Source organism: Phyllobates terribilis, unplaced genomic scaffold (assembly GCF_046119375.1).
Source record: "Phyllobates terribilis strain yellow unplaced genomic scaffold, ASM4611937v1 Scaffold_5__5_contigs__length_657084704, whole genome shotgun sequence".
Taxonomy (NCBI): Eukaryota; Metazoa; Chordata; class Amphibia; order Anura; family Dendrobatidae; genus Phyllobates; species Phyllobates terribilis.
In genome coordinates, this window is record NW_027362765.1 from 291,030,653 (window position 1) to 291,164,409 (window position 133,757).

The following is a 133,757-nucleotide window of genomic DNA, read 5'->3' on the forward strand; positions in this document are numbered from 1 at the left end:
TTCCCATGGTTCCCAGGACAGCTTCACCTCTGCTACATTCACATGACAGGCTGGATCGCAGCCGAAAGCTGCCATCCAGCTTGCCATGCCACAGACACTGAGAAGCGCAGGCATGCTTGCGCTCCTCAGTGTCTGGCTGTGACCGCATCCAGATGAGCCGAATTCATTTCCAATGAACTCAGCTCACCTCATGCACGTCACTGACAGCGTGGGAGAATTCTACTGTGCATGCCGTGAGCGTGAGAGAATTCTCCCACGCTGTCAGTGACGTGCATGAGGTGAGCTCATGTCCAATGAACTCAGCTCACCTCATGCACATCATTGACAGCGTGGGAGAATTCTCCTGCTCTCAGCGCTTGAGCAGGAGAATTCTCCCATGCTGGGATGGCATTGAGATGACAGGCTGGATCGCAGCTGAGCGCTGCCATCCAGCTTTTCATCCTTCAGAGACACTGCAGAGCGCAAGCATGCCTGCACTCTGCAGTGTCTATGAAGGATGGCATGCTGGATGGCAGCTTTCGGCTGCGATCCAGCCTGTCATGTGAATGTAGCAGAAGTGAAGCTGTCCTGGGAACCATGGGAAGGTAAGGATGAGGTTGCTTTATTATTTTACTTTTATTGCAGGAGATCGTTGGCTTCAGCTGGAATGGGCGTGATGGTAAGCATGGTTTAATTTAGAATAATAAAGAATTGTGTGTTTATTTCAATTAAAGGACTTTATTCTGGGTGTTTGTGTTTTTTTTTTTAACTTTGACTATGGGGTTAGTAATGGGGGTGTCTTATAGACGCCTCTCCTGTTAGAACCTTGCTCTTAGGTTTTTTTTCCTTTGCTGGTCACATGACCTTGTTGGCCTATTTATGCCTGCTCCGCCCTTCAGGCTTTGCTGGACTTCATTGTATAACTACTTTCTAGCTAGCCTGTGCTCTGTATCTAACTCTGTTAGTTTGCTTGGTCTACGGACCTCTATGTTCTTTATATTTTGTTTGTTCGTCTGTCTGCTACTATTTCTGTTAGGAGGTGTCCCATATTCCTCCCAGTCCTTAGTACTTGTAGGGATTCCTTCCCCACATCTATAGGTCTCCGTACAGACTAGCTTAGGACTTTAGCAGGTCTGATCGCAGGATCAGGTTCCCTGTTACATCGTAGGGATTCAGCTGAGTTCTATCGTAGGGACAGATCTCCTCTCTTTCCTTAGCTCTGGTAGCAGAACATAACAGTAAGTCCAGCCTGCAAATTCTCTAAGGAAAGATTTTTCTGTTCCATCATGGTGTCGGTTCAGGATTTGGCTCATCGCCTGCAGGGACTCTCTCTGGAGGTGGCCGAGCTCCGTCAGCACGTGAGTGACTGTCCTGGAGCACATTTCTTGGAGCCTAAGGTATGTTTGCCGGATTTTATTTTTTGGTGAACATCGAGAATTTTTTTCATTTAAAAATGCTTGCTTATTGTATTTTCGTTTGAGACCCAAGTCCTCTGGGGATGAATCCCAGCGCATAGGGTTCATAATGTCACTTTTGCGCAAAGAGCCTCAGGAGTGGGCCTTTTCTTTGCAACCTAGTGATACATGCTTCAGATCAGTGGATAGTTTTTTCTGCTTTGGGACTATTATATGATGATCCTGACCGTGTTGCATCAGCTGAGACTGAGTTGAGACGTTTGAAACAGGGATCAGGTAATGTGGAAAAATATTGTACTCATTTCCGTCGTTGGTCTACTCAAATAGGGTGGAACGATTCTGCTCTGAAAAGTCTATTTCTTGCTGGGCTCAGTGAAAGGGTTAAAGACCTGCTAATTGCTTATCCTACACCTGAAGGTTTGCAACAGGCTATGCAATTAGCTATACGGGTGGATAGGAGACTGCGTGCAAGGGTTAATGAGAGCAAATCCTCTGCTATGTCAGTTTCTGGTTATGAGAATGTGTGTACTAACAGTGGTGAACCGATGGAGATTGGATCGGTGGCACCTCGCTCTCAAGAAAAAGACCGTCGATTTTCTGAAGGCTTGTGTTTCTATTGCGGAAAATCTGGTCATTTGATTAAAGGCTGTGAGCTTCGTATGAAGAAAGAAAAAAAAATGGTCAGTCATGCCCGTATTGCCTGTTTAAATTCCAAGGGTGTATTTTTAGCTGCTTCCACGATTGCTCAGGAAAAATTAATGGAATTTCGGGTGTTTGTTGATTGTGGGTCTACTCTGAATGTAATTGATGGGAGATTCTTGGAAAGACTCAATTTAAAACCCGAACCTTTATCATCCCCCATTGCTGTGGTTTCTGTGGATGGTTCCCCTTTGAAGAATATTACTCTCAAGGTCTGTGAATTTCCTCTCACTATTAATGGTGTTCACCATGAGAAATTGGATTTGGTAGTTTTGAATAACTTGCCTTCTCCAGTAATATTGGGATTGCCCTGGTTAAAATTTCACAATCCTGTACTGGATTGGTCTACCAATGAAATTAAATCCTGGAGCCATAAATGTTATGACAAGTGTTGTAACGGGCATATTGCAGCTTTGGATAGGGGAGAATTGCCTGTTCCTATTCAGGATTTTTGGAGAGTTTTTTCTGAGAAGGAATCGCAGGTTTTGCCTCCCCATAGAGACTATGATTGTTCTATTGAATTTGTCCCTGGAGCGACTCTTCCTAAAAGTCGTTTATTTAACCTTACTATTCCTGAGAGGAAGGCTTTGGAGGAATACATACAGACAAGTTTGGCCGCCGGTCACATTAGGCCCTCTAAGTCTCCTGTGGCGGTTGGATTTTTTTTTTGTAAAAAAAAAGGACGGCGGTTTACGTCCTTGTCTGGATTTTCGTGAGATTAACAAAATTACTGTATGCAATCCTTACCCACTGCCATTGATTCCTGATCTGTTTAACCAGTTAATGGGGGCCAAGTGGTTCTCTAAAATTGACCTTAAGGGGGCATACAATCTGTTGCGCATGAAGGAGGGTGATGAATGGAAGACTGCTTTTAACACTCCTGTGGGTCATTTTGAGAATCTAGTTATGCCTTTTGGTCTTACTAATGCTCCTGCATTTTTTCAGAATCTTATTAATGACATCCTGAGACCTTTGATCAGCAAAAATGTGGTTGTGTATTTGGATGACATTTTGATTTATTCGCCGGATCTGGAGTCTCATTGGCGGAGCGTACGTGAGGTATTACAGTTGTTAATGGACAATTCGCTTTTTGCTAAGCTGGAGAAATGTGAGTTCGCTGTACAGAGAATTAGTTTTTTGGGTTACATTATCTCCAGCGAAGGTTTTGAGATGGACCCGGTTAAAGTTCAAGCTGTACAGGAATGGCCTAGGCCTATTGGTTTGAAATCGATACAGAGGTTTTTAGGTTTCGCCAATTATTACAGAAAATTCATAAAAAATTTTTCTAGTATTGTCAAACCTCTGACCGATCTCACCAGGAAAGGTGCTGATGCGGTTCAGTGGTCTTCTGAGGCCATTGAAGCTTTTGTGTATCTCAAGGAGAGGTTTACCTCTGCTCCCATCCTTATGCAGCCTGATGTGACTAAGCCGTTTTTGGTTGAGGTTGATGCTTCCTCTGTGGGGGTTGGCGCAGTATTGTCTCAGGATAACGGGGATGGATTACATCCCTGTGCCTTTTTTTCAAAAAAATTTTCGGAGACTGAACTGAATTACGATATTGGTAATCGGGAATTATTGGCTATTAAACTCGCATTTGAACACTGGCGTCACTTCTTGGAAGGTGCGGAATTTCCCGTTCAGGTTCTTACGGATCATAAAAATCTGATATATCTTGATGCTGCCAAGCGCCTGAATGCCCGTCAGGCTAGGCGGGCACTGTTTTTCTCGCGGTTTAATTTCTCCGTTACTTACATCCCTGGTACTAAGAATGTTAAGGCGGATGCCTTGTCTCGCAGTTTTTCTCCCATAGTCGGTGCTGAGAAAGAGGAGAACATTTTACAAGAAGGTGTTGTGATAGCTGCTTTGGACTCCGTTTTGGAAGATGAGATTCTTAAAGCACAGGAGAATGCCCCATCTAACACTCCCCATGGGAGGTTGTTTGTGCCTGGGACCTTTAGGAGAGATTTATTTGTTGAGTGTCACGAATCTCGGTTGGCAGGTCATCCCGGAATCTCTGAGACCAAGAGACTGGTGGGTCGCAGTTTTTGGTGGCCTGGATGGCAGAAGGAAGTCATTAAGTGGGTGCGTCAATGTACTATATGTGCTAGATCTAAGTCCTCACATACTCCTGCTGCGGGGTTGCTTTGTCCTTTGGAGGTTCCCAGTGCTCCTTGGACACATTTGGCTATGGACTTTATAACTGACCTTCCCCCCTCTGAGGGTTTTACTGTCATCTGGGTGGTCGTGGACCGTTTTAGCAAGATGTGTCACTTGGTTCCCTTTGTCAAACTACCCTGCGCTAAAACTCTCGCTAAGGCCTTTGTCAAGGAAATTGTCAGACTTCATGGCGTTCCTACTGACATTGTTTCTGATAGGGGTCCTCAGTTCGTGGCTCGTTTTTGGCGTGCCTTTTGTGACAGGTTGGGAGTTCATTTATCGTTCTCGTCCGGATATCATCCTGAATCTAATGGCCAGACAGAAAGGAAAAACCAGGATGTTGAGCAGTTCTTGCGTTGTTTTGTGGCAGACAATCAAGAGGGGTGGTCTGAGTTTCTGCCACTTGCTGAATTTGCTCTGAACAATCATACATCTTCTTCTGCTGGTTGTTCGCCTTTTTTATGTTGTTCTGGGAGACATCCGTCGTTTGGGTCGTTCTCCAAGTTGGGATCTGCCGTGCCTGAGGAGGAAAATTTTTCCGGTGATTTGGAGAGAGTTTGGACGGATGTGCGTGGTAATCTTCAGGAGGCCAACAGAAAATCTAAGGACTACTTTGATAGGAAACGACAGGAGGTTTTGTTCGCTGTTGGTGACATGGTTTGGTTGTCCTCTAGGAATCTGCGGTTGAGGATTCCTTCTAAGAAATTGGGTCCCAAGTTTGTAGGGCCCTTTAAGGTGCTTCAGGTTGTCAACCAATCTGCTGTTAGGTTGGAGGTTCCTACCTCCTGGAGAATTAATCCGGTATTTCATGTCTCTCTGTTGAAAAAAGCTGTTGTATCGGATTGTGACGCCTCTGCCTCTGTTCCTCCGGTGGTGGAGGACGGGGAATATGAAATTTCTCGCATCCTTAACTCTAGACTGTATAGAGGTAGTTTGCAGTATCTTGTGGCCTGGAAAGGTTTCGGACCCGAGGATAACTCTTGGGTGAGGTCGGATGATGTTTCCGCGTCCAGACTTATCAGAGCGTTTCACAGGAGATTTCCTGATAAGCCTGGTCCTAGGGGATCCGGAGGATCCTCTTAGAAGGGGGGGGTACTGTTAGAACCTTGCTCTTAGGTTTTTTTTCCTTTGCTGGTCACATGACCTTGTTGGCCTATTTATGCCTGCTCCGCCCTTCAGGCTTTGCTGGACTTCATTGTATAACTACTTTCTAGCTAGCCTGTGCTCTGTATCTAACTCTGTTAGTTTGCTTGGTCTACGGACCTCTATGTTCTTTATATTTTGTTTGTTCGTCTGTCTGCTACTATTTCTGTTAGGAGGTGTCCCATATTCCTCCCAGTCCTTAGTACTTGTAGGGATTCCTTCCCCACATCTATAGGTCTACGTACAGACTAGCTTAGGACTTTAGCAGGTCTGATCGCAGGATCAGGTTCCCTGTTACATCGTAGGGATTCAGCTGAGTTCTATCGTAGGGACAGAGCTCCTCTCTTTCCTTAGCTCTGGTAGCAGAACATAACATCTCCATTACTAACCTGGGCTTGATGTCAGCTGGCATTATAAGCTGACATCAACCCCAGACCTATTACCCCACTGCCACCGCTACAGGGCAGTGGGAAGAGCGAGGCTAAGTGCCAGAATTGGCGCATCCTATGGAAGCGCCATTTCTGGGGCGGCTGACGGCTGGTGTTTCTAGCCTGGGAGGGGGCCAATATTCATGGCACCCTTCCTGGGCTATTAATATCAGCCCCCAGCTGTCCGCCTAGTCTTTGCTAGCTATTAAAATAGGGGGGACCCCACATCATTTTTTTGGGGGTCCCCCATTTTAATAGCTAATAAAGGCTAGGTATTCAGCTGGGGGCTGATATTAGTAGCCTGGGAATCTCCATGGATATTACCCCCTTCCCAGGCTTCAAACATCTGCCCCAGCCGTCTGCTTAACCTCCGCTAGAGACTAAAATTACAGGGAACCCCACGCCAATTTTTTTTTTTTTAATAAATCCTTTATTTTAACACTAAATGACAAGTACAGTAATCAACACTATCACTGTACTACTTATATATGTGACTGACATGTTTCTATCTATCTAATCTATGTGTGATGCTCTATTCTTTCTATTCTAAATTGTCGGGTACCGATGCTGAATTGCCGGCCGGCTTTTTTAAAGAGACGGTGCATGAAAACACTATTATTTTTTTAAATAAATCCTTTAACACTAAATGACACGTACAGTAAGCAACACTGTCACTGTACTTCTTATATATGTGACTGACATGTTTCTATCTATCTAATCTATGTGTGATGCTCTATTCTTTCTGTTCTAAATTGTCGGGTACCGGTGTATGCCGCTGCTGAATTGCCGGCTTTTCATATAATACATTCTACATTATTCTTAGTTGTTTTCCTTCATGTAGAATTAACCTACAAGGAAAGAAAGGGTTTATTTTCATTCCGATATTTGTGTCCCATTGATTTGCATTGGTTTCCGGTATCGGAATCGGCGATATCCGATATTTTTTGGGTATCGGTCCGATCCAGTCCGATCCGATATTTCCCGATATCGGAAGGTATCGCTCAACACTAAACATGACTTATTTAATAGAGGATTTTTTATATTTGGTGCCGGATTAAGCTTTTTTTCCCCCTTACCATTCCCCGCCTCTTAGGGTCTGTGCCCACGATGCATTTTTCAAGCGTTTGTGCTGCGGAATTTTTGCAGCGTAAGGCTGCATGTCCACTAAGCATTTTCCAGCGTTTAATGCTGCGGAATTTACGCTTGGTAATCCTTCCCACATGGTCCCCAATGACAAGCCGCAATGCAATGCCCACGCTGCGCTCAAAAATCTGCAGCATGTCCATTAATTTTGCGGACACGCAGCGTAATTGCCGCCATTGACTTGCATTGGAACACGTGACATCCGCGTCACTACATGTGCATAAGCGGATATCACACGGTTCAATGTGTGGATAGTACCCAGGTCTGGAGGAGAGGAGACTCTCATCCAGACCTGAGTACCATAGAAACTGTAAAAAAAAGAATTTAAACTAAAAAATAAAGATTATACTTACCTTCCGATGTCCTCCCGGTGTTTTCTCCCCTTCGTCTGGTCTGCTGTATGGGTCGCGGTGTTGTGAAGGACCTGCCATGACGTCATTGAGTCGTGTGACCTGTCACATGACTCATTGACGTCACCGCAGGTCCTTCACACCACCGCGAGCCGCCCAAGACACCGGACGCAGCGGAGAAAACACCGGGAGGACATTGGAAGGTGAGTATAATCTTTTTTTTTTTTTTTTTTTTCCATTCTTCTTTTTTTTTTTAACTAACTTGGTCACACTATATAAATCCATGCCGGTTGCATGGATTTATATAGTGTGACCAAATTGTCAAGCACTTTTCCAAGTGATGCTAAAATCGCTTGGAAAAGCGCTTGATAACCCGCATGCAGAAATGCATGCAAAAACGATTGACAAATGCTTCTACCTGGCGGGAAAAACGCATGTAAAATCCGCATGCGTTTTTACTGCCAGGGAGAAGCGGAAAAAATATGCAGCATTTCTGCATAGTGGGCACATAGCCTAAACGCTTGGGAAACGCTTGGTAATCCTTCCCCCATTGCCCCCAATGAAATTCCGCACTTTCAATGCCCATGCTGTGGATTTTTCCGCAGCGTTTTTGATGCTCTCAAAAATCCGCAGCATGTCCATTATTTGTGCGTTTACACATGCGGAATTGCCATCTACAATGCATTAGAAAACGCATGGCAATTCCGCATGTGCAAAACGCCCAAAAAACGCATGTCTAATTCCGCACGCGCTTTTCCGGGCAATGAGATGCAGAAATGAAGCAGAAATTTTCTGCTTCATTTCTGCATCGTGGGCACTTAGCCTTATAGTTTTCACAAGACCACAGTTCTTAGTAATTGGTTGCAGCCTGTCCGCAGAAACGAGATGAAGCAGCATAAAGCCGATGCTGGAATAGGGTCGGGGAGTAAAGCTGTGATTAATTTTAAACTGTGTAAGGTTATAGGTCTAAAAATGGAATTCTTTGCAAACCCCTTTTAAACAACCTGTGAGATACATCTTCGTTACAAGTTGCTCAGAGCTGTATGGCATGGGCTCAGGAGCTGAGCTCATCTCATGCCTAGCAATTGTTGGCTGTGTTACCTAGCTGGAATCTGCCTGTAACAACAGCAGCTAGAGATAGCTCTGATCACTATTATCAGTCACTGAGAGCGGCATTTAAATAACCACGATCATTGGGAGCTGATGGGTTTTCATGGCTGCCGGGGGTTTTTTGAAGGCCCCTTTGGTTGCCATCTCCCTCCTCTGCAGCTCAGTCAGAAGCTGAGCGGAGGACAGGTTCTCTCTAAGGCTGACCATACACATTATATAGCTGTCTGCTCATTCTTTTGGCTGGCAGTCATCTGCCAACACTCCCATACACATACCTGCTGGCTGATACATCAGCCTGTGGCTTATATCTGGGAGAACAATGCGAGCGACAGTCCAAAATCAGACACGTGCGATTGACATCTCCCTCAACCATGTCGGCCGGCGCCCACATACACACACTGTTGTCCGACCACGTTGATATCTGGGGCTTTTAATCTCAATTATGTGCATTGCTGGACTCTTTAAATTTGATAACTAATAAGGAAGGTTGGTGCTAGAGAACTGTACTAATAGCCTTTGTGCTAAATCTGTGTAGATCTATGCAGATATGTCCCTATATATCGAGACATAGTCAAGGGGCAGCATTTATGCGGGGGCATTTATGCATATAGCATTTATGCATACTTTATCGAAGTGCCATAATTTATCAAAGTGCCTCGGCAGTTAGATATGGCAGTTGGACAGGGCAGGAGACAGGTAAGACATGCAAGACAATTAAACAAACTTGCTTCCAGGTCATCTGTTTTGCAAACAGTATTCACCATTTGTATTTGTGCCATTTATATTCTGGCTGCTACATTCATCCATATTCACCGTTCAACCACAAATTCTGCATGCTTCATCCATATTAACCCCTCACTCCTCTCTTCTCCTATGTACAGCTGTCAAGCTCTCTTCACAATGTTATACCACACAGATCCATTCATTCGCACCATACAACACAGGAAACACTCTCACAAATCTCTCAACCATCTGCTCACTCTCTGTATCTTCCTTCTCTTAGTCGCAGGTGATATTTCTCCTAATCCAGGACCCTCCAGTAATAACACTAACTCTTTCCCTGTTACATTCAGTAACCCTGCTAATCTCATTAATATTCCCTACATATCTTCTGTCTCATTCAACTGTGCCCTTTGGAATGCGCGCTCAGCATGTAATAAACTCTCTTACATCCATGACTTTTTCCTCTCTAATTCCCTCAACCTTCTGGCTCTCACTGAAACCTGGATCTAGCAGTCATACACCACCGCCGCTGCAGCTCTCTCCTATGGTGGCCTACACTTCTCTCATACTCCGAGACCTGACAACAGATCAGGTGGAGGAGTTGGTCTGCTTCTTTCAACAAAATGTACTTTTCAGGTTATCCCCCAGTACCCTCCCTTATCTTCCCTTCTTTTGAGGCCCACACAGTCAGACTCTACCGGCCCTTCTCCCTGCGAATGGCCGTTGTCTATCGCCCTCCAGGTCCCTCCCGTCAGCTCCTGGATCACTTTGCTGCCTGGCTTCCAAATTTTCTATCCTGCGACATCCCCACAATAATCATGGGAGATTTTAACATCCCAATTGGGGATCCTTTTTCTCCATCTGCCGCTCACCTTTTATCACTAACCTCCTCCTTCGGCCTTTCACAGCTTGCTAATTCTTCTACACATGAGGACGGGAACACATTGGACCTGATCTTCTCCTGGCTTTGCTCAGTACATGACTTTACTAACTCTCCCCTTCCACTGTCTGACCACAATCTTCTTTCATTCTCTGTCAAGAACTGTGACTCTACTCAAGACCCCAATGTCACGCTGTCTCTGTATACTGGAGGTAGGGGGCCTAAGCTGACCCTAAGCTGGGGCCCTGACTAATCCCTCAACCTGGAGGTACTGTTAAAGGTACAGAGGTCCAGGCCGCCAGCGTAACCCCTACCTCCTGAAGATCCCTGCACCTCAGTAATCTAGTCCTGAGAAGGACCCCGATCACAACCAAAGGGAACAAGAAATAATATGCCCAAACACAGTATTTAGACGAACGAGACAGTACAAGGGAAAAACCAAAACCACCTTGCATACAAACAACTTCTCAACTACAACAGAGGGAAAACCAACGGGAAAGGAGATAAATGATAAAGCGAGGAAAGGGAAAAAACACTTCCAAGTACACTTATCTCAGCAACTCCAAACACCACGATCCGCTCTGTCAGTCTGAAAGAAATGCTTTCACCGACACCTCCCAGACAGACCAGCAGGTATATGAAGGAGTCTCACTACAGAAGTATTGATTGCAGCTGGGCGAGGCTGGACCTCATCTAGCCCAGAGAGAGAGAGAGAATTAACTCCCTCACTGCCGAGAAACACAAAGCACCAACAAGTCAGCTGCGAGAAGTCAGGCTGTGTACTCGTGACGATCTTCGTGGCAACACACCCGTGACAGTACCCCCCCTTCTACGAGGGGCCTCCGGACCCTCAGGGCCAGGTTTATCCGGGTGAGTCGTGTGGAAGGCCCGAACTAATCGGTCTGCGTTAATATCCGACGCAGGAACCCACATCCTCTCCTCAGGACCATACCCCTTCCAATGAACCAAGTACTGAAGGGACCGGCGATTAAAGCGTGAATCAATGACCCTCGATACCTGGAACTCCAAGTTACCATTGACAACCACTGGAAGGGGAGGTAAAAGTGACGGTACCACCGGCGCCACATACCTCTTAAGCAATGATCTGTGAAACACGTTGTGAATTTTAAACGTAGGGGGGAGGTCAAGACGGAATGCCACCGGATTAATAACAGAACTGATTCTGTACGGCCCGATGAACCTGGGACCCAGTTTCCAGGAGGGAACCTTAAGTTTTATATTCCTGGTAGACAACCATACCCGATCGTTCACACTTAGGTCCGGACCAGACACTCTCCTCCTATCAGCCATACGTTTGTATCGGTTCCCCATAGTATTCAGATTCTTCAGCACCCCTCTCCATACTGAAGCGAGTGATGAGGAAAATCGTTCCTCCTCAGGAACCCCCGAAGAGCCCCCCCCACTGAAAGTACAAAACTGGGGGTGAAAACCATATGCCCCAAAAAACGGGGACTTACCAGTGGACTCGCTCCGCCTATTATTAAGAGCAAACTCTGCCAGAGGTAAGAAAGAAGCCCAGTCCTCCTGGTTCTCTGACACAAAACACCGGAGATATGTCTCCAAGCTCTGGTTCATACGTTCCGTCTGACCATTGGTCTGAGGATGAAAAGCCGATGAGAATGACAACTGCATCCCCCGCCGTGCACAAAACGCCTTCCAGAACTCAGACACAAACTGAGACCCCCGATCAGACACCACCTCGGAGGGTACCCCGTGAAGCCTCACAATCTCCCCAATGAACACCTGCGCAAGAGTTTTAGCATTAGGGAGAGCCGGAAGAGCGATAAAATGTGCCATCTTGCTGAACCTGTCCACTACAACGAGTATGACCGTTTTACCCGAAGACGGAGGGAGGTCCGTAATAAAGTCCATAGACAGATGAGTCCAAGGACGCTCCGGGATCTTCAAAGGTAAGAGGGCCCCAGACGGACGGGTATGTGAGGTCTTAGAGCGCGCACAAACCCCACAGGACGCGACAAAAGTTACCACCTCCTTATGTAAATTAGGCCACCAAAACCGACGCGAGAGGAGATCCACAGTTGCTTTACTCCCCGGGTGTCCTGCAAAAACTGAGTTATGGTGTGCTTCGATCACCTTTTGTCGCAACTGATCTGGAACAAACAATCTCCCTGGAGGTCCAACAGGGGCGTCCCCCTGAGCCTCCAATACCTCCTCCTCCAGCTCAGAGCATACTGCCGAAACCACCACCCCCTCCTGAAGGATAGGAATCGGGTCGTCCGTATTCCCGGCCCCCGGGAAACTACGAGATAAGGCATCCGCCTTTACATTTTTTGACCCAGGACGATATGTAACGACAAAATTAAACCTGGTAAAAAACAATGACCACCTAGCTTGTCTGGGATTCAGACGTTTCGCGGACTCCAGATATAGCAGGTTCTTGTGATCGGTGATGACGGTGACCGGATGAACTGCCCCCTCCAGAAAATGGCGCCACTCCTCAAAAGCTAACTTAATGGCCAAGAGTTCCCTATTGCCGACATCGTAATTCCTCTCAGCGGACGACAATTTTTTAGAGAAAAAGGCGCACGGATGCCACTTACCAGGGGACGAACCTTGTGACAATACTGCTCCCACCCCTACCTCGGAAGCGTCTACCTCTACAATGAATGGCTGAGACGCATCAGGTTGAATGAGTATGGGCGCCGAGGCAAAGCATTTTTTCAAAGAGGAGAATGCTTGACAAGCCTTGTCAGACCACCTAAAAAAATCCGTCCCCTTTTTAGTCATGTCAGTGAGAGGCTTAACCATGGACGAGAAATTACGAATGAACTTCCGGTAATAATTAGCAAACCCCAGGAAACGTTGTAGTGCCTTAAGATTCTCTGGCCGATCCCACTCAAGAACTGCCCGCACTTTCCCAGGGTCCATACGAAAACCGGACGCTGAAACCAGGAAGCCTAAAAACTGGAGTTCCTGTACGGCGAACACACACTTTTCCCACTTGGCATATAGTTTATTATCCCGCAAGATCTGTAACACCTGCCTAACGTGCTCCTGATGAGACACCAGATCCGGCGAGTAAATTAGGATATCATCCAGATATATGACAACAAACTGTCCCACCAAGCGGCGAAAAATGTCATTAACAAAGTGTTGGAACACCGCCGGGGCATTAGTCAGACCGAATGGCATGACAAGGTTCTCATAATGCCCCTCCGGAGTGTTAAACGCCGTCTTCCACTCATCCCCCTCCTTCATCCTAATCAGATTGTACGCCCCCCTGAGATCCAACTTAGAAAACCATTTGGCGCCCACGATCTGATTAAAGAGATCGGGAATAAGTGGGAGCGGATACGGATCTCGGACCGTAATCCGATTAAGTTCACGGAAATCCAGGCAAGGGCGTAGGCCTCCATCTTTCTTCTTAACAAAGAAGAACCCCGCAGCCACCGGTGAAGATGAAGGTCTAATATGCCCCTTAGCCAGACTTTCTGAGATATAATCCTTCATGGCCTGCCTCTCAGGACCAGAAAGGTTATACAACCTAGCTTTAGGTAACTTGGCCTCTGGGAGCAGTTTTACAGAACAGTCATACACGCGATGAGGAGGTAGTTCCTGACACCCTTTCTCCGAGAATACATCCTCAAAGTCCGCCAGAAATGGAGGTAAGACCCAAGGAGTAACCGCACCAATGACCGTGTTCATGCAGTTTTTATTACAGAATTTACTCCATTGGCTTATCTCCCTGGTTTGCCAATTAATAACCGGGTTATGCTTAGCTAACCAAGGAAGGCCCAACACAATAGGAGTGGGAAGACCCTCCAACACGTAGCAAGACAACAGTTCTTTATGTATTGCCCCCACTTGAAGTTTTACGTCATGCACAACTTGCAAAAAACTTCCCTGCCCGAGAGGCCTGGCATCGATCGAGAATATGGGGATGGGTTTAGCCAACTCACTCAACCGCATACCTTGAACCCGGGCAAACCGAGCATCAACCAGATTAGCCCCGGCCCCACTATCCAGAAGAACAGATATCCTCTCAGTTCTCGTACCCACCACCACCTCCGCCGGTACGAGAAACTGAGACGAACCTAGGGACGAAATACCTACTCCCAGATTGCCGTCCACCACACAACCTGGGATCAACAGTTTTCCGACGACTCTTCACTCTGCAAGGGACGGGATGGACACCCCCCAATAAAATGTCCCTTTCTCCCGCAGAAGAAACACCTTCCTGCCTTATGGCGCACCACCGGTCCCCTCCCCCGAAATGATGTCCCTCCTAATTGCATAGGCTCCTCTGGACTGACCAGAGGAACCACCATATGAGGGGACCTTGTAGGAGGTGGAGTCATCACAGGGGGTAGAGTTATCCCGCACCTCTCCCGAAGCCGTCTGTCCACGCGAATAGCGAGGGCCATAGCGGCTTCCAGGGACACGGGAGAGTCATACTGTGCCAACACATCCTGTAATTTGTCGGATAAACCATGACAAAACTGGCTCCTAAGAGCCGGGTCATTCCACTGGGTGTCCGTGGCCCACCTACGGAACTCCGAACAGAATTCCTCCGCCGGACGATCTCCCTGCTGGATCCTACGTAACTTAGACTCAGCAAGGGAGATCCGATCTGGGTCATCATATACGAGTCCCAGGGCAGCGAAAAACCTATCCACTGTCTGGAGAGCCGGGGAACCCGGGGGAAGAGAGAACGCCCAAGATTGTGGGTCCCCTTGTAGGAGCGAGATGACAATTCCCACCCTTTGTTCTTCACTCCCCGATGACCGAGGCCGCAGCCGAAAGTACAATTTACATGCCTCCCGGAAAACAAAAAACTTGTCCCGCCCCCCAGTGAACCTATCAGGGAGAGCTACTTTAGGTTCTGGTCCGGCTTGCTCCTGAGGATGCCAAACCTTGGACCTAACGTCCGCCAGCTCCATGGACAAACTCTGCAATTGCCGAGCTAGACCGGCTACTGGATCCATAGTAGCTGGAGAAAAACTAAGTGGGTCGGTGAAAATGTCACGCTGTCTCTGTATACTGGAGGTAGGGGGCCTAAGCTGACCCTAAGCTGGGGCCCTGACTAATCCCTCAACCTGGAGGTACTGTTAAAGGTACAGAGGTCCAGGCCGCCAGCGTAACCCCTACCTCCTGAAGATCCCTGCACCTCAGTAATCTAGTCCTGAGAAGGACCCCGATCACAACCAAAGGGAACAAGAAATAATATGCCCAAACACAGTATTTAGACGAACGAGACAGTACAAGGGAAAAACCAAAACCACCTTGCATACAAACAACTTCTCAACTACAACAGAGGGAAAACCAACGGGAAAGGAGATAAATGATAAAGCGAGGAAAGGGAAAAAACACTTCCAAGTACACTTATCTCAGCAACTCCAAACACCACGATCCGCTCTGTCAGTCTGAAAGAAATGCTTTCACCGACACCTCCCAGACAGACCAGCAGGTATATGAAGGAGTCTCACTACAGAAGTATTGATTGCAGCTGGGCGAGGCTGGACCTCATCTAGCCCAGAGAGAGAGAGAGAATTAACTCCCTCACTGCCGAGAAACACAAAGCACCAACAAGTCAGCTGCGAGAAGTCAGGCTGTGTACTCGTGACGATCTTCGTGGCAACACACCCGTGACACCCCCCCCCCACTTTCCACACTTATAGAAATATAATCTCCATTAACACCCAGAAATTTATGAAAAAGTTGCAATCATCATTGGCCCCAATCTCCTCCCTCTCATGTCCCGACTCTGCATTGAAGCATTATAACAAAATAATGCTATGCACCCTGGATGAAGCCGCACCTCCTACACAAAGAACAATTGGGCATAGACGGAAACAACCCTGGCACACACCTCAAACACGTCTTCTCCAGCGGTGCTCCAGGTGCGCTGAAAGGCTGTGGAGAAAATCTAATCTGCCCGAAGATTACCTCCATTATAAATTTATGCTGAAAACATATAACTCTGCGCGTCACCTCTCCAAACAAACCTACTTTAACAACCTCATAATCTCACTTTCCAATAATCCTAAACGACTCTTTGACACGTTTCATTCTCTCCTCAATCAAACAGCACAGGCCCCGACCACCGACCTCAGCGCTGACGATCTGGCCAATTATTTCAAAGAAAAAATTGACCATATCCGACAGGAAATTGTCTCCCAATCCCCAAACGTTATGCATGCTCTCCACCGCCACATTGTATCTTGCTCACTTTCTGACTTCGAACCAGTCACGGAAGATGAAGTGATCAGGCTCCTTGGATCTTCTCGCCCTACCACCTGCACCAGTGACCCTATTCCCTCACATTTCCTTCAGTTCCTTTCTCCAGCTGTCACCACTCACCTAACTAAAATTTTCAACCTCTCCCTCTCATCTGGTATATTTCCCTCCTCTTGTAAACATGCCAGCATATATCCATTACTTAAAAAACCATCCCTTGACCAGAACTGCACGGCCAACTACAGACCTGTTTCCAATCTTCCCTTTATCTCTAAACTCCTGGAACGCCTGGTCCATTCCCGTCTAATTCGCTATCTCTCAGACAACTCTCTTCTTGACCATTTACAATCTGGTTTCCGCTCTTTACATTCTACTGAAACTGCCCTCACTAAAGTCTCTAATGATCTACTAACAGCTAAATCTAATGGTCACTATTCCCTGCTGATTCTCCTGGATCTCTCTGCAGCATTCGACACTGGATCACCAGCTCCTCCTCACTATGCTCCGCACTATTGGCCTCAAGGACACTGTTCTCTCCTGGTTCTACTATCTCTCTGACCGCTACTTCTCTGTGTCTTTTGCCGGCTCCTCCTCCTCTCTCCTTCCCCTTACTGTCGGGGTTCCTCAAGGATCAGTCCTAGGCCCCCTTCTTTTCTCCTTTTACACCACTCCCATTGGACAAACAATCAGCAGATTCGGTTTTCAGTACCATCTCTATGCTGATGACACCCAATTATACACCTCTGCTCCGGACATCACCCTTGCATTACTACAAAAGACCAGTGATTGTCTTTCTGCTGTGTCTAACATTATGTCCTCCCTCTGTCTAAAACTGAATCTGTCAAAAACTGAACTACTCGTATTTCCTCCCTCCACTAACCTAGCTGTGCCCGATATTGCCATTTCCGTTTGTGGCTCAACCATTACTCCCCAGCATCAAGCTCGCTGTCTTGGGGTCATTTTTGACTCAGATCTTTCCTTCACTCCTCACATCAAATCACTCGCTCGTTCATGTCATCTACACCTCAAAAACATCTCAAGAATCAGGACTTTTCTCACCTTTGACTCGGCAAAAACTCTTACTGTAGCTCTTATTCATTCTCGTCTGGACTACTGCCACTCTCTACTTATCGGGCTCCCTCTTACTAAACTCTCCCCTCTCCAATCCGTCCTTAACGCAGCAGCCAGGATCATATTCCTCGCCAACCGCTACACCGATGCCTCTTCCCTGTGCCAGTCATTGCATTGGTTAACCATCCAATATAGAGTTCAATTTAAACTTATCACGCTTACCCACAAAGCTATCCATGCTTCAGTACCCCCCTACATCTCCTCCCTTGTCTCAGTCTACCACCCTACACGTGCCCGCCGTTCTGCCAGTGACTTAAAACTAAAATCCTCCATAATCCGAACTTCCTACTCCCGTCTCCAAGATTTCTCGCGTGCTGCGCCAATTCTTTGGAAGGCACTACCCAGGACAGTTCGATTTATTCCCAATACCCACAGTTTCAAGCGGACCCTAAAAACCCATTTCTTTAGACTGGCGTATCTCCTCCACACACTATCTGTCCATCCCAGTTGTCCGTCCCAGTTTTCCCCCATATTAAAATCTTCTTCAATTTCAGGTTCATACCAACCATGCACATAATAGCCTCGATCAGGACTGCACACATACTGGCAGGCGACCAGTCCATGTATTATTTATCCTATATAGTATATCAAGGCTGCATTATACAATATATGTACATTCTACCTTTTGTGTCTCCCCCATTTCCTCATAGACCTTAAGCTTGCAAGCAGGGCCCTCACTCTTTTCAGTATGAGATATGCTTATTCTGTATTGTCTGTATAAGTCCCCCCTAACATTGTAAAGTGCTGCGGAATATGTTGACGCTATAAAAATAAAAATTATTATTATTATTATTGTGCTTGAAAAAGTGGCTGTCTCATTCCTGGGAGTCATTAGATATTGTTATGAAATACTCTCTGAACGATGGAAGTCTCCATAACCCACAAGACGGCAAGTCACCTTCTAATAGCTTCTTTTAAAAACTGGTGATGTAACAGTGTGGCAAAGGCTGGCATTGCAACTCATGCTCTCGTTTACTCCTGCAGAGTAACACAGAGTGTGAATGCAGTCTAAAAGTTATCACAAGAACCATCTTTTTTTTTATTTAAAGGGATGTTGTGCCACATGCTAAGGCTATGTGCCCACGTAGCAGATTTGATGCAGAGCGTTTTTGCCTCTCTCTGGCAGAAAAAAACGCATGCAGATTTACATGCTTTTTTTCTACCAGAGAGAAGCTTTTTTACATGCTTTTTCGCATGCGTTTTTTCAAGCAGTTTTCCAAGCGATTTTGAGCATCACTTGGAAAAGTGCTTGACAAGTTGGTCACACAATATAAATCCATGCAACCTGCATGGATTTATAATGTGTGAACAACTGATGCTTTAAATGCAGAATCTTTAGTAAAAAAAAAAAAGAGAATTAAAACGTAAAAAAAAAAAAAACCTGTATACTTACCTCTCCGGTCTCCTCCAGTCTGCTCCCGGCGGCGATCCTGCGATCCTCTCTCTTCGGCTTCCCGCAGTGTACTGTCAGGACCTGCGGTGACGTCATTTAGTCAGCTGATGGTCACGCGACCATCACCTGACCGCCGACGTCAGCGGTCGCGTGACCATCAGGTGACTAAATGATGTCACCGCAGGTCCTGACAGTACACCGCGGGACGCTGAGGAGAGAGGACGTGGCCGGGAGCAGACCGGGGGCCGCCGAGAGGTGAATATACAGGTTTTGTTTATTTTTAACTTTTTTTGTTCTTTTTTTCACCGCGTGGTAGCCGGGATGAAGAGGAGTTGTAGTCTCCTCTTCATCCCGGGTACCACACGCACCACGATTACGCTGCAAATTCGCGGCCATTGAATTTAATTGAAACACAGCAAATCCACATATACCTGCGGGTTTGCTGCGTTTCAATGTTCCTCAATGGCCGCGAATTTGTAGCGTAATCGCTGTAGAAATGGTCATGCTGCGTTTTGCAACGCAATGCGAATTCGGCGCCCAAATTAGCGCATCATGTGCACAGCACATCCAAATGCACATTGCTTTGCATGGCAGACTGTTTTGCAAGCGTTTTTGCAGTCGCAAAAACGCTACAAAAACGCTACGTGGGCACTTAACCTAACTGAATTGTCCACTTCCAGGACAACCCCTTCTTGATCTTAAATGTTTGGCCCCAATAAAATAAAAAATCTTATATTCCCTTCCGTGCTAGTGCCATTCCAGCGGTGTCTGCACTTGCGGTCCCGGAGCTCTCGCGCTGTGGTTGTGACATGTGACCTCGGCGCCCAATCAGAGCTGACGTCACTGTCCCCGCTTCCTGTCGATATGAAGAGGAAGTCAGAGATTAGCTACAACGCGGACTCCTCTTCATGTTCAGTTCGTTCAAAGGTGGGGACAGTGACGTCAGCTCTGATTGGGCGCTGAGGTCACATGTCACAACAACAGCACGAGAGATCCGGGACTGCGAGTGCCGACACCGCTGGAATGGCACTGGAGGTGAGTATAAGCTTTTTTATTTTATTGAGGCCAAACATTTAGATCAAGAAGGGGTTGTCCTAGTAATGGACCATTCCTTTAGAGGGACTCTGTCAGCAGAGAATGACTGTTCAAACCAAGTACAGGCGCTTGGTGCTTCACACCGCGGCCAATCATTAAAATACACCTTCCTACCTGCTTGTTTTCCCTCAATCTTTAACCTCCCTCCCTTCTTTGATTGACAGCTCTGACTTCATAGAGCTAGAGAAGGGTGAAGATAGAGGGAAAACAAGCAGATGGGAAAGTAAATGATTGGCCCCGCCATGGTGCCTCAAGCGCCTGTGCTTGGTTTGAACAGTCATTCTGTGCTGACAGAGTCCCTTTAAGGTTATGGACCCATTAAGAATTTTGCAATGATGTGGCATTGGGCTTAATACAGTCCAATCTGAATGTTAACTAAGAACCTTGTGTTCAGTTTTGTAAATTTTTGCGTAGGCGCAATAGATCAATGTATGAGTTTTGGATCTGTAGTACATGTCCTTTTTTTCTACTGTTGTTATTTTCTTTGGTATGACTGTACACTGTTATTCTATGTCTGTTACATTTATAGAAATAAGAAAATATGTTTTAAGTATTTTAGCACATTGTTGTAATATTAGGATAGATCCCTTTGTTAACTCTTTAAAGGGATTCTGTCAGGACAGAATGACTGTTCAAACTCAGTACAAGACCTATAACTTTTTTAATTTTCCGTCAACATAATCATATGAAGGCGTGTTTGTTGCAGGACAAGTTACAGCTTTGACTGACACCAATCACTTTATCATATAATATACTCAAAAATGGGAAAAAAAATTTGTAAGATGAAATGGTGGGAAAAAAAAAACCCAAACAATTCTGCCGTTGTTTTTTGGGTTTTGTTTTTATGACGTTTATTGTCCGGAAATAATGACTTGTTAAATTGATTCTCCAGGTCAGTTCAATTATGGCTATATTCAATTTTAATTTTTTTTTTTATTTAAGTGGTGGAAAAAATACAAAAGTTTGTAAAAATAAAAATATTGATTTGTCTCCATATTCTGATACCTGTAACTTTTTTATTTTTCTGTCTATAGAGCCGTGTGAAAGCTTGTTTTTCAGTTCTGAACTCACATCTGAGATATCCCGCAGACATGCTCGCCGAATATTTACGGCTTGCTCGAGTGTTATGTTTTAGTCACTGCATGTCCATGATTTGCGACTGACAGCTTTAATACATGTGAAGGTTAACAGAACACGCTTGCTCATCATTAGTCTTGATGACCGCCTCCTGGAATGACATTGCGGCATGAGACCTCGTGCGGGGGAACAGGGCTAGAAGAGTGACTGTCAGTCACTAACAGGAGGCTGCCAGTGGGAGGAGAAAGTAACAGAGAAGCCAGAGAGCTGTAAGTGCCGGCCAAGCTACCTGCGAGCTTATTTGTATGAATCGAAATCGAAATTTCAGGTGCTTTACATAGATGACGTTAGTTTAGGGTCTAAAAACCTTGTGTCAGATTCTCTTTAGTTTTTATTCTGTCATGGTTAAAACAAGGTATCAAAGAATACAGGAGCCCATGTAGTGCCAGGTTACTTCTTATTTATGGCCAACAGCAAGTGTCTGTCCCTCTCTGCAGCCTTAGGCCAAGTGATGAGCCCCACTACCAAATCCTACTCATCACTCCAATAAAAATGGCCCAGAACTACCGTGAATAAAACGGTGCACCAACCAGTACTACCCTGGTTTTTAATATCTCACCCAGCTTAACTTTCTAAGAGATATATACACTCCATCCAGTATCTTCCCCGTTGGCCGCCTACGATCTATAGACTTGAAAGGGTGAGTCTCATCCGAGACTCGGAAGAAAGTAGTGCATGCTGCGACAGTCAGACTGACGGAATAATAACAGCCCTATTGAATAACATGGGTCAGTGTGCTATCTGATCAAAAACCGGACAGCGCACGTCCGATTTATACGCTCCTGCACGAGCCCTTATGGTGAGCTGAGAACAGACGACCCTCCATGAGATCACACCTGATTATATACAACAGTTATTGTTAGTGAGGGAGAGAAACAGTTAAAAACACATATACAAAATAAATATAAAACTTGTATGTACACATAATTTTACATTAATGAGACAAATGAAGATAGTGAACAAAGAGCATAAACATTAGAGCTCAGGATAGGAACCCATTCACAGTAAACATTTAAGGATCTTATTCAATAGTATGGCCTGACATTTCAATAGTAGGCACATATCTGAAAAAAAACAAAAACTGCATGAACTAGATATGATTGAAAACATAACTCAAAGCATCTCCGCTCCTATGGATAAATAGATAATTACATCACATGTGAGTAATGCCATAAACTCCAACATTGTGCTGTCAGATGTCACCAATTCATTCTATATCATTGCATGAAATCCCTGATTTTGATTTTAATGTTAAAGGGGTATTCCCATCTCCAAGATCCTATCCCAATATGTAGTAGGTGAAAAAATGATCTAGCTTATAATAAATGGATTTAATCTAATCCTTGGACACTGTATCCTTATTGGTATGGAGAAGCGCGGATAATTGGACACGTTTTTTCTTCACACGTTGATGAATATGTAGTAGGTGTAATAATAATATTAGCAAATAACTACAAGTATAAATGTAGTATAGTATTTTTGATTCGCTATGTCTCTTACCTAATATGCAGGCAATACAGGACCTTAGGTATCCATGGTTACGTCCACTGATAAAGTGACAGCTAGCTGCTAGTGGTCGTAACTATGGATACCTAAGGTCCTGTATTGCCTGCATATTAGGTAAGAGACATAGCGAATCAAAAATACTATACTACTTTTATACTTGTAGTTATTTGCTAATATTATTATTATTACACCTACTACATATTGGAATAGGATCTTGGCGATGGAAATACCCCTTTAAGTGTTATCCTATTTAATAGACACTATAGTGTATTAAAAAAAAAAACACCACTCTAATCATGAAAAATTTATGTACTGACAGAATTGTACATTTGAGAAAAACAATAATAATATATAATGGGATAGATAAATAACACTTCAGTTAAGTTACCAGATCATACGACACTTGGAGTAGTGCTAATTCATGGAAAATTCATCTAGACGTAGTGTGAACACGGGTGACAACACATTATACTTCTTTCCAATTCTTATTAAAGGAACACCACAGCTCATCATGAATTTGACAAGCAGGTATTGCGATGTCACAGCTTCTTCCTTTTTGGCGAAACTGCCTTGAAAAAGTCACAAAATGTTTGCGTAACTTCGAGTTGCAAAAAAATTCATGACTTTCAAAATGTATTATGCCAGATTTCTGGCATAAACACTTTGAGGAATTGGGGTCATAGTGGGAATACACACTAAAGCACCTTTCTGTTTATGGCACCTTGGGAATCTCTAGTAATATCCAAATGATGTCAGGCCTGTCCACTCGAGGCACCGCCATAGTTAGAAAATGGAGACAATCCTCCACCCTTATTTATGTGATCGCCAGGTGTAAGCTGGGGAAGGGTCACCTGATCTCTCATAACCAGTGACGTAACAAGAGTCCGATGGGCCCCGGTGCAAGATTTGGACCTGGCCCCCCTTCCTCCCCCGCATGTTGTTCATATGTATGGGCCCTTGTAGTGTTCTAATTCCTATAAGGACATAAGAGTTGCCTCCCCCATTATGTAACAATGTCCCCCATCCTGGTATATGTCACCCATCCTGGTACATGTTCCTCATCCTGGTAAACAGTGGTATGTAAAAGTTTGGACCTCCCGTGATCAAAATTACTGTTATTGTGCACAGTTAAGCAAGCTAAAGATGAAATGATCTCTAAAAGGGCTAAAGTTAAAGATGACACATTTCCTTTGTATTTTAAGCAAAAAATATTTATTTTCATCTTTTACATTTTAAAAATTACAAAAAGGAAAATGGATGCAAAACTTTGGGCACCCTACATGGTTAGTACCTAGTAGCCCCCCTTTTGACAGTAACACAGCTTGTAAACACTTTTTATAGCCAGCCAAGAGTCTTTCAATTATTTTTTGAGGGATTTTCATTCATTCTTCTTTGGAAAATTCTTCCAGTTCGGTTAGATTCCTGGGTTGTCTTGCATGCACTGCTATTTTGAGGTCTAACCACAGATTTTCAATGATGTTCAGATCAGGGGACTGTGAGGGCCATTGTAAAACCTTCAGCTTGGGCCTTTTGATGGAGTCTATTGTGGATTTTGATGTGTGTTTAGGATAATTATCCATTAGTAGAAGCAATCCTATTTTCAACTTCACCTTTTTTACAGATGATTTTATGTTTGCTTCATGAATTTGTTGAAATTTCATTGAATCCATTCTTCCCTCTACCTGTGAAATGTTTCCAGTCCCATTGGCTGCAACACAACCCCAAAGCATGATTGACCCACCCCATGCTTAATGGTTGGCGAGTTGTTCTTTTTCTGAAATTTTGTGCCTTTTTTTCTCCACACATACCTTTGATTATTGTAGCCAAAGAGTTCTATTTTAACCTTTAACAGGACTTGTTTCCAAAATGCTTCAGGCTTGATTAGATGTTATTTTGCATACTTCTGACGCTGAATTTTATGGTGAGGACGCAGGAGAGGTTTTCTTGTGATGACTCTTACATGAAGGCCATTTTGTGCAGGTGTCTCTGAACAGTAGAACAATGTACCAGAACTCCAGAGTCTGATAAATCTTTCTGAAGGTCTTTTGCAGTCAAGCGGAGGTTCTGATTTGCCTCTCTTGCAATCATATAAGCAACTCTCACTGAAATTTTGCTTGGTCTTCCAGACTTTATCTTGACCTCTGTAACATACCTGGCGGCGTCCTTGCATGGTGGTCCATCTCCCACTGTGCAAGAGCGCGCACTTGATCTCCAGTCCAGAATGTCTCTCTGGCTTCCCTCCATGCTGTCTGTTTGTGTCTGTTTCTGCTGCTTAAGGGCGGCGCCCGATCACTTCCTGCTTTTTGTACCTGCTGTGGGTCACACCCCTTGTGCGTCCTCAGCCTATTGCTGTCTGTCACCTGGTATATAGCTCAGCTGCTCCCATCTATCCCTGCCTGAGCATAGTGTTTCATTCAGTGTGTGCTTTCACTCTGAAGGTGCCAGGTCCCGTTCTTTGTCTCCTGTCTTGCGGTATCAGTTCCCGTGTCTGAACTGAGTCCTGTCTATGTCTCCTGCCTTGCGGTATCAGTTCCCGTGTCTGAACTGAGTCCTGTCTATGTCTCCTGCCTTGCGGTATCAGTTCCCGTGTCTGAACTGAGTCCTGTCTATGTCTCCTGCCTTGCGGTATCAGTTCCCGTGTCTGAAATGAGTCCTGTCTATGTCTCCTGCCTTGCGGTATCAGTTCCCGTGTCTGAGCTGAGTCCTGTCTTTGTCTCCTGCCGTGCGGTATCAGTTCCCGTGTCTGAACTGAGTCCTGTCTGTGTACTCTTGCCTGCTGCCTTTCCTGGAGGCTGTATTTCCAGGCCTGTCTGAACACGCTCCTAGCCTGTTCCTCCCGCCTTCTAGGGGCCGATTACCTAGATCCGTTCCTGTATCTTGTCTGTCCTGTCTGAACACGCTCCTTGCCTGTTCGTCCCGCCTCTCTGGGGGCCGTATTCCCAGACCTGCTCCTGTGTCCCGCTGCAGTGTCGGTCTCGTCCGTACATTCAGTTCCAGTCTGTACTCTCTCCTATCTTTCATCTGTCTTTTCTCTATGTCCGTTCCTTTCCTTTTTCTGCAGAGTCTGAACTCGTACCTAACTCCTGCCTGTTGTCTCTGTACTCCCGTTTGTGAGTTTGTGGTCCACTCGCTACTTCACTGCAAGTACCCTGTGGGTGTCTGGCTCTGCCTTTCCCTTCCTGTCTGTTCCGTGTGAACAGAGCCCTGTCCCCCCTACTCAGCCTTGCCTGCTCTGACTCCTTTGCTCACTGCTCCGGCGGTTCTAGCCTGCTCTGACTCCTTTGCTCACCGCTCCGGCGGTTCTAGCCTGCTCTGACTCCTTTGCTCACCGCTCCGGCGGTTCTAGTCTGCTCTGACTCCTTTGCTTACCGCTCCGGCGGTTCTAGCCTGCTCTGACTCCTTTGCTCGCTGCTCCGGCAGCCTTGCTCCGCTCTGACCCTTTTGCTCGCTGCTCCGGCAGTCTCGCTCCACTCTTGCTCACCGCTCCAGGCGGCCTCGTCCTGCTTTACTCTTGCTCACTGCTCCGGCAGTCTCGCTCAGCTCTTATCCTTTGTTCACCGCTCCTGGCGGCCTTGTCCTGCTCTACTCTTGCTCACCGCTCCAGGCGACCTTGTCCTGCCCTGTTCTCGCTCACCTCTCTGGGCGGCCTCACTCTGCTGTGTTTGTCCGCCACATCTGTGGTTCTGTTCCTGAGTCCCAGTGTGTACTGGGTCCTATCCCGCCAGTGTCCCTACCTGCTAGTGCCTCCCTGTCTGCACTCTAGCTGTGCTTGCCTGTACCCCTCTGCCTGTATTGTTCCTGAGTCCCAGTGTGTACTGGGTCCTATCCCGCCTGTGTTCCTACCTGCTAGTGCCTCCCTGTCTGCACTCTAGCTGTGCTTGCCTGTACCCCCCTGCCTGCATACCCACCTGCCTGCATACCAGTCGTGCCTGCCTATACCCACCAGTCTGTGTGCCAGCCTACCAGTCTGTTCCTGTATTCCCCTGTGTGGGTCAACAGCCGTGTCCGGGGTCTGTCCTGGAGTAGCACCTGGTCCCTCTGCTCGGTTCCTCCTTGGTGCACTGGCGTCGTATGCCGTCGTGCAACCCTGGTCGGATCGGGTGAATACCTAGTTAAGCCCCTCCAGGCATTCACTCTCCGGCACGGTCCAGTGGAATCACTACAATCACACGCACACGCCGCTCAGCCCGGGCGTGTGCATTACAGCATGCTCAGGCCATGGTTCCCGTTGAGCCCCACGGCCTTCGCTCTCTGAGATGTTTTCCAGCGAATACGTGCATTAAAAATAAATTTTTATTTTTTTTTTTCCCTTAGCTAGTTCCAGGCGAAGTAAGCACCCGTCCAGATGGATCTTTCTGCACTCGTTCCTGCGGATCCACCACGGTACTTTGGGGATCCAAAACAAAGTCGTGTATTTGTAGAGCAATGCATGCTACACTTCAAGGCCTACCCTCTCTATTTTCCTTCCGATTGGGCTAAAGTGGCCTTTATGATTGACTACCTAGCGGGTGATGCCTTGAAATGGGTCACCCCCCTATGGGAAGCATGGGATCCTGTCGTCCTTGACCTGCAGGCCTTCCTGGTGGCCTTTCGTATGGTCTTCGATGATCCTAACCCGGAGGCTCCTGCTGAAGCTTCACTTCCCAATATCCCGGAGCAGCCCCGATGGGTAATGTGTGTGGGTAGGGCAATAGTCCTCCAGCCCAATGAGACTACTGCCCACCCAGAATCCTCACAGGGTGACTACGCTTTCCGGAATACTTCTCCCAACCTCAAGAGGCAGTCCAGACGTGCTAGACGTAGAGGCAAGCCGTCACGCCAGGGTCTGTCCTCCCTGAGACCTCCTGACCCCAACCTTGAAGTCCCTACTGAAGCTTCATCTCCCTGTATCCCGGAGAAGCCCCAACGGGTAATGTGCGTGGGTAGTGCACCAGTTCTCCTGCCCGAAGAGACTTCTGCCCATCCAGACTCCACACAGGAGAACTTCCTGCACCCGGCATCAGATGCTTCACCCACTTTAACCGGTGTGCATGTCCAAGGATGCTCCAAAGCTGTGGTTGCCTCAGAGTCTGTGCACCTCTACTACCTGGTGGAGGACCCCCTGTTGCCTCCTGAATCCTCCGGGATACCACTCGATGACAAATGGAGAGAGACTTCTCTACACCCGGTACTCGATACTTTGTCCGCTTCGTCCTGTGAGCCTGACAATGGGTACCCCAAAGTGGTAGTTACCCCCGAGTCTCTACACCCCTCCGACCAGGCGGAGGACCTCCAGTTGTCTCCTGAACCCTTCGGGGTGCTACCTGGTAGCGAAAGGACAGAGACTCTCCTATACTCTGTACCTGATACCTCGCTCGCTTCGTCCAGTGAGTCCAACCTAGTGTACTCCGAAGCAGAGGTTACTCCCGAGTCTCTACACCCCTCCGACCAGGCGGAGGACCTCCAGTTGTCTCCAGAACCCTTCGGGGTGCTACCTGGTAGCGGAAGGACAGAGACTCTCCTATACTCTGTACCTGATACCTCGCTCGCTTCGTCCACTGAGTCCAACCTAGTGTACTCCGAAGCAGTGGTTACTCCCGAGTCTCTACACCCCTCCGACCAGGTGGAGGACCTCCAGTTGTCTCCAGAACCCTTCTGGGTGCCACCTGGTGGTGAATGGACAGAGACTTTCCTATATCCTAGATCTGATACCTCGCTTGCTTCGTTCAGTGAGTCCGACCTAGTGTACTCTGAAGCAGAGGTTACCCGTGAGTCTCTACACCCCTCTGACCAGGCGGAGGACCGCCAGTTGTCTCCAGAACCCTTCGGGGTGCCACCTGGTGGTGAATGGACAGAGACTTTCCTATACTCGGTACCCGATACCTCGCCTGCTTCGTCCAGTGAGTCCGACCTAGTGTACTCTGAAGCAGATGTTTTCTCTGAGCCTCTGCACTCTTCTGACCCGGCGGAGGACCTCCAGTTGTTTCCTGAATCCTCAGGGGTACCACCAGATAACAAAGAGACAGTGACTTTTCCTCATTATGTACTTGATAACCCATCTATTTCTTCCTGTGAGCTTGACAAGATGTACCTCGAAGCAGAGATTACCCCCAAGTCTCTGTCCCCCTCCAACCCGGTGAAGGACTTCCAGTTGTCTCCTGTACCCTCTGGGGTGCCACCTGAAAATATGTGGAGAGAGACTTCCTTGTGTGCTGTTCCTGGTACTCCACCCATTTCGGCTGTTGCTGAGGATGGCTGGATAGGAGGTAGCATCCTAGCTAACCAGATGAGATCAGTTTTTCCTGTGGACAGTGGAAGTGATCTCCTTGAAGTGAACGACTGGTCCTCGAATTCCCTGCGGAAGATTCTGGCAGGCCTGAAGAAGAGGGGGCGTAAGGGGGGGGTACTGTAACATACCTGGCGGCGTCCTTGCATGGTGGTCCATCTCCCACTGTGCATGAGCGCGCACTTGATCTCCAGTCCAGAATGTCTCTCTGGCTTCCCTCCATGCTGTCTGTTTGTGTCTGTTTCTGCTGCTTAAGGGCGGCGCCCGATCACTTCCTGCTTTTTGTACCTGCTGTGGGTCACACCCCTTGTGCGTCCTCAGCCTATTGCTGTCTGTCACCTGGTATATAGCTCAGCTGCTCCCATCTATCCCTGACTGAGCATAGTGTTTCATTCAGTGTGTGCTTTCACTCTGAAGGTGCCAGGTCCCATTCTTTGTCTCCTGTCTTGCGGTATCAGTTCCCGTGTCTGAACTGAGTCCTGTCTATGTCTCCTGCCTTGCGGTATCAGTTCCCGTGTCTGAACTGAGTCCTGTCTATGTCTCCTGCCTTGCGGTATCAGTTCCCGTGTCTGAACTGAGTCCTGTCTATGTCTCCTGCCTTGCGGTATCAGTTCCCGTGTCTGAGCTGAGTCCTGTCTTTGTCTCCTGCCGTGCGGTATCAGTTCCCGTGTCTGAACTGAGTCCTGTCTGTGTACTCTTGCCTGCTGCCTTTCCTGGAGGCTGTATTTCCAGGCCTGTCTGAACACGCTCCTAGCCTGTTCCTCCTGCCTTCTAGGGGCCGATTACCTAGATCCGTTCCTGTATCTTGTCTGTCCTGTCTGAACACGCTCCTTGCCTGTTCGTCCCGCCTCTCTGGGGGCCGTATTCCCAGACCTGCTCCTGTGTCCCGCTGCAGTGTCGGTCTCGTCCGTACATTCAGTTCCAGTCTGTACTCTCTCCTATCTTTCATCTGTCTTTTCTCTATGTCCGTTCCTTTCCTTTTTCTGCAGAGTCTGAACTCGTACCTAACTCCTGCCTGTTGTCTCTGTACTCCCGTTTGTGAGTTTGTGGTCCACTCGCTACTTCACTGCAAGTACCCTGTGGGTGTCTGGCTCTGCCTTTCCCTTCCTGTCTGTTCCGTGTGAACAGAGCCCTGTCCCCCCTACTCAGCCTTGCCTGCTCTGACTCCTTTGCTCACCGCTCCGGCGGTTCTAGCCTGCTCTGACTCCTTTGCTCACCGCTCCGGCGGTTCTAGTCTGCTCTGACTCCTTTGCTTACCGCTCCGGCGGTTCTAGCCTGCTCTGACTCCTTTGCTCGCTGCTCCGGCAGCCTTGCTCCGCTCTGACCCTTTTGCTCGCTGCTCCGGCAGTCCCGCTCCACTCTTGCTCACCGCTCCAGGCGGCCTCGTCCTGCTTTACTCTTGCTCACTGCTCCGGCAGTCTCGCTCAGCTCTTATCCTTTGTTCACCGCTCCTGGCGGCCTTGTCCTGCTCTACTCTTGCTCACCGCTCCAGGCGACCTTGTCCTGCCCTGTTCTCGCTCACCTCTCTGGGCGGCCTCACTCTGCTGTGTTTGTCCGCCACATCTGTGGTTCTGTTCCTGAGTCCCAGTGTGTACTGGGTCCTATCCCGCCAGTGTCCCTACCTGCTAGTGCCTCCCTGTCTGCACTCTAGCTGTGCTTGCCTGTACCCCTCTGCCTGTATTGTTCCTGAGTCCCAGTGTGTACTGGGTCCTATCCCGCCTGTGTTCCTACCTGCTAGTGCCTCCCTGTCTGCACTCTAGCTGTGCTTGCCTGTACCCCCCTGCCTGCATACCCGCCTGCCTGCATACCAGTCGTGCCTGCCTATACCCACCAGTCTGTGTGCCAGCCTACCAGTCTGTTCCTGTATTCCCCTGTGTGGGTCAACAGCCGTGTCCGGGGTCTGTCCTGGAGTAGCACCTGGTCCCTCTGCTCGGTTCCTCCTTGGTGCACTGGCGTCGTATGCCGTCGTGCAACCCTGGTCGGATCGGGTGAATACCTAGTTAAGCCCCTCCAGGCATTCACTCTCCGGCACGGTCCAGTGGAATCACTACAATCACACGCACACGCCGCTCAGCCCGGGCGTGTGCATTACAACCTCCACTGTTCCTGTTAACTGCCATTTCTTAATTACATTTCAAATTGAGGAACGGGCAACTTGAAAACGCTTTGCTATCTTCTTATAGCCTCCTTTTGCTTTGTGGTTCCACCGTTTTCAGAGTGCCAGGCAACTGCTTAGAAGAACCCATGGCTGCTGTTTTTTAGCACAAGGTTAGAGGAGGCTTGGTTTTTATTAAGCTAGGAAATTTGCATCACCTGGCTTTTCCTAACGATGATAGTGAACAAGCCATAACCCTATTAGGCTAATTAAGGTCTGAAACCTTAGTCGAAGTTATCCAAGTACACAAATCTCCAAGGGTGCCCAAAGTTTTGCATCGGCCCATTTTCCTTTTTGTAATTTTTAAAATTTAAAAGATTAAAATATATATTTTTTGCCCAGAATACAAGGGAAATGTGTCATCTTTAACTTTAGGCCTTTTAGAGAACATTTTATCTTCAACTTGCTTAATTGTTCACAATAACAGTAATTTTGACCAGGGGTGCCCAAACTTTTACATGCCACTGAATGTCTCTCATCCTGGTATATGTGCCCCATTCTGCTGGTGCCGCTGTTGTTCAATGCATAGGAAAACAAAACAATAAACCATTATACTCAGGTGGCTCAGTGGTTAGCACTGCAGCCTTGCAGCACTGGCTTTCTGGGTTCAAATCCCACCAAGGACAACATCTGCAAGGAGTTTGTATGTTCTCCCCGTGTTTGTGTGGGTTTCCTCCCACACTCCAAAGACACATTGATAGGAAATTTAGATTGTGAGCATCAATGTCTGTAAAGCACTGTGGAATTAATGTTGCTATATACAGTAAGTGAGTAAAATATATACCGTATTTTTCGGACTATAAGTCACCCCATATTTTCAAAAGGAAATTAGGGAAAAAAAATTAAACAAATGGGGGTCCATCTTACAGTCTGAATTCAGCTTACTGGCGAGGGGCAGTGGTGGTGGAGCGGGGACACAGGAGGTGTTCGGAGGTGCGACTCTGCGGGGTGATGCTGGGAGCCCCATCCCAGGCTGGAAGAAGGGGCTGCTCGGCAGCAGGAGTCGGGCGATGTTGCGGGTCCTGCACTTGGAGGAGGGGATGTCTGGAGGTGCGACGCTTTCTTGTCTCCCGAGATCTCAATCTGCGCAGGCGCCGTCTCCGGCGGCCATTTGCCCAGAATCCACCTCATAGAGAACATGGAAGTGCAGGGGCTCCAGATTTTCACAAAACATTGGCGGGGCCCCCACACCGCCGATGACCGTCAAACATCTTCTCTTACCACCCTGGGACATGCAGCATCGAACCTCAAGACATCCCCTCCTCCAAGCACAGGACTCGCAGTATCGCCCATCTCCTGCCGCCGGCCCCCTGGTAACTACATTCAGTCTATAAGACGCACCCCAATTTTCCCCCAAAATTGGATGGGAACAAAGTGCGTCTTATAGTCCAAAAAATACAGTAAATACTCACCTTTCCCCGCTTTCCAGCCACGAGGCGTCGTCTTCTAAAGTCGGCAGCTGACTTCAGCGTCTAAGCGGCGGGCCTGGCGAGTTTCTGCGCTGTAATGCACTTCAGCTGTATGTGCATCTGAGGACGCATGTCCAAATGTAGTAGGGGCTGGCTTTGGGGGACCCTCACGGGCTCGGTCATGGTGGCGAATGCTGCAACCGCGTTCGTTATGCCACTGCTCATAGCTCACCATTGGGCTACAGAGAGGAACAGAAACTTGCCATTGGCCATGAATAAGAAATAACCTGCCAGTGTGTGCTCCTGGATCTTTTCATACCTTGTTTGAACTATGACTGAAAAGACATTAAGTCTTACGGGATCATCTTTGCATTGTTTGACTTTTTCTAAATTTTGTTATTGTGTGTTCTGTGGAACTGGGCATGTGTCCATGCAGGCTGAGTCCTCAACACACTATCGGTGAGCTGATCTTTGGTACATGTTCATATTTTATTAGATAGGCTTTGTAGGGTTCCTTTGAAAACAACTTTCCCTCTTTATTATTATACTAGCTGTACTAGCCGGCTTCGCCCGGGTTAATAACTGCTGTTAGCAAAATAGAATGTGTTAACAAAAATTTATTCTCCAAACAAAAACCACAAAACAAATAGATAGAAAGTTCATTGGCTCTTGAGGAAGCAGTTCTTGTTCTCTTGTCTGCAAGCCTCGCTTCCCTCTCCTCAGAAAGTTCATTTGCTCTTGAGGAAGCAGCTCTTGTTTCCTTGTCTGCAAGCCTCGCATCCCTCACCTCAGAAAGCTCATTGGCCCTTGAGGAAGCAGCTCTTGTTTTCATGTCTGCAAGCCTCGCTTCCCTCTCCTCAGAAAGTTCATTGGCTCTTGAGGAAGCTGCTCTTGTTTTCATGTCTGCAAGCCTCGCTTCCCTCTCCTCAGAAAGTTCATTGGCCCTTGAGGAAGCAGCTCTTGTTCTCTTGTCTACAAGCCTCGTTTCCCTCTGGTCAGGAATTTCATTGGCTCTTGAGGAAGCAGCTGCTGTTCTCATGTGTGTCAGCCTTGTTTCTCAGTCTTCACATTTTTCATTGGCCCGTAATGAAGATTTTCTTTTCGCATCAGCTGACATTCGTGCCATGAAATTCCTTTTCTTATGAGGCATTATTGTGGTAAAAATAGTCTGTAACTGGCAGTTTCTATATCCTCTCACATAGAAGTAATGTGACTGACATGAGCCTTTCCACCAACACACCCTAACTGACATCTTATTACCTTACACAAGCTTTGTTATACTGAGAATGTCCTTTGTTGCCTATATTAACCAATCACAGCTCAGATTAATTAACTGTAGCAAAATAGAAGCTGAGCTGTGATTGGTTGCTATTGGCAGCCTGATACATCTTTGTGAGATGAGTTTTGTGTGTGCTGAGGGTGGTATATGTGTTCATGCACGTGGTAGTGTGTGGCGCATTTTGTGTGTGTTCATATCCCCGTGTGTGGTGAGTATGAGTATCCCATGTGGGGCCCCACCTTAGCAACTGTACGGTATATACTCTTTGGCGCCATCGCTCTCATTCTTTAATTCTCCCTTGTTCACATCTGGCAGCTGTCAATTTGCCTCCAACACTTTTCCTTTCACTTTTTCCCCATTATGTAGATAGGGGCAAAATTGTTTGGTGAATTGGAACACGCGGGGTTAAAATTTCACCTCACAACATAGCCTATGACGCTCTCGGGGTCCAGATGTGTGACTGTGCAAAATTGTGTGGCTGTAGCTCCGACGGTGCAGATGCCAATCCCGGACACACACACACACACACACACACACATTCAGCTTTATATATTAGATAGAACTATTTCAGTGTATATAATTTCCTTACCTTATAGTGTGTTGCTGATATTCCATGCTATGTCATTGTTGGATCTTGTAGATGAGCATAATGAAGAAACATCTTAAAGGGAACCTCTCATGTAAAAAAAACACTATTGCCTGCAGATATGGGGTTAATCTGTGGGTTCATAACGTTCTGAAGCTGTGCGGCTTCTGCACTGAGAGCCCAGCTATCGGGAGGAGATGAACTTTATTCTTCCTGGCAGCCTCTGGCTTTCAGTCATAGAGGTGTGGCCGGACCTTCTTCAGTCACTGCTCAGTACATAGTGAGAGGTGGCTATAACCACGCTCTGCAACTGACTGACTCAGCAGCAGGGCTGTGGAGGCGGTAAGTCAAACCTCCGACTCCTCAATTTCCCTGACTCCGACTCCACAGCCCTGCCTCAGTACTGAGCATGTACATAAAGTGCAGCTCAGATTCATCTCAACTAAAAGCCAAGATCAGAAATAGAACAGACTTTTCATAACTTTTCCAAATTCTTATGAAAAAATTTACAGCACATACTGCATTGTACTACTGTACCAAATTTATTAGATATTTTAGGAGTCGGTCCATTTTATACCGACTTCGCCTCCACCAAAATGGACACAGACTCCGACTGCAAAGCCCTGCTCAGCAGTGCATTAGTACAAAGACTGCTGGAAATCACTGCTGGTATGTGGTTATAGCTGCCGCTCTCTGTGTACTGAGTGGTGTCTGAAGCCACGCCGGCTACACCTCTATAACTGAAAGCCTGATGCTGCCAGGAGGAATTAAGTTAATTTCATCCCAGTAACTCTCAGTGTGGAGGTCGCATGGCTTCAGAACACTATTAACCTGCAGATTAACCCCATATTTGCAGGTTTATAGTGTTTTTTTACATGACAAGTTCCCTTTAAATATGCAATGAACTCACCTTTTCCTATTCTAATGCCTTATAGTCTTATCTGCAGAACCGCTCCTCCCTCCTTTACTCAACAATGCTGAGGATGGAGAAAGGCAGAAATGAGATGACTGAGCGTATATTAAGCTTCGCACTAGAGATCATCTACCTTCTGATTGGCGAGGTGAGGAGCTAAGGGAATTATAAAGCATGGACTTGACTAGAGAGATGAGGGATCCTGGGAGTTTTTGTCAGCATGACCATACCTTTATTATTAGAGACAAAATCTTAAATAGCCACTGTACTTTAAACCAATGTTTAGTGATGAGCTCAAGTGGTTGTTACTCGAGTTTGCCTAGGGTGCTCGGGTATGCACTGAGTATCGTGGGTGCTCGAGTGTTCGTGTCCTTGCACTCGCATGATTCACAACTGTTAGACAGCCGCAAAACATGCAGGGATTACCCATGTTTCTCAAGCAATCCCCGCATGTTTTGTGGTTGTCTAAGAGCCGCAAAACATGCGGGACGCGAACATGTTACTCGAGCACCCGCGATACTCGGTGAATACCTGAGCACCATAGGCAAACTCAAGTAACAACCACTTGAGCTCATCACTACCAAAGTTGCATAAATCAATAGTATAAGAGAAAAAACTTTGTCGTATTTTATAGCAGAGAAATATGTTTCCTTCTCCACTTATGAATGACAATTTCTTCCCCGCCTCATCATTCACTCTGAAAAACAGCTAAAATACATCTTGATCAAAATAAGACGGACTATCAATTCATTTTTTTGCCAAATTACAGCTGCCTATTGTAGTCTGTGGATAAGGGAGGGTTGACGGGGAAAGAGCAGAGTAAAAGTAAGAGGCACAGACCATTCAGCCACTATTTAGTAAGTGTTTTAGCTCACTCCAGAGAGGACCCATTTAGAAAAGCAGGTAATCGGATAACTAATGTTCGTATAAACACTTGTTTCCAAACATCGGCCTATCTAAGCAAGCCAGCAAACACCAGACGAACAAGCAAAACGCTTAGTCTCAGGTGCTATGATTTTTAAGGCTCAGAAATCATCGATATCAGCAGCATGTCCTGAATAAACAGATGTGCTAATAATAATATGATATTCTGTGCACATAGAAGTCTGATGGACTGGTGTTAATGCATGTAGGCGGTCGTCTTATCGGTCTTTCAAATCCAGCATTACATTCACAGATATGCATTGCTGCTGTATAATGTCATCAACGCTGCTACTGCTCCTGACTTTGTTCTGAATTCTCCAAGATTTAAATTGCAACACCAAGAAGGAAAAGTCATTGGCTTATGAAAGCCACAGAATCGATAGATATGTGAATGATGAAAAAATAACAACTACATTTTTTAAACATCTCGATTCATTCAGTATCAAGTATGAACATCACGAGTAGAAATACACGCACTTGCATGTCTTGATGGCTATCAATGAGGCTGTTATTAGTTGTCTGAGGAATGTTCTTCCATGCTGAATGCACTTGGGTAAATCATCAAGATCCACTGCTGGGAGCTCCCTTTGCAATTGCCAACCAATGATGTCCCAGATGTGGTCAATGGGAGACAAGTCTAGAGACGCTGCAGGCCATGGTAGATCATTTAGGCCACACGAGCTGCTCACAGTAGCATTAGCATTATGCGGCCTGGCATTGTTGTGTTGAAAAATGGCTCCTGAGACACTATTTACAGTAATTAGTATTTATTTTACTCACTTATATAAGGCTCACAATCTGAATTCCCTATTTAGTATGTCTTTGGAGTGTGAGGAAACCGGAGACCCCGGAGCAAACCCGTACAAACACGGGGAGAACATACAAACTCCTTGCAGATGTTGTCCATGTTGGGATTTGAACCCAGGACCCCAGCGCTTTCACATTTCCTGGCATCTTCATGGCGCTGCCCATGTGGTCTCCAGACTAATCTCCAGCTATCATTGTCCAAGGCAAAAGTGGGACTCGTTGCTGAAGAGGATAGACCTGCATTCCAACATTCAAGCTTTCTTTTCCATCTAGCTCTGCACCATAATAGACTTTCAGCATGGTGGCGTGAAGTCAATGGAACACCTGTAGCTGGACAACTGGCTCGTAACTCAATGTCGTGCAAACAGTTTTTGATGGTTTGTGTAGACTTTGTTTAATGCCTTAGGCTTGGTATATGATGTTCAACTTCACTTGCAGTACAAAACACTATGCACCATTCTTCAAATCTAACAAGACCACATGGGCAACACAATGAAGAGGCACAAGGGAAAGTCACATTGGTCCTACTCCCAGAAATATGGTGTAAAGTATGATATTGTTTGTTAGCCATACCCCTATAGTCTACATTCCTGGTACACTAACAGCTCTGACTTACATTGATTTGGTGTTGTAGCCAGTGGTACGGCCATTTCTCCAAACTGTCCCAGAAACCATTTTTCAAAACAAGAACACCAGGCCTCATGTTGCTCATGCTACTGTGAGCATCCTGCATGGCCAAAACCTAGAAAACAGAGAAAGGCGGGCTCCACCCCAAATATAGTTAGGGATCTTCCCGTCACATACAATTGTTAGCAATGATAGGTGCAAAAAGAGAAAGTAGTATGCATTGACTGGGATCACCAAATAAAGTAAAAATATATATATAAATTTTCTTAATATAAACTAAACAAACAAACAAGAAATTAAAAACACTTAAAAAACAAGGCACTTATATAAATATACAGAGCCACAACATTGTAATGTTCTGGACAATGCTCAAATACATGTGTAACATTAAGTCATCAAAACACTAATGAATACCTTTAGAATGCATCCATATAATCATGCAACATAATAGAAGCAATTAGTATCAAAGTACAAAAGAGACAGTAATTAGTATTGTATAAAGTAGTACTCACATAATTAAGTACAGTGCTCAAACATGCTGCTGGCACAATCAGCCCAAGCAGGGTAAAAAAATATGTAGTTATATAAGGAAGGAATGCAAAGAGACAACCGCTGCTAAATGCAGTCAAAGGTAAAGGTCAGGAATGGTATATCCTGACCATAGATGACCTGTAAGGGTGCACAAAGAGGATTTAGCAACCCCGACCCCACCCGTATCGCATGGCCAAAACCTGCTACTGTGGCCTGCAGGCTGCAGTGTCTTCGAACTTGTCTCTCATTCAGCACATCTGAAACGTCATTGGTCGGCAATAGCAAAAGGCGCTGCCAGCAGCTGATCTTGATGATTTGCCCAAGTACATTCAGCATTGCAGAACATTCCTCAGACAACCAGTAATAACCTCATTGATAGCAGCCAAAGTCTGAAAGTGCACTTATTTCTGTGCATGGTGCTCACGCTCAGTCCTGTATAACACGAGATGTTTTAAACATTTTGTTTATATTTTTTCATCTTTTCATCATTTACATGTTAGTAACATGTATATCCATCATGTATGTTCCATAATTACATGATTTTTCCTTGTGGTATTGCAATTTAAATGTTGAGGCATGTAAATAAAGACAAGAGCAGGAACCTCTCTGTGTGTGCAATGTATGAGATATATCGTAGAAGCTGCTCTCCACCAGCTCAGAAACAAATGAAAATTAGATTATGCAGATGGGGATAATTGGTGAAAAATACAAGATGCAAGTTATAATAGCAAGAAATATTCCTCATGTACACACAAAACTACTTTTTCTGACCAGATGAAATGATAGATACACTTTATATGTACAAAATTGGGATTGTAAATATGTATTTCCAATGATAATCAGTGGTTTGCTCTTCACACAGGATTGCAAAATAGTAAAGAAGACCTCTGGTGAAAATGTGAATCTTAGCCGCTATCCCTGTGTGCCAAGAGGAGGGAGCAAGACTGAAAGCCCCATTACAGAGCTTCCCCCTCACTCCCTTATACATGAGTACAATGATCAGAAGATCCTGGACCTCACCAACAAGATGATTGAGCTGCTGACTGGAGAGGTGAGCGCTGCTGGGAATACTGGGACATTATACAGGAACACATGGGATGATGAGACTGGATGATCACTGTATAATTATGTGTGTGTGTTTTTATTGAACGAGTAAATGAACTTTCACATTTTTTCGCCTGTTCTGTCCAGGCTATACAAACCACTATGAAACAATTGGCTTCAGCCCTATAGAAAACTTGCATCTAAGTGGCCTTCAAACCACTGCTTACTCTTTAGAGCTCATTCAGATGTCAGTGATTTTTTTTTCTTGCGTGCAAAAAAAACCATTGTGTTAGATTTTACTATCAGAATTTCAGCAGTTTTTCACGTATGAAAAAAAACAAAAAAAAACAGATTTCTCAAGCTTCTATCAGACAGTTTGTGAAAAACTGATGGATGCCATGAATGGCATCCGAATGATGTTCATTTTGTTCATGGATGCAGAGACTTACATTGGTGAGATTGATCCAAGACTCAGATGAAAATCGCACATGTCTCCGCATCAATATGATTTTCTGTATTATATTTTTGTGTCAGGTTCCTATAAGGTGTCAGGATGTCACTGTCCATTTCTCTGTGGAAGAGTGGGAGTATGTAGAAGCACACAAGAATTTGTACAAGGAGGTTATGATGGAGATGCACCAGAACCCAACATCACTGGGTAAGAAAACCTTTTCACCAATGGCAAAAGATTTAAATATCATTTTGATAACACCAAAGGACGGATCATCACTTATGAACATTGTGTTCTTCTCTAGATGAAAATTCACCGGAGAGAAGTTCCATTGCTTCGTATTCTGAGGATTCTCCAGAGAAAAATTACTGTGTCCTACATGATAACCAGGTAGACAGATGTAAGAAATTGTCAGATAAAATATTTCCTTTTTTTCTGAGACAACCATTGTAAGTTGAAAATTTTCTAACTTGGGACCGAAACTTTATGGAAAACTGGCCTCCAAAATATAAACTTGAATAAGAACCAAAATAAGGGCCTTCTACTGCACACACAGTGTACAGCAGAGAGGAATTACTAGACAGCCACTCAATGAATGCACTTCAGTATTGCAAATGTTTGAAAAGTAAAATCCCCATTCTGATTGTTGGGGACTAATAAAATGTAATGCTCATCTGCAGTGTCTGGCATTGAAAGTTGAATGACCAATGTACAGTACAGACCAAAAGTTTGGACACACCTTCTCATTTAAAGATTTCTCTGTATTTTCATGACAATGAAAATTGTACATTCACACTGAAGACATCAAAACTATGAGTTAACACATGTGGAATTATATACTTAACAAAAAAGTGTGAAACAACTGAAAATATGTCTTATATTCTAGGTTCTTCAAAGTAGCCACCTTTTACTTTGATGACTGCTTTGCACACTCTTGGCATTCTCTTGATGAGCTTCAAGAGGTAGTCACCGGAAATGGTTTTCACTTCACAGGTGTGCCCTGTCAGGTTTAATAAGTGGGATTTCTTGTCTTATAAATGGGGTTGGGACCATCAGTTGTGTTGTGCAGAAGTCAGGTGGATACACAGCTGATAGTCCTACTGAATAGACTGTTAGAATTTGTATTATGGCAAGAAAAAAGCAGCTAAGTAAAGAAAAACGAGTGGCCATCATTAGTTTAAGAAATGAAGGTCAGTCAGTCTGAAAAATTGGGAAAACTTTGAAAGTGTCCCCAAGTGCATTTGCAAAAACTATCAAGCGCTACAAAGAAACTGGCTCACATGAGGACCGCCCCAGGAAAGGAAGACCAAGAGTCACCTCTGCTTCTGAGGATAAGTTTATCCGAGTCACCAGCCTCAGAAATCGCAGGTTAACAGCAGCTCAGATTAGAGACCAGGTCAATGCCACACAGAGTTCTAGCAGCAGACACATCTCTACAACAACTGTTAAGAGGAGACTTTGTGCAGCAGGCCTTCATGGTAAATCACTGCTAAGGACAGGGAACAAGCAGAAGAGACTTGTTTGGGCTAAATAACACAAGAAATGGACATTAGACCAGTGGAAATCTGTGCTTTGGTCTGATGAGTCCAAATTTGAGATCTTTGGTTCCAACCACCGTGTCTTTGTGCGACGCAGAAAAGGTGAACGGATGGACTCTACATGCCTGGTTCCCACCGTGAAGCATGGAGGAGGAGGTGTGATGGTGTGGGGGTGATTTGCTGGTGACACTGTTGGGGATTTATTCAAAATTGAAGGCATACTGAACCAGCATGGCTACCACAGCATCTTGTAGCGGCATGCTATTCCATCCGGTTTGCGTTTAGTTGAACCATCATTTATTTTTCAACAGGACAATGACCCCAAACACACCTCCAGGCTGTGTAAGGGCTATTTGACCAAGAAGGAGAGTGATGGGGTGCTACGCCAGATGACCTGGCCTCCACAGTCACCAGACCTGAACCCAATCGAGATGGTTTGGGGTGAGCTGGACTGCAGAGTGAAGGCAAAAGGGCCAACAAGTGCTAAGCATCTCTGGGAACTCCTCCAAGATTGTTGGAAGACCATTTCCGGTGGCTACCTCTTGAAGCTCATCAAGAGAATGCAAAAGGTGGCTACTTTGAAGAACCTAGAATATAAGATATATTTTCAGTTGTTTCACACTTTTTTGTTAAATATATAATTCCACATGTGTTAATTCATAGTTTTGATGCCTTCAGTGTGAATGTACAATTTTCATAGTCATGAAAATACAGAAAAAATCTTTAAATGAGGTGTGTCCAAACTTTTGGTCTGTACTGTATATTAAAAAATATTAAAACTTGAAGCCATTACAAATCGAGGGGAAACAATTCTAAAGTAGGTTTATTAATTTATAGGTATGGGCAAACTAAGCACAGAAGAGAGACCATGTAAATCCAGTGTGCTCATAGCAGAAGATGCTTGCTGGTCTCGAGCACTTGAGTTGGGCTGTCAAGTAAATTTCTACTAGTCTGATGTACAAACTGTGCAGGAAAGTATATGTAGAAGTGAGGTTTCATTAAAGGGGTTACCCGGCAATAGAGAAAAATACAGAAATAAAATGTCATTATGAATACATTGCTTTGATTAGTACATCACGCTCATTTTGTATATGGAAATTCATTGTAGTACATTAAAATGGCTGTCACTGTTAGATACCTGTATTAGCATGTTATACCTGTGAGCGTATACAGTAGGAAGCACCGCTGCTGTGACCTGGAGAGCTTGACAGAATGTAGTATAAAGTTATATCCAGGACACAGCAGTGGTGCTTCCTACTGCACAGGCTCCAGTCCTACTAACATTATAGGTCAGGTGTCTGACGGTAATAAGACTACACAATTTTCATCTATAGTAGTTACCTCACTAGACAAAACGATTATGGTTTGCTAATTAAAGGTATTTAGGAATTCATTCGAAATTACTTTTTTTTTCCTTACGCATTACATAAGCCTTTTTTTTGCTATGCTAAACTTTTCTGACTGTAGAAATGCACTTTAAGAAATATGTTTTGTATGCAGGGAAGTTTTTGAATGGGGGTTAGTGGTGATTTGTATTGTCTGTGTTTCTATCAAATGTTTAAAATGTTCAATAAAAAAAACTCACAATTTTAAAAAAATATCTAGAAGAAACTCTGTCGTTGTTGTTCACAACAGTTAATCAAAGTGATGTTTTTATTTCCCAGGGCAGTAAAAAAAATAAATAGGGTGCTCTAATTAGTTGCTAAGAGCATAAAAAAGATTTTTTTTGTTAGTTTCCTATTTTTGGTTTTGTGTGTTACATCAGGTTGAAGATTTGATTGATATTAAAGTTGAAGTTATAGAGGGAGAAGAAGAGCCGTACATGAGAGATGATCAGCCATGTAGGAAAGAGGATCTTCATGTAAATATTAGCCCCGGTGAGTAATAGTCAGTTAATATACAGAAGAGTCACATTTACTTCTTGTCCTTTTCTTAGTTCATTTGCTAGCATTATCTCCAGTTCTTTACCCACTTGAATATATGTCTGTTTGGATCAGGTAGGGAATGTCAGAGGTCATCACCCTCTAGGCTTCTGCACATTTTAAAGGGTATTCTGTCAGTATTATCAACCCTCATAAACCTTCTCTACTGGCATGCAAGTCATAGAGAGTTGAATAAAGTGATATCATGATATCTACAATCCAATGTCTTATTCCAGAAAAATCCCACATTTTTCTTAATATGTAAATGAGCTGTTAAGATCTATGGGCTGGACATAAATCTCCTTGAGAATCTGCCTCCAGAGCGGCTTGTAAATTAAAGGGGGCGTTACCAGTGTGAGACATATATTGACTGACAGTTTTCTCTCATTTATATGTCTCACACTAGTAATGTCCCCATTTATATAAAATAAGCTCTGGAGACAGAATCTCAGGGAGATCTATATCCAGCCCATAGATCTTAACAGCTCATTTACATGTTAAGAAAAAAGTGGACTTTTCGGGAATAAGACATCAGATCCCAGATATCAATGTATCGTTTTATTCAAGTTTCTATGACCTGCATGCCCATATAGATGGCTTAGGAGTAGTAAGGTTGAAGGCAAGATTCCCTTCTAACATTCAAAGGAGAGTTTTACATTCGACAGTATGGAAAAAAAATTATGATCATGGTTGTCATACGTGTATATAGATTTATATAGGATAGCAATATTGAGTTGAAAACCTGGACTAGACATTTTAAAGCGATTATTGGCCAGCTACAGCTAAATGACACCTTTATGAAATGCAGCGCTGGGCTCCTTATAATTATATACCATCCATAGGTGGATGAGAGATGGGTATGGCCCTGCAGTGCAGATAAAAGCGCGCACACAGGAAGGTGGCACGCACAATTTTTTTTTTTAAAAACCCTAATTTTCCCCATCACAGGCCCAACATTACAAAGTGTTGTGTTTGCAACAAACGAGACCAAAGAAGGGATACTCGTTATTTTTGCCCAGATTGCCCTTCCATGTCACCTTTATGTCTTTCTAAATGCTTTAAAATGTATCACACTGAGGCTTGCCTATGACATATCCTCATTGGCAGCTTAAAAATAGATTTTATTTCATCATTCTAGCATTTCTTTATTTGGTTCTTAATTTAGGGGTTTTTATGGGTTGTTTTTTTAAAAGGATTTACCAATTCTAAATAAATTATGTTAGGTGCCCTCAATTGGCAAAATATTTTTTTTCTAAAATACATTTATTGTAGTAAAAAATGAACCCTTACCAATTTTTGTCACATGACATTGAATTCTGCCACTTTTGATTTGGGGAATTAGATGAAATGTCATCATTAACGTCATGACTAGGGCTGGTCCAAGTTAGAGTTCTACTGATCATGTGCCTATCAGCCATTGGGAAATATGCGTTTCACTTTTTGTATTGAAGAACTGAAATAAATTAAGTTTTTCATGATATTCTAATTTAGTGAAATGCACATACAGGGTGTCTTTTTCAGCCGGATTCCGCATGGACTCTGCCTGAAAAAGCACTGCAAAAAATGAACATAATGCACAGTGATATAAAATGACATATCACGCCCACTAGACGGCTGCTTCACTAGTCGGCTCGCGGCCTCGGCTCAACGCAGTGCATGCGCTGGGGGGATTCATAAGTCTGCAGTCACACAAAGTGACTGCAGACTTATCGTTTTGGTATTATTACACCCTGTTGATTTCGCCCGCACACAGGCTGTTCGGGCGTGATCGCCACCGGGTGTCAGCTGATTGTCACAGCTGACACCCGGTGCTATGTGCTGAGAGCGGTCCCGCACCACTCCCGGCACATTAACCCCCGCAATGCTGCTATTGAAGTTGACCGCAGCATTGCGGGGGGCCAAGGGGAGGTGATCGCGATACTCACCTCTCCTGCCGGCGTCCAACTTTGTCTGCCGCAGCTTCCCGAATGTTGCCATGACGACCCAATGTCGTCATGATAATATCCAGGTCACCAGACAGAAAATGTCACGTGCCTGAAAATTGTACCAATAAAAACGTCTACTCATCCTGCAAAAAACAAGCTGTCACATGACTCTGTCGGCCAAAATCTGGAAAAACATCCGGGTCACCAGACAGCAGGAGATTCTTTGGTCATGCGCAGTGCATGACCAAAGTATCTTCTGCATCTGCAGCGCTTATAGCCTGTATAGCACAGGGATGGTGCTCCATCCCAATGCTATACAGGCGATCAGAGTAAAAAAAAGTGAAAGTCCCATAGTAGGACAAAGTACAAAAGTAAAAAAAAGTGTTAGAAAATGAAAAATAAATACATTTTTTTGTAAAAATATAAAAAAAAATCAAAAAGATAATCCAATAAAAATAAAATATAATGTACCCATCAATAAATATTATTATGAAAAAAAACAAACAATAAAAGTACACATATTTGGTATCGCCGCGTCCGGAACGACCTGACCTATAAAAGTGTCCCACTAGTTAACCCCTTTAGTGAACACGGTAAAAAAAATAAACAAGGCAAAAAACAATGCTTTATCATCATACCGCCAAACAAAAAATGAATATAATTAAAAATGGTACCACTGAAAACGTCATCTTATCCCGCAAAAAACAAGCCGCCATACAACTTCATCAGCCGAAAAATAAAAAAAGTTATAGCTCTCAGAATAAAGCGATGCAAAAAAAATTTTTTTATTGTGTAAAAGCACCAAAACATAGAAAAACAATATAAATGTGGTACCGCTGTAAACGTACTGACCCGAAGAATAAAGCTACCTTATCAATTTAACCACACGCGGAACAGCATAAAAAAAAAAAAAACAAAACAATTCCTGAATTGTCTTTTGTTTATTTTGCCTCCCAAAAATCAGAATAGAAAGCGATCAAAAAATGTCACGTGCCTGAAAATGGTACCAATAAAAACGTCTACGCATCCTGCAAAAAACAAGCTGTCACATGACTCTGTCGGCCAAAATATGGAAAAATTATAGCTCTCAAAATATGGCGATGCAAAAACTAGATTTTGCAAAAAAATGCGTCTTTTAGCGTGAGACAGCTGTCAATCATAAAAACCAGATATGATTCTGGTATCGCTGTGATCACACCGACCCGAAGAATAAAGTCGTCTAATCACTTATACTGCACGAGGAACGGTGTAAAAAATAAACTCTAGGGTTAGGGTTGGGCTAGAGTTAGGGTTGGGCTAGGGTTGGGCTAGGGTTGGGGTTAGGGTTAGGGTTGGGGTTGTAATAGTAAATTGTAAAAGTTAAAAAAAAAAAGATGACTATATGGCTGCTAGTGTTGAGCGCAAGTGCTCGCTACTTAAATTTGCATCTGGTGCTCGGGTATGCACTGAGTATCGCGGGAGCTCGAGTGACGTGCTCGAGTCTCCACCCCATATGTTTTGCTGCCAAAAAGCACTCGCCGGGATTGCCTGCCATGCACAAGCGATCCCCGCATGTTTTTTTTGGGTGCCTAATAACCGTGAAACATGCGGGCGGGGACTCGAGCATGTCACTCGAGCACGCGCGATACATGGTGCATACCGGAGTGCCCAATGCAAACTCAAGTAGCTCAAGACTAATGACAACTTATTCAATATGATGACCTAATGTTATCAAATTCTGTGTCGTACCCCTGGGTTCAAAATGTTCATTATACACCTTGATAAAATCCTTGAGGGGTGTAGTTTCCAAAATGAGGTCACTTGTGGGGGGGTTTCCACTATTTAGGCACATCTGTGGCTCTCCAAACACGACATGGCGTCCGCTCTCAATTCCAGCCAATTTTGCGTTCAAAAGTCACACAGTGCTCCTTCCCTTCTGAACTCTGCCGTGCGCCCAAGTTATAAACTTCTGCAAAGCACTTGGGGGTTAAGGGTGCTCACCACACATCTAGATAATTTCCCTGAGGGGTCTAGTCTCCATAATGGTGTCACTTGTGGGGGGTTTCCACTGTTTAGGCACATCAGGGGCACATCCGCTAATTATTCAAGCAAATTTTACATTCAAATAGTCAAATGGTGCTCCTTCCCTTCTGAACCCTGCCATATGCCCAACCCGTGGTTTTCCCCCACATATGGGGTATCTGCTTACTCGGGAGAGATTGCACAACAAGTTGCATGGTGCAATTTCTCCTGTTACCCTTATGAAAATGCAAAACTGGGGGCTGAAAAACATTTTTGTGGGAAAAATGTTAAAATTTTATTTTACCTGTTCGTCCATCATGACAGCACGACAGGAGGTAGTTCCTCTGACCTTCCAGGGACAGGAAACACATGAGGTTAAAAGCCCCCCCCCACCTCACCTTCAGTGTTTTTCCTGTCCCTAGCAGGACAGGACGCTGTCAGAGAGGACGAACAAAAAGAAGAGTTACCTGAGAGCCAGGGTGGATCCACGGGGACTGACTTCTTCCCTTCCCCCGGTCAAGAGGCTCTGCGCTGACACCCCACTGAGGGTCCCTCAGCTGGGTCGGTGGAGGGGACTCCCGACAGCGCCGCACCCCTCGTACAGAGGGCTCCAGGCTGCATCCTGCTGCCCGCTGGTGGTCTCCATGCTAAAACCTCCTGGCCCTTCTTCTAGATACGGGGCCAGGAGATCGCGAGGCTGCCGGCCGAACTTCCGGTGCGCGCCGGAGCGGCCAGAGACTGCCTTGCGCAGGCGCCCTGGAGCGACATCGCTACTTCCGGGGTGCACTATGATGATGCGCTGGAGCGCGCGCGGTCCGGAAGTTGGCGTTCGTTCCATGGTGCAGCGCACGCAGAACCGGAAGTGTGCCCCTTTGACGTGCCTTCCACGGTGGAGTGCACGCCGAATGCTGGGGGGCATACAGGGCAGCAGAGGAAGACACCCCTGCAAGGAAACCGCAGTGGCTGTCATGGAGGGCGGGCCTTACATCACCTGGATCAGGTAAGACCCCCTTTAAAAGGGTACCCTTGTGCACACACTGCCTGACACAATGGAGTCTAACCCTGTAAGGTCAGAAGCCCCATCTGAGTCCCTGGGTAGTGTAAGTATTGTTCTACCTCAATAATCCCTCAGATCCACTAAAAACTGGTAGAATTGGGTATTAAATAAATATTCCCATGTCTCCTTTAAAATAGGATAGAGGAACCCAGAGATCCGGATCCTCCTCCAAAAAATCACGAAGATGCATATCATGTAATTCTAAACTACAGGATTCCTATAAAAAACAATTTTGTAAGGAATGCATCGCTAAAGTTCTTAAGGAGGAGAAGGCATCATTTCTAACAGACAATGCGGTCTATGATCCGGGAGGAAGTTAGAAATACGATTTCCGAACTCATACCCGCCCAGACATCCCAGATACCCCTGACTGTACAGTCCTCCTCCCGCCATAAAAGACCTAGGTGGGAAATGGAGTAATCATCTGAGGAAGGGGAATATCTGGATTCCTCCTTGGAACAGAGTCAGGAAGGAGAGGAAGAAACTCTCTCCCAAATACCTTCGGAAGAAAGGAAGAAATATATGTTTTCAATTGAACATATAGATGATCTATTAAAGTCCGTGAGGAGCACTATGAATTTAGAAGACACTACCCATTTCTAAGCAGGATGAAATGTTTTCAGGCCTTAAAAGACAAAGAAATAGAGTCTTTCCAGTTAATGAGAACATTAAAGCTATGATTCTCGAGGAATGGGAAGATGCAGAGAAAAAACTCACCATTCCGAGAGAATTTAGGGCCCGGCTTCCATTCAACCCTGAGGATATCAAGATATGGGAGGAAGTTACCAAAGTGGACATACCAATTGCAAACGTTGCAAGAAAAACGTCTATTCCTTTTGAGGACACTTCCTGTCTAAAGGACGCAATGGACAGGAAAACAGAGACTATGCTCAAAAGATGCTGGGAAAACTCAGCTGCGGTTGTAAAAACCAATACAGCGGCTACCTCTGTAGCTAGGTCTATGTGTCTATGGATAGACGAGCTGTCAGATCACATAGTCTCCAATACACCTAGAGAAATAATATCAGAATCCCTGCCATTATTAAAAATAGCAACACAGTTTTTGGCTGACGCTTCAGCTGAATCTGTTAGATTCGCATCCTGAAGTAGTGTCCTATCTAATTCGGAAAGACGCTCGATTTGGCTCACAACTTGGACTGGGGATAGCCACTCAAAAAATAAGCTTTGTTCTAACCCCTTTTCTGGTTCCTAGGTTTTCAGTCCAGTCCTTGATGAGATTTTGTGAAGGGCGACGGATAAAAAGAAAGGGTTTCCCGAAGAAAAAACAAAGAGATATCATCCCTTTCGTAAATCCCGCCCCAGGTCCCCTAAACAAGACTATAGGGGTATAGGTAAAATGGGGAGATGGTCCTACAGAAAAGGGGGAAGAGATAGAGCAACCCAGTTTTTCTCTGGCCCTCTGAGTAGACCCTGACTCTATGGGGGTTGGGGGGAGGCTTCACTTTTTTTGGGAAAAATAGCAGGCCATAACAAAAAACCAATGGCTCCTGCGCACAATAAAAGAGGGGTACAAAATAGAATTTTCCCATCCTCCCCCACAACGTTTTCAGATTATCCGCTCTCTCTCTCCCTCGGCCTTTCAATCCCTTTGGCTCGATGTAATAACCCTGGAGTCTATAGGGGCGGTGGAACAAGTACCTCCCTTGGAAATAGGATTAGGCCACTATTCCTCCCTCTTCTCGATCTTGAAACCATCGGGCAAAAGACGTACGGTAATAAATCTAAAGCCCCTAAATCATTCAGTGCAGTACAGAAGATTCAAGATGGAGACAATCAGGTCCAGCATCCCTCTAATACAAAAAGATTCGGTAATGTGCACCCTAGATCTCCGGGATGCGTATTATCTCGTTCCTATCCATCCGACCCATCATCAATATTTGAGATTTGCCCTAGAGCGAGAAGACAGAGTATATCACTTCCAGTTCACTTTCCTTCCTTTCGGTCTGTCATCGGCTCTCAGAATTTTTTCAAAGCTAATAATGGAGGTTGCAGCCTTCCTCAGAAAACAGGGCATAATTATAATACCATATCTGGACGATATATTGTTAGTGGCCGAATCAGAGCCCACTCCTCTCCAACAACAAATAAAGACAATCAAAACCCTACAAACCTTAGGATGGGGAATCAATTGGGAAAAATCAAGTCTCCAACCAAGCACCGAAAAGGTGTTCTTAGGAGTACTTCTAAACTCTCATCTCCAGAATTCTTCCCTGCCTCTAACGAAACAGCAGGAAATCAGTCTCAAAATCCGAAATTTCCAGAAAAAGACTTTCACAACTGTCAGATTCGCCATACGAATTCTAGGTCTGATGACATCACATATTCCCAGTGTAAGATGGACCCAGGCCCACACGAGACCCCTGCAACGAGCATTCCTATCTACCTGGAACAAACAATCTTCAGGTCTAATCAAAAAGATGAAATTGACACCAGAAATAGAACTTTCTCTTTCTTGGTGGACAAGACCCTCAAGTCTAAGAAAGGCGGTAGAATGGATCCTCCTTCCTATGGTGCGGACCTCCACAGATGCCAGTCAAAGAGGCTGGGGGGCGAATATACAGGGCAGATACTTCCAGGGCTCATGGCCTCCCGATCTACAAAAAAGATCTTCAAACTGCAAAGAACTAAAGGCCCCGTCACACTAAGCGATGCAGCAGCGATCCCGACAACGATATGACCTGTCAGGGATCGTTGCTGCATCGCTAATACATCGCTGGTGAGCTGTCAAACAGGCAGGCTCACCAGCGATGAGGGGAGCAGCGATATCGTGGAAAGAATCGTTCCACGATGTCCTGCTCCCGTTACCAGCCTGCTGCAAGCAGGAGCAGGCTGGTAACTATGGTAAACATCGGGTTACTAAGTGCGCGTGTGCCCCTAGTAACCCGCTGTTTACCATGGATACGACTCTGCTACGGTGTGCTGGAGCCTCCGCTCACCGTAGCAGAGTGGTATCTATGGTAAACAGCAGGTTACTAAGTGCGCGCGTGCCCCTAGTAACCCGATATTTACCATGGTTACCAGCCAGATCGTTGGTCCCGCTGGTCACACACAGCGATGTGTGCTGGCCAGCGGGAGGCCAACGACCAAAAAATGGTCCAGGACACTTTGCAACGATCAGCGACCTCACAGCAGGGGCCTGATCGTTGCAAAGTGTCACACATAGCGACATCGCTGGTGAGGTCGCTGGTGAGTCACCAAAACCGTGACACAGCAGCGATCTCGCTAGCGATATCGCTTAGTGTGACGGGGCCTTAAGGGTCTGGTAATTCTTCAACAAGGTCAAGATCTAGTCAGAGGAAATCACATAAAAATTTTTTCGGACAACAGGACGACGATCACCTTTCTTCGTCGCAGGGAGGCCCCAAAGGAATATAGTTGCAGATGCTAGCAACACAAATCTTCCAGTGGGCTGAAGTGAATGTTCTTTCGGTGTCAGCAATTCACCTCAAAGGATCCGAGAACACAATAGCGGACTACCTCAGCAGAGAGAAAGTCTGGTCCTCTGAGTGGGAGCTGAACCCAGATGTCTTCAAGCAAATAATCCAGAAATGGGGCTTGCCCTCCATAGATTTGTTTGCTACCAAAAAGAACAGAAAGCTCCGGCGATTGTTCTCCATCAAACCGGGCAACAACCCGGAAGGGGTAGACGCTCTCTCTCAGCCCTGGGGAAGAGATCTTGTATATGCCTTCCCTCCAATGCCCCTAATCTCGAGAGTATTGAGAAAGATAAGACAGGAGCAGACAACTTTGGCCTAAGAAGAGCTGGTTTCCGTTGTTACAACAAATGTCGATGGATCACCCATTTATTCTTCCATCCCGGGTAGACCTTCTGTCTCAGGGTCCCTTGTATTATCAAGATGCCATCTTCTCCAGTTAACAGCGTGGATCCTGAAAGGCGCATCCTAGCTTCCAAGGGCTTATCGGATCGTGTAATCTCGACTTTGCAAGCCAGCAGAAAAGAGATAACATCAACCATATACTCCCAGGTGTGGAAGCACTTTTGCTTATTTACAGGAGAATGAGGCATGGGCTTAGATAAGCCCGACATCCCTAAAATTCTAGACTTTCTCCAACAAGGATTTGATAAAGGCCTTAGGCCGAACACATGAAAAGTGCATATTTCTGCCCTGAGTTCTTTCCTAGACTATCCCTTAGCAGACCACCCATGGATATCAAAGTTTACCAGAGCAATCTCTCGCCTAAAACCTACGCTTAGAAATCTTGTATCATCATGGGACCTAAACCTAGTGTTAGTAGCCTTATGTAAATCTCCATTTGAGCCTATGGAGCAGTCAGGGATAGATCTACTCTCCATGAAAACAGTTTTTCTGGTAGCAGTCACCACGGCAAAACTGGTATGGGAAATCCAAGCACTCTCAATTCTAGATCCTTACCTGAAAGTACTAGACAGATTGGTTCTCAGATTGGATCCCTTTTTCCTTCCCAAAGTGGTATCCAAGGCCAGCTTGAACCAGGAAATAATCTTACCATCTTTTTGCCAATCTCTAAAAAACGACAAAGAAAAATCGTTTCATACTCTGGACATCAGGAGATCAGTCATTTACTATATGGAAGAAACAGCTCCCTGGAGACTGGACTCGAATCTGTTCCTCCAATATTCAGGAGCAAACAAAAGCAAGAAAGCCTCTAAACCAACCTTAACAAGATGGATAACCAAAACTATCACTCTTGCATATGAGTCAGAGAAAAAGGACAGCCAATTTCCGTTAGAGCTCACTCCACTAGAGCAGTTTCTACCTCTTGGGCAGAGAAGGCAGGAGCATTGATAGAACAAATCTGCCAGGCAGCAACTTGGTCTAATATTTCTACCTTTAGCAAACACTATAAATTAGATAGTCTGTCCAGCCAAAAGCTAGCTTATGGTCGTAAGGTTCTGCAAGCGGTAGTCCCACCCTAATGACCGTTTTGATTTGGTATTACTCCTGTCGTGCTGTCATGATGGACGAACTGGTAAAATAGGAATTATTCCTACCGTTAATTACGTTTCCAGGAGTCCATCATGACAGCACCGTTATATTCCCTCCCCTACTCTTTATGTTAATGTGAATGTAACATTGGTGAATTTAATAAAATAGAGTTGCATCCATCCTGGTGTGGTAATTAGTACAAACACTGAGGATGAGGTGTGTGTGTGTGTGTGGGGGGCCTTTTAACGTCTCATGTGTTTCCTGTCCCTGGAAGGTCAGAGGAACTAACTCCTGTCGTGCTGTCATGATGGACTCCTGGAAACGTAATTAACGGTAGGAATAATTCCTATTTTCACGGCTCCATGTTATAAACTTCTGTGAAGCACCTGGGGGTTCAAGGTACTCACCACACATCTAGATAAGTTCCCTGATGGGTCTAGTTTCCAAAATGGTGTCACTTGTGGGGGGTTTCCACTGTTTAGACACATCAGGGGCTCTCCAAATGCAACATGGCGTCCGCTAATTATTGAAGCAAATTTTACATTCAAAACGTTAAATAGCGCTCCTTCCCTTCCGAACCCTGCCATGTGCCCAACAGTGGTTTTCCCCCACATTGGGGTATCGGCTTACTCAGGAGAAATTTCACAACAAACTGCATGGTGCAATTTCTCCTGTTACCCTTATTAAAATGTTAAATTTGGGGCTGAAAAACATTTTTGTGGGAAAAATGTGAAAATTTAATTTTTACGGCTCAATGTTATAAACTTCTGTGAAGCACCTGGGGGTTCAAGGTGCTCACCACACATCTAGATAAGTTCCCTGAGGGGTCTAGTTTCCAAAATTGTGTCGCTTGTGGGGGGTTTCCACTGTTTAGGCACATCAGGGGCTCCCCAAACGCAATATGGCGTCCGCTAATTATTCAAACAAATTTTACATTCAAAAAGTCAAATGGCGCTCCTTCCCTTCCAAACCCTGCCGTGTGCCCAAACAGTGGTTTTCCCCCACATATAGGGTATCTGCGTGCTCAGGGGAAATTGCACAACAAATTTTTGGGTCCATTTTTTCCTGTTACACCTGCGAAAATAAAAAAAATTGGGTCTAAAGTAACATTTTTGTGAAAAAAGTTAAATGTTCATTTTTTTCTTCCACATTCCAAAAATTCCTGTGAAGCACCTGAAGGGTTAATAAACTTCTTGAATGTGGTTTTGAGCACCTTGAGGGGTGCAGTTTTTAGAATGGTGTCACTTTTGGGTATTTTCTGTCACAAAGACCCCTCAAAGTGACTTCAAATGTGATGTCGTTTCTAAAAAAATGTTTTTGTAAATTTTGTTGGAAAAATTAGAAATCGCTGGTCAACTTTTAACCCTTATAGCTCCCTAATAAAAAAAAAAATTGGTTCCAAAATTGTGTTGATGTAAAGTAGACATGTGGGAAATGTTATTTATTAACTATTTTGTGTGACATACAGTACAGACCAAAAGTTTGGACACACCTTCTCATTTAAAGATTTTTCTGTATTTTCCTGACTATGAAAATTGTAAATTCACACTGAAGGCATCAAAACTGTGAATTAACACATGTGGAATTATATACTTAACAAAAAAGTGTGAAACAACTGAAAATATGTCTTATATTCTAGGTTTTTCAAAGTAGCCACCTTTTGCTTTGATGACTGCTTTGCACACTATTGGCATTCTCTTGATGAGCTTCAAGAGGTAGTCACCGGAAATGGTCTTCCAACAATCTTGAAGGAGTTCCCAGAGATGCTTAGCACTTGTTGGCCCTTTTGCCTTCACTCTGCGGTCCAGCTCACCCCAAACCATCTCGATTGGGTTCAGGTCTGGTGACTGTGGAGGCCAGGTCATCTAGCGTAGCACCCCATCACTCTCCTTCTTGGTCAAATAGCCCTTACACAGCCTGGAGGTGTGTTTGGGGTCATTGTCCTGTTGAAAAATAAATGATGGTCCAACTAAACGCAAACCGGATGGAATAGCATGCTGCTGCAAGATGCTGTGGTAGCCATGCTGGTTCAGTATGCCTTCAATTTTGAATAAATCCCCAACAGTGTCACCAGCAAAGCACCCCCACACCATCACACCTCCTCCTCCATGCTTCACGATGGGAACCAGGCATGTAGAGTCCATCCGTTCACCTTTTCTGCGTCGCACAAAGACATGGTGGTTGGAACCAAAGATCTCAAATTTGGACTCATCAGACCAAAGCATAGATTTCCACTGGTCTAATGTCCATTCCTTGTGTTCTTTAGCCCAAACCAGTCTCTTCTGCTTGTTGCCTGTCCTTAGCCGTGGTTTCCTAGCAGCTATTTTACCATGAAGGCCTGCTGCACAAAGTCTCCTCTTAACAGTTGTTGAAGAGATGTGTCTCCTGCTAGAACTCTGTGTGGCATTGACCTGGTCTCTAATCTGAGCTGCTGTTAACCTGCGATTTCTGAGGCTGGTGACTCAGATAAACGTATCCTCAGAAGCAGAGGTGACTCTTGGTTTTCCTTTCCTGGGGCTGTCCTCATGTGAGCCAGTTTCTTTGTAGCGCTTGATGGTTTTTGCAACTGCACTTGGGGACACTTTCAAAGTTTTCCCAATTTTTGTCACTGACTGACCTTCATTTCTTAAAGTAATGATGGCCACTCGTTTTTCTTTACTTAGCTGCTTTGTTCTTGCCATAATACAAATTCTAACAGTCTATTCAGTAGGACTATCAGCTGTGTATCCACCAGACTTCTGCACAACACAACTGATGGTCCCAACCCCTTTTATAAGGCAATAAATCCCACTTATTAAACCTGACAGGGCACACCTGTGAAGTGAAAACCATTTCCGGTGACTACCTCTTGAAGCTCATCAAGAGAATGCCAAGAGTGTGCAAAGCAGTCATCAAAGCAAAAGGTGGCTACTTTGAAGAACCTAGAATATAAGACATATTTTCAGTTCTTTCACACTTTTTTGTTAAGTATATAATTCCACATGTGTTAATTCATAGTTTTGATGTCTTCAATGTGAATGTACAATTTTCATAGTCATGAAAATACAGAAAAATCTTTAAATGAGAAGGTGTGTCCAAACTTTTGGTCTGTACTGTATCTCTCTGATTTAAGGGCATAAAAATTCAAATTTTGAAATTTGCAAAATGTTCAAAATTTTTGCCAAATTTCCGTTTTTTTCACAAATAACTGCAAGTGATATCGAGTAAATTTTACCACTAACATGAAGTACAATATGTCACAAAAAAAACATTCTCAGAATCAGGGGGATCCGTTGAAGCGTTCCAGAGTAATTACCTCATGAAGTGACAGTGGTCAGAATTGTAAAAATTAGCCTGGTCATTAACGTGCAAACCACCCTCGGGGGTAAAAGGGTTAAAGGGGTTTCCAGGACTAACATATTGATAACGTATCAATAGATCAATAATAGATCTGTTGGAGTCCAACACCTGTGCCCCCACTGATCAGCTGTGATCTACTTCGGTGATGGGAGGATGTAAACAATATATGGAGTGGGAACAGCGCGATTTCATATGTTATTTAGGGGGCACTGGCAGGTACTGATCTTTATCTCCTTTTCAAGTTCATGTATTGGGGTGCTGGTTGTTGGACCCTCACTGAATTGATAGGTCATTAATATATCACGGATAGGTGATAATCAGGTTAGTCTCCCTTTATACTGTTTTCCTCACTCCATTGCCTCCTAATTAATACCTAGCAATAAAGAAAAAAGCTCCAGTAATAATCATCCAAAGTAATGTATGGGATGGCACCTAAATAAAAAATTAAACAAAACAACCTAACAGAGAAGAGCAGGAAGTCCACTAAAATCCACAATAGAAATCTTTATTTAAATATAATAAAAGTCCAAATGACATTAAAAATATGAACAATGTAATTCTACGAGGGAAACATTACTCTCTTACTAAAAGATACAATTTCATGTGTAAGAAAAATATTTCAATAAACCTCCAATAAAGTGGAGTGAATCATAAAGTGCCAGTGCAATAATGTCCATAAGTAAAATGAAAATTACATGCAAGGTAAAAGTGTCCCAAAAATAAACAACGTAAAAGAATATAACCACAAAGCAAAAGTGACACACTTGAAGCTAGATGTAAAGACCATGTACAGAGAAATGAAGAAGGGTTAATAAGAAAAGGTAACAAATAGAGTAAGATGCTTAGTACAAAGAAATATCTTCTAATGACATAACAGAGATAATAAAGTGCATGGACACAAGTAAATTAGTAACTCTCATATGAGTCATAATGTAGGTAGGAAAGGGGGGAAGAGAGCTCACGATGCTGTATAGTCCATATATCCCGGTTGTAGACTGTGTGGAGGGTGCCTGGTCCTGCTGGTGAAGCATAGCCAATGGTAGAAGAAAGAAAATGAGTGCGAAACTTCCATCCAACGATTAAATAAAATAGGAACTGTATTGAAAAAACATAAAACCTTTGGAATCCAAATCACATGTAATTTGGATTCCAAAGGTGTTATGTTTTTTCAATAAAGTTCCTATTTTATTTAATCGTTGGATGGTTCATGAATCATAATGGTGAACAATATACCGCAAGTAAAGAGGAAAGTGCAGATGCAGTAAAAAGCAAGGTAGAATGTATAGGTAAACAAATAATGGAAAAGTCACTACAAATAAGAGAATTGTTATGGCCAAGTATAAAATGGAGAAAATAGCCATACATCATCATGGCTCCTGTGACTGTTTTACACTCACTGGATTGGCAGGTACAGGATATATTAAGCTGCCTTTCTCATGACACAACCCCTGACAAAGCAGGGTGAAACACATGCTGGAGAGCAAGGACACTTAACTGCTTTTAATGCCAATGCAGGCATTTATTAATTTAACTTTATATAGACTAGTTGAAAAGAATAATTCAATTATTTGTAGTGACTTTTTCATTATATGTATACCTATACATTCTATCTAAACTATATTTGCCTTGTTTACTGCTTCTACACTTTACTTTTTACTTATATTGATCACTATTATCAATCATATATGAGTTATTTATTTACTTCTGTGTCCATGCATTTTATCATCTCATTTGAAGATATTTTTACACTAAGCACCGTAATATTTTATTTGTTACCTTTTCTTATTAGCCATTCTTCTTTTAGGCACCTTTAGTCATTCTGTGTCATATGTGGTATTTTCATCTAATGCAAGTGTGTCACTTTTTATACTTCTGCTTTGTTAGTGTTTTCTTATACCCTGTTTGTTTTTTTGTGTGTGTGTGGGGGGGTACTTTTCCCTTACATGTGATTGACACTTTATTTCTGGATATTATTGCACTGGCACCTTATGCTTTACTGACACTTTATTGGAGGTACATATTTTTCTTATACATGAAATATTTTATTTTAGCAAGTGTGTATTTTTTTGTGTTTTTTTTGTGCACTTGTTTCTCTTCCCTTTTGAGTTGTTTTGTCGAATTTGTACTTTTTACACTCCCCACTGCAAGCAAGGACACAGAATGTCAAAATGGTGCCTATACAAAGTGTAACTTGTCTGGCAAAAAATTAGCCCTCATACAATAATATCGACAGAAAAATAAAAAGTTAAAGCGCTTGGTTTGACTTGAAGAGCAAAATGACTACTACTAAACATCCAAAATAGATTAGTTCTCATGGCTTAAAGAGTAGTATAATTTATGATGATCAGTATATGCTGTAAGATACATGTTTTCTGGAGTTTTTTTTTTTCTGCATTCTGCAAAAAAGCAAAGCCATATACAGAGGAATAAAAAGGAAGAATGGTATGATTGTTGGTGTGCAAAAAAGAAAAATATAAAGATTGTTTTGGTCCTTAAGGAGTTTAATTTCTTGATTTACAAAGTAGTTGATAGCGATTATTATTTATAATTTATGTTGGTAGATGATGATTTTATATTTGCTGTAACTTATTTTGGATAGTTACCGAAAGAAAAAAAAATACTTTGTTGAATTACTATAATTTTTTATTTATATCTGTTTTTATCCTCAGTGTATGACTGTACCAAGAGCTTGGATGGACAAATTATTTTATTCCCAGAGTGTGCAGTAGACAATACTGATAACACACAGGATTTTACAGAACATATAAATCACATTGGGGAAAAACCCTTTTCTTGTTCGGAATGCGGGGGATGTTTTACTCAGAAATTAGGTCTGGGAAAACAAGACACAATTCACACTGGAGAAAAGTCATTTTTATGTTTGGATTGTGGGAAGTATTTCATTCCCAGGTCATCTGTTGCTGAACATCAAAGGAGTCACACAAGAGAGAAGACCTTTACATACTCAGCATGTGGAAACAGTATTACTAAAAAATGTAATCTAAATGATCATCATGGGATTCACACAGAGGAGAAGCCATTTCTGTGTTCACAATGTGGGAGTTGTTTTACCAAGAAACCTTCTCTTAATGAGCATAAAAGAATTCACACATGGGAGGAGAGATTTTCTGGGTCCAAATGCAAGAAATATTTGCCCCAAAAATCTGGTTTCTTTAAACTTTACCTAAGTCAGACAGGGGAAAAAACACATTCCTGTATTCGTTGTGACAAGTGTCTTTCCAAAAAACTAACTCTTGTTGACCATCAAAGGCTACAGACAGGGGAAAAGCCATTTTCATGTTTTGAATGTGGGAAATATTTTAGCAAAAAAACTGGACTTATCGAACATCAAAAAATTCACACTGGAGAGAAGCCATATTCATGCCCTGAATGTGGGTCAAGTTTTACTAACAAAGCAGGTCTTGTTAGACATCAAAAAATTCACACTGGGCAGAAGCCATTCTCATGTGCGGAATGTGGGAAATGTTTTGCCCAGAAATCAAATCTTGTTAATCATAAGAAAACTCACACTGGGGAGAAGCCATTTCCATGTTCTGAATGTGGAAAACGTTTTACCAAGAAGTCTAGTCTTACTGAACATCAGAAAATTCACAGAGGGGAGAAGCCATTTCCATGTGTGAAGTGTGGAAAGTGTTTTACTTATAAAACGGGTCTTATTTATCATCTGAGAACTCACACAGGCGAGAAGCCATTTTCATGTTCAGGCTGTGGAAAATGTTTTACCCAAAAATCAAGTCTAATTAAGCATCACAAAATTCACACAAGGGAGAAAACTCCCTTAGATTCCAATGGGAACGAAATCATAACCACAGTTAAAGTATAAAATCTGGTTCTTCTCAGACTTTAACAAGTCTTTCCTATTTTATTTGGACAAGATTGCAGTCAGTTAGCAATTCATAACTTATACATGACTCTGGTCAACAGTTGGCTTTTAGGCAAAGGACAGTAAGTGCTGGATGGAGCCTGTTTTTTGTATGTACACATTGATGCTGACAGATACCCTTGATCTTCCAGATGGTCTAAATTCTGGGCCAAAACATCACTATTTTATTTATTGGATTGCCAAAATAAAAATCTCATCTACACATTTTGGAGTGGCAATTATCTTTACATTTTTGATTCAATGAGGTGGACCCCTTCTTGATCTCCAGATTCCCTCCACAAAAGTTCTGTATATCTATTACTATGTTGATTCTCTTGATCAACAGTCTTTTACTTTTAATCAATATTATCAGTGTAACAAGACCATTGGAAAATGTGAACACGTTTTTAATAAAAAGTTTCATGCTCTCTTCCCATCTTGCCTGTTATGTCCCTGACACAGACCTAGAACTAATCTATGTATTTTCCACAGATGAAATACCATAGTAATGTTTTGCTTTTATATCAGCTTATAGTAAATGATATCAATATCAGATCAGTGGTGTTCTGGCAGCAACCAGATGTAAACAATGAAAGCAGCTGGAACAGCCTAGCTCCATTCACTGTATATTGGCAGCCCATATTCAACTGAAAATGCTTGTATTGAAATGTGTGACCTATCCTAAGGTTATTCATTTAATAAGCCTGAAAACCTTTTAATATATAGTGGGGCCGATTCATCAAGACCAGTATTTTGTACACTAGTTATGATGGAGTCCACTGGAGCAAGATGCACCAAATTAATTTAAAAGCATGCACTTCCATCAGACGTGTACCACAATGGAGTATAATATATTTCTGCCATAATTAATGGCACATTTGTTCTGTGTATTCTAATAAATTTAGCAGGTGCACTAGGCCAAACCAACTTCGGCTAAACTCATCCCAAGCTTCAAAGAGCGGAGATGGTGTGAAAATGGTAAAAGTGGCAACGTGTTGCACAGCTATTTTGCAAAAATTTTGCAGCAGTTTTACCCAAGTTTTCATTGTCTCGCCCTAAAAATACTAATAAACCATATATAGATAAACAAGATTACAGACTACTTATTACTCATGGCCTTTACATCACAATATACCCTAGGCAATTTATTTGAAGGGGTTGTCCAGGACTTAGAATAGGTCATCAATATTTGATGAGTGGGGGTGCAACAACCAGCATCCCCGCCGATCAGCTGTTCGTAGTGTCGGCCAGAAGTGCTCAGTTGCAGAGCTGCACAGCTTTGTCAATATATAGCGGCCGGGTACTTAACATCCACCCAGTATTTGAATCAATAGGGGGTGGATGCGGCCACTATACAGTTGATGGAGCTGTGCTATGCAGCTCTGCAACTGAACACTTCCAGACGGAATTGGGAACATCTTATCGGTGGGGGTGGAATGGTATTGGATCTTGGATAAGGTAGCAGCACATGGGGAGGCACATAGGGACAGTCTAAGGTATCTCAAGCCTAAGGGATAGCTGTGAACTGTCCTAGTCAGGATGGGAGTCTTTTGGGTTGACTAGGGCCAGGACAGTTAATAGGGCCCTATTGGGTTGACACTTAGACCTCTGAAGTTTGGTTACAGGAGCCATTTAGACATGGGCTAATATGTGATGACTCCACAGGTCCTTGGGATGGGTGAGATTATTTCATGTTTTTCTCCCATTATTTTTCTATTCAAGGATAAATATGTATACTTAATATGAGGTATTTGACTTTTTATAAGTAAAGTGGGTCTTTGTGGTTACAGACCACCTACTTTAAGACTGACCACTGTCAGTATGAGTATATGTCCTTTAAATGAGTAATTTGCTCAATATTTAGCGTTTGTGGCTATAGACCACCTACTTTAAGACTGACCACTGTCAGTAAGAATATATGTCCTGTTATTGAGTGATTTACTCGACATTTATTTCCTGTCTTTTCCCTCTTTATGTATGTTGGTATGTAGAAATCTGACTATTAACCGTTGGATAGGTGGCTTTTTATAATTAATCCTTTTTGGGACTATGGTTGCAAAGGTATTTTAAATGAGCTTTTAATTAAAGGATACATTTTATATACTCACATTTTGCTTCTACCTACTATCCCGGAGAAGGCGGCGGTAGGCGAGTATATTAACACACACTATACCACATGCACATACAGTGGGGAAAAAAAGTATTTAGTCAGCCACCCATTGTGCAACCTCAAAAAGTCACACTCCAAACTCCACTATGGTGAAGACCAAAGAGCTGTCGAAGGACACCAGAAACAAAATTGTAGCCCTGCACCAGGCTGGGAAGACTGACTCTGCAATAGGCAAGCAGCTTGGTGTGAAAAAATCAACTGTGGGAACAATAGTTAGAAAATGGAAGACATACAAGACCACTGATAATCTCCCTCGATCTGAGGCTCCACACAAAATCTCACCCCGTGGGGTCAAAATGATCTCAAGAATAGTGAGCAAAAATCCCAGAACCACACGGGGGGACCTAGTGAATGACCTGCAGAGAGCTGGGACCAACGTTACATAGGCTACCACCAGTAACACACAACGCTGCCAGGGACTCAGATCCTGCAGTGCCAGACGTATCCCTCTGCTTAAGCCATTACATGTCCGGGCCCGTCTGAAGTTTGCTAGAGAGCATTTGGATGATCCAGAAGAGTATTGGGAGAATGTCATGTGGTCAGATGAAACCAAAGTAGAACTGTTTGGTAGAAACACAACTCATCGTCTTTGGAGGAGAAAGAATGCTGAGTTGCATCCAAAGAACACCATACCTACTGTGAAGCATGGGGGTGGCAACATCATGCTTTGGGGCTGTTGCTCTGCCAAAGGACCAGGACGACTGATCCGTGTACATGAAAGAATGAATGGTGCCATGTATCATGAGATTTTGAGTGCAAACCGTCTTCCACTGGCAAGGGCATTGAAGATGAAACGTGGCTGGACCTTTCAGCATGACAATGATCCCAAGCACACCGCCAGTGGGAGAACTTGCATAATTGGTAGCAGATTAAATACTTTTTTCCCCACTGTATGTTAATTATTTGAAAAAAAGAGCCTACCACACAATGTAGTGTCATCCCTAAAAAAATCTAATTAATAATTGTAAGATATGTGGTAGGTCTTGAAACAGGGGGATATAGAGGTCTTTTTGTAATAGGCATGTGGTGCAATAATAACGGAAATCGCTCCTTCTACCATACTTCCTACAAACCTAGCATATTTTTGGGGATATCTTTGGCTGGGAGTGGGGGAACAGGTTGAATAAAATGTCACTCTGAAAGTCTCCAGATATCCTCAGACTTGTAGACTGCCCTGTACCCTGCCCAATCAAATAGGAGACACTTTTCTGCAAATTCAGGAGAATTGTCGAGTGCATGCTGCTTGAGACTTTTTATATAATACAAAGATGTAGTAGGTAAAAATCTGGATAAGGTAGATTACTACTCTTTTGTATGTGGCCCTGGTCTTCTGCTTCATCAGATAAGGTTGACCTGATCTAGAGGTCTGCACCTCACAAAAATGTTTTGTAGTCTGTTACACAGACTGGTTTCTTTCCTGGAGGCGCTCCTGTCTCTGACTGTCACAATGGTGTCTATATGCAGTGTGATGAGCACGTAGGTGTCTTTTTGGTCATTCCCCTTCACTGCAAGAAGTTAGCAACTTGCAAGTGTGAATGACGCCCCCTTCTCGAAATGTCAAATAGATATACAGGCTTTTTGAGTCAGGGCAATGTGGTGTACACTACAACTATACAAGCAGCAACAAAGCCAATAATAGCGCCATCGACTGACCACATCTACATCAGTGGTCAGCAGATTATTATCCTGCTACGGACCATACAGGAGAGTACCCTTTGCTGTTGAGTGACAGCTGCAGTGCCTATACAGGAGACCTCTTGAGCCTTCACTCGAGAGCAGAGAGAAGGGGCAGAGGAGAATCCAGATCCTCACACATTTGCCCCCACCCCCTCATACTTTCATCTCTTCACACATTTACCCACTCCCTCCATACTGTTGTCTCCTCCCCATTTACCCCCTTTCTCTATACTGTTGTTTCCCCACACATCCCCCTTCAATAAAACTCCTGTGTCTTGGGCTCTATTGGAGTGCTTACCTTGCTGCCATCCACCTCCTATGCGGTGCAGTTGTGAGGACAGCTGCATAATCAGATGACCTGATTACGCTGCTGATATCGCCGTAACCTGGAAGTGTCGACAGTCAGGGCTTTAGGCACGAGCCTGAAAGACACAAGACACAAGATACAACAGCCAGGGATACACCTGACGGTGCCTCCATGATGTCTGCACCCGGGGCAAATGCCCTGCCTACCCCACTACTCTAGATACGCCCTAGTGATGACATTTCCTATCAAGGCATTTAGCAGATTGAAACGTAGACTTCTGATTTATCCGTCTTGTACAAGTATCAAAAGGATATTATTTATCTTCCTTACCCCTCCTCTAGCTGTGTCAGTTTTGACAAGTAAAAAATTGCTACCAGAGTCCATTAGATGGTTAGGTGCTAGTTTAGGGCTGACACTACAATGTGACTACTATGGACCAAATATACTACTAAATGGTTGATAGTATGTAATTATATTTGCCAACTCTGGCAGCCATCTTTTTGAGAGATATGCACCTGCGACATGCATAGGCATGATTCCTCAGTCTGTTTTGCAACTTGTGAATAGATGACACGGCTCTGTCTGATGATTGAGCATCCCAGCTTCACGCACAAGAAATCTTCTTAGTGTTGGTTTCCAGGAGGCTTCTTAAGAGGTCACGGTGCCCATCGAAGAGTTGGCAAGTTTATATTTAAAGGGGCTGTACCAAGATTGAAAGTTATCCCCTATCTTTGAGACTTCCCTATCGCAGTGGATCCAACTGCTGAATCTCCCATTGATCCCAAGAACCGGGATTCTGAAGAGACCCATGTGAATAGAGCGGTGTTCGATCATGCTGAAAATCAGGGATGGATTTATGTAGTATTTCAATAGCAGCTGATGCAGTCCCTTTGCAGAACAACTTGTAAGTAATGTGTGTCACATCGCCTCCATGACCTACTCTTGCGAAGTCTGCTTTTGTCACCAGGCGCCACTGTATTCATTTTGCGGGTGACACTGGTAATGGAGGAATCGTCGAGACAAGAAGCTCCGGGTGGCGCATGCTCTGTCCAGCCTCTGAGATAAGGGCGGCTGGGACCATTAGTGCTGCCTAGTCTGGCAGTATGAGTGTATGTGCTGTCCAGCTTGAGTAATCAGCTCCCTGCTTTGACCAACTGAACAGCACCACATCCTACTAAAGCTTCCAGCTTACTGCTGGTAGCTTCCACATAGTTCTTAGGCTGAGTTCACACGATGCGTTTTTAATGCGTTTCCGCGGCGGTTTTGCAGCTGCGTAAACGCCGCGGAAACGCATTAAAAACGCATGGTAGAAGGGCAGCAATGTTCCCCAATTGAAATCTGCATGTGCTGTGCCCATGATGCGGATTTTTCCGCAGCGTAAACGCTGCGCTCAAAAATCCGCAGCATGTCAATTAATTTTGCGTAAACGCGGCGTTTTCGCCGCCATTGACTTGCATTAGAACGCGCCAATTCCGCAAGACTGCAACTGTACTTGCGTTATTGGCGCGTTCTAATGTGCGGATGGTACCCGAGTGTGGAGAAGATGAGACTCTCCTCCACACCCAGGTACCATTTAAAAAACTGTAAAACAAGAATAAAATAAAAAATAAATGTATACTTACCTTCTGTCGGCCCGCGCACCGCTCCTGCTTGGTTCCCGGCACTTTGCAGTGAGTTGAAGGACCTGCGCTGACGTCAGAGTCATGTGATGGGTCACGTGACGCTGACGTCGGCAGGTCTTTCAATTCAATGTTGCCGGCAAGGGAGAACGGAGTGTAAAGCAGGACTCCGGGGGCCAACAGAAGGTAAGTATACATTTATTTTTTATTTTTACCATTCTCTCGGGTCACACTATATAAATCCATGCTGTTTGCATGGATTTATATAGTGTGACCTAGTTGTCGCAAGCATTTTCCAAGTGATGCTAAAATCGCCTGGAAAGCGCTTGTCAATCTGCATGCGGAAACACACGTGAATCCGCATGTATTCCGCAGGAAAAACGCATGTACAATCCGCATGCGTTTTTTCTGCCAGGGAGATGATGCAGAAATTTTCTGCTTCATTTCTGCATCGTGTGCACATACCCTTATTCTGGATTGCTGCTTCTCAGCTCCAGTTTAGTCTATGGCTATGTTCACACAATGCGGATTTGGTGTTTTTTGTGCGTTTTTTTCCGTTCGGAAATGCAGCAGAAACGCATTGCACATCTTATCACATGACTTCCATGACATTTTGCGTGGATTTTAGGTGAGGAAAAAAACGCAGCATGACCATTTCTTGTGCGTTTCCGCATGCGGATTTGCCTATACAATGCATTGGAAAAACGCATGGCAAATCCGCAAGTAAAAACACTTCAAAAACGCAAGTAAAATCCGCATGCTTTTTTTCTGCCAAGGATATGCACAAATGCTTCGGAAAATTTCTGCTTCATTTCTGCATCATAGGCACATAGCCTTAGGGTATGTGCACACACGTTGTGTTTTCTGCGTATTTGCAGCAGATTTTTACGTCAGTTTTCAGCTGCGTCAGGCAGTACCAGCAAAGTGTATGAGAAACCAGAATTCACTGTTCCCACATGTTGCTTTTTTGTTTACTGCGTATTTTCAGTGAATAGAAAAACGCTGAAAGAAGTGACATGTCACTTCTTTCAGCGTTTTTTCACCCGTAGGAAGTAATGGGGGGATGAAAAAACACTGCAAATACGCAGCAAAAACGCACCTTCTCAGGGGAGGAGATATGTATTTTTGCCTATGTATCCAGCCTTTAGGGACACCCTGTATTACCGTGAGCGGGGGACTTCATCTCCCAGTATTTTCCTGGCTCTCACACAACTGCTGACAATCTATAGAAACCTAGAAAACAATGCAGCCATCACTTTGTACTTTCTTCTCATGATGCACACTACAAAGTTATATTGTGGTACCGAGTTAGCCAGAAAAATCGATGTAAATACTTTTATGCCAAAAATGACAAAAGTATTCTCGGAAAGGTATCACTCAGAGAATACTTTTGTCGTCTTGGGCATAAAAGTATTTACATGGATACTTTCTCCACACAGAAGCAGAGCGCTCATCTCACACAGCTGCTTCTCTCTACTGAGCCCCGCCCCCTGATGTGACGTCACTGCTGGGCTCCACCCTGTCATGTGACTGGTCACATGATGGTGACATCACCACAGGTCCTTCTGCTACTAGAACTAAGCAGCTACCTATCAGGTCCTGGTCGGGTTTGTATGCGCTCACTATTGTACAGATGTTCACTGTCCTAAAGGTCTGAGGTGTGTGCCATGATGTTCTGCAGCAGCTGGAATACGGTGTGTAATACATCCTGCAGCTGCTGTAGATCACTCTTAAAGGGGCAATGCAGGGCAATATGGCTGAGTTCCCACCATGAGTATTTTGGTGCGTTTTTTTCTGCTGTGTATTTTTGTGCACAGCATCTTCCAGTTCCAGCAAAGTGGATGGGATGTATAGAAATGTTATGCCCGCTGTTTTTTTTTAATGCGGCATAAACTGAGCTCTGGTGCGTGTCTCAAATCCGCAACCTCCATTGCTCTTGCGGTAAATATGCCTTTTATTTGCTAATTTTTCCTACAGGCTTGAATGAGATAGGTAAAAACCACATATTTGTCTTTATTTAGTTTCCGCACTAAAAACACATCATCTGCACAAGACTGTATAAAGAAAGCTTTACCCCAGAGAAGAAACAGAAAGTATCAAAAGCAAAACAGCTTTATTTAAAACATGACACAGAAAAGGGAGACAAAAACAGCAGGTGAAAAATGCAATTCAGCTCATTTGTGCAATAATGAGGCAGAAAAACTGCAACATCAAAAACTCCCGAAATCCTCATCTTGGATCTCAGTCAGTCTGTCGTTGATACAGGAGAGTACTTCCGATTTGTATGATTGTGTCTGCAGGAGTAGATGAAAGACGCTGTAGCACCATGTCTGCTTATCCTCAAATCCCGCCATCAGAATGTAATGTTTATAGGATGTGCTCATTGGGCTGTATTAGGCCGGTCACAGATAGCCGTGTTGTAGTTGTACTACATCCTACTGTTCTCCTGAAGGGAGCTTAGGTCGCCATTAAACTTCTGGTCTACGTATTGCGGGTATAGTACCAATGCTATAATAGGATTTGTTTTGGCCAGTCTTTTTGACTCCTCTTCTGTCCACTGCCCTAGGAAATCCATGATCCTTTGCACGAGCAAGGTCAAAATCGAGAAACTAGCAAACCATCACATTCATTATATGTGGCACTGAATAGAAGCAGCATTAACTTTTGAATCAATGCAATGTTTTCATTGTGGCATGACACATACACATCGTGCCATCCCAGTTAATCAAACGTAGAGCTGAGAGCTAAAGAGATTTGCAGGCCTCCTTTCCAGTGGTCACAGATTAGTGATCTGGCCGATGGACCGGAGTCTGTTTCACCTCTTCTGATATAAATAATTAAGGTTTAAATTTCTTCTATTTTTTGCAGGTTCATGATTTTATCCTTCGGCGCTTGTGAGCAGCAGAGGCCACAGTCTCTCACTTTGGGGAGAGAAGAGAGACGCTCCATTCGTCCGTTAAGTCAGTTGCACAAAAACAGGTAAAGGATTTAGTTTTTTAGAACTCTTATCTATCCATTACTTTCTCTTCACTAGCACTGGACTTAATGCAATACTAAACATAGAAAAAAAATGTTCTTGTAATTTCTTGAAAGACTGATGCAGTAAATGCTGTTAAAGAGACAAAATTGTGGTAGTATTACTGTAACCGACAATTAAAGGAGTTGCCCGAAAGTAAAATAATAATAAGTAAAAACATGCTTATTCTCTCTCATTGTAGTTCCAGGTCTCCCAGTGTTTGAGTGATATATCACGTGAGCGCTGCAGCCAATCAAAGATCACTAATGGGCTGCTTCGCTTATTCTTTTCTGGGACAAAACTCAGATAGTCAGAGGAAGCGTGAGAACTGCAGCCAATTAGCAGCCACTGATTGGATACAATATACACATGACATAATAATGTCATGCGAGCATCAGGAGAACGCCATGGGTGCATTAGGGGAGTATAAGCTTTTTTTATTATTATTATTGTACTCTGAGCACTACAGCATTTAAGGAGTGGACACCGCCTTTTGTAAGGACTTTTCCTACGATTTCTTTATACTCCAATTTACACAAAGCAGATCTACAATATTCTAGTTAGGGAGAAATTGTAGTCTTTATTCACATTCTTGTATAACAGCATTCTTTCTGCTTAGGTCTTCCACTGAGAATGGATAAGGATGTAAATGAGAAGACCAAGAGGATATTACACCTTACCTTGGAGATCATCAACCTGCTGACTGGAGAGGTGAGCAATTCTGGGAATTGAAGAAGGAGGTTATGTGATACGACATGGTGTTATGGCTGGAGAGGCGATGAAGTCTGCTTGTGGTTAGATTTATTACCACCCCTTTTCTTGCCAAACAGGATTACACAGTCGTGAAGAAGACATCTGATGAGTGTGTGACACCAAGCAGCTGCCCCATTACTGAGCCTGTGCCTAACTTGGTACATGGAAGGAACAATGACGAGAAGATCCTAAAACTCACCAATAAGATCATTGAGATGCTGACTGGAGAGGTGAGTGCTGCTGGGGCTGGACTGTGTTAGTGTGTATTCAGATTATTACAATGTTTCTATAAGGTTTTAAGGCATCACTACTTTTTGTTGTGAAGGAAAATGACTGTTCAGAAGTATACATGGATGTACACAAGAGCGTCATGAGGAAGACTCATCTGCCCCTCAGTTCCTCAGGTGAGAGACTTTCATTTGTTGGAAAGTAAAGATCAGTTTTGAGAATCACCTTATTACAAGCATCAGTATTAACTTGCAGTATGTATGTCTCTTGTAGATGAGTCATCTAGAAGTTCTACACCAGAGAGTTGTTCCAGCCCTTTCTATATTGAAGATTGTGAAAAAACGAGTAACAATAGCTCACAGAGCGATGAAGTTGAAGTCTCTCGAAAACACAAAGTAGATCTCCAATTTTGTCATTGTAGATGACCTGATTGGATCCTGTTTTCTCTAATTGATGTTCACTAGATCATTATTCAATTATATTTTTCTGTTATTTCTTAGGAAAATGAGCTCTTCGTTATTAAAGTAGAAGCTCTAGAGGAAGATGAGATGTATATGAATGGCGGACAATTGTGCAAGGAGGAAAGAACGACTACAGATAGCCAAGGTAAAAAAAGTGTCTGAACACTGTTCTGTGTGCACACTCGGCGGGAGCAATGTGATCTTGATGTGTGGGTTGCGCACCTCAGAGTTTTTTTTTTTATTCTTTTTTGAGCAATTGGTGGGGATTTCAGGATGCAGGACCCCACCCATCTGCTTGAAATTAAAAGGGCACTCAAATAAAAAGAAAAAAGTTATAAAGGTTTAGTTACTCTTTAACCCCTTCACAACATCTGGCATATATATATACAGTGCATGCCGGAAGCGGGTGTATGGAGCTGGCTCATGCAGCGAGCCCGTACCATACCCAGCAGGTGATGGCCATGCATTACAGCCAGGACCTGCTGCTAACAATCACGGGTCGAGCTCTTGTTAAATGCTGCTATCAATCTCTGTGGTAGGGCTTCAAAAGAGACTGTTATTTCTGGTATATGCAGCGATGCTGTGGCATCGATGCATATAGCACAAGTCATCGGACAATGGGATCTTCAAGTCCCCAAAGATCAGTAATAAGTAAAAAAAAAATAAAAAAAATATGGAAAAAAAATAAAAAGGACAAAGTTCAAATCACCACCCTTTCCCCATTGAAAATAAAAATATTAAAAAATAATAAAAATTCACGTAGGTGGTATCGCCGCATTCAGAAAAGTCAGATCTATCAAAATATAAAAACAATTAACCCGATCGTTAAACACTGTAAACACAAAAAGTTCAAGAACGCCAAAAATTTGTTTTTTTTGGTCGCCGCAGTTCCTTACAAAATGCTTATAACAAGTGATCAAAAAGTCACATCTATCTCAAAACGGTACTAATAAAAAAAAATCGTCTTGCCCGGCAAAAAATTAGCCATCACACAGCTCCATTGGCCGAAAAATAAAAATGTTATGGGTCTCAGAAAATGGCGACACAACCCCAACATTTTTTTTTTGCAAACTTCTGATTTTTTTTTCACCACTATAATAATAAAAAAAACTGGACATGTTTGGTATCTCTGTAATCGTATTGATGAGGAAAATCATATTGCATGGTCATTTATACCACAAAATGTACACCATAAAAACAATTCTCGAAAAACAATGTCAGAATTGTGTTGTTTTTTTTCACAATTTCACTGCACTTGGAATTTTTTTCCTGTTTTCAAGGACACTATGTGCTAAAATGAATGGTGTCATTCAAAAGTACAACTCGCCCGCAAAAAGCAAGCCCTCATATGGCAATATAGACAGAAAAAATAAGAGTTATGGCTCTGGGAAGAAGGGGAGGAAAAACGGAAATGCAAAAACGGAAATTGACTGCGGCATGAAGGGGTTAATTATTGATTGTTCCTCTGCTCCAATTTAGCTATGTGTTTCTAGTTATGTGCTCATAGCGTAATGTGCAAAGTATTTCATTTGTGGTCTTTTGATTTTCACTGATGCATCCAGTGATTTCATTTGCCTTGACAGCAGCAGCTGCCTGGCCCTAGTTGCTAAAGGGAATCTGCCAGGCCATTTTCGGTGATACATGCTGAAATAGAGCTTGCTGAGCTTTTTCTGTGCATGTAATTGTTATTATTGTTCTCGCCTACTTTTGTTCACTACAAGCTTGTGAACCTAGCATGTGCCGCAGCTCTAAGTAGACCGCTCAGTAAATGTAATATGCCTCATAATCCTCCATATGCTAATGACTCACTACTATGCAAGCCCATCTATGCCCATACCTGATCCTTTAAACCTGCCCTGCAGGTAACTGCATCATCGAAAATGAAAAGACAGATTCCTTTTACACCGCGTTCCAAATTATTATGCAAATTGGAATTAAATGTCTTAAAGATGTTTTTAAAATAAATTCATGGATGGTTTAAGTCTCATGGCTCTTTGGATCACTGAAATTAATCTCAAACACCTGTGATAATTAGTTCCACATTATTAAAAGGTTTTAAACAATATGGGAAAGTAAAAGGATCTCTCTGCTGCCAAACAGTGTCAAATAGTGCAATGCCTTGGACAACGTATGAAAATATTAGATACTTCACGAAAACGTAGTCGTGATCATCGTACTGTGAAGAGATTTGTGGCTGATATAGAGCATAGATGGGTTTGTGCAGATAAAGGCATAATGTGGAACGTTTCTGCCAGACAAATTCATTGGATTAAAAGAGCAGCTGCTAAAACATCATTACAAAGCAGCAAACAGGAATTTGAAGCTGCTGGTGCGTCTGGACTCCCGCAAACCTCAATGTGTAGGTTCCTCCAGAGGCTTACAGTTGTGTATAAACCGACTGTTTGGCCACCCTAAACATTGCTCACAAGCAGAACCAGTTGCAGTGGGCCCAGACATATATGAAGACTAATTTTAAAACAGTGTTGTTTATTGATGGGTGTCGTGCAACCCTGGATTGTGCAGATGGATGGCGTAGTGGCCGGTTGGTGGATGGCCATGTCCCAACAAGGGTGTTAAAATGACCTTGGCAAAGTATATAGAATTTCTGACTGACCACTTTGTTCCATGGTACAAAAAGAAGAACCGTGCCATCCGTAGCACAAGCTTCTTCATGCCTGACAATGCTCCATCTCATGATGCATAGAATATGTCTAAGTCATTGGCTGCCATGGGCATAAAAAGAGAGAAAATCATGGTGTGACCACCATCCTCCCCTGACCTCAACCCTATTGAAGAATCTTTTGGAGTATCCTTAAGAAAAAGATCTATGAGGATGGGAGACAGTTCACATGAAAACAGCAGCTCTAGGAGGCTATTCTGACATCCTGCAAAGAAATTCAAGCAGAAACTCACAAGTTCAATGAATGCAAGAATTGTGAAGTTGATATAAAAAAGAGGTCATATGTTAACATGTAACTTCGCCTGTTAAGATTTTTTGATTAAAAAAGCTTTTTGTTTCAGTAAATGTGACCTCTTAATGCTGCAAATTCAACAAATGACCATTTTTAATTCTTTAAAATACTGATATTATTGGGAGGTTTGTCCCATAAAATTTGATTTACACTCTTAACAGTTGATGATTTGAATATTATACTGACTCATTTGCATCGACTATTTAGGAAAATCAGAGAAAATAGCATTTGCATAATAATTTGGAACGTGGTGGAGTTTACTGCTTTAGTATGTAAAAAATAAATATAACTTTTTTTTTTCATCTTAAGTTTATATATTTACAGCTATATTTGCTTTTTGAAAATCAGAAAAACATGGTATGCTGTATTGTGTTTTATAAAAAAGAACCCTAATGCCTGTCCCTATTATAGGTCAATGGAGAAAATATAGACCCATCAAACAGATCACACCTGATCATGATGGATCACAACTGGTGTGTCATATTAGGCATGTCTCTTGTAAAAATGGAAATATTTCTGCCATAGTTAAGACTAAAGCTTTTTTCACATCTGCTGTGTAGTATCCATGGCGTTCCATTGAGATATCTATGGTTAAAAAGCATTGCAATTTTTTGTCTGCAAAATGTGACTAAATCTGTGGTAAAGACTCCAGCAGGGCCTCCAACATATATTTAACTAGAACCAATACAGTCCGGTACGTGATTCACAGACATCTGAATGAGGTCTAGGGTAGCAAGTGAACAGTTCTTGAAGTTTTACATGTTGGAAAAATGGGCACGCCTAACCAACTGAGTGAAATTAACAAGTGCCAGTTTGACAACTGGGTGAGAACATTTTCAAAACAGGTAGTCTTGTGAGGTGTTAGGTGGTTAGTACCCACTAAAAATGGTCAAAGGAAGGATAAGCTGTGAACATACAACTTTTGCATTGTCGAACATGGTTGGTGAAGGCTATCGTGTCCAATCCCAGAGAAAAGCTATTGTGACACAAATTTCCAAAAATCTATTGCTGATTGTCCTAGAAAGGTGGGACGTTGTAGTCACAGAATGGTCATATAGCCCATGCAGACCACTGTCCACTGTGGAAATCACCTGCAAATAGGCACATAAATATCAAAACTGGGTCATAAACAATGGAAAACCATAGCCCAGTCTGGTACATTTTTCATTTTTTTTTACACCATGTGGCTGGTCGAGTGTGTATGCCTCATGTGCCTTGTGAAGAGATGGCACCAATATGCGATTTAGAAAGAGTACAAGCTGGCTATGACAGTTTAATACTCTGCACAAAGTTTTCCTAGGAAATTTTGGCTTGGTATTCATGTGAATATTGCTTTGACATGTAACACCTATCTAAACTTTTTTGTAGCCCAAGTACATAATGTTATGGCAATGGAATTTTATAATGACATTTGCATTTCTAGCAGGATCATGTACCCTGCCATACTGAAAAAATGATTCAGGAGTGACTTGAGGCGTGTTACAAGATGGAGACTTGACCTCCAAATTTCCCAGATCTCAACCCAAATCAGCAAATGTGCTATAGAAAATAATCTGATCTACTGATGCCCCAAGAACATTTTGGTGCCAGATACCATAGGACACATTAAAGGTCTTATATAGGCCAGATCTCAATGGGTCAAAGCTGTTTTGGTGGAATGAGGGATACTTATGCAATATTAAGGCAGGGGTTTTAATGTTATCGATAGTTGGTGAATCTGTAGAATAGTGGAAAAAATAGTATTACCTACAAATAGACCTAATAGGAATTTTATAAAATAATATCTATAACTTAAAAATAATTCCTTTTATTTCCAGAAGAAAGAATCTCTGGCAGAAAAGTTTTAGTTCCAGATTCGGAAGCAGAAGATGCTTATATTATACAAGATTTTACAGGAAAAAAAGTATTTAACCCCAACCTACATCCAGGACTTTCCAGTCGAAATCTGTCTTCCCATCCATCTAATTATGAGGAACCTCCTGATAAACGTATCAGAAAAAGTAAAAGTCATAAAGGGGTTGAAATTCTTCCATGTTGCCAATGTGGAAGGTTCTCTTCGTTCTCTTGTTCCAGTTGTGGTACACAGGGAACAACTATTACACATGAAGAAATTAAAAAGAAAAAGCGCAAATTTTCATGTAACGAATGCAGTAAAACCTATACTCATAAATCGCATCTTGTACAACACCAGAGAGTTCACACTGGCGAGAAGCCATTTCCATGTGTCGATTGCGATAAATGTTTTTCAAGGAAATCGCATCTTGTTGAGCATCAGAGAACTCATACGGGAAAGAAGCCGTTTTCATGTTTACAATGTGGAAAATGTTTTAGCAAGAAATCCAATTTAATTCAACACAAGAGAAGTCACACAGGGGAGAAGCCATTTTCATGTTCAGAATGTGGAAGATGTTTCACAGTTAAAGGAAACCTCGAAAGACATCAGAGAACTCACAGAGATGAAAGATTGTTTTCATGCTCAGAGTGTGGAAAGTTCTTTTCCCAGAAATCTCATCTTATTGAACATCAGAGAATTCACACAGGGGAGAGGCCGTTTCAATGTCAGGATTGTGGAAAATGTTTTATCGACAAATCGGATCTTGTTAAACATCAGAGCATTCACACTGAAGAGCAGGTTTTCCAGCTTCCTACTGATGGGTTCTTGTCCCATCATTTGCAATAAGTATATGGTCTTCACAAGAACTGTTAATATGGAGGTAGGAAAAAACCCAAAAGTTTAATGTGATGTTTCTCATTAAAAAAAGCTATTATGTCATATGAATATGCAATTTGCTCTTGCCCCCTTTTGTTTTTTGGGGCACCACTTATAAAACTGTATTGTGTTAATTCCATTCAATCTCATCCCATGCAAGATATATAGCATACTGTGTTGAAAATGATTGTCAAAGGCAATTTGTCAGCAGGTTTTTGCTATGTAATCTAAAGACAGCATGCTGTAGGGATTTAAATACAGATTTCAGTGATGCTTCTCTTATCAAGCTCTGTGGTTTTGTTTACTTGCAATGATTGTTTTAGCACCAGGAGCTTATCATTGCTGGACAAAGCAGCTCCTGCCTCCTGGTCCGAATCCGCCCCCTCCTCTGATAAGCAGCTTGGGGTCTATGCACATTTTATATACAGAGCCTGGTGTGCAGGGCTGTGGAGTCGGTAAGCCAAACCTCCTTCTCCAACTCCGACTCCTCAATTTCCATGACACCAACTCCCGACTCCCTCATACATGGCTCATGTTTAAGAGATACATTTACTGTAGCACAGATTCATCTCAGCTAAAAGTCTAGACCCTTAGATCAGGAATAGGACAGACATTTATAGGACATTTCAGAACTTTCCCAAATTCTTATGAAAAAATATTCACCACAGACTGCATTGAACTACTGTACCCAATTTATTATATATTTTAGGAGTTGGAGTCGGTCCATTTTATACCGATTCCGACTCCACAGCCCTGCTGGTGTGGGCGGGGTTAGCTTTCTCAGCTCTGCTTCATATTAAATCTAAAAGCTCAGATTGCGTCAGAACCGCAGCACCCAGTAAACTAAGTGATACATCGTTGGATTCAGCTTCTCTTTGCCTACATCATGCTGCTCTCAGATGACATAGTAAAAACCTGCTGACAGATTCCCTTTAAATGTTTGTTCAACAATATGTCTCTCATGTATTTTTATATAATTTATATTTAGATAGACAGATATTTAATGTGTTTATTAAGGCTATGTTTACTAAATATTAAAGGAGAAATACCAAAAGATATATGATGAATGTATTTTACCGAGCAGATTTGCTTAGACTTGATCATTTTGGGAGTTACAATTCTGGAAATCTTTCTCCCAATTAGTTTTTATTGAAAAAAATTGTTCTTCATGTGCTTATTACACAGGACCCATTGAAATTAAATTAAAGGGTTATTCACAAAAAGACAAGTTATCCTTTATCCATGAGATAAGGCATAACTTACTGATTTTTGGAGGTCCATCCACTGGGGCCCCCTGTAATTTCAAGATTGGGGGCTCTGCAGACTTGTTCTGAATGGAGCAAAGATGCTCATGTGGTGCTTCAGTACATTTATTGTCTATGGAACTGCCGAGTGAAGCTTTCAGCTAGTGCCATAGCTGTCAAACGTCCAGCAATCAGCAAGTAATCACTTATAATGTGATTTTTTGGGGGGAATAACACTTTGTCATCTATATGATGCATGTATGAAATTAGTCCTCTGGAGTGAACAAGCTACTGATTGTGAAAATCCTTCCTTGTGACAATACTTCTGAGCCTTGATACAAAAAAAATGTATTGAAAATGTAAGTAATCCAAAAGTTTAAAAACAAATAAAGCCCCAAGGCTATAAATATGTTTGTCATCTAGCCCACAATAGGGCTGTGTCCTACCCTATCTAACCAGAACAAGATTTAAACAATGAATATTCTGCACATAAAATGAGGTATGAAGACAAATAAACAATCAATATAGCGCACATAAGACAATATACAAAGAGTAACTCAACATGACAATTATGTACAGCCATTTATAAATAGTTACCAAACATAATATATTGCAGGCACATATCGCACTTCTGATCCCTGTGATCTAGTAACTCAAAATCAGACTATTAGCAATACAAAGTTGTTTTAATTTTTTTCCCATACTACATGTGTTAGAAAATAAAAGACGACTTAATGATTGGTTGATAAAAAGACAATTTACTCCTGTAATTTATTAGTCTGCCTAAATACAAGGAGAGGAAGTTTTACAGGCAAAGGAATTGTTCATGTAGTCACCAGAAACATTAAACTTATTTAAAACTTATTAAGGAACTTAATCTTTTGGTAATTTTCCTTTAGTATTTAGACTTATCATTGGTTAACACTGACTATAAGTAGAAGTGTTCCAATAAGGCTAGGTTACCATTAATAAAGTGCTCTCAGCTGAGCACAATGTTAGGGCTTTCTTTGATCCCCTGAAAAATTGTATTCTGATGGGATACGTGAATGAGAGTGTGTCAAACCAAATTTCCAGAATCTCTCCTGAAAGGACACCGCACACAACAGGTTAAAATGCCCCCTTCACTTCCACCCTCCATTGTTTTTCCTGTCCCAACTTAGGACAGTCACAACAGAGGTTCTCTTAGTTTTAAAAAACTTACCCTTTTCCTAATGGACTGAGGTGATCGGCGGTTTCTCCTTCACTTCCTCCTTGAAAAAGACCAAATCTGACATCTAGAGATCGAGGTCCTTCAACTACAACAACCAGTGGATTCTGGAATCTAATTTTTCTCCCAGGGTATCCGCTTCCATCCGAAAGGGGCTCTTGAATCCTTACTCACGAAATCTGCTCCAGACTGTCTTCCCCGTGGGAGTGTGCCAAGTTTGGCTTCAGAATTGGGTTCCAGAATGGGACGCACATCCACTTCCAATTCTGAGGAAGAGAATCCTCTAGTTCCAAGGCGTGAATTCCAGTGTGAAACACTAATTGTTCTTCTGGTAAGGCGGTATTCAGGTTGTATGTGAACCGTAGCAGGACTCCAAAAGGTGGATTTATGGATGACACAGGAAGTGGATGCGTCGGAAAAGTATTAACAATTGGACAGAGTCTAGTTTAGGAATACCTATATATTCCAATTTTCCATCTGCTGTTCTGTTGTTCGTTAGTTACTGTGGTGAGCCATTGTGGACGGGCAAAATCCAGGCTGTTAAGAGCTTGCCATGGTGGTTATCTCGGGTCAAGTGAGTGTTCTGGAGGGGTTATCTAGTTACGTTCAATTGCTATAGTTGTTTCTATATTTCTTTTAAGGAAATAAAGATTCTGCCCAGAAGATGACTTATACTATTAAAGAGAAATTTAATAAATGTGCCATCTGTAATAGTAAGCTCTCGAAATCATACAAGAAGCTGCTATGTCCTGACTGCTGTACTAAGCTCATTAATGAACAGTCTTTCTTTATGGCTGAAATGAGAACAATCATTAGAGAAATTAAATACACTGGTAGTCTTATTCCTCCTCAAACTTCATCTCCTACTTCCCATCCCTAGAAGGGAGTTAGACTCCAGTTCAGGGAAAGAAAGCAAAATCTTATCCTACTTTGTTGAGGAAGAAGAAATAGTTACACCCTCAGTGGCAGAAGAAAAGTATTTTTTTTACAGAGACTACAGACAAGCTTTTACAGGAAGGAATGACACCTGAAGAGTAAGTAACAGACTACTACTTTTTACCACGCGTGGGAAGAGGTAACTCAATTTGTGGGTTCATCAGACTATAAAAGAAGGCTACAAAATATAATTTTCCCATACTATTCCCAGCTTCTTTCACCTAAATCTTCTGGAAGATGTAGGAAGACTAATGCAACTAGAAGCAATCATTCGAATCTCACACTCTCATCAGTACAGGGGCCCTTACTCCAGGCTATTTCTCATAGAGAAACCCAACTGAACTTTCGGCCAATTATAAGCTTAAAATACTTCAAAATGGAGTCAATTAGGACAACAGTTCCTATGATAAATCAAAATGTAATGTGCACATTAGAACTAAGAGACGCATACTATCGTGTTACTGTTCACATGTCCTGTCAATAAAATATCATTAAAAAAGCAACTCAAAGATTTGGGATTTTCATTTTCAATGCTTTCTCTTTAGTTTGCTTTTCGAATCCTTACCAAGATCATTGTGGAAATCATGGCATTCCTAAGAAATAAAAACATCCAGATACTGTTGTACCTGGACAACTTTTAATTGATTGTGTACTCTACGCAGGAACTCCACTCTCAGCTTTCCATGACTATCTGGTAGCTGGACGGTTTAGGATGGATAGTAAACTGGGAGAAATCAAATCTTGTTTAGGTATCCTTCGATCACAGAAACAAAAAGAGATCATAGACAAAATACATTTATTTTGAAGGAATAAAGAATGCACACTAAGAGAAGCCATGAAGATTTTAGATCAGATGACTTCGTATTCAGAGTGTGTGGTGGAGCCAGTTTCACACCAACATTCTATAGCATCTAATCCTTACCTCCTTGGAAAAAGTACTAGACACAAAAATGTCGCTTTCACACGTGGTGAAGAAATCTCTAAACTGTTGGATATTGCCTACAAACTTACAGAAAGTAAGACATTGGCGTTGCTCACTGTACGTTATAATGACTACAGATGCCATTCTTAAAGGTTGGGAGTTGGGATGCACAGATGTAAAGACAATACCTCCAGGGAACTTGGTCAGCCTCAATACTGCGACTGTCCTCAAATTACAGAGCGCTGAGAAACACTGCAGAGAAGTCGCATGTACCTTCAAATTCAACATGTTAGAGTTCTATCAGAAAATAAAACTGCAAAATCATTTCTCCGCCATCAGGGGTGATCAAGATATCATCAGCTTGGCAGAGAAGTCAGTCTTTTCTATTTCAGCCATACACCTGAAAGGATCAAAAAGTCGCACTGCAGATTTCCTTAGCTGGAAAATATTAGATCCAGCACAATGGTCATTAGAGAGAGAGGTATTTTACCAGTTAAGTCAGCATTGGGACCTCAGACCTTTTTGCTTCCAGGGAAAACGCAAAGGTGTAAGAATGTTTTTCCTTAGAGCCAGCAGACAATACTACCGCAATAGACCTACTTTCTTAAAACTTGGACATGGTCTTAGCTTACACCTTTTCAACAATTCCTCCAATCCAAGCCATTCTAAGAAAGATCCAGGGAAGCTCAGCCAAAGTCATCATGTTTGTCCTTTACTTGTGGAAAAGGAGCTAGTTTTCCTTTTTAAGACTACTCTCTTTGACTAGGAACTACTTTAACACAAGAATATAGGTGGGAAACCTCAAATTATTAGCCTTGCTCCTGAAGTGGAAATTTTGAGTTCTCATGACCTATCAAAACCAGTAATTTTTATCATTCAAAATAGTAGAAAAGATTTTACTTCAGCTACATACAAGAAGATCTGGAGAAGGTTTTGCTTATGGTGTGGAGGGAATGTTCCTGATTCTTTCCTTCCAAACCTTCTGGAAATTTTAGATTTTCTCCAGTAAGGCTTAATATGGTTCCTAGACTTAGTACATTGAAAGTCCAAATATCTGCCTTGAGTTCCTTCTTTGACTACCCCTTACCAAATCACACCTGGGTAATAAGGTTCCTAAAAGCTACCAGCAGGCTTAGGCCCACTTTGAAGATCTTGATCCTTTTTTGGATTTTAACCTAGTCCTAAATAATCTATGCCAGCTCCCATTCGAACCACTGGATTCTACAGAAAGCTAAAGTTTCTATATTTCATAACAGCCTTCCCAGTGGCTATAAGAATTGAAGACGAATTGGAGAAATACATGCTTTCTCCAGCAGAGACCCTTACCTTAAAATCATCATCATTCCTGCCAAAGGTAGTATTGACATTTCATAGGAATCAAGAGATTCTACCTACCTTTTGTGAGAAACCTAAAAACCATCACAAAGCCTATTTTTATTCCCTGTATAGAAGGGCAGTTCTTTAGTACATGGAGACTACATAATCCTTGCACCTGGTTTCTAACCTGTTCATCCACCTAAGTGCGAAAAACAAGGGCAAAAAAGGCTTCCAACTCTTCTTTGGCAAGATGGTTAAAATTTACAATCCTTAAATCTTACATCGTAGAAGGGAATGATCTGCCTTTAAACATGAAGGCCCATTCAACCAGGGCGGAGGGACCCTAATAGTTTCTCACTTGGTATTGCTCCTAATGTGCTGTCAGGAGGGATGTCCTGAATAATGGGAATTAGTCCTACATTCCCTCTCCTGTTTGTTTTTTTTTATGAATCCAACATATATGGATATTTTTCAATAAATATGTTGCATCCATCCTGGTGTTCTTGGAAAAGCACTGCAGGTTGGAGGGGCAAGTTAACCTTCCGCGTGTTCCTGTCCCTTCTACGGAAGAGAAGGATAACCTCCTGGTGTGTTGTCATGATGGACTCCTGGATATACAATTACTGATATGACTATTTCCTGGTTTTTGTCTGTAAAAGACTGCCTGAACATAGGCTGGACTTTGACCCCATCTGTCTCATTCTAGTTAAAGAAGCACTCTCATCAAAATGTTTATCTTCTTAGTATAGTGCAGTCATCATATTATATGGCATTGTGTACAATTGGTCATTTTGCCCTTCTACCCAGTTAATTATTTTCTTTTCCATTAGCTCTTTGACATCACTGTAACGCTGGTGGGTGTTGTCTACTGTGTCTTCGCTAGAGGCCCTGATGGTGAGGATAGGCTGGGCTGCCAGTAGACACTAGGTACCACTCCAGGGCAGTATCTAGGACTGCAGAAGCTGACACATGGGTCAGAGCTGGTATGCGAGGTACAGAGGAGCGAGACTAAAGTGTAGTCACACAGTCCAAGGTTGGGGCAGGCACCACAGCTTCAGGATATGTAGCAGACATCAGGAGCAGAGAGAACAAACAAGATGAGAAGAGAAGCCTCTTGTAACGGGAGGGATAAACAAAAAAACACCTTGCCAGGAACTAGATGCTAACAGCAACTGGAAGCTAAGCTCAGACAAAGGTGTGGAGGGCGGCGCTGCCTGATATAGCACCTGCTGGTTGGTGATTGGCTGGGGAATCCAAACTCTGCAGGATAAAGCAGTGTAAAATTCCTGCAGGATCTGGACACCCTCCTATAGCCATGTGGAAACAGATGCCGCAGCAGTGCTGAGGAGTGCTGCAGAAGACAAGCTCAGCAAGTCGGCCTGACATTAAGAGAAGCTGCGAGGTGACCATGGTGAGTAAGGCGGCGTTAAGAAGGCATATGAGTTACCGCCATGACAATCACGTGAGTAGAAACAGACTAGCTGAATTTTTCTAAACTCATATGTGGAAACCTGCATAGCATTTGTATTAGGTTAGATTCACAGTAATACAGTGCTCTCCAACGAGCACTATAATGCAGTTTCTGTTGGAATTCCTAAAAACTGTATTTCAACGAAAACACAGACAGACCTTTAATGTAGCCATTAAAGGAACACTTCCATCAAAGTTTTTCTCCTCTTAATATATTGCAATCATCATATTATATATAGCACTGTGTACTTACAATTGCTCATTTTGCCTTTCTCCATCTATAAACAGGAAGTCTTTTCTTCCTGCATGAGTCAGTTTTTAGGAATTCCAACAGAAACTGCATTATAGTGCTCGGTGGAGAGCACTGTATTACTGTGAATCTAACCTAATACAAATGCTATGCAGGTTTTTTGGATTTCTTAAGTTGACTTCAAGGCAGTAATGTGATGCCTGTGGTCAGTTAGTTGACTCCAGGCTACAAGTAGTTATATTTTTACTGCTAATGTGTGCCACTAGGTTCATGTGTTTGTAAATGAACACTAATAGATGTCCCCCATCCAGGTCCCCATATTGCAGACATGTCCCCCATCCAGGTCTCCATATTGCAGACATGTCCCCCATCCAGGTCTCCATATTGCAGACATGTCCCCCATCCAGCTCCCCATATTGCAGACATGTCCCCCATCCAGCTCCCCATATTGCAGACATGTCCCCCATCCAGGTCCCCATATTGCAGACATGTCCCCCATCCAGGTCCCCATATTGCAGACATGTCCCCCATCCAGGTCCCCATATTGCAGACATGTCCCCCATCCAGGTCCCCATATTGCAGACATGTCCCCCATCCAGGTCCCCATATTGCAGACATGTCCCTCATCCAGGTCCCCATATTGCAGACACGTCCCCCATCCAGGTCCCCATATTGCAGACATGTCCCCCATCTAGGTCCCCATATTGCAGACATGTCCCCCATCCTGCGCACATGTCCCCATACAGGTCCACCCCCCCATACTACGCACAGGTCACCCCCCCATATACTGCACACAGGTTCCCCCCCCCATACTGCGCATAGGTCACCCCCCCCCCCCATATACTGCGCACAGGTTCTCTCCCCCCCATACTGCGCACAGGTTTTCCCCCACCCTCCCCCATACTGCGCATAGGTGTTTCCCACCCCATACTGCGCACAGGTGTTTCCCACCCCATACTGCGCACAGGTGTTTCCCACCCCATACTGCGCACAGGTGTCCCCCCCCCCCCCATACTGCGCACAGGTGTCCCCCCCATAATGCGCACACGTTCCCCCTCCCCGTACTGCGCACAGGTACACCCCGCCCATACTGCGCACAGGTCCCCCCCATACTGTGCACAGGTCCCCCCTCCCATACTGCGCACAGGTCCCCTCCCTATACTGCACACAGGTTCCCCCTCCCCGCACTGCGCACAGGCCCCACCCCACCCATACTGCGCACAGGTCCCTATACTGCGCACAGGTCGTCGCCCCCCCCATACGGCGCACAGGTCCCCTCCCCCATACTGCGCACAGGTCCCCTCCCCACCCATACTGCGCACAGGTTCCCATACTGCGCACAGGTCCCCCCCCCATACTGAGCACAGGTCGTCCCCTCCATACTGCGCCCAGGTCCCCCCCATACTGAGCACAGGTCGTCCCCTCCATACTGCGCACAGGTCCCCTGTGCTGTATTTCACATAGACATGACAGAAAAAAAAAAAAGATTCTTCTCACCTGTCCTCCGTTCCCTCAGCGTCCTTTCTGCACATGTGGCCCGCAGGCACCATAGACCCCAATCCTGGGCCGGTCCAGGAGCCGCCAACATCAGCGCTGTAGTGCAGTGTATTGGCGTGCAGAGACCGGCTCTCTGCACAGCAATATCAATGTCAGCCGCCGGCCTATCAGAGGCCAGCAGCTGACATCTGCGCATGGCAGTGACGTCATACGCCGCTGCGCTGGCACTACAGCGCTGCTGGAGCAATCCGCGATCGTTACGGGGTCTATGTGCCTGTGGGCCGCATAAAGCAGCCGGGGGGACCGCATGCGGCCCGCGGGCCGTGTGTTTGAGACCCCATGCACAAGACTGTTATATGAAAGTGTGAACCCAGCCTTAAATATTATGTATCACTTAATTTTTAAAATGATTGTTTACAGTGAAATATATTTTTGTAATAAATGTTTGGTTTTGTGTTGTACAGTTCATAAACTTTAAAAAAGTTTTTTTTTTCATTATAGACCACATAATCAAACAGCATAAGAAAACATATACCAGTAAATTTAAAATATTACCCCCAAAAAAAGAACAAAGCAAAGATGAGTATAGGTACAAATCAATTCTTTATTGAAATATTTACAATAAAATATTAAAAACAAGGAGAAGTGACAAGGAGTGCCACACCACCAGAAGTATACAGATTCCCATAAGCGACAAACAATAGGCGATAAGACAAGAGTCCAGTGATAGAACAGTCCCAAATATATACACTTTCTACTCAGAAGTCAGTAACAGAGCCCAGAAGGGGGCTCCAAAAAAATAAGAAAAGTCCAGAGTATTAGGGAGATGTTGCAAACATCACAGAGATATTAAGGTGGGCTAACTAGTACCCATAATAAGAACAGTGCTTAAAATTGCATATAGCCCATCAGAGACACAGGTAATCCTATTGCCTCAATGAAGCTACACTACCAATCAAGGAAAATAATTCCAAAAATACAGCAAGAGTAACAAATAATGCTCAAGGGAAAAAAGTAAATACAAACATAGTGTGATCATATACAACCTGGTTTTCACGTCGGCTTCCTCGGGGGGGGGGGGCACAGGTGTGTAGGGGAGGGACAGCAGTAGCTCCTTATATAATGGCCAGAGACCCAATGTAATCCCGTACACAATCGCTGTATAATGGCGCTTCAGGTGGGGGAGCCGCGGACCAGAAGCCATGAAGCCGGTGTCTTGCATCACATGTCACCGCCCACCGGCGATGCGTCAGCCGGTGGGCGGGAAGTGCGACGCACACAGATGCGTGTCCATGGCAACCAAGAGCAAGGCGGGCTAACCAGAACTCATAATAAGAACAGTGCTTAAAATTGTATATAGCCCATCAAAGATACAGGTAAGCCTATTGCCTCAATGAAGCTACAACACCAATGAGGTCAAGGAAGGGAAGCGGAAAGGCTATGGCCATACTAATAATAATACAGCGAATAAACGGATCTCTGGTTCGGTACCTGGCTCATCGAAATTGCAGGTGATGAATTTATTGAATGTATCTCTTACTAGTGCACAAATAGATGTCCTAAGCCTAGGTTTTACGTTTCCCCCTCATCTTCATTTGATGTCTTCACAGCCTTAAAAGGTTTGCATTTGTTCACGCCAAATTAATCCTCAAAAAACGTCATGATAAATCTGTTGACGATTATTGGACTCCTAAAGAACATGAAGCCACTGAAACATTGGAGTAGAAAGTGTACATATTTGGGACTGTTCTATCACTGGACTCTTGTCTTATCTCCTATTGTTTGTCGCTTATGGGAATCTGTATACTTCTGGTGGTGTAGCACTCCTTGTCCCTTCTCCTAATATTTTATTGTAAATGTTTCAATAAAGAATTGATCTTATTTGATTTGTACCTATATGCATCTTTGCTTCCTTCTTTTTTTGAGTTATATTAATCTGGAAGTGCGTTTTATAGTGGACTGCATTATTTATATTGGGATACGCACAGTAAATTTAAAAGGCATACAGCTTTACACATTGTCCTAAAGGAGTTGTTCCATGTAAAGTACGTGGTTTAATAGGAAATGTCAAAAGAAGTGTATTTGCATAAATTGATTAGAAATAGTGTGCGGTTTTATTCGAGGGTGAATAAAAAATTTTTTTCCTAGTCCAGTTATAATAAAACTTCTTTCGGCCGCACGTCTTAAAAGCGCTTTCTGTCGCTGTCTCCCCAGTCACTGCAGTGCAGGTTTGAACTTGTCACATCAATTCATTTGTGACTGCGGTGCGAGAAACAATTGCTGTTCCACTTGTGATTTGTATGAAAGAAAAGCTGTGTGCAGTGATTATTGTTATTGTGGTCTGAGGGTGTGTGGTGCCAATATTCAGGGCTGTGGAGTCGGTAAGCCAAACCTTCGACTCCCAACTCCTCAATTTCCCTGACTCCCAACTCCGACTCCACAGCACGGCCTCAGTACTGAGCATGTACATAAAGTGCAGCACAGATTCATCTCACTGCCTCACTACTGAGCGTGTAAATAAAGTGCAGCACAGATTCATCTCACTACTGAGCATGTACATAAAGTGCAGCACAGATTCATCTCACTGCCTCACTACTGAGCGTGTACATAAAGTGCAGCACAGATTCATCTCACTGCCTCACTACTGAGTGTGTACATAAAGTGCAGCACAGATTCATCTCACTGCCTCACTACTGAGCGTGTACATAAAGTGCAGCACAGATTCATCTCACTACTGAGCATGTACATAAAGTGCAGCACAGATTCATCTCACTACTGAGCATGTACATAAAGTGCAGCACAGATTCATCTCACTGCCTCACTACTGAGCATGTACATAAAGTGCAGCACAGATTCATCTCACTGCCTCACTACTGAGCATGTACATAAAGTGCAGCACAGATTCATCTCACTACTGAGCGTGTATATAAAGTGCAGCACAGATTCATCTCACTACTGAGCGTGTATATAAAGTGCAGCACAGATTCATCTCACTACTGAGAGTGTACATAAAGTGCAGCACAGATTCATCTCACTACTGAGTGTGTACATAAAGTGCAGCACAGATTCATCTCACTGCCTCACTACTGAGCGTGTACATAAAGTGCAGCACAGATTCATCTCACTGCCTCAATACTGAGCGTGTACATAAAGTGCAGCACAGATTCATCTCACTACTGAGCGTGTACATAAAGTGCAGCACAGATTCATCTCACTGCCTCACTACTGAGCGTGTACATAAAGTGCAGCACAGATTCATCTCACTGCCTCACTACCGAGCATGTACATAAAGTGCAGCACAGATTCATCTCACTGCCTCACTACCGAGCATGTACATAAAGTGCAGCACTGATTCATCTCACTGCCTCACTACTGAGCATGTACATAAAGTGCAGCACTGATTCATCTCACTGCCTCACTACTGAGCATGTACATAAAGTGCAGCACAGATTCATCTCACTGCCTCACTACTGAGCGTGTACATAAAGTGCAGCACAGATTCATCTCACTGCCTCACTACTGAGCGTGTACATAAAGTGCAGCACAGATTCATCTCACTGCCTCAATACTGAGCGTGTACATAAAGTGCAGCACAGATTCATCTCACTGCCTCACTACTGAGCGTGTACATAAAGTGCAGCACAGATTCATCTCACTACTGAGCGTGTACATAAAGTGCAGCACAGATTCATCTCACTACTGAGCATGTACATAAAGTGCAGCACAGATTCACCTCAACTAAAAGGCCAGATCCTTAGATCAGGAATAGAAAAGACATTTATTGGACATTTCATAACTTTCCCAAATTCTTATGAAAACATTTACAGCACATACTGCATTGAACCCAATTTATTATATATTTTAGGAGTCGGTCCATTTTATTTAGACTCCGACTCCACCAAAATGGACACCGACTCTACAACCCTGCCAATATTTATCCAAGACTTTGTGCAAAGTATGGATAAAGTGTTTTCTTGTGAAGAAGTGTGTATGAATGGAAAGAGAAATTAGGAAGAGCACTATGAAGAAGGAGCCAGATGCCCATCCATGACTGATAGTAACATTGACTGTGCACATGAACTGATTCTGTTCGATCGGACCATCATCTGTTTGGTCCCCTGAAAGAAGCCCAAAAGGATGAAAATGCAGGTCTCATGAAGAATTGAAAACAGTGGTACATTTGTGGCTCGCAGCTCAGCCTAAAATATTTTTGAATGAGAAAATATGAAAGCTTGTTGACACATGCAGGTTTCTAATAGCTCTAAAAGGTTGCAGGTTTCTAATCTTCATCAGAAGAATCTCTTTCAAATGTGTAGGCCATGTAGCAAGGCAGACTATGCTGAGAAATTATATATTTTTCTTTTCTGAAAGTTGATTAAAACACATTCTACAGCAAGAATGCAGTTATTTTTGACTAACCCATGTATATAGAGTACATTTCATTTTTATCTGTAGTAGTTTCTACCGCCTTTTCTCCTGTGGCTGAAATCTTAATGGATGCACATGCTCGGTAGTTTTCTTCAGTATGCCTCCTGTTGTGACAGTGATCTGACATTCAAATATAAACTGGAATGAAAACAATGCTTAGATACCCTGCAGTAAGTAAAAAAAAATATGTAAAAAAAATAAAGTACTTCGTTGACATTTTTTTGACCAAAAAAGCATATAAGCCATCCCACCACGTCAAAATGTACCCAACTAGGATGGTCTCACCATTTCTAATATCTCGCCTTGCTTTGTGCCAACAGGCCTCAAAATAGACAGGGCCAGAGCAGAACCTGTGCCTGACTGTGTTTTACACATGCTTGTGGAAAGCTGAATATATAAAGCTGCCTCATAGCAGCATCAGCACACAGTTTAGGCCAGCAACCCAACAATGCCGCTAACGATAATGCTGGGACACCACTATTCACACCCATTAGATTTGTTGAAAAAAAAAAAATTGTCACTGAAAATCTATTTCATTCATCTTAATAGAGTTGCTTGATGGCAGCACATGGATTTTTGTGAGCCCGATTTGTCGTGCGTTAATATAACGTAATAAAGTAATTCCTGATCGTTAAAATCCTACCTGCATGCCTTATTGGAGCAGTCGCTACAAGGAGAAAATAAACTTCTATCCTCCCTGTAGCTGCTTGCTCTCAGTCATAGGGGCGGTGGAGGGAGCTGGTACAGTCGTCACTCAGTACACAGTGAGAGCAGCTGTAATCACTGCACAGAACTCTGATGGTCAGCTTGTGCTGCACATACATCCTGCAGAGCACACTGCCAAACTGCTGCAATTAGACAAAAAGCTAGGCAGGATTTTTACTCTATCTGCAAATTAACCCCATGTCTGCAGGTAAATAGTATTTCTGGAAATATCAGGTTCCCTTTAAGTGCAATCTTAACACTTGGAGTACAGACTTCCCTAATATGTTCCAGAAAAGTTGGAGTTGTACTCCTGAGTTGCCTATAAGCACCTTAGTTGCAGACCATAGACGCAAAGTCCTGAAAAATTGGAGTTATACTACCTGATTGCCTAAAAAGTACCTGTCCTTGTGTTGCTGAACAAGGCAGGCTTGTAGGATATAGATAAACTCCACATGCACACAAGTAAAATTGTTTAGTCCATTGTTTATCCACTACTCATTGTTTTTGTATATAGTGATTGGTATAGTCAGAGTGCGAGTAGATATTTGTGAGCATGACGCTGTTGTAATGCGTGTGGTGGTGCAACGTCTGCCACTCGGCTTTTTCTTTTCAGAAGCCTAATGAATCCGGACCATGTGAAGCTCACCCCTTGGTGCTCCTTCTAGCTGGCGATTGCTGGTAAGTCCCTGGAAAAGTCAGAATGGACCTACTGGGTGGATTTTTATCCCATTTCCACCGAAGCTTGTTTTCATCTCCCGGCCCAGAATAAATTTTTCAAATCTGAGAGTGATTCTTACTGTTTTTCATGGTACAGTGTACATTATTCGATATAATTTGCGTTTATTAAAATATCTAAAATTTGACAAAAATCTAGAAACGTTTGCAATTTTTGAACTTTTAATTTTCATGCCCTTGAAACAGATAGCCATACCATACAAAATAGTTAATCAGTTACCTTGTCTGCTTTTCATCAGTATCATTCTTGAAATAACTTTTTTTTGTTAAGCTGTTAGAAGAGATAAACGTTTAGCAGCAATTTTCCATTTTTTCAATTAAATTTACAAAACCCTAACAAGTGATCCAATTTTGGAAATTACACCCCTCAAGGAATTCATGTATGGGTGTGATGTCCATTTTGAACCTACAGGTGCTTCACAGACTTATAATATTGGGCAATGAAAATTAAATATTAGATTTTTTTCCTGAAAATGTTGCTTTTGCCCCAAATTTATCATTTTCACAAGAGTAACAGGAGAAATTGCACAATAGATTTTGGGTCCATTTTCTCCTGAGTATGCCGCTAACCCACGTGGTCAGAATCTACTGCTTGGGCACACGGCAGGACTCTTAAGTGAATGAGCACCATTTGACTTTTGGTATGCAATTTTTGCTGGAACAGTTTGCGGAACCCATGTCGTATTTGGAGAGACCCCTCCAAAAGTGAGCCCATTTTTACAAACTATACCCTTCAGTGAATTAATCTAAGGGTGCAGTGAATTAATATAGGGGTGCAGTGAGCATGTTGATACACTGGTGTTTAACAGAATTTTATACCATTGGATGGTAAAAACAAAGTGATGACATTTTTACCACTAAAATGTTGTTTTAATCCTAGATTTTCCATTTTCACAAGAGAAATACAGTGGTGTGAAAAATTGTTTGCCCCCTTCCTGATTTCTTATTCACACAGGGACCTGTAGGTTTGGATTTCTTTTTCCCTTAATAATAAAAACCTTCATTTAAATACTGCAATTTGTTTACTTATGTTATCTTTATCTAGTATTTAAATTTGTTTTGTGATCTGAAACATTTAAGTGTGACAAACATGCAAAAGAATAAGAAATAAATAAGGGGGCAAACACTTTTTCACACCACTGTAGGTAAAAATTACCCCATAATTTGTCACACAATTTCTTCTGATTGTGGCAATACCCCATATGTGGCTGTACAGTACTGTTTGGCCACACGGTGAGATTCGGGAGAGAAAAAGTGCTATTTGATTTTTGGAGTGCAGATTTTTGTAGAATAGTTTGCAGATTCCATTTGCAGAGCCCCTAAGTCCAGAACAGGAGCACAGGATGTGGAAAATTATACCAAGAAGGAACCCAGGATGGGGGATATTATGCCAGGAAGGGTTACAAGATGGGGGAAAGTATGCAAATTATACCATGAAGGGGCCCAGGATGGGGGACACTATACCATGAAGGGGCCTAGAATGGGGGACCTTATACCATGAAAGGGCCCAGGAAGTGTCATATTATAGCATGTAAAAAGAAAAAAAGGGATCTCCAGTGATGACAGTTAAACATCCATCTTTATTGTAGAAATATTAAAATCTGTATGCACCGGTTCACAAGGAGTATCTAAACATACAAAAACCAACGCGTTTCAGCGAGATGCCTTAATGACACCATGATTAAGGCATCTCGCTGAAACGCATGCACCGGTGCATACAGATTTTAATATTTCTACAATAAAGATGTATTTTTAACTGTTTGTCATCGCTGGAGAACCCTTTGTATCTTTTTGCATTTGCCTTCACGTCCAAGGCTAGGATGGCTCCGTGCGAGGCTTTATACCTGCTGGCAATCTTCAATGTGGTGAGCTGACATCCCTTCCCTACTCCCCTCTGTATGTATTATACCATGTAGGTACCCAGGATGGGGGATATTATACCATGAAGGGACCCATGTTGGACAAAATTATACCAACAAGTAGCCCAGGATAGGAAACATTATACCAGGATGAGGGCACAGGATGGGAGAAATTATATCAAGATGTGGAACATTATACCAAGAATGAGCCCAGGATGGGGGGCATTTTGTCAGGAAGGTGCACAGAATGGGGAAAATTATACCATGAAGGGACCTAGAATGGGGGACATTACAACATGAAGGGGCCCAGAATGGTGGACATTATTCCATGAAAGGGCCCAGGAAGGGTGACATTATACCATGTAGGTGCACATGATGGGGGATATTATACTATGAAGGGGACCATGTTGGAGGAAATTATATAGCTCAGGATGGGAAACATTATTCCAGAAAAGGGTACGGAATGGGAGATATACCAAGATGGAAAACATTATACCAAGAAGGAGCCCAGGATGGGGGACATTATACCAGGAAGGGGCTCAGGATGGGGGACATTATACCAGGAAGGGGCTCAGGGTGGGGGACATTATGTTACACTGGTGGTTGTGGAACCACTATGCAGTGGACTGGGGACATCCTGGAGGGGTGTAACTAAGACTAGGGGTGAGACTCAGGTGGGTGCCACTCCAGGACAGAGCCGCAGAAGCTGACCCCCCAATGGTTCAGGAAAGCAGGGATGGACCCGGAGAGTCATGCCGGCCAGGAACTGGTTAACAGGAGGAATGAATGCTGTACGGCTGGTTAGATAGAGCAGTTTCTAAATTTGACTACATAGCTGGTAGACAGAATGGATACTGGAACATGCATGGACAGGACAAGTTCAGGAACACAGGACGAACTCGGGTGCAGGATCACAGGTGCAGATTCAGACTGGACAGATGAGGGTAGAGGTATAGGTGTGGACTAGGCGGATCAGGATTAGGTACAGGTTCAGGACTAGGTTCTGACAGGACGGACAGGATCAGTTTCAGGCAGGGTGGATACAGGGACCTTACAACTAGAACAAGTATAAACAATAATCACTAAACTGGCTCAGGCACCTCCCTATAGGGAAGGGCGCCTTAAATATCTGATGTCTTCCCGCTATTGGCTGGGGACATTTCATATGTGCGCTCGCTGCCTCTTTAACAAGCAGGGAGAGCGCGTGTGCCCTAAGTAAACTCCCGGGAGACCTGCGTGCCGTGTGCTAGTCCTGGGAGATAGCAGCCGTGGCAGGGGACTGGAGAGAAGCAGCTGTGTAGGTGAGCAAGTCAGTGTCCCTGTCAGGAGGAGGAAGAGGGATCCTGCAGGGACGCCAGCACTGATATTACACATTATATCATGAAGCGGCACAGGAAGTGGGAAATTATGCCAAGAAGGAGCATAGGATGGGGAAATTATACCATGAACTGGCACAGGATGGGGGAAATTATACCAAGAAGGGGCCCAGGATGGGGGACATTATGCCAAGAAGGGGAACGGGATGGGTGACATTATACCAAGAAGGGGCACAGGATGGGGGAAATTATACCAACAAGGAGCCCAGAATGGGAAACATTATACCATGAAAAAGCCCAAGATGGAAGACATTATACCAGGAAGGGGCTCAGGATGGGAGACGTTATACCAGTAAGGGGATCAGGATGGGGGACATTATACCAGGACAGAGGGCATTATATCAGGAAGGGATCCAGGATACGGCATATTATTACAAGAAGAGGTCCAAAGTTTTCTAAGTAACTGATAAAAGCCTCTCCCACCCTCCAATTCATTATAAGACCCTGATAATGTCTTCTCCCACCCTCTAATTCATTAGGATGCTATTAGGGACTTATAATGAATGGGGGGAGGATGCAGAACAGGGACAAAGGGTATGTGCACATGTTCAGGATTTGAAGCTGAAAATACATGTTTTTGCCGTATTTTTTACATGTGTTTTTGTTGCGGATTTTTACCCACTCATTAGTACGGGTGAAAACAAAAATTACATTTTTTCAGTAACACTGATTTAGCACCAAATTTATAATTTACACAAGGGGTAACTTGAGAAAATGGACCCCATAATTTATGTAATTTTTACCGAATGTGGCAGTATCCCATATGTGGTTGTACACTACTGTTTGAGCACACGGCGGGATCGGGTGGGAAGAAGTGCTACTTTGCTTTTAAAACGCAGATTCTGTTTGAACAGATTGTGGGCTCCATTAGCCAAGTCCCTGAGATGCCAGAACAGCAGAACCCAGTCTAGGGGTGTAGTGAGTATTTTGAAGCCACAGGTGCCTCACAAAATTTTGGGATGTGCAAATATAACATTTTAGGGGTAAAAATTTATTTTTTATATTAAAGTACAGACCAAAAGTTTGGACACACCTTCTCATTTAAAGATTTTTCTGTATTTTCTTGACTTCATATGCTATCAGAATGTTAAGTAGGGACAGTAGGGGGGCTGGTTTTGTGGTGAATAAGTTAGGGTTTGGTAACATTTTAGGGTACATAACATTTTTTGATCGATTTCAGTATAAGGCTGTGATCACATTCTTGTGCTGTCCACTTACATCAGGGTTTCCGTGGAAATCTCACAAAAACTAGATTCAGACGAAGCCCCCCGAAGGATCCACCCACCATAATGAGGCAGATGGAGACACTTTGGAGTCTGTTTGGCGTGGAGAGCAGGGAATATTCATTTTCTTTAGTAGCGGGCACAGAGTAGGCTGCAGCAGGCGGCTGCTGCCTCCTGTGCCCCGCTGATCCCCCGCTGCTGCTCCCCCACACCCACCACCATGCGACCATACATACAGTATTATATATAGTATTCGGACTGTAAGACGCACCCCCCACTTTCCTCCAAAATTTTGGAGGAAAAAAGTGCGTCTTATAGTCTGAAAAATATGGTAATTTTTTATGCTTTGCTACTTTTACACACTAAAATCAATATTTTGCAAAAATGAATTTGTTTTTGCATCGTCATATTCTGAGAGCTGTAACTTTTAATTTTTTTTCCTGAATTAGTCATATTAGGGCTTGTTTCTTCTGGGACGGTTTGGAGTTTTCATTTCTACCAATGTTTTACACATGACTTTTTAATCGCTTTTTATTTAATTATTTGTGTGATAGTATGATGACAATGCAACATTTTTGGTGTGTTTTTTATTGTTTTTTTTACAGTACGGAATAAATAACGTTCCAGTTTTATAATTAGGGTCGTTTCAGATGCGGCGATACCATTATGTGTACTTTTTTTACTTTTGTCTTAAAGGGGTATTCTCATCTCCAAGATCCTATTCCAATATGTATTAGGTTTAATAATAATAATATTAGCAAATACCTCCAATTAGAAATGTAGTATCGTTTTTCTGATTCATTATGTCTCTTTCCTCATGTGCAGGACATTGCAGGACCTTAGGTATCCATGGTTACGACCACTAGCAACTAGCTAACTGTCACTGTGTCAGTGGTCATAACCATGGATATCTAAGGTCCTGCAATGTCCTGCACATGAGGAAAGAGACACAGTGAATCACAAAAACTATACAATAATTCTAATTGGAGGTATTTGCTAATATTATTATTATTACACCTACTACAAATTGGGATAGGATCTTGGGGATGGGAATACCCCTTTAACTCAAATGCTAGTGGCGAAATGGCTTTTCGTGATGTGTGCGCTTTTTTGTGTTTGTTTAACATATATTTTACCTTTTTCACATAGTCCCACTCTGGGGCATGTTTAACCGGTTCAGGACCACCCACTGTACATAAACGTCGGCGCTGCCTGGGCTCTGTGCAGCGCCGACGTTTAAAAACGGTGGGTGGTCCCGTAGCGCTCAGGACCCCCAGGGTCCTGCTAGCGCTGCGGTACCGGTTCAGAGCGATAGCTCTGACATGTGGCATCATGGGGACCTGATTGGATCAGGTCCCCATGATGTTAACCTGTTCCTATCTTCTAGATGCCGCGATCCATAGCGATCGCGGCATTTAAAAGATAGGGACAGCCGGTGGTCGGCGATCGGGACCCCCCACATACCTGTCAGCGGCGGGGATCCCGGTGCTGTGACCTCTGACATCATCGAGACCTGATTGGCTCAGGTCTCGATGATGTCAGCGTCACACCAGCCAATCAGAGAGATCACCAGGGAAGTTTGTTTTAGCAACAAACTTTCCCGGGCGATCTGCCTGATAAATGCAGTTTCTCCTCCGATCTCAGTGAGAGAGCAGAGGAGAAACAGTGTGACAAGAGCTGTCAGCCTTTCCACTGTGAAAGTAAAAAAAAATAAAAATAAAAAAGAAAGTAAGAGTTAGGGTTAGTGAGTCTGTCAGATCAGTCAGTCCTGTCAGATCAGTCCAGTCAGATCTGTCAGTCAGTCAGTCCTGTCAGATCAGTCCAGTCAGATCTGTCAGTCCTGTCAGATCTGTCAGTCAGATCTGTCAGTCCTGTCAGATCTGTCAGTCAGTCCTGTCAGATCTGTCAGTCAGTCCTGTCAGATCTGTCAGTCAGTCAGTCCTGTCAGATCTGTCAGTCAGTCAGTCCTGTCAGATCTGTCAGTCAGTCAGTCCTGTCAGATCTGTCAGTCAGTCAGATCTGTCAGTCAGTCCTGTCAGATCTGTCAGTCCTGTCAGTCAGTCAGTCCTGTCAGATCTGTCAGTCAGTCAGATCTGTCAGTCAGTCAGATCTGTCAGTCAGTCAGTCCTGTCAGATCTGTCAGTAAGTCAGTCCTGTCAGATCAGTCAGTCAGTCCTGTCACATCAGTCAGTCAGTCCTGTCAGATCAGTCCGGTCAGTCCAGTCCGGTCCCGTCCTTTCAGTCCGGTCCGTTCAGTCCAGTCAAAAAATATAAAAATAAAATGGCCCGTCAGACTTATACCGCAGAGGAGGTGTATGCCCTGCTGTGTTCTGACACTGATGACAGCGCAATCTCAGATGGAGATATGGATTTTGAGGGCTTTAGTAGCGGCGACACTGAGAGCCCAGAAATGAGCAGTGATTCTGTTCCATCCTCAAGCCCAAGGACCAGTACAGCAATAGGGGCAAATAGCGCTACTGGAGAAACGTCTCCAAATCAGGGAACACTGCCCAGTACAAGCGCTGTCCCTGCTACTAGTGAATTGGCGCACGCCAGTGTACAAGGGGCGTTGCCACATGATCTAGCATTTCCCAGATGGGAGGCTTCGGATTCGGCTGCTCCATTCAGCCCTGATTTCAACGCCACTCCTGGTATAAATGTGGAGGTGGAAGATTTTGGACCAATTCATTTTTTTAATTTGTTTTTTACAGACAGCTTGCTAGAGCATATTGTCGTGCAAACAAATTTATACGCGTCCCAATTCATAAGCCAGAATCCCCGATCTTACTATGCTAGGGCAAATTTATGGACACCAACTAATGTCCCGGAAATAAAAAAATTTTTAGGACTTACATTTGCCATGGGGCTTGTTAAAAAAAACGAGCATTCGATCCTACTGGTCCAACCACCCTGTTCAAGCCACCCCTATGTTTTCAGTCATTCTGCCTAGGACCCGTTATGAAATGCTCATGCGGTTTTGGCATTTTAACGACAATAGTCAATGCCTGCCCAGAAATGCCCCAGAACATGACAGGTTATATAAAATTAGACCCATCATTGAAAATTTGTCAGAAAAATTCTTAAGCCTCTACACCCCAACACAAAATATTTCTATAGACGAGTCCCTTGTAAAATTCAAAGGAAGACTGCACCTCAAGCAATTTATCCCATCTAAAAGGGCAAGGTTTGGAATAAAGCTCTATAAAATGTGCGAAAGTTCAACCGGATACACATCCGCTTTTCGCATATATGAGGGGAAAGATAGCCAACTAAACCCACCAGGATGCCCTACTTATCTGGGGACATCTGGAAAAATTGTTTGGGAGCTGATAAGTCCATTTTTTCAAAAAGGCTACAATCTATATGTGGACAATTATTACACCAGCATACCCCTATTTAAAAGTCTGGTTGAACACAACATCGGGGCTTGTGGGACCATCCGTAAAAACCGTCAGGGGTTTCCACAACCATTGGTCAACCAAAAGTTTCAAAAGGGGCAGTCAGGGGCTGTACGCAACGGAGAGCTGCTTGCCCTGAAATATAGGGATAAGAGGGATATTTTTGTCCTCAGCTCGATCCACACAGATGCCACAAGGGCCACTGTAGAACTAGGATCCACCACTCCGAAGCAAAAACCTGTGTCAGTCATTGACTACAACAAACACATGGGGGGTGTGGACCTTGCAGACCAGGTTCTACAGCCATACCAGGTATCAAGAAAGTCCTATACCTGGTATAAAAAGTTGGTTATTTATTTGTTTCAGGTGGCCACATACAATTCTTTTGTGTTGTACAAAAAAGCAGGAAATTCAGATCCTTTTCTTGATTATCAAGAAAAGGTAATTGAAAATCTTGTCTTTCAAAGTGTTAGCCCCGCTCATCCATTAGAATCTGAGGATGTGAAAAGACTCACTGAGCGACATTTTATTGCACTTATTCCAGCAACGGAAACAAGAAGGAACCCCCAGAAAAGATGTCGTGTATGTACTAAGAGAGGAATGAGGCGTGATACCCGCTACTATTGCCCACAATGCCCATCATTGCCAGCCTTATGCGTCACTGACTGCTTTAAAATCTTCCACACAGAACCACGTTTTTAAACTGTAAAAATGTATCCCAATTTGTCATTCAAACATTTGGTTCATTTAGTGAATGACACATTCGAGTAGAGCTCACTTAATTTCCAGGGGGGGTTCTCCAGAATCTAAACCTTCCATTGCGTGCTTGTTTCTGGAAATCATCCATTGAGTTAAAATGGTCACTAAACCCATAGATGAATTCCCAGAGGGGTTTCATTTCCAAAATGGGGTCACTTCAGGGGGGATTCTTTAGCTCTGGTACTCTGAAAAGTGCCAGAACAGCATAATCCCCCCTGAAGTGACCCCATTATAGAAATGACACCTCTGTGGGAATTCATCTATGGGTTTAGTGACCATTTACCTATCTACTTATTTTCCCACCACTAGATTAATTTATACAGAGGAGTAGATTGTAAAATTCGGTCACTTGTTGTGGGTTTCCTCTGTTTAGGCACCTCAGGGGCTCTCCAAATGCAACATGGCGTCCGCTATCCATTCCAGTCAAATTTCCATTCCAAAAGTCAAATGGCGCTCCTTACCTTCCAAGCCATGCCGTGCGCCCAAACAGAGGCTTTGCACCACATATGGGGTATCAGCGTGCTCAGGAGAAATTGCACAACACATTTTGGGGTCCATTTTTTCTGGCTGCCCTTGTGAAAATTAAAAATTTGAGGCTAAAGTAGCAGTTTTGTGTTAAAAATGTGTTTTTTTATTTTCACACTTCAACATTATAAAATTCTGTGAAGCCCCTGGGGGTTCAAGGTGCTCACCACACATCTAGATAAGTTCCTTGAGGGGTCTAGTTTCCAAAATGGGGTCACTTGTTGGGGGTTTCCTCTGTTTAGGCACCTCAGGGGCTCTCCAAATGCAACATGGCGTCCGCTATCCATTCCAGTCAAATTTCCATTCCAAAAGTCAAATGGCGCTCCTTACCTTCCAAGCCATGCCGTGCGCCCAAACAGAGGCTTTGCACCACATATGGGGTATCAGCGTGCTCAGGAGAAATTGCACAACACATTTTGGGGTCCATTTTTTCTGGCTGCCCTTGTGAAAATTAAAAATTTGAGGCTAAAGTAGCAGTTTTGTGTTAAAAATGTGTTTTTTTATTTTCACACTTCAACATTATAAAATTCTGTGAAGCCCCTGGGGGTTCAAGGTGCTCACCACACATCTAGATAAGTTCCTTGAGGGGTCTAGTTTCCAAAATGGGGTCACTTGTTGGGGGTTTCCTCTGTTTAGGCACCTCAGGGGCTCTCCAAATGCAACATGGCGTCCGCTATCCATTCCAGTCAAATTTCCATTCCAAAAGTCAAATGGCGCTCCTTACCTTCCAAGCCATGCCGTGCGCCCAAACAGTGGCTTTGCACCACATACGGGGTATCAGCGTGCTCAGGAGAAATTGCACAACACATTTTGGGGTCCATTTTTTCTGGCTGCCCTTGTGAAAATTAAAAATTTGAGGTTAAAGTAGCAGTTTTGTGAAAAAAAGTTAAATCTTCATTGTTTTCTTCCACATTCCAAAAATTCCTGTGAAGCACCTGAAGGGTTAATAAACTTCTTGAATGTGGTTTTGAGCACCTTGAGGGGTGCAGTTTTTAGAATGGTATCACTTTTGGGTATTTTCTGTCATAAAGGCTCCTCAAAGTCACTTCAAATAAGATGTGGTCCCTAAAAAAAATGTTTTTGTAAATTTTGTTGTAAAAATGAGAAATCGCTGGTCAACTTTTAACCCTTATAGCTTCCTAACAAAAAAAAATTTTGGTTCCAAAATTGTGCTGATGTGAAGTAGACATGTGGGCAATGTTATTTATTAACTATTTTGTGTGATATATTGCTCTGATTAAAGGGCATGAAAATTCAAAGTTTGAAAATTGCAAAATTTTCTAAATTTTCACCAAATTTCCGATTTTTTCACAATCAAACGCAAGTGATATCAAAGAAATTTTACCACTATCATGAAGTACAATATGTCACAAAAAAACAATCTCAGAATCAGGGGGATCCGTTGAAGCGTTCCACAGTAATTACCTCATAAAGTGACAGTGGTCAGAATTGAAAAAATTGGCCCGGTCACGAAGGCAAAAACAGGCTCTGGCGCGAAGTGGTTAAACTTTTCTCTGATTGCTGGTCTCATACATTGCAGTACTCGTGTACTGCAGTGCCTGAGACCTGTCAGTGACTCACTGACAGGCTGTTAGACTCTGCTTTTAGCAGGATCTTACAGGCCACCGTATCCTGGGGTTATCCAATGACCTTAGGGTACTGTGGCAACGATCAGCAAGGGGTCAATCCTGTCAAAGGGGGTCTTGAAACCACCTTTTAACCACTTAGAGGTATTTAAGGGGTTAATTGACCCCGATCGGTAACAAATCTGGACGTGGCCGATACTGCAGGGTGCCAGCTGTCATATACAGCTGCCACCAGTGGGCATTGCACCTTCTGGGCGGTGCTATTCACTTATTCCTCAGAGCCATTAAATAGCAGCACTGTGGAATAAGGCCCCTTAAAGACCGTCGTTAAGGGGTTAAAATATTTTTTTATTTATAAAAAATAAATGATAATAGTAATAATTATTAATACAAACATAAAAATTCTGATACATTCCATTTAAGAGTATAAAAACTGAAAGTTTGAAAATAGAACATTTTTCTACATTTTCACCAAATTTCTGTTCATTTTCCGTTTTTGCATTTTCATTTTTTGCTCCCCTTCTTCCTGGAGCCATAACTTTTTTATTTTTTGGTCAATATGGCCGTGTTCGGGGTTATTTTTTGTGGGACGAGTTGTACTTTTGAACGTCACCATTGGTTTTACCATATTGTGACTGGAAAACGGGAAAAAAATTCCAAGTGCGGTGAAATTGCAAAAAAAGTGTGATACCACAGTTGTTTTTTTTTTTGTTTTTTTTACCATGTTCACTGAATGCTAAAACTGACCTGCCATTATTATTCTCCATGTCATTACGAGTTCATAGATACCAAACATGTATAGGTTCTATTTTTATTTAAGCGGTGAAAAAAAAATCCAAAGTTTGTTAAAAAAAAACAATGGCGCCGTTTTCCGAGACCTGGAGCGTCTTCATTTTTCGGGATCTGGGGCCGGGTGAGGGATTATTTTTTGCACGCCGGGCTGATGTTTTATTGATACCGCGATTATATGACGGGGTAGTCGATGGGCGGAGCCAGTGTCGCGATTCCACCAGCAGCTGTTAGAGGCACATGACAGCTGTACAGATCAGCTGTCATGTGCCCAGAAAGGTGCAGGCTCAGCACCGGAGCCCGCACCAAAGGGAGGAACCTGACATGTGTCGTAATAGTCCAGCACATGTCAGAAAGGGGTTAATAAATTAACGCAAAACATATTGACCAGCACTTTAAAGTACAATGTGTCACAAAACAAAATATTCTTAATATCACTGGGATATGTAAAAGCAATCCAGAGTTATTACCACATAAAGTGACGCATGGCACAACTGAAAGCCAGGGCTTGGCCACTAAGACAAAAATTGGCCCAACTCACAAACCAAGAAGAACGCAAGTTTACCTGTCCTCCGTATAATGACATGGTTACTCCCCGGAAAACTGGACATTAATGATGGGATATTTACGGCTCCTTGCTCCTGCCCGTACCTCCATTCCTGGCCATCGGCTCTGGAAGTGGTAAAATGCCCAGCAGAGGTAGGTAGGTAAGCGCCACTGGGAAATTTGCCCCTTTCATGGTGTCTCATGGATAATTTTGGACATTTGGCAGGTTTTCTTATGTCTATAGGAGCCATGCCATGCGATAGACGTCCATACTGCCTTTTCCATACACAAGTACCCTAAGGTGATGTCTTGTACTTTTTTGTGTCCTTTCTCACATTAACTCCATGGACTCAGACTTCACAAAATGAATGCTGCCTTTGAGAAAGAGGCACACCCTGCTCAACAACTACTCACAAGAAACCGAGGTTTCTGAGGTGAAATGACCAAAACAAAGTGGACTCCCCTGCTCAAAAGCGCTACGAAAAAAATGGTTGCTGAGTTGCATATTCTGTATATGTTATTCGTATGTCTTGACACAATCGGCCATATTGGAGCCTGGCACTGCCTGCACTCCTACGCTGCTGGGCTGAGTAAACCAATCATTGGCGGCTACTATGTCACGTGAGACGTATGAAGCAGAAGAGCCGGAAGTAATTGCAGTGGGAGGCCGGATTACTTCCAGGACGGAGGACGGGCTGCTGTGAGTGAGGAGAGGGCTCTGGCTGGCGTATGTGTGGTTTGTACTTTGTCATCATGTCCCGGTATATCGGGCATGGCTGTGGGGGCAGAGGTTTGTGGATTACCTATAAGGGGTGGTGACTTCGAGGGCTTCATTCCTGGGGGAGGGGCTTCTATGTATGGTTCTTGTTTATGGCCCCGAGGTTATAAGGCAAATTTATAGTGATTTCTAATGCTCTTCTTTTATAGTTGTCTCCAAATCTAGTTAAAACTGTGCTTTATTATTATTTTTTAGTCCAGTGCTTGTAAAGGGTGAACCCCCTGCATTATTTATATGGGGCTCTGAACCTTCTAGAACTTTCCTGTTTATATTAAAGGGGTTGTCTGGTCTCCTGATAAGTCTGCATATGTGAATGCAGACATTATGAATCCTGACAGTGTTCTGTGCGCACACTGACGGGATTCACCGGTATTGCGTGCGTGAGCTGGATCAGCACTGTGTATACAGAGATAGAGAAGGTAAAGATGGTGGCAATCCGGATTTATTTTCTCTTTGGGAAATCTGGCTGAGTCTGATGGGCGGATTCTCACCTCCACCATCTTGTGCAAGCTGACTACACTGCATAGAGGACTTAGAATGTCAGTGCAGAGTACTGTGTGGACCACCCGGACGTTTAAATTCTTTGGGGTCCTGAATCGGCCCATGGATAAGTAGAAACCATGTATACTCTCCTCGTGCTGCGCCGTTTCATTTATGTCGACACCACCGTGCCCGGAGGCTGACGTGACTTATGGTATAATGTTATGGCTGCAGCCATTGAGTGGTGGCTTGTCAGAGCTGATGTCCTGATGGAATATCTATGAGCTCATTGGCTGCAGCTGGCACATGACACAACAAGTCATGTCAGCCTCTGGGGAAAAGTGGTGCCGACATCGCTGGAATGGCGCTGGATGACGTGAGTATTCACTATTTTAATTGGGATCCTGAATTGATTAAGCAGGAGTTGTTCAGTAGTGGACAGCTCCTTTAATAAAGGGAAGCACTGATCAAAAATAAGTTGGGGCCTTTGCATAGCAGTCTGAATTGGGCCACACTTGAGCTTATAAGAAACTTGCAGAGTTCCCAACAGTCTCATGTTTTCTAGGATTGTACTCCATAGACTTTTTTTTGCGTATAAATCGCAGGGAAAAACATTTAAAAGAATGAGCATACTCATTTCAGTGCAAAAATGACTTAATGTTCAGTCTTTTAAATGTAGTATTGATTAGAATAGGGCATAGATGTGCAGTGTCTGCCTGCAGCTACTATACAGTTGACGGAGCTGTGCTGTGTAGCTCTGCAACTGAACAGGTCTGGCTGGCACCGAGAACAGGCCATCGGGCAGAGTGGGGCAACACCACATCAGACATTGATGACCTAAGGATAGGACATCAATGTAAAAGTCTTGAACAACTTGTTTAACCTCTTCCGAACATCTGCCGTACATGGGCGGCCCAAGTCTTTAACTGGCTCACGGGGTTATCTTGCCCCATATCAAACAGCCAGGATCTGCCTCTAACGGTTGCTAGTGCAGCTTTGCTTTGTTTGTTAAAGGGGTTGTCCTGTCAAAACTGATCAGTCTGCAGTCACTCTGTGTGAGTTCAGACTTATTAATCGCTGTGCGCTGCGGGGATTCGCCGACTTTAGACCCAGGACCGGAGGGTATGTATGAGTTATACATGCCCCTGGCCAGTGGGCATGGCCTCACTCCATACACTTGTATAGCGCGAGTCCGTGCCCTCTAGTCGGTCACGCCCACTGGCCGTTCGCGTCACTAGACGGACCTTGTTTTACAAAGTACACCCCCCAATCAATTTATCTAAGGGTGCAGTGATCATGTTAATACCACTTGTGCCTCACAGAATTTTATACCATTGGGCAGTGAAGAAAGAATTAGTAAATTTTTACTACTAAAATGTTGTTTAATTTTTCTAAGGGCTAGTAGGAAAAATGGACCTCAGTTTGTTAAAATTTCTTCTAAGTACGCCAATACCCTACATGTAATCGGGAAATACTTTTCAGGCACAGTGGAAAGCTCAGAAGGAAGGCGTGCCATATTATAGCACAGTTCTTACGGTTATGGTTTACGGGTGCCATGACCCTCTTGAAGAGCCCCTGAGGTGCCTGAACAGCAACCCCCCCCCCCACCACCCCAGTAAGTGACCCCATTTTACAAACTACACCTCTTAATGAATTTATCTAGGGGTGCAGTGATCATTGACACAACAGGTGTCACAGAATGTCATACCATTGGGCAGGGAAGTTTTTTTTTTTTTTTTTTTTACAAAACACAAATTTTGTTTTTTGCCCCAGATTTTACATTTTAACACAGGAAAATGGGTAAAAAATGGCACCAAAATTTGTCCCACAATTTCTGCTGAATGTAGAAATACCCCATATGTGGCTGTACAGTACTGCTTAGTCTCACATCGAGACTCAGGAGGGACTGAGCACTTTTGCCTCTTGGAGCGCAGATTTTCCTAGACTAGTTTGCGGACTCCATATACAGAGTCCCTGTTGTGTGCATCCCAGAGAGACCCAGCAAGACTGGCACCAAACCAGCAAAGGCGCAGCCACAGACACTCTTGTCATAAGCTGCCCAGCTTGGCGTGTTCTTGAGGGCTGGAAATACTCTTCACCCAGCTTCCAGATAATGGAAGGGGAACTTTGGCAGAGCCCTTTCCAGGCCCACTGTGGCCAGACAGCTGGCGTCTGGTGCCTAGTCGAGGACCAGGTGAGTACCTCTGCAAGAACCCCAGGAAGTGTAACCAGGGCTGTGGAGTCGGTAAAAAATGGACCGACTCCAACTCCTAAAATATATAATAAATTGGGTACAGTAGTTCAATGCAGTTTGTGGGGAGTATTTTTTCCATAAGAATTTGGGAAAGTTATGAAATGTCCTATAAATGTCTGTCCTATTCCTGATCTAAGGGTCTAGACTTTTAGCTGAGATGAATCTGTGCTGCAGTAAATTTATCACTTAAACATGAGCCATGTATGAGGGAGTCGTGGAGTCGGAGTTGAAGTCGGTGTCATGGAAATTGAGGAGTCATGACATGTTTTTTTTTTCCGTGGTTTTATTTTTCGTTTTCCCCCTCCCATTCTTCCAAGAGCGATAACTTTTTTTATTTTTCCATTGACATAGCCGTATGAGGGCTTGTTTTTTGCTGGACGAGTTGTACTTTGACACCATTCATTCTACCACATAGTGTACTGGGGGAAAAAAAATCCCAAGTGTTGAAATTGCAAGAAATGTGCAATTCTACAGTTGTGTGTTTTTGTTTTTTTATTTACCATGTTCAGTACATGCTAAAACTGATCTGGCAATATTATTTTCCAGGTCAGTACACGTATGCAGATATCTAACGTGTATAGTGTTTTGTTTTTTTATTTTAAGTGATGAAAAAAAAAATTGGAAATTTGTAAAAAAAAATGTGAGGGCTTGTTTTTGCGCCCTGAGTGGATGTTTTTACTGATACTATTTTGGGGTACATACAGTGTTTTGATCACCTTACTGTATTTTGTTACAGTATTGCGGCAGACAAAAAAAATGTAATTCTAGGGTTTAGATTTCCTTTTTTCTCTTTGCGCCATTTACCGATCAAATTAACTTACTTATATTTTGATTGGACTCTTACAAATGCAGCAGTACCTTATATGTGCATTACCATATTTTTCAGACCATAAAACGCATTCCCCCCCCCCAAATTTGGAAGGAAAATGGTGGGTGCGTCTAATGGTCCGACCGTTACTATACCGGATAGTTGCAGTGGTGGTGGAGCGGGATCGCAGGGCCCTCTGTGCCCTCCCTCCCTCAGGAACGTGGCAGCAGAAGAAGAGGCGACATGCTGTCAGCAGTGAGGCTGAGTGGCTGGGGCCGGGACCTGTGCCTGGCCGAGCGAGACCGGTGTCGGGCTGTTAGCGGCATCAGGCCGGTGAAGCAGAGCGGCCTGTGCGGCTTTCCAGTGGCCGTGATCTACAGGAAAATGGCTGCCCGAGCCGGCGCATGCACAGACCGGGAGCTCCGGCAGCCATTTTCCTGTAGATCACAGCTTTAGGAAGATGGCCGCTGCCACCGGAAAGCCGCGCACGCCACTGTGAATCACCGCCCGACGCTGCTCACAGCCAGGCTCAGGCCCCGCACCATCTCACCTCTTCTTCTACACCCGTCGGGTTCCTGAGGCAGGAAACGGAGGGCCCTGCGATCCTGCTCCACCACCACCGCAACTCCCCACTGCTGGAGCACCGGCTTCTGGCATCCAGGGTCCGCAGCACTCCTACACTTCCGCCGGCTTCCTGAAGGACCCTGCCTCCTATGACCCTCACTTCACCGCCCCCCCATGTAAGATACTGTACCTATTCAGACTATAAAATGGACCCCCATCTTATAAAAAATATTTCTTTCCCATTTTCCACCCAAAAATTTGGGGTGCGTCTTATCGTCCGAAAAATACGGTATTTATTTATTTGCTTTTTTTTCCAGATCTATAAAAACATTTTTTTTCACTTTAGTGTAATTGTTAGACCCCCTAAGGGGACTTGAAGCTGCAATCACCGGATCGCTTGTGCTATACACAGCATTGCGTTAGCACTGCTATGTATAGCTAACATCACAGTCTCTTGTGGGCACCAGTTAAACGCAAGCTTTCACAGGAGAATTGTAATGACAGGTATTGGGGATTTCATGTCATGGACGCGTGGAATGACGCACTGCCTGCCGGCGTGTGTTAAATGCCGCTGTTAGACTGAAAGCAGGTAGACAGCCACAGGCGGAGCTCTGCCCCACCTGTTAGAGGCTGATGATGGCTGAATAATTAAGCCATCATCTTCCGGGAAAGATGCAGGCTCGGCGTGTGAGCCCACATCAAATACAAGGATATGACATGTGACATAAGTGGACATCATATATCGTGAAGGGGTTAAAGGTGGAAAAAGTTCTAAAATTATTCTTCTTGGTATGATTGTTTTTTTGGTTTACATGTCAAATGCCTGGCATGTTAACAGGGGTGTGTAGACTGTATTGACTGTAGGTATAGATAGTTTACACAGTGCACAGTGTGGTGCTTGGTGCACGAAAATTACCATTCATCTAGCGAAACCTTGATGATTTGTTTTTACACCCAGGACATTTGTGGCAATCATTATTGCCATGCCTTGTCATAATCCCAGTGCTTTCGCCAATGCTGAATCTACAGACAAAGGCCATACACCGCATCAGAAGTGCGGACATTCAGTCAAAGAGGAGCCCTCATCCCACCCAGCAATCCAAAAGTCCAAGAACTTGGGGAACGGTGTGCTTCTCAAAAGGCATCTTGAGAAAACCCTATAAGAGCTAAATCAATCTTACAAAAATAATTTCTTGTTGTACCGAGTGAAATCATGATTCACAATAGATTTATGCTTTTTCCTTTTTATAAAGGATTCTTTTTATCACTTAGGTTTAAAAAAAAAAAAAAAAAAAAAACTACAGCTTATCAGATGTCCACTCTTCGCCTCCTTTCTCTTCAGGTGTTTCAAATACTGCATCCTCCCGGTCACATTAATTGTAGCAAGACAATGGTTCTTTCCCCAAGTGACTCGAGAATGGATAAGGACAAAAACGGCGAGATATTGAACCTCACCCTGGAAATAATCTACCTTCTGACCGGAGAGGTGAGGGATTCTGAGATGTAAGTCACATGAAATACTTTTAAAGCAGGGAAATGACTGGAGAAGTGAGAGACTCTGTATTGTCACACACAATCACAACGTGAATGATATTGGGAACACATAGTAAAATACTTTAATGTCACTCTTCCGACATAGGATTGCACAGTAGTAAAAAAGACATCTGGAAAAAGTGAGGTTCCCATTAGCCACACTTTCAAGTCAGAAGATTACAGCAATATTCAGATTCCCATAAAGCTGTCGCCCTCTCATTCGATATTTTTTGGAAAAGACAATGAGCAAAAGATCCTGGAACTCACCAATAAGATAATTGAGCTGCTGACTGGAGAGGTGAGTGGATCCAGAGAAATGAGTGACAACGAGGGTGGTGTCTGGAAGATGACTGGTCCATTGGGTATGTCAGGTCTGCTATAAGCCTGCACTGTCTTCTATGTTCCACACTTGGAACTGAACACAGGATGTAATGGTGTGGGTTTTTGTTTTTTCTTTTTTATTTCACCTCTCTTTTGCCAAGACATTGGCAATCAAAGTATTTGGCAACTAATGAGTTAACTTTTTAGGGTATGTGTCCACGATCAGGCGATGGCAGCACTTTGGACCCAGCATATTTTCGATTCATCCGATCATGCAGGTAAATGTGCATGTATTCATTGAACACGTGGAGTTACCGCATCCAATACATTCTATTGTGGAAATTTCTGTTGCAGAGACCAGCATCTCCACAACAGAAATTGACATGCTGCAGTAAAGCCGCGCCACGGGTGAGTTTACACGGCATCAAATAGAAGCACAGCGGGCCTGGGATTTCTATAAATCCCATCCACTGTGCTTCTAATGTAGAATGCAGTGTTTTGGACGCAGTGCAGGTAAGCTGTGTCCAAAACACTATGACAGATCGTGGGCACATACCCTTAAATTGGGTGGGTGTAATCAAACAGTTTTCACTGGTGGCATGTACTTCTTCATGTATGAGTTGGCCAATTATAATCAGGAAGAAAAAGAACACTTCTCACATCATAGTTTAGAGCAGATTTTTCAGTGTGTGACATGTAATGATACTGCCCTGGTAACACCTCCTGCATGATTACAAAGTGATAGCTGAGTTTAGCTGTGTCACAGGACTCCTCTCTTAGCACTGTCATTTCTGCCATACTGCCTGTCCAGAGTAGTCACACTTATGAGATGCTGTAAGCATAACAGACATAATGGCTCTGCAGTGAGGGCAAAATAAGCTACTCCTGTGTGAATGTAATGACAGCCCGATCTGTCTCTCACTCTCTGCTGCAGAGTGATTTACAAGTTGCTCTGAGCACAACAGACATAAAGTGTGACTCATCTCTGGTTAGCCTGTGTAGGGGGAAAAGCAGTACATCAAAGCTGACAGTGCTATGTGAGGAGGTGAGCTGATAATAAGGATTTGTAATGTGACACCGTTAAACTCTGCTGCACTTTATCATGCAGGAGGTTAGACTAGGCAATCTCATTTGTGTCCTTACATATCACACACTGAGTAACCTGGGCTATGGTGGGACATGTTCGTTTTGTTGTGTTGCTGCTTTCCTATGATTGGGCAACGTATACAAGGAGAAGTAGACGGTACTAGTAATGAGCGAACGTGCTAGCCGAGCATGCTCAGGTGTTATCTGAGTATCTTGTAGTGCTCGGATAATGTTTAAGTCCCTGTGGTTGTTAGACAGCCGCAATGCATGTGGGGATTGTCTAACAGCCGCAAAACATGCAGCCGCAGGGACTCGAAAATATTATCCGAGCACTACAAGATACTCAGATAACACCCGAGCATCCTCGGCTAACACGTTATCCAAGCACGTTCGTTCATCACTAGACGCTACGCTTGATCACTTTCTTTAAGTCTAAGTGTATGTTCACTCGTTAGGTGTCAAATATTTTGATTGCTAATGTCTCTGCAACTGTGAGGTGAAATAAAAATTAAAAAAATTTACTACTCTTCAGCCGATATTACAGTGTGTGTAGTTCAACATAAAGGTTTTTGGGGAAGGTCCTCTTTAAAGCGGATAGGTCACCAGATTTCAAGAATTTTCAAATGGCAGCCTGTCGTAGTCACATGTCAGGACTGGCTGTAATCTGAATAAATGATCATATGGAGAGAAGAAAGGCAGCACTCCGTTTCCTTTTGTAGTTAAGATCAGATTGGACCCGTTTAAGCATCATTTAGACTCAAAACGTCCGTCGTCCACCTGTCTCCTCTCCCCGCATGTCTCCCTGATATTCTGCAAACTGCTGAATGGATGTTAATTTTGGTTAAAATAAAGGACTTTTAACTACAAAAGGAAACGGTGAGTGCTGCCTTTCTTCTCTCTGTATGATCATTTTATTCTGCTTGTTGGCATTGGCACCACTGAGAGAGTTTCCTGAGTAGCTGTTGTTGTCAAAAGCTGAAAGTTAAAGACTGGTGCTTATAAATTCCTCGCTTCTATTTGTAATCTAAAGAACACTGCTCCCAAGTCCTGTCTCTCAACTGACAGAAGAGCTATATCCATGTACCTCCATGAACCAAGGAGTAAGGCTTTGACCTCTGAAGAAATAATCTTCTCGGTTGACTGAGCACAAAGGATTTTTTTTTCCCCTGATTTATTTATATTCTGGCAGCGCACCGGTATGTGTGCTTTTAATACTGCTCCTCTGTCAATTGAGACACAAGTCTCTGGAGCAGTGCTTCTTCAGACTGGAGCCCATCCTGAGATGTAATTAGGATAGACTGCACTTAGAAATATGTGACAAAGGCCAATTTATCACATTCTGGGACAACCCCCTTTTAATAACATTTGCAGTTTGTCCTATGAAATCTGATGAAAGATTAACTGTTAATTTTTATGTAGGGAACAGGACATAAGGACATCAAAATGGAGGAGGAGGAGGAGGAAAAGCCCCACATGTCACCAGGTACAAGGAGCTTTTCATATATTCTATGAGAATGATTTTGCAGGTCACCTGGGTCTTAACATTGTTTATATATAAAGAATGTCATCAGTCACTCTGCATTTCTTGCAGATGGATCCAGTAATAAGTATGTACCAGAGAGCGTTCCCAGCCTTCATTCCCAGGATTATCCAGTAAAAATGGAACCAGTTGATAACCAGGAAGATGAAGTTGAGGTCTCTATAAATAACACCAATCTACTCTATATGTTATTAAGATAATTTGTCTAGTTCTTATAAACTAATTTACAAATTACAAAAAAATCAAATTTTATTTGTTTTCAGGTAGGGGACATCTTTATTATCAAAGTTAATGACGTTAAGAATGATGAGATGTATGTTGTAAATGATTATCAGGAGCAGACTGAAGTGGAGAATCCTTTGTCTGTCATAGCAGGTAAGATGTCGATTGATAAAGAGCTGCTGGGTGTGAACAGCAAATGCTACTTTGATGGCATTACTATTACGTTTATGCATATTATATGAGCAGCACGGTCAATTTCAGACTGCTCCATCTTGTCTTCATTTTTGTAATGTGCTACTAAAATTTCATGGTGGCGTCAGTGTTTCCCCTGCACTCTCTCATTTGGGCTTCACATAAATGTTGAGGAGAGGATGGGAATAGCTTTATCCTCTGTTTTGTTTATTTAATAAGCTTAATTAAAGGGAATTTATCACCAGGTTTTTGCTACTCCATCTGACAGTAGCATGATATAAGGTCAGAGACCCTGATTGCATTGTATCATTTACTGGTCTGAGTGATGTCATTTTGATAAAATCACTGTTTTCTCTGCTGCAGATCTACCAGTCCTCTGAAGTTTGAGCTCTGTATAACCCTACTAAAACAAATTATTGGCAGCTTTCTGCCTATGCACAGTGTTCAGTCGGTGGTGGTGCAGGAAGAGCTAAGCGGCAGTAGGTTTACTAGTCCTCTAGTGATGATTTCCTGCTGATAAAACAGTGATTTTATAACTAAAGCAAGCAGCCCAGTAAATGATACATCTCTGGTATCAGGGTCTCTGTCTCAACGTCATGCTGCTTTCAGATTCAGTGGCAAAAACCTGGTGATATTCCCTTTTAATGGTGTTTAATATGCTTCAGTGTTCTATAAACTTAAAATTGTTCCTTGTTCTCTGAATTTATTTTCTTTTTTTTCCTTCAGAGCCAGAAAGGAGATATTCATGTGAGCTTTGCAGCAAATCTTTTACTCGGAAGTCGCACCTTGTTGAACATCACAAAACTCACACAGGGGAAAAGCCGTTTATATGTTCTGAATGTGGGGACTGTTTTACACTTAAAGGAAATCTTGAGAGACATAAGAGAATTCACAGAGATGAAAGGCCATATCAGTGTCAGGAATGTGGGAAATCCTTTTTTCAGAAATCCGATCTCGTTGAACATCAGAGAATTCACACTGGAGAGAAACCTTATCCATGTGTGGAATGCGGGAAATGCTTTATCAAAAAATCAGCTGTTGTAAAACATCAGAAAACTCACACAGGGGAGAAGCCATTTTCATGTTCTGAATGTGGGAAACGCTTTAGCCAGAATACAGGGCTTGCAGAACATCAAAAAATTCATAGAAATGAGAGACCGTTTTCATGTACATATTGTGGAAAAAGTTTTACCCAGAAAGGAGGCCTCGCTGAACACCAGAGGATTCACACAGGCCAGAATCTTTTTACATGTTCAGAATGTGGGAAATCTTTCACTAAAAATTCAGCTCTAATTATTCATCAGAGATTTCATACGGGAGAGAAACCATTTATTTGTTCAGTTTGTGAGAAAGGCTTTACCCAGAAATCTGATCTTGTTAAACATCTTCGAATCCATTCTGGAGAGAAGCCTTATTCATGTTCAGTGTGTGGGAAGAGTTTTACCCAGAAACCGGATCTTATTGAACATGTGAGAATTCATACTGGAGAGAAACCATTCTCATGTTTGGAATGTGGAAGAAGTTTTACTCACAGATCAAACTTTGTAAAACATCAGGTTATTCACACCCATTGAAGTGTCCATCAAAAGTCTCAATCTTGGGTAGAAAACCCTTGATCTCCCATCCCTCCCATTTCATACTTCGTTTCAACAAAAGAAAATGAATCTGAAGTGAAGGTTATTGACGTTGTGAAGTAGGGAGTTCAGTTGTTTCCTAAACCTATTCTTGGTTTCACATCAGAACCTAAGGATTGCATCAAACTCTCTTGTGTATGAACCCTGCAGAGCCTCGGACATTTTGACAACAGACACGAGGAGCTTACACTACTCCTTTTTATTTAGCAGAGGATGTACGCTTTTACCACTGCTTTTAGACAAAAACCTATACCGGTATATAAATTATACTTTTAAAGGATTCTCTTGCTTTTCTGTAGGCAAAGCTCCTTCATTTTATTTTTTTTTTTCAGATTTCTAGTTTGTCAATAATTGGAAACCTTTTTATATTTGCCTCTAAATGCAAAAAATCTGTCATGATCCAATGCAGATAATAATGGTTTTTAACTCATTTTACAGCTGGCTTCAAACGATCTCTTTAGCAAATATTAGTCTGTAAGTTTAGGTCTGGAAACTTGCAGTCTGTACATGTGTATAGCTGACTTAAGAGGGAGATGTGCTACACTGTGACGAAACCTACATCTTTCAGTTGAATATGAGTTTTCAGACTGTCTAGAGTACCAATCCTGCATTTTGGTGGGTTTTTTATATTGCAGCGCTGGAGTGGTGTTGCTAATTTTATTCCCGGTGCCGGGAAGAGCTGAAGACGGCAGCTAGTAAGTATAATACTGGGGTCACCTTACGTTAGTGGCACCACTCCAGTGCTGAAAATGGAAAAGGAAAAAAAAAAAAAACCTTGAAGTTTTGTGTTAAGGTACAATCTTTCCATATACGGACTACCTGTCCTTTGCAATTATATAATCTCAATTCCTCTTTTGGCAGCTATGTATTACATAAATATTGCTAGTTTTTCTTCCCACCAAAGCTTTTTTGTAAATGGCCATTTTTAAGCGAAAATCCCTTTAAGAAAATGCTCTGACGGTTTCTATCTGTAAACTGATTATCCCCATCGTAATTTACTGGACCTAGTCCAGGGATTTTTAAAAATTTGTATAGCATTAGTTAGTTTGCACTGATTATTTGGGGGTATAAAATGTCCCATTCATTTGCATTGGGGTGTGAAATGTCAATGGATTCTGGCCCCAATTCATTAAGACTAGTGTTTTGTACACCCAGTCTTAATGAGGGGTGTGTAGGAATAAAATGCGCCAAATTCACTGGGAGTTACTCGCCAAAAATGTTATTCCACTCATGGACTGGAGTAACCTTTTTGGCATAAGAAGCACGACCACTTTCCATTCATTTGATGGGTGGGCGTAGCCATGACTTTTTCATGATTACTTAATCTCGTTGCGGAACATGCCCATGTTGCTTTTCGGAGATTTCAACTGCGTACTTAACCCAAACTGAGATCAATCTTCTATCCCTCCCTCAGAGCGCTCTTCACTATTTCCACTTTCCTTTGAAACCATCCTTTCGCAAATATTTCTCTCCATCACTGGGTAGACACTTGGAGAACATTTTATCTCAAAAGTTATGGATTACACTTTTCTCCACGTCACTCTATCTTTAATAGAACAGACCACATATTTGTTCGCCCATCTCTACCACCTAACATACCCGCCATCTTTATCCTAACTACCCATTGGTCAGACCATTCCCCAATTCTACAAAACTGCTCTGATCAGCTATCATGTGCCCCTAAAGGCCGCGGTCTATCTCTGACAGCAGCATTTAACATGGCCGCTGCGGAAAGACTTCACTAGTCCCGCCCATCAGCGCCCGTGTTAGATGACCATGGGTCACCGATGGGTTGCCATGACAACCCGGGGTCTGCAAGAGACCCCTGCGGTTGTCATTGCCAGGATGCTATGAGTGCCGCCCAGCGGTAACAGAAAGATGCTACTGCGCATGCGTGGGCCCTGATGGCCATTTTGGGACATGTAAATTTTACATTGGCAGAGAAATTACGAAAGCAATATTTAAAATAGTAGGCAGGTGACTGAAAGCTCAGTGACCTGTCAGAGGCCAGAGATAAGCATACATAATGAGAGCACCAGTTACAGCCCCTCCCTAAAGTCCCACCCCAGAGCACGAGCATATCATTATGGCAGAACTGAAAATAAAGATTATAAAAGAACAACAGGACGGATTTAAGTATCAAAGGTATCATTTTACTCAGTGCAACGGCGCCCACCTGACAGTGTATGTGGTTTACTAAGCACAATCCTGCTGACAGGTGCGCTTTAAGATCAACCAGTCAAAATCCTATGTCCTAAATATTTCCCTTTCCACTTCTCTTGTAACCGAGTTGAAACAGAATTTCCTTTTCCAATGGACCTCTACCGTTTGTTTACCTAGACACCAAGTTGACCACAAACCTTGAATCTCTCTATTCTGCGAATTACCCTCAAACACTTCTATTACAGCTGTGGGACAAACGCCAAATCTCTTCGCTAGGTCGCTTACACACCCTTAAAATGACATTACTCCCCGCATTACTTTACCTTTTCCACTTCCTTCCGATCAATGAACCATCTCACTTCCTTAAAAGAACACAATGCTTAATTCTTTTGTCTGGAAAGGAGGCATCCCACGAGTAAATAGGGCCACAGTATATTGTTACTGCCTTAAAGTTGGCCTATGCGTTCCTAACATAGCTAAATACTATCAAGCAGCTCAACTGGTCCATGTGTTTTACGAGTAAAAACATATTTTATGCAGCATTTTATCTGCCAACACTCAAGTATTTGCAGCATATCTTTCTGCCCCAAAACCCAAACGTTAGCACATACCCTTAGTGTTGAAGCAGTCTTTGTGATCTGGATAGTGATAATTGTGCAGTAGGGGAGGAGGTGATGACCATCACCTATTGTGAATGACGGACTGATCCGGTGTTATCAGTATATAGATGACACCTTGCATTGTAATAAGTGATATGATATCTCTACAGAACAGGAAGTGTCATGAGGTGCAGACACTAAAGTGAAATCTGCAAGATTTAATCTTTCCAAAATATAAATACTATATACGGTATTTAAAATATATGCAAGAAATTTTTTAACTCTTGCAAAATGGGCCAGAAAAACGGTATGTGAACAAGCCCTAAAAAGTCTTACCATCTAAAATCTTATTTCCAATCTCCAGATGGCTGCTGTAGACCATATTGGTGACTGCTAATTGCAGAGATTTTACTCCAGGAATAATCAAGTACAGAAAATAGAATAACTTATCATATAAATGAGAATAAATCAAAGTATCTGTTTTTAATCGTTAACAATTGAAAATTTTTAGAGATATATATATATATATATATATATATATATCAGTACAGACCAAAAGTTTGGACGCACCTTCTCATTTATAGTTTTTTCTGTATTTTCATGACTATGAAAATTGTACATTCACACTGAAGGCATCAAAACTATGAATTATCACATGTGGAATTATATACTTAACAAAAAAGTGTGAAACAACTGAAAATATGTCTTATATTCTAGGTTCTTCAAAGTAGCCACCTTTTGCTTTGATGACTGCTTTGCACACTCTTGGCATTCTCTTGATGAGCTTCAAGAGGTAGTCACCGGAAATGGTTTTCACTTCACTGGTGTGCCCTGTCAGGTTTAATAAGTGGGATTTCTTGCCTTATAAATGGGGTTGGGACCATCAGTTGTGTTGTGCAGAAGTCTGGTGGATACATAGCTGATTGTCCTACTGAATAGACTGTTAGCTGTTTTTTTCTTGCCATAATACAAATTCTAAGTAAAGAAAAACGAGTGGCCATCATTACTTTAAGAAATGAAGGTCAGTCAGTGCGAAAAATTGGGAAAACTTTGAAAGTGTCCCCAAGTGCAGTTGCAAAAACCAGCAAGCGCTACAAATAAACTGGCCCACATGAGGACCGCCCCAGGAAAGGAAGACCAAGAGTCACCTCTGCTTCTGAGGATAAGTTTATCCGAGTCACCAGCCTCAGAAATCGCAGGTTAACAGCAGCTCAGATTAGAGACCAGGTCAATGCCACACAGAGTTCTAGCAGCAGACACATCTCTACAACAACTGTTAAGAGGAGACTTTGTGCAGCAGGCCTTCATGGTAAAATAGCTGCTAGGAAACCACTGCTAAGGACAGGCAACAAGCAGAAGAGACTTGTTTGGGCTAAAGAACTCAAGGAATGGACATTAGACCAGTGGAAATCTGTGCTTTGGTCTGATGAGTCCAAATTTGAGATCTTTGGTTCCAACCACCGTGTCTTTGTGCGACGCAGAAAAGGTGAACGGATGGACTCTACATGCCTGGTTCCCACCGTGAAGCATGGAGGAGGAGGTGTGATGGTGTGGGGGGGCTTTGCTGGTGACACTGTTGGGGATTTATTCAAAATTGAAGGCATACTGAACCAGCATGGCGACCACAGCATCTTGCAGCGGTTTGCGTTTAGTTGGACCATCACTTATTTTTCGACAGGACAATGACCCCAAACACACCTCCAGGCTGTGTAAGAGCTATTTAACCAAGAAGGAGAGTGATGGGGTGCTACGCCAGATGACCTGGCCTCCACAGTCACCAGACCTGAACCCAATTGAGATGGTTTGGGGTGAGCTGGACCGCAGAGTGAAGGCAAAAGGGCCAACAAGTGCTAAGCATCTCTGGGAACTCCTTCAAGATTGTTGGAAGACCATTTCCGGTGACTACCTCTTGAAGCTCATCAAGAGAATGCCAAGAGTGTGCAAAGCAGCCATCAAAGCAAAAGATGGCTACTTTGAAGAACCTAGAATATAAGACATATTTTCAGTTGTTTCACACTTTTTTGTTAAGTATATAATTCCACATGTGTTAATTCATAGTTTTGATGCCTTCAGAGTGAATGTACAATTTTCATAGTCATGAAAATACAGAAAAATCTTTAAATGAGAAGGTGTGTCCAAACTTTTGGTCTGTACTGTATATATATATATATATATATATATATATATATATATATATATATATATATATATATATATATATATATATATATATATATATATATATATATATAATTTTTTTTTTTAAACTGAAGATGAGCTATGACTTAAGCGGTTTGTGAACAATTACAATCAGCAGGAATGGAATCCAGGGCTGTGGAGTCGGTATAAAATGGACCAGGTCCAACTCCTAAAATATATAATAAATTGGGTACAGTAGTTCAATGCAGTTTGTGGGGAATATTTTTTCATAAGAATTTGGGAAAGTTCTGAAATGTCCTATAAATGTCTGTCCTATTCCTGATCTAAGGGTCTAGACTTTTAGCTGAGATGAATCTGTTCTATAGTAAATTTATCACTTACACATGAGCCATGTATGAGGGAGTCGGAGTCGGTGTCATGGATATTGAGGAGTCAGAGTTTTGGCTTACCGACTCCACAGCCTCGATGGGAAGGGGCACTAGTGACTGCTTATAAGGTATATAATAAAACTTTATATATTCACATATACCAGACATGTCTGTAAAGCGTTGTGGAATTAATGGCGCTATATAAGTGAGTAAAATAAATAAATACCACTGATTTGCATTAAAGAATTGTGCTGACGCTATAAGTTTCACAATAGAAAAACATTCTTGGGTATGGAAAAATGTAGCTGAAAACCTCTTAAAATGACGCTGAAGACTTATCCTAAAAAAGGGCCTTAATATTAGATCAGTGGGGTCCAACACACCGTACACCTACACTGGTCAGCTGCAAAGCGTACACCAGGATTGCAGCAAAGGATGTGAACAGTGGAGCCGTGCTGTTACCCTCTGTACATCACACTGTAGTGGCTTCTGCCGGGTACTGTAGATCAGCTTTTAATTAAATTTTAATTGAATAAAAGTTGACCCTCAGTACTCCGGAGAGGCCACAGTGTGATTGAGCACTGACATTCCACTGTTCACATCTGTCCACTGCTAACAGCTGATCAGTGGGGGTGCCTAAAATACAAAGGAAACGTCATCTTTTAACTTTACACCTTTCAGAGATGATTTCATCTTCAACTTAACTGTTCACAATAACAGTACTTTTGACCCAGGGGTGGCCAAACTTTTATATGCCATTGTATAGTGCCTGTAGATCACGCAGCATGTATCAGCTGTCGGGTTCACTTTAACCCCTTACCGACATGTGTGGCACATGTCGTGTCTCTCCCTTTCGCGTGGGCTCCCGTGATGAGTCCTCACCTTTCCAGGGACATGACAGCTGATCTGATGAGTTGTCATGTGCCCCTAACAGCTGCGGGTGGAATCGCGGCTGTTAACATGTTAAATGCTGCTGTCAATCTGACAGCGGCATTTAACATGGCCGCGGCAGGAAGAAGTCACTAGTTCAGCCCATCGGCGCGTGTGTCACATGACCACGGGTCGCCGATGGGTTGGCATGACAACCCGGGGTCTGCAGGAGACCCCTGCGGCTGTCATTGCCAGAATGCTATGAGCGCCGCCCAACGGTAAGAGCTCATAGCAAGTGAGCAGTTCTGCTACACACTGGCGATCAGAACATCACAGCTTTAGTCTCCCATGGAGACTTAAATCATGTAAAAAAAAAAAAAAATTTTTAAAAATAAGCTTAAATCACCCCCCTTTACCCCATTCAAAATACCCCCCCCCCCCCCCCCAAAAAAATCAAATATTCACATAATTGGTATCGCCGAAAAAAAGAGTTAATCTGATCGGTAAACTACGAGAAAAAAATCAAAACGCCAGAATTACGGTTTTTTGGGTCACCGCAACATTGCAATAAAATACAATAATGGGCGATCAAAACATCGTATCTACCCAAAAATGGTATAAATAAAAACGTCAGCTTGGTGCGCAAAAGAATAAGCTCTCACTCAGCCCCAGATCCCAAAAAATGAAGACACTACAGGTCTCGGAAAAAGTTTTTTGTTTGTTTTGTTTTTTTTTACTTTTGGATTTTTTTTTCACCACTTTGGTATCACTGCGTTCAGAAATGCACAATTAAAATATAAAGTAAATTACCGTAATCCAATCAGTAAACAGTGTAACGAGAAAAAAATAAATAGCCAGAATTAATGTTTGGTCGCAGCAACATTGCAATAACAGGAGATCAAAACCTTGTATGTAGCCCAAAATGGTAGCAATAAAAACATCAGCTCTCAGCGCAAAAAATAAGCCCTCACCCCGGCCCCAGAGCTCGAAAAATGGAGAAGCGACGGGTCTCAGAAAATGGCGCCAGTTTTTTTTTTTTTTAAACTTTGGAGGGTTTTTTCCACTACAAATAAAGAAACTATACATGTTTGGTATCTACAAACTCGTAACGACCTGGAGAATCATAATGGCAGATTAGTTTTAGCATTTAGTGAACATGGTTAAAAAAAATCCCCAAAAAATAACTGTAGAATTGCTTTTTTTTTTTTTTTTGCAATTTCACCACACTTGGAATTTTTTTACCGTTTTCCAGTACATGATATGGTAAAACCTGTGATGTCATTGAAAAGTACAATCTGTCCCGCAAGAAGTTAAGCCCTCACATGGCCATATTGACCGAAAAATAAAAAACGTATGGATCTGGGAAGACAGGGAGCAAAAAACGAAAGCGCAAAAAACGGAAAATGGCCCGGGGGTGAAGGGGTTAAAGTTTCTCCCATAAAAATCTGTTACTCTATGGTTCAAAACATCCTGTTTGTAGGTGATCCGTAGAACAGGGCACATTCAATAGGAAACATTCCAATATTGGATCTGGCCAGGTAATGTTGCCTTATTTAATTTTTGGATATTTTATTTCCGCTATTGTCTCTGCACATTCCATAGGTAGCAATTTCTCTATCCACATAGGTTTCTTTATAATGTATAGAAAGCTCTTGGTGTATGCTATGTCTCATTTGATTTTAATGTATTCTGTGCTTCTGTATTCAAATATTAATAAGATGTGGATGGGTTCTTGATAATGATATCCTACAGTAATTGGAAAGACTAAAAACTTTGTTTTCTATATAGATTTGGTAGTTTATGTTGGCAATTTAGGATGGGAGTCACTGATACAAAGCGTGTCCATACTCTCTCACTCATAGAGGGTGGGGTTTTAAAGGGAATCTGTCACCAGGTTTTTCAACTCCCAGCTGAGAGCAGCAAAAAGTATAAGCAGAGACCCTGATTTTGGCAATGTCACTAACTGAGCTGTTTACTATACTTTTTTCATCATCAGATTATCACTAGAGGACTAGTTGGTGTGCTGCCATGATATTCAGAGATATACAGAGCTCATGACTATGGAAGAATACATAGCAGGTCAACTAGTCCTCTGGTGATACATCAGTGATTTTATAAAAACTACAGCAAGCAGCCCAGTAAGTGGAATTGGGGTCTCTACCCCTATATTTCGCTGCTTTCAGATTAGTTGGCAAACACCTGGTGATAATTATCTTTAAGGCATTCCCCTCCCCTCCTTATTTTAGACAAATCTTTTAAGCGATGCAGTCTGTGGACTGTTGGGTGCAATGACCTGATACAAGAATGATAAAGTATGGCTTATGAAGTCGGTTTGTCCAATATTTTTCCTGGTAGACCTGCCAATCAGCTTTTAATTTTTAATGTTCTAGCTAAGAATACACTGTCTGCATGGCTTCACTGTATAGAGAACTGGCAAACTTCTGAAATAAATACATTAGCACTTTCTTCCATATCTTCCACTTTCTTGTGCTTTGATCCTGTCTTCTTTTATGCTGCAATTAAAACTGGAAAAATATATTAAAGGTCTTATCTCGTGGTCGTTCTTCAGGAGCACATCGCTCCCCTGCCTGCTTGCTTTCTGAGGGTACTATGCGTTCTTGATTGACAGTTTGAGCTGGCCTCAGCTGTGCACTCTCCCATGCTGCAAGCAAAGACAGCTTTACCTTTTGCAGCATTGGATGAGTGTGGGGGGGGGGGGAGCTGGGTGGATCCAGCAATCGGGCCAGCTTTTGAGCAGTGCTTGCTGGCTCTAAGGCGCCTTTTAGACATCTGTGTTTTGAGTACGTGTGGTGTCCATATCCACACGTACTGGAGACATTTGAATGGGTCTATGTGTGTCAGCCTGTGTTTCCACGGACCATGTGTCCGTGGGCAAAACACGCTGACATGGCCGTTTTTTTTTTCTTGCAGCACGGGTCGCAAAACATCCCGCACACTGACACATGGATGACATCCATGTATCATCAGTGCGACACGTACCAGTACCTGGGAATCAGCGGTACAGTTAGTGCTGTTCTCAAGTGCTGGGTGCCGAACGCTGCTCTCATCATTGTCCCCTGCTTGCGCTGCGATCAGTGCTAGCAAGGGACAGTGATGAGTAGTATTCTGCTCCTGCTGTTTCCTGGTGTAAAAAGTAAGAATAAAAAAATCCTTATACTCACCTATCCGAAGGTGTCCTCCGCTGTAATCCACCTGACTTCTCATACCGGGGAGAATAACTCACTCCAGCAAGCGAGCCCCAGCCCTCCGCTGAGCTCAGTGAGTGGCAGGATACCGCTCATGAGCTCAGCGCAGCTTCGGGGCCCGCTCGCTGCAGCGAGTCATTCTCCCCGGTTCCTCTTCGTGAGCGGTCAGATGGATTACACCGGGAGAGGGGAGGGACATTTTCGGACAGGTGAGTATGAGGATTTTTAATTTCTTATCTCTACACCAGGACACAGAAGGAGCAGAATACTACTCTCATCATTGTCCCTTGCTAGCGCTGATCGCAGCGCAAGTAGGGGACAATGATGAGGGCAGCGTTCAGCACCCCGCGCTTGGGAACAGCGTTAACTGTACCGCTGATTCCCAAGCGCCGGTACATGTGATACTAATGCGGTACACTTTTGCGACGCGCATGTCACTTGTATCACACACGGACATGGATATCTCCAGTACTGTTTTTTCCAGTACCGGAAATATCCGGACGTCTGAAAGAGGCCTAAAGCAGAGTTTTACCCTGCTTTTACCCTAGGAAACTGTCTACGTCTGATACACCACAGAGGTGACTAATAACCTAGGTAATGAGCAATACACTATAGAGTTAAAAATACCTATGTTCTTGTTAACAAAGGGGATTTTTAACTCCTCCATGCTACAGCTAATTTCCGTTTTTGTATTTTCATTTTTTTCCTCCCCTTCTTCCCAGAGCAATAACTCTTTTAGATTTCTGTCCATATAGACACACGAGGGCTTCTTTTTTGCAGGATAAGTTGTACTTTTGAATGACACAATTAATTTTACCACATAGGGTATTTGAAGATGGGGGGAAAAAAATCCAAGTGCGGTTAAATTTCGAAAACGCAATTCTGACAATTTTTTGAGAATTGTTTTTACGGTGTATATTTTGTGGTAAAAATAACCTTGCAGTATGATTCTCCTCATCAATATGATTACGGTGATACCAAACATGTCCAGTTTTTTTTTTTTATTTAGTGGTGAAAATTCTGAAGTTTGCAACAAAAAAATTGGGGGTTTTGTTTCCATTTTCCGAGACCTATAACATTTTCATTTTTTGGCCGATGCAGCTGTGTGATGGCTTATGTTTTCCTGGGTGACACAACGTTTTTATTCCATTTTGGGATAGATATGACTTTTTAATTGCTTGTTATAGCATTTTTTGTGGAATTGCATTTGGGGACCAAAATAATGTACTTTTGATAGGATTTTTCTGAATGAGGCAATATCAAGTGTATTTTAATTTATTTTCAATGGATGGCGTTTGCATTAGTGTATTTGTCAAATTTACCATGCGGCTCAGTATGTTTTAACCCCAAATTTTTCATTTTCACAAGGATAGCAGGAGAAAATGGACCCCAAAATTTGTTGTGCAATTTCTCATGAGTATGCCGATACCGTCATTTGTGGTCGAAAACTACTTTTGAGGCACAGTGCAAAAGCTCAGAAGGCAAGGAGCGCCATATTGAAGGTCAGATTTTGCTGGACTGGTTTGCGGGTGCTATGTCACATTGGCAAAGCCCCTGAGGTGCCAGAAAAGCAGAAAACACACACACACACACACACACACACACACACACACACACACACACACACACACACACACACACACACACACACACACACACACACACACACCCACCTTCCCCATAAGAGGCCCCATTTTACGAACTACACCTCTCAATGAATTCATCTAAGGGTGCAGTGATCATATTGACACCACAGGTGTGTCCCAGAACTTTACACCATTGGGCAGTGAAGAAAAAATAATTACATTTTTACCACCAAAATTTTGTTTTTACATTTTCGAATTGGGTAAAAAATGGCATCAAAATTTGTCCCACAATTTCCGCTGAATGGAGAAATACCCCATATGTGGCTGTACAGTACTGCTTAGCCATACGTCGAGACGCAGGAGGGACGGAGCGCTATTTGCCTGCTGGAGCGCAGATTTTCCTGGAATAGTATGCAGACTCCATATACAGAGCCCCTAAGTGCTAGAAGAGCAGAATAATCACCCTCAAGTGACCCCATTTTGACAAGGTTACTCCTTTTTGGAATTTATCTACAGGTGTAGTGACTGTTTTGACTCCATGGGTGTTTTCCTGAAACAAGCAGCAGTGGATGTTGCTGAGTGAAAATTGCAAACTGCCCTTGTAGTGACCAATAAGTTGTAGTGACCAGTACGTTATGCCCAGCTCTTGCTTCTGGAGACATGCATCTGTAAATTAGACGGGCTCTCATCGCTACAGAAATGTCAAACATGTGGACGCTAACTGCAGTTTAGGCACACTGTGGGGCTCAGAAGAGAGGGCGGAACTTGGATTTGGGAGCGCTGAATTTCTTTTGGGGGGCAAGGAGCCAATTTCCTTTTCCAGAGCCTTTATGGTACCTGTAACATAGAAGCCCCCTATATTTCTGTTCACAGATGAAGGACCCGAGTGTAGACTTGCTTTTTTTGAGGATTGATTTGAAGCTTTTTCTAGGAACATTGGGATCATTTATCTGGCGCTCTACGCTGAGCATGTATATTGAGGTTTCCATCTAAATCTAAAGCAACTTACGATAGTGAGGCAGCAGAGTTACTCTGGATTCCATCTGGCCTCTGAAAAAAAACAAACAAAAAAAAAACACTGCTGAACAGAGGTGCACAAAACTATGGCCGACGGCACTTTTATGCATGCCTGAAAGACAGACTCTGCCGGATCATATGCCAGATGGCGTCCACATTGCCTCCATCTGCTTCATTATAAGGAATCTTCCGCTGAGGGTTCTGTCTGAATCCCGTATTTCAGAGATTACACTGTAAGTGCTCAGTGTAAAGTGCAGGATAAATGTGAGCCAAGCCTTACTGAGATCTTTGGGAGGCAGAATAACCAAAACAGCAGGTGAAAAATTGGTTGTATTTATCTCTTATGCCATTCCTCATGCAGTATACATGATTAGACTACTTCATTCTTCTGGTTGGTGTGATTACAGCGATACCAGATTTATATAGGTTTTTTATGTTTCGCTGATGTCCTGCTTTCGCACACTAAAAGACGCTTTTTTTTTTTTTTTTTTTTCAAAAGCTAGTTCTTGTATCACCACATTTTGGGAACTTTTTATTTTTTCCATATTTCAACCGACAGTCATGTGAGGGCTTGTTTTTCGTGGGATGAGTTGACATTTTTATTGGAACCATTTTCAGTAACATGACTTTTTGATCACTTTTTCTATTTTGATTTTTGGGAGGCAGAATGAACAAAAATCATCAGTTCAGGATTTTTATTTTTTTTTTTGTCATTCCGCATGTGAGTAAAATTGATAAAACAACTTTATTCTTCCGGTCAGTATGATCATAGCGATACTATATATATACAGTTATATGAAAAAGTTTGGGCACCCCTATTAATCTTAAGCTTAATGTTCTATAAAAATTGGTGTTTTTGCAACAGCTATTTCAGTTTGATATATGTAATAACTGTTGGACACAGTAATGTTTCTGCCTTGAAATGAGGTTTATTGTACTAACAGAAAATGTGCAATCTGCATTCAAATAAAATTTGACAGGTGCATAGTATGTGTGTATAATTTTTTTTTTGGGGCGTTTTTACACATTCTTTTTTCTATAAAATAGTTTTTAGTTTTTGCATCGTTTTATTCTGAGAGCTATAACTTTTTTTATTTTTCCGTTGATGGCATTGTATGGCTGCTTGTTTTTTGCGGGACAAGATGACGTTTTCAGAAATACCATATTTATTTACATTCGTATTTTTGAACTTGTTTTAGGCTATATGCCCACGATGCAGAAATGCTCCGTTTTTTTTCCTGAGCGTTTCTGCATCTCCCTGGCAGAAAAAAACGCATGCGGATTGTACATGCGTTTTTCCTGCCAGGGAAAAGCGTAAATGAAGCGTTCTTCACATGCATTTCCGCATGCGGGTTGACAAGCGCTTTCCAAGCGATTTTTAGCATCACTTGGAAAGTGCTCGACAACTTGGTCACACTATATAAATCCATGGTAAAAAATAAATATTATACTTACCTTCTGATGGCCCCTGGTGTGCTTGTCTTTGCTTGCCTGTAGCTCACGGTAGATTTAAAGGGGTATTCCCATCCCAAGATCCTATCCCAATATGTAGTAGGTATAATAATAATATTAGCAAATACCTCCAATTAGAAATGTACTATAGTATTTTTGATTTGCTGTCTCTCTTACCTCATGTGCAGGCATCACAGGACCTTGGGTATCCACGGTTACGTCCACTGATAAAGTCAGTTAGTTGCTAGTGGACGTAACCGTGGATACCTAAGGTCCTGCAATGCCTGCACATGAGGTAAGAGAGACAGCAAATCAAAAATACTATAGTACATTTCTAATTGGAGATATTTGCTAATATTACAATTATTACACCTAGTACATATTGGGATAGGATCTTGGAGATGGGAATACCCCTTTAAGGACCTGCCAAGGTCAGCGGTCGCGTGACCCGTCACATGACTAAATGACGTCAGCGCAGGTCCTTCAGTCCACCGCGATCTTCCAGCAAGCGAAGACAAGGAGACCGGGGGCCATCAGAAGCTAAGTATAATATTTATTTTTTATTTTATTCTTTTTTTCACAGGTTCTGTGGTAACTGGGTCTGGAGGAGAGTCTCCTCTTCTCCAGACCCGGGTACAATCCGCATCGTGGGCACACAGCCTTACTCCACTTTTTGTTCAGCGGTATGATAAAGCATAGCTTTTTGCCTCTTCTTCTTCTTTTTTTTTTTTTTTTTTGTTCACTAAAGGGGGTTAACTAATGGGACAGTTTTATAGGTCGGATCGTACCAAATGTGTCCTGCCCCCCCCTCCCCCTCTCAAAAATATATAAAAAAGTGTATGTGTATTCGGGCTAAATTGTGTGACAAATTGTAATGTTCATTCTCTCCTATTATCCCTTTTTGAAAATTTTCGTGGGAAAAAAAATGGTAATTTTCCATTGACTCAGACCAATGTTATACAATTGTGAATCGGCTGAGGGTTAAAAATGCTCACTATACCCGTAGATGACTTCCTCGAGAGGTGTAGTTTCCAAAATGGGGTCACTTGCGGGGTTTCTGCTGTTTCGGCATGTTAGTTTCTCTTCAAATGTGACATGGCTTCTGCAAAAAATTCCAGCCAAAAGTGAGCTCCAGAATTCAATTGGGGCTCCTTCCCTTCCGAGCCCTGACGTGTTCCCAAACAGTAGTTTTCCACCTTATATGGGGTATTTGTGTACTTAGGAGACATTGCACAACAAATTGTATGGTCCATTTTCACCTGTTTCATCTGTTTCCCTTGTGGAAGCGAAAACTTTTGAAAAAGTGTTTTTTTTTTCATATTCATGGTTCCTTGTTATAAAATTCTGTGAAGCACCTATGGGTACAAGGTGCTCACCACACCTCTAGATAAGTTCCTTAATGGGTGTAGTTTCAAAAAAATGGGGTCACTTAGGGGTTCCCATTGTTTTGGCACAGCAGGGGCTCTGCAAACAGGACATGTCCTCTGATATCTATTCCAGCCAATTTTGCATTTCAAAAGTCAAATGGTGCTCTTTCCCTGCCGTGTGCCCAAATATTAATTTTCTACCATATATGGGGTATTTGTGTATTCAGGAGAAATTGCACAACATATTGTATGGTACACTGGGAGGGTTAATAAAATTCTTGAATGTGATTTTGAGGGGTGCAGTTTTTAAAATGTCACTTTTGGGTATTTTCTGTTATATAGGCCCCTCAAAGTCACTTCAAATGTGATCCCTACAAAAATTGGTTTTGTAAATTTTGTTGGAAAAATTAAAAATTGCTGATCAACTTTTAAACCTTTTAACTTCCTAACAAAAAAAGTTTACATCATTTTTTAAAGTAGACATTTGGTAAATGTTAGTAAAGCCGCACAAAATAGTTAATTTTATGCTCGTAAACTAAATATTTATTAAGTTTGAAAATTGCCACAGCGGCTGCAGCATCATTACACAAGAGGCACCACTAACCAAACCACATCATGAAGACCAAGGAGATTTTTAAACAAGTTAGGAACAAACTTGTGGAGAAATACAAGTCAGGGTTGAGTTATAAACAAAACAAAAACCCAATCTCTGATGATTTACCGGAGCACCATCAAATGGAAAGACACAGCAAACCTGCCAAGAGCGGTCTGCCCACCAAAACTCTCAGCTTGGGCAAGGAGGGCATTAATCAGAGAGGCAGCACAGAGACCAAAGGTAACCCTGAAGAAGCTGGAGAGTTCCCAAAGCAGACACTGGAGTATATGTCCATATAATCACAATAAGCCGTACACTCCATAGATGTGACCTTTATGGAAGAGTGGGCAGAAAAGAAGTTTTTACTTATACACAAAAATTGTAAAGCTCATTTTGAGTTTGCCAAAAGACGTGGGGGCTTCCCATATGTATGGAGGAAGGTGCTGTGGTCAGATGAGACCAAAATGTAACTTTTTGGCCACCAAGGTAAATGCTATGTCTGGTGCCAAACCAACACTGTGCATCACCCCAAGAACACAATCCCCACAGTGAAATGTGGTGGTGGCAGCATCAGGCTGTGTGCATGTTTTTCGGCAGCAGGGATAGGGAAAATGTTCCAAGTCGAGGGGAAGCTGAATGGTGCGAAATACAGGGATATTCTTGAGCAAAACTTGTTTCAGTCTGTCAGTGATTTGAGACTGGGACGGAGGTTCACCTTCCAACAAGACAATGTCCCAAAGCATACTGCTAAAGCAATACTCGAGTGGTTTAAGAGGAAACCTGTAAATGTTTTGGAGAGGCCTAGTCAAAGCCCAGACCTTAATCCAATTGAGAATCTGTGGTCAAACTTGAAGATTTCTGTTCACCAGAGGAAACCATCTAACTAGAAAGAGCTGGAGAAATTTTGCCTTGAGGAATGGGCAAAAATCCCAGTGGTAAGATGTAGAAAGCTCATAGAAACTTAGCCAAAGCGACTTGCAGTTGTAATTGTTGCAAAAGTATACAAAGTACTGATTTTAGGGGAGTGAATAGTTGTGCACACTGACGTTTTTAGTTATTTTGTCCTAGTTGTTGTTTGCTGCACAATAAAAATGTTCACAGTTGTAGGCATGTTCTTTACATGAACTGATGCAAACCTTCAAAAAAAGAAAGAAGTGAAATTCCAGGGTGTGAGGTAGAAAAACAAAAAATGCCAAGGGGGTGAATACTTTCACAAGCCACTGTACGTGTGATGCACAGTGTCTGGCTTACAGCTTATTGATGACGCCCATATTATTAGATCAGACGTGCTGCCCAGCATTATATAAGTGCACCGCACAAGGACCGTGTTACGCCAGGTGTGGGAAAGACTTAGTGCAACACAGAGGGAAAGGGAGCCCAGACACTATGGAAAGGGGGAAATGGAGACCTCCTAGACTGGTCTAGTGTCACCCTGTCTCCAACTACTGTCCCTATATTGCCTCCTCAGCAATCGCTGCACACGTGACTCGCCCTATCTTTCCCTGGCGTATGACTAAGGCTATTGATGGGAGGAGATGAGCACTAGTTGATCTCCACTAAACTCTATAGACAACAAGGGTAGACAAATGGGGAGAATGCTTAGCTTTAGATGACTCCAGACATATGCAAACTCGGCCTCAAGCTTCAGAGAGGACGAAGTGCTGCTGTTGCTAAGCCTTCATAAGTATAAATGAATATAGCTGGCACCTACCTCTCAGACACACCAGGTATATATAAACCCAGGCCAGGGAGCTAATTACCAGAGTGAGGTAGCCGCTAGGTCCTAGAGAGCCTCTCATATAAGATGATGTCTGTAATGCCAAACGTAGAGATCTCCTGCAACCAACTGCAGGGCGACTGTCTGTCACCTCTGATACACCTGTGACAGACAGACACTCCAGTACACCCAACCAACACTAAAGGGCCTGGCTGCATCCTGCATTAAGATGGAAAATAATGTATAAGATAAAATGCATAACACGAGGTATTGGTCGATATAATTGCGAGACCTAACACTAAAATTAAAAACGGGTCACATAGGACAATATTACAAAAAACATAACAGAACAAGACACAACCTTACCAACACCAGGTCAGATTACCAATGCACTAGCAGATAAAGGTGGGGCAGCACAGGTGCAAATTACTGATGAAGCAACCACTCAAAAACCTACCAATTCATGGAGTCACATAGATAGATAGAAATACTGTATTTTGCGGATTATAAGACGCACCCCAAATTTTGGGGAGGAAAATAGGAAAAAAATGTTTTTTAATAAACTGGTGTGTATTATAATCAGCTTACCTGGGGGGACAGCGTTGGTAGAGCGGGGTCCCAGGATTGCCGCTGGCTGAAGCAGGAGATGCTGCGGCGGCAGGAGATACTGCGGGGTCCTGGAGATGGGGGGTCTTGGAGATGCTGCAGAGGCAAGACGGAGTGTTCGGAGGTGGCTGCGGTCCCAATGCTGTCTGTTGGAGGTGTTCGGTGGTGCTGGGGGCTCTGCCGACATTTTGTGGCAGCTGGAGCCCCACACCTTCCATACTGTCCTATGCGTTGGACTCCGGCGCCAAGATCTCAATCTGAGCAGGCCATTTTCCCGGAGTCCACCGCATAGAACAGTATGGAAGGTGCAGGGCTCCAGCTGCCACAAAATGTCGGCGGAGCCCCAGCACCACCAAACACCTCCAGTAGACAGCATGGGGCCCGCAGCCGCCTCTGAACACCCCGTCCTGCCTCCGCAGCATCTCTGGTACTCCGCTCCACCGCAGCCGGTAAGGTGATTTCGCTTTGTAAGTCGCACCCCTGTTTTCCCCCCAAATCTGGGGGGAAAAAGTACGTCTTATAAAGCAAAAAATATGGTATATAAAAATGTTAAAAAAAAAAACCTCATGTACAATTTTTGATGTTTTCTCCATTAAAAACTTGAGCAATAATCAAAAAAAGCATTAAAAAGCCATGAAATCATTCTATTTATAAAGCTGTGTTATTAGCATGAATTAGTTCATATTCAAGAAAAAATCCCTCCTGCAATGTTGTTATTCCTAGGTTTCATTATCCCCCTCTCTGTAGTAACTCCACTCCAGCCTGGTCTGTAATGAGGCGACTAGAATGGAGTCTATGAGGAGCTCCTATAATCATCTCCTCACTAGTCCGGTCATAGCTGAGCCGTCTACATTGGAGTGGTTTCTGTGAGGACCTCGCTCCAGCAGCTCCGGTCACCTCAGCACTGAAATGTCTAGAGTGGAAGCTACGGTGAGGTCCTCACTACATACAGTAGTGTTCAAAATAATAGCAGTCCAATATGACTAACCAGATTAATCACTGTTTTTGGTATAAATTATATTACCATATGTCAAACAATTTACCAGTTGGTGCAGTAGATTCTAAGAAAACCAACAGACTCAGCATTCATGATCTGCATGTTTTTGAGTCTGTGTATTTGAATAATTTATTGAAAGGGGGTGTGATCAAAATAATAGCGGTGTGGAGTTCAATTAGTGAGGACAATCATTCTGTGAAGAAACCGGTGTGAATCAGGTGTCCCTTATTTAATGGTGAAGCCAGCACATGTTGTACATGCACTTCTCCTTGAAAGCCTGAGTCGCTCGAGACATTGTTCAGAAGAACAGCGTACTTTGATTAAAAAGTTGATTTGAGAGGGTAAAACTTAATATAAATAAATAAAGAAGTGCAGACAATGATAGGCTGTTCAGCTAAAATGATCTCCAATGCTTTAAAATGGAAAGCAAAACCAGAGAGACGTGGAAGAAAACGGAAGACTACCATTCGAAAGGATCTAAGAATAGCCCGAAAGGCAAAGTCTCAGCCAATGATCAGCTCCAGGATGATCAAAGACAGTCTCATGTTACCTGTGAGTACTGTGACAGAAGACGCCTGTGTGAAGCTAATCTCTTAGCAAGAAGTCTGCACAAAGTCCCACTGTTAAAAAAAAGACATGTACTGAAGTGGATACAATTTGCCAAAGAGCACATCAACTGGCCTAAAGGCAAATGGAGAAACATTTTGTGGACTGATGAAAGTAAAATTGTTCTTTTTGGGTCCAAGGGTTGCAGACAGTTTGTCAGACGACCCCCAAACTCTGCATTCAAGCCACAGTACACTCTGAAGACAGTGAAGCATGGTGGTGCAAGCATCATAATAAG

At 43.0% G+C, this 133,757-nt stretch overlaps 2 protein-coding genes and 1 long non-coding RNA gene across 3 annotated transcripts; all 3 read left to right on the forward strand.

Annotated features, from left to right (window-relative positions):
- Positions 1 to 35,185: 35,185 nt before the first annotated feature.
- On the forward strand, positions 35,186 to 48,622 carry LOC141271542 (uncharacterized). Its single transcript, XM_073681596.1, has 6 exons — positions 35,186 to 35,263; positions 38,867 to 39,055; positions 39,583 to 39,706; positions 39,804 to 39,889; positions 42,803 to 42,914; positions 48,501 to 48,622. Exons 1-6 carry the CDS (start codon positions 35,186 to 35,188, stop codon positions 48,620 to 48,622), a joined length of 711 nt encoding a protein of 236 aa, XP_073537697.1.
- Positions 48,623 to 50,079: 1,457 nt separating this feature from the next.
- On the forward strand, positions 50,080 to 117,534 carry LOC141271543 (uncharacterized). Its single transcript, XM_073681597.1, has 18 exons — positions 50,080 to 50,473; positions 51,400 to 51,588; positions 58,900 to 59,339; positions 59,418 to 60,068; positions 61,904 to 61,928; positions 69,522 to 69,613; positions 69,733 to 69,885; positions 69,981 to 70,059; positions 70,157 to 70,278; positions 70,384 to 70,489; positions 75,134 to 75,989; positions 103,438 to 103,588; positions 109,025 to 109,168; positions 109,322 to 109,513; positions 112,042 to 112,105; positions 112,214 to 112,317; positions 112,426 to 112,537; positions 113,303 to 117,534. Exons 1-18 carry the CDS (start codon positions 50,080 to 50,082, stop codon positions 114,148 to 114,150), a joined length of 4,722 nt encoding a protein of 1,573 aa, XP_073537698.1. The 3' UTR covers positions 114,151 to 117,534.
- LOC141273006 (uncharacterized) lies at positions 67,392 to 69,515 on the forward strand. Its single transcript, XR_012322052.1, has 3 exons — positions 67,392 to 67,482; positions 68,755 to 68,865; positions 69,105 to 69,515. It is a non-coding gene; the product is annotated as an uncharacterized lncRNA (long non-coding RNA).
- Positions 117,535 to 133,757: the final 16,223 nt, after the last annotated feature.

Coding starts and splice junctions, on each gene's coding strand:
- LOC141271542 (XM_073681596.1), top strand. CDS start 35,186: ATGGAGAAAGGCAGAAATGAGATGACTGAGCGTATATTAAGCTTCGCA. Junction 39,707..39,803: donor CCAGAACCCAACATCACTGG/GTAAGAAAACCT, acceptor GTTCTTCTCTAG/ATGAAAATTCACCGGAGAGA. Junction 42,915..48,500: donor TCATGTAAATATTAGCCCCG/GTGAGTAATAGT, acceptor GATCTATTAAAG/TCCGTGAGGAGCACTATGAA.
- LOC141271543 (XM_073681597.1), top strand. CDS start 50,080: ATGGGGAATCAATTGGGAAAAATCAAGTCTCCAACCAAGCACCGAAAA. Junction 70,490..75,133: donor AACGACTACAGATAGCCAAG/GTAAAAAAAGTG, acceptor TTTTATTTCCAG/AAGAAAGAATCTCTGGCAGA. Junction 112,318..112,425: donor ACCAGGAAGATGAAGTTGAG/GTCTCTATAAAT, acceptor ATTTGTTTTCAG/GTAGGGGACATCTTTATTAT.